The sequence below is a fragment of the Equus quagga genome, chromosome 1, assembly GCF_021613505.1.
Source record: "Equus quagga isolate Etosha38 chromosome 1, UCLA_HA_Equagga_1.0, whole genome shotgun sequence".
Taxonomy (NCBI): domain Eukaryota; kingdom Metazoa; phylum Chordata; class Mammalia; order Perissodactyla; family Equidae; genus Equus; species Equus quagga.
Window position 1 is genome coordinate 67,970,115 of NC_060267.1, and position 144,179 is coordinate 68,114,293.

The following is a 144,179-nucleotide window of genomic DNA, read 5'->3' on the forward strand; positions in this document are numbered from 1 at the left end:
GCTGTCTTTAATCTCTGGGGATAAATAGTGACAAATGAGGCTTAGTTTTCGACTTGTTTAGCTGCTGCTGAAACAGAGTGGGTGTTTTAATGAAGCTTTTAAGTGGATAATAGGCATTCAGTGAACATTCTGAGGTATGGTAATGAGCTCTATGTATGGATGCAGGACTATATTTTTCACTGTGTTTCTGCACAAGAAAGTGTTTGCAATTTATAAAAGAATCAGAAATCTATTTACATGGCCACTGGGATGTGTGCTAAATTTCCTTATGCATTTAAATATCCCTATTTTCACACCCACCACAACCATTATTTAGTTTGCAGATTCATTAAACTGTATAATGTGTTCTTATTAACTGCCAAAGAAATCATGTCAAATTAGGTGTGGATTTTTATTACTTAAAAAAAAAATAGCACACAATAATGCAACACACTGAAAATGCTTTTGTTTGAATCACAAAATGAGTATGAGGAGAAAAAACTTTGGATAAAAATCTTTCATCCAAGCCTTCAAATTAATGTTTTTAATGTTAATGTACTCCAATTACAGGAAAGCACTAGCTGTGATTTCAGGATTGGTTTGATGAAATCACATCTAGATTCTCTAATTGCTGAAATGTGACAGACCACATAAATGACTACAATCGGGATACAGGAGTCATGGAATCCGGACAAAGAAGAAGAAACACTTGCAGATCTCAATGCCGTTAGGGTAAAAGAAAGATAGAATAAGCAAAGGTAAAAGTATAAGCTATGATTGGGTGCTCTGGCAATAACATATTCAGGTTTCCTAATAAAATCAACAAGTGGTTTCCAACAAATAAGATAATGTGAAACACATATACAAGAATGAGGAATTTTATAATTCCTTATGTTTTATTTTCCATTATATGTACCCTACAGAAGGTGAGAATATGGTTATACAGAGAGAGATGGACTTTGGTGCAGACAACTCTGGATTCCCATCCTATGTATGACACTTGCTAGCCATTCAATTGTGGGCAGACTACGTATCACCTTTATTCTGAGCTTTCTTCTTATGAAAATGTGGCAGGGATTATACTCGGACTCAACTGATGAGCTGACTTCCACTGATAACCCTATGGAGTCAAGATATTTTGAAGGGCCCTCTAAATACGAAACAACTAGATATTGTATGCATGTATATGCTTTTGAAAGCATTACTGGACTCCCAAGAAATAAAATAATTCACTAGCCACCCTAAAAAAATTTTTAAATGGAACTAAAACCAAAAGGTTTGGTTACCCCAAGTGCAAATTCCAGTATCAGAGCTTCCCTCAGAAGACTGTACTGGACCAACCACAAAACATTAGCAGATAAAATCTAACAATATGTAAAATATATAAAAATATACAAAAAGGATAAGATATCGTGCAATTAAGTGACTATATTAACAGACTAAGCCAGAAAACCTATATGATTATCTCCATAGATGTAGAAAAGCATTTGCCAAATTTCAACATTCAACAGAAAACTAGGAATAGACAGGAATTTTCCTAATAAGATAAAGGACATCAAAAAATAAACCATAGCCACCATCATACTTAATGCTGAGAGACTGAATGCTTTCCTTCTAAGATTGGGAAGAATGCAAGCATGTGCTCTCTTATCACCCCCAATCAACATGAAACTGTAAGTACTGACTAGTGCATTATGGCAAGAAATAGGAAAACTATATTCACAGAAGACGTACTTATCTATTTAGAAAATTCATGCTGTTTTGGTTTCTTTGGCTTTGTAGTATAATTTGAAATCGGGGAGTGTGATACCTCCAGCTTTGTTCTTTTTTCTCAGGAATCCTTTGGCTATTCGGGGTCTTTTGTTGTTCCATATAAATTTTAGGATTCTCTGTTCTATTTCTGTAAAAAATGTTGTTGGAACTTTGATAGGGATTGCGTTGAATCTATAGATTGCTTTAGGAAGTATGGACATTTTAACAATGTTAATTTTTCCAATCCAAGAGCACGGAATATCTTTCCATTTCTTTGCATCTTCTTCAATTTCTTCCAACAATGTTTTACAGTTTTCGGTGTACAGATCTTTCACCTCTTCCGTTAAGTTTATTCCTAGGTATTTTATTCTTTTTTTGTTGCAATTGTAAATGGGATTGTATTCTTAATTTCTCTTTCTGCTACTTCGTTGTTAGTGTATAGAAACACAATGGATTTTTGTACATTGATTTTGTATCCCGCAACTTGACTGTATTCCTTTATTATTTCTAAAAGTTTTTTAGTGGACTCTTTAGGGTTTTCTAGATATAAAATCATGTCATCTGCAAAGAGTGACAGTTTCACTTCTTCTTTTCCAATGTGGATCCCTTTTATTTCTTTTTCTTGCCTGATTGCTCTGGCTAGGACTTCCAATACTATGTTAAATAAGAGTGGTGACAGTGGGCATCCTTGTCTGGTTCCTGTTCTTAGAGGGATAGCTTTCAGTTTTTCTCCATTGAGAATGATATTTTCTGTGGGTTTGTCATATATGGCCTTATTATGTTGAGATATTTTCCTTCTATACCCAATTTATTTAGAGTTTATATCATAAATGGATGCTGTATCTTGTCAAATGCTTTCTCTGCATCTATTGAGATGATCATGTGATTTTTATTCTTCATTTTGTTAATGTGATGTATCACATTGATAGATGTAACAAAATTGAGAGCCCAGAAGTAAACCCACACGTTTATGGACAGCTAATATTTGACAAGGGAGCCAAGAGCATACAATGGGGAAAGGAGAATCTCTTCAATAAATGGTGTTGCAAAAACTGGACAGCCACATGCAAAGAATGAAAGTAGACCATTCCCTTACACCATGCACAAAAATCAACTCAAAACGGATTAAAGACTTGAATGTAAGACCCGAAACCATGACACTTCTAGAACAAAACATAGGCAGTACGCTCTATGACATTGGTCTGAGCAGCATATTTTCAAGTCCCATGTCTGACCGGGCAAGGGAAACAAAAGAAAAAATGAACAAATGGGACTACATCAAACTAAAAAGTTTCTGCACAGCAAAGGAAACCATCAACAAAACGAAAAGACAACGTAACAATTAGGAGAAGATATTTGCAAACCACATATCAGATAAGGGGTTAATATCCAAAATATACAAAGAACTCATACAGCTCAACAACAAAAAAACCAACAATCCAATTAGAAAATGGGCAAAAGATCTGAACAGAGATTTCTCCAAAGAAATACAGATGGCCAACAGGCATATGAAAAGATGCTCAACATCATTAGCTATCAGGGAAATGCAAATCTAAACTACAATGAGGTATCACCTCACTCCGGTGAGAATGGCTATAATTAATAAGACAGGAATCAACAAATGTTGGAGAGGGTGTGGAGGGAAGGGAACCCTTGGTCACTGCTGGTGGCAGTGCAAACTGGTGCAGTCACTATGGAAAGCAGTTTGGAGTATCCTCAGAAAATTAAGGATAGATCTACCATATGATCCAGCTATTCCACTGCTGGGTATTTATTCAAAGAACTTGAAAACACAAAGGCATAAAGATACTTGCACCCCTATGTTCATCGCGGCATTGTACACAATAGCCAAGACTTGGAAGCAACCTAGGTGCCCATCAAGGGACGAATGGATAAAGAAGATGTGGTATTTATACACAATGGACTACTACTCAGCCATAAGAAATGACGACATCCAGCCATTTGTGACAACATGGATGGACCTTGAGGGTATTATGCTGAGTGAAATAAGTCAGAGGGAGAAAGTCAAATACCGTATGATCTCACTCATAAGTAGAAGATAAAAACGACAAAAAAAAAAAAAACACATAGCATTGGAGATTGGACTGGTGGTTACCATTTGGGAAGGGGAGAGGGGGGAGGGCAAAAGGGGTGATTAGGGTCACATGTGAGGGGATGCACTATAATTAGTGTTCGGGTGGTGAACATGATGCAATGTATCCAGAATTTGAAATACGATGTACATCCGAAAAAAATAAAAATTAAAAAAAAAGAAAATTCTAAAGAATCTACACAAATAGCTCGAATAACTGAATGAGTTTAACAAGGTCAAAAGATATAAAGTCTATATAGAGAAGTCAATCATATTTCAAAATACTAGCAATGCTGGGACAGGCCCATTCCAAAAGGCAGACATAGGAAGGAAGAAAGGAATGATGGAACTCAAGTCAGTCCAAAACCTAGCAAGGCAAACTCCATTAGACCTTAAGCCTTGCAAATAATTTCTCTTTGGTTTGAGGCTCTGCCCTCCAGATTCTCTGAGGTGGCAATATCACCCCCAGGGCTTTGGTTGGAAGGCATCTGGCCTGCTGAGGCTGTGACTCTGATGATCTCTGAATCACTGTTGGAGTCCTTCTTCTCTTTTCTTGAAAGACAGCACAAGTTCACAGCCAAATAGCTCTACGGTCCAGTCCTATAGGGTCGAAGAAGTCCAACAACCTATTTTGTCCTACTTTCTTTGCCCTCTTTAGTTCAAACTGGCAGTGTGTTTGCTGGCATAATCCCATTGTTATTCCTGGCCTCTGTTGAGATGGCTGATTAGATCCATGGTTCCTACCCACAGTTAATCTCCTTATCAGAAGGTCAGTCCGACACATCCTTGATGTTCTCATTTTCTGTAACATGGAAAGGCTGAGAGTTTTCCAAATCTCCACGTTCTGATTCCTTTTTGCTAAACAGTTCCATCTTCAATTTATCTCTCTCCTGTCATGTTTTACTGTAAGTAGTCAGGAGAAACCAAACTGCTCCTTCATCACTTTGCTTACAAATCTCCACAGCTAAAAGTCCAATTTCATTGCTTGAAAGTTCTATCTTCCAGAGTATAGATAGAACACAAACACAATTCAGCCAAGTTCTTTGCTACTTTGTAACAGGGATTGCCTTTTCTCTCTCGTCCGGTAACCTGTTCCTCAACTTCATCTGAGATCTCCTAACAATGGCCTTTACCATCCATATTTCTACCAACATTCTGTACATGATTAACATATTTTTTTAAGAAAATGGAAGCTTTCTCTACAGTTTTCCTCTTTCTGTTCTGAGCTATCACCAGAATTGCCTTTAAAAATCCCTTTATAGCAATATTGGAGTTTTCCAGCACGCACCTCAAACCTCTTGTAGTCTCTACCCATTATCTAGTTCCAAAGCCTCTTCCACATTTTTAGGTATTCGTCACAGCAGAACTCCGCTTCTCAGTGCCAATTTCTGTCTTTAGCTCTAGCTCCTATCATGGGGCTCTACTCCTACGACCTCTTTCAAACCTAATTTCTTCTTAAAGGCCCCACCTCTAAATACCATCACAGTGGGGATTAGGAATTCAAAATATGGATTTTGGTCAGACACAAACATTCAATCTACAGTACTGCCATAGTACCCCACCATAAAATTTATCAAACTTTACTCTTACTGTCTGTTCATTTTTCTGCATTTCCTGTTGGACTGTGGAACAAGATCTTTGCCATTTTTATGGTTATATTCCACGCATCTAGCACATAAGCCCCAAATAAATATTTACTGAATGATGGAAGGAGTTACTATGTAGAATAGAAAGATATATTTTTTTCTTTTTGTAATAGAATGCTTTTAATATTTATTAATACCTTGTTAAGGGGTAGTTAATGCAATTTTATGCATTTTCAGTGAATTCACAGCTCTTTTCACTAATTTATAGTTTGTCATAATTTTTCCTGAGAAACAGAGAAAAGAGAGAAATTACTATCAGTTTACAGATAAGATCGATGAAGCTCAAAGCAGGTGATATCTTTCAAAAGTTAGACTGAAATCTCCTAAAAATCAGCCTTCAGCACATAAAAATGATTCTTTTAAATGCTCAATATTGTGATAGTTCCTTCCGTGACATGGATAGAAAAAAAGAGCTTTATATTTCTTATAAAGAATGATATAACTTAATGTGGAATGTGAATGATAAAATTCGCTAAAATCCATACAGCTATCATTATTGACAAAAAGTGTTCTCATTTTTCAAAAAATAACCCACAAGACATTGAAAACACCATTTTCCAGAATTCGTTTTTTCCTTTTTCCTGTCCTGGGTGTATTGAAGTGTTGAGGAACTGGTAAGTAACTGTTTTATCATTCATTCTAAACTCTGCTGGACGCAGACTACATAAATTCAAGCCAATTTCCTTGTGGTATTTACTGGAGATTGACGCTAGTTTACTGCTTCAAGAACATTTAATTGAATCTGTTGAATAAAGGAGATGAAGCATTTCTCGAAATAGGATTTTACATACATATTGGTAAACTGTAAAGAATCAACCTGTAGGTCTGACAAGGGGAGTAATTAGTTCCATTTTATTAATTTCCAATTCTGTTTTCTATTTGTAGCACTAGAAGCATTGTACCAACAATGAAACAAAAAAATAAAATCTCTTACAATCCCACTTCAGCAACAAATCCTTCGTTTTCACTTTTTATGTTCTCTTGATCATAAGAAAAAAATTGTATGTGTTTGAAAGTGCAGCATATGTTTTAATGTTTTTTTCACTTGACATTATATTATAAACATTTTTACACATTGCTATTCTTCACAATAATATTTTTAATGGATGATTTATAGCCTACAAATTGATATACTATTACTTACTAAACGATTTCTCAGTTTTAAGACATTAAGCTGCTTTCAATTTTTCACTTTTATAAATAAGTTAACAATGAGTACATTTGTATGTAATTTTCACTTTTTCCTTAAGAAAATATAAAGTGTCAACAGTAGGAACAACAGGTCAAAAAACTTGAAAAATTTCAGTTTTTACCTTTTTGTTTTCAAAAATTACAATTTATAATCTCAGCAGTGTACATTAATGTACTAACTTCAACATAAACACACTTGCACGTGTATGCTAATTTAACAATCGTAAAGACTCACATCATGTGATTTTACGTCCTTAGTAAATAGTCACATTAAATTTTGTTCTACATGTGAACAAATTTTGTTCTCCTCATTATCCCATTCTAGATTGCTGCTCCCTGATATAGGGACTCTTGAGACACTAACAAGGTTACAAGGAAAGCTGATAATCCTCTGAGGGGAAAATGATCCTACCTTTCTTGTAGGCCCTTTCCAATGTGCTGGTTCATTCTTCCAGTGTGTCTGATAGGGATTTATGTTACACTGTATTCTTACCACAAAATCACTAATTCAGTATTTTCTGATGTTGGAGCATGATGTATATCATTCTGCATTTCATCTTATAGAGAAAGTAGGGACACCGATTAAGATGGGTAGGTGGGTAGCTACAGGCTCCATAATTGCATAACAGCCTAGGTGTTTCTATTTGACATTTAATCTAAGAAATTGTATAAGTAAAATATGAGGAATCGCTGTACTTAAGAGCACCACTGAACTCATTCATGATAGTATCTATCTTTAAGGTCACCATTAACACTTTGATTCCAAGGGGGCTTTTTTAGTGTATTAAATGTTGATTTTGTAAAAATAGCTAGTATATATCAAGTGCCTGTATGTGCAGACATTTCTACACACCTTATATTTAATTTTCCCAACAATCCTATGAAATAGATATCCATTGTTTCCATTCTACAGATTAGGAAACTAGGATTCAGACAGTTTAAGTATCTCATCCACGTCCATGTAGTAAATGGCTAAGTTGAATTTCACATCCAGTGTTCTGTCTCCCTAACATCTATGATCTTCCACTTATACTGAATCACTTAAAAGGGTAAGTATATTTTCTTCTCTAAACCTTAATTTTCTGTTATAAATTACACTTTGACATCAGTATATTTTAATTCAAAAAATGAATAAATTAAAATCCATGTAATCAAAACACTCAACGAATTACAATTTCCTCTTATAAATTAATAATGATTTATTTCCACAGAAATTTTCATCTGAATAAAAGAAACCTCAGTATAAATAAAAACCACTTTGGGGGCCTTATCTCCCAATGCTCTCTTACACCAACTGTACTTTGTGGGTAACAGGCTCATTTGCCATTCTTGGAACATGATTTTTCACCTTCTTGCTTTTAAAGTACCTTGGCTCATTTTCAAGTGCAAACCTCCTTATCTAGCTATTAAGGGCCCAATCCGAAGGATATCTTCCTTCTGATGGCTTTCTTAATCACTTCGGTCAAAGGCACTCTTTGGAATAGCTATACTACTTGGTTGTATTCAATTCTACTTTATTATTCGTATTTCATGCAGTGTATAGAAAGAGCGCAGACTTTAAAGTTGTACAGGTGTGATTCAATATTCAGCTCTAATCTAACTTACATCACTTTTCTAAAGATCAGTGTGTCAGTTAATTATTGTTGTATAGCAAATAACCCCAAAACTCAGCGCCTTAAAACAATAAGCATTTCTTAATGTTTGTTTTTTGGAAGAACTCTTAAGATTTACTCTCTTAGCAACTTTCAAATATACAATACAGTGTTATTAACCAAAGTCTTATTATTAACTTATAGTCTTATTGGTCTTAAATCTGTGAGTAGATTTAAGGCTAGATGGTTCTTCTGATCTTGGCTGTGCTTACTCATGCATCTGCAATGAGATTTGTATCAAGGAGGCAGCTTTCCTGATCTTGGCTGGGCTCTTTCGCATGTTTGGTGGTTGGCTGGCAATAAGATAATCTGGGATAGTTTCAGTTAGGACAACTGGACTCTTTCCACATAATTTCTCTTCCTCCAGTAAGCTAGCCTGCGCTTTTCCCACATGGCAGTGAGAATTCCAAGAGAAAGCAAGTGGAAGATTTCTTAGAGCCTGAGCTCAGAAACGACAGTCACTTCTACTGCATTGTTGGGTAAAAACTAATCATAAGGGAAGTTTGGATTCAAGTCGTGGGAGGTAAACTCCACTTCTTGAGGGGAGGAGCTGCCTAAATCAGCATACTGAGAATGTCTACATTTTAGAGCTATTATGAAATAAGATATTTGATTAAAAATACTTATCAAATGATTTGAACATATATTTTCAATACATATAAATTATGTGTCCCTTATACAGCTTGGCCTCCCCTATACAGCACAAGAAAGCCCACAAGAAATACCAAATGACTAGATTAAAGAAATATATAACTTCAAAGACTTTTGAAAAAGATTTTAAAAAATATTTTAATAAAAATTAAATAGACACATTATTGTCTCAAAATTATATTTAATTCAAGTTATGTAAAATATATAGCAAAACGAAAACGGATGCTAAAAGCCATGACAACTTTAACCATTTTTCTTCAAACTCCTGTTTCCTAATTTATATTTTCATGTCGTATAAAAGTAGGAATTTTAAAAGGAGATATTTGATCATTTTCAATATATAATTTGTGCAGGACCATTATTTTTGGCAATAGATTTTCTTTTATGGGAACAAAATAGAGTATATAAATTCTGCGTCACATGCTGGGAGAAAATCAGGGTGGCTACACACTTCTCACGCTTCAAGGATTTTTACTATAATCGAAATCTACAGGAACATAACACCTTCGAACTTCACTGCCTCGATGTGTCTTAGACAGACATGGTGAGAATGCATTCCTGTGAGTTTTACTTGCTGAAATAAAGCACACGTAGGTTTCAGTAGCCAAGCAGATGTGCTGACTTTACTTACAATCTTAGAAGCTACTTCATCTTTTCAAAGAATTTTGAAACAATAATCTGAAAAACCAATATGTCCATTTTAGAAATGGGTAAATTGGAGAAAATTGAATATACATGTGTTTATATATGTAGTAAAACTTGGAGCTGGGATTTGAGTCATCTAAAAATGGGTACAATTTCTCCCATCGAATAAGAAAATATAATCCCCTATGACAATGAAAACCATAACTTCTCCAATTAATCTTTCACAGTTTCATATGCTTCTACAGAACCCTGAGGTGGTCCCTAACATTTGATTGGCATTTTATCTTTTATACATGTCAAAGGCAATTTTTTATACATATTAAAAAATACCTAAGTTTGTGCTATATATAACATTTAAGCTTTTTAAATTAGTTTTTCAAAATTACTAAGTAGTTAAAAAATTCAAATATGGAGAAAATAATAAAAATCATATGCTCAGCACCTGGCTTTACCATATTCTCACATTATTCCGCATTTGCTGTGGTTATGGTTGGAGTTCTCTCTAAAATACTGTATTTCCATTACCTTCGCTCCTTCTCAGAGGTAATCTACTCTCATTAATTCAATGTTTACCATCTATAGTCAGGTTTTCTAATATTTCTACATTTGTATTTATCTCTAAGTAATATATTTAAAATTTTGCAGAATTTTTAACTCCATATAGAAGGTATTATATTACAGGTATTATTTTGCAAATTGCTTTGATTTACTTAACATTATGTTTGTGAGCTTCATCTGTATTAACCTATGTGTTGCTCTGGTTTATTTTGACTGCATTGTTTTTGTAGCACGCTATTTTATAACTCTATCAGACAATTTATTTATTCTCCTCTTGATGGACGCTTCAATTGTTTCCAATTCTTCCCTTTTTGAAACAGTGCCGCCATAAAGTTTTGAACATATCTGCTTTTGTACACATGGAAGAGTTTCTCTGCTAGACAAGGAGCTGCTGAGTTGTGGGGAGTACCTTATACACCTTCAACTTTGCTAGACATTACCAATTTACAATTCATTTGCTGTGTATGAGTCCCCTTTCTCCACATTCTTCTTCCTAAAATAAGTTGTGCGCTTTCTTGTTATCATATAATGACACCTACAATATACTATGATTCCTTTTTCCTCTTGACTCAGACCTCAGGGTAGTACTCAATTATGGTAACTGCTAGACTTTCTCCTCATCAAGATCATGGATCATAATTACACACAATGAAACAATCATATCTGTTCCTCCACCATGGTTTGCAGCGAGGGAGAAGTTTATTTCGTGGGAGGAAGAAATCAGGAATGTTGAGAATGGGCCCCTCTCTCTGCATCCATTTGGAGGGAATGTTTGATTAAAGGATGACAACAATGAGGTGTATCCTTTGCAAATAAGCATACTGATCTCACAGGGCAAGGTTCTTGGTGTTTTGTAGCCTGGGAATCACTAGCTAAACATCTGTGCCCGCCCCCCCGAAATTCTCCCAGAAAACCTCTATACTGAGAAGTTCATCTCATCTTTGGAATGAGACACCTTTTGTATGTGTTGCGTTACAGTTTGGGAGCCAGCAATTTTTGCCATCCTCCCTCCATCCCCCAGAAAGTGATAAGCCTATTTAGCCTGATGCTGCTCTGACTCTGATCCTCCATGCAGCATCAAGTTTGCCTGATATTATAGCAAGACATTAACCTCTTCAATTCCCAGTTGCCTCATTTATTACAGAGGCAACTGGGAATCAGAGAGGGAAAGCATTTTCTCAACACAGCCAGAAAGTAGCAAACCATGGAATGTAACCCAGTCCTTCTACTTCTTAGCAAAATGTTCTTTCTCCTGTACCATGCGTCCAAAATGATTCCTTTTCATTTCTCTAGTTTTTCCTCTGAGATTTTATTGGTATTTGCTAGATGAAATTGGGTTTTGTAATGTATTCCTATAAATAACATGTACACATGAACTTTAGTCTCAATATTATATAGGTCCTCTGCATGCAATATTCTATTCCCTGTCAAGTCTTATAGCTGCCGAATTTCAGAGCAGAAAGGGATCCTCAAAAAGTTGGCTCAACACTGTCGATTTCCAGATAAGGCAAAGGTGAAAAATGAAATATGAAAAAGTTATTTGCCCAGTGTCACACTGCTAGGAAGAGGCAAGGCCACTATCATGTTAACTTTTTCTAATTGTAACAGTAAAGAATAAAATGAGACTCAACTACAAAATCCTACCAAACAGAGATAACTACTATTAAAATATCATTGTCGGTTTCTCCAATCTAAGTATCTATTAAGAAGAAAATAGGTAAATAAATTATGGTATTTACTTAATACTACAATAATGACTACAATGCTCTTGGGTTTGATTTCAGTTTGGACATTTATTAGATATGTGACCTTGGGCAAATTACTTAATCTCCCTGACCCTCAGTTTCCCCATCTGTAAATACAGGGAAATAGTTTTCAGGATTAGATGTAATACATGAGAAAACTGAGAACAATATCTGCCAATAATTAGTGCTTGATAAAGCACAGCTATTGTTCTGTCTAAATAAGTGAAAGCATAGAATGTGCTTCATTATAATAGGAAAGATAGTTTTATATATGTATTCTATTCTACACTAAGCACACATATGGCTACATATGTATACACTCTAGTTTATATTTTTAAAATGAGTGTGTTTCTCTCTCCTTTTTTAAAAAGGGATCTATCAGATAAATCAGAAACTTGAGCTATGTTGACCATAATTTTATCTTAGAAATTGGTATCCTGCTGGACCACACACAGAAAGTAATAATGTCCTGGAACAATCAGTTAAGGAGAAGCATTTAGATCACACACCCAACACACCCAACTACACTTTGGTCTTGAGCAATTAGATTTATATGTGCATTACAGATCAGAAAAAAGTGACAAGGAGTATAAAATATGACCTTAGCTATCTACAAAAAATGTGTATTAATATGAACAATATGTATATAGTACACAAGCATATATTTAAATTGGGAGAAAATATGCCTGAATGGTATCATATATGTTTCTATATTTTCTGAATTCCCAATATGAATTATGATACTTTTATAATCAGAAAATTTATAAAAGAGAAATAAATAAAAGGATTCCTTCCCTCCCGTATGAATTGTTTATATCTTAACCGTAATACATTTTTAATTAATTTTAATTAGAAGGCAAAGACAAATCTTTGTGTGTCCAACTTAGACTGATTTAATACATTACAGTACGTCACGAGCTAGGCCACCCTTCTGTGCTTTTGCCTATGCTGCTCCAATTGCCTGTATCCCCTTTTCTCCTTTTGCCTCCAACACTCCATCATTACCCTAAGAAAAACCTAACCATATTTCCAGACATAACTTCTTTCTCCTCTTGAATTAAGATTTTATTAACTACTCACTAATAATTGACCTCTCCTGTCTTTGTGACCCATTGTAGCTTGAACATAAATTTGTCAGAAAACTGAAACAATTTTTTGCACCTTTCCAAGTTTATGTCTGTACCTTCAGATTACAGCCTCTGTCTAATTCATCTTTGTTTTCCCAGTGCTTAGCAGAATATGTGCACTGTGAATATTTGTTAAAGATAAGTAGAGAAGGAGAAAGAGAGAAGGAAGGAAAGATAGATGGACTCTGATAAACTAGAGCCAGATTAGTAAAGGACAATAGAGCTTCTGCAAGACAATTTTCTTTAAGACTGAAAAGAATTACTCTGAAAAGAAACTGGCTCTTTTCAGTATGAAGTTTTTATTTGTCTCCATCCTAACCCAGTTATGATTGTGTGCAGGTCTAGGGAGAATAAAAGGGGCTGTGTGTCAATTAAAAGGTCTGTTTCATTAGACTCAGTAATGATTTGAGATCCAAATAACTCTGCTGTGGAATACTTCTCTATACAACTCAACATAACATACTTCACAAGTGCAGAGGTGTTTGCATCTTGGTAGCAAATGTGCCATCATAGACCAGTGGACACAGTACTGTTAAAATAAGGGCAAAATGGTTTTGGAGGCCAGTAGCTGGGAAATCTCCATCAGACAAGTGGTCCTGGCTGTGACATCAGCAAATCTTGAGAGTGGCTGACATTCAGTAAATAGTGGTGGCAGAAATAGTCTGATTCTAAGGCCAATGAGAGCTATCTCTGCTTAAAGCAGAGACGTGTCTTCCTGGAGCAGCATCTCTGTAGAATTGTTGAGGCTGGTGGCTGTGGAATCCTGAATTAGTTAACAGAAATTAACTAATTAATTAATTTCTTCACAAATTCATTTACCATATATTTGCCTAGTACTTAGCTACTCTAAGTCGTAATCCCAAGTTTTTGTAGATGGACACATGCTAAGGAACAAAAGAAATGAATTTTCTGTCCTCATGGAGCTACAGTTCCAGGAGGAGGAGAAAAAATGAATAAGTAGATGAGTAAATAAAGAATGTAATTTCAGGTATGCACACCCAGGATATGAAAGAAGGGAATCAAGGATGACGTCTAGGGTTTAGAGAATGGTTATATCATTTACTGAAATGTAGAAGCATAGGAGTTTCAGTGGGCAACATCAAGTGTTTGATCTTGGACAAGTAAATTTTGTGACACTGACTCGTTATTGGTGGAAATGATTAAGACTTAGATATAAGAGTATGGAGCTTGATGGATGGGTTGGAGCACTGCAAGAAATCTCCATGGCGACAAGACGAGCATGGAATTAGGGATAAGAGCATTGGTAGTGTAGCCTGGAGCAATAGATAAAATCTGACAGCCAGTGTCTGCCTGGACTGATTCATAATCTATATATTCCACCTGGGTGTATTCCCACATAGGTTTAAAGATGGTTATTCTGAAAGGAAAGGAACTAGAACTGTTAGGAGAGTATGTGGGAACTTGAAGTAAACAAGAATTGAATGTTAATCTTGATGTGATCTCACTGATACCTACAAATTAATAAGGTATGGCATGTTCCGGCAATAGATACACATGCAAAATGCTATATAATGTCTAACAAAGTGTTCCTATGTGATTATTTATTTTCATTGTATAATTTAATTCAAAATTAACACTTATTAATGCCTACAGATAAGTGATATATTAGTGGAGACAGTGTGGTATACTGGGAGGGTACTGGATTTGGAGCCAAAGTGAGGTAATTCTCCTTTAATGAAGAACTTGTTGTCTCAGTTGCTGGAGGTCCTATTGGCAGACAATCTTCAGCTGTCACCACCTTCAGAGATTGTTTCAGCTGCAGGGAACCATGTTTCTCAAGTTCACATCCCTTCCTGGGGTGGCCCGCATCCAATGTGGAGAGATGTGTGGGGAGACCACAGAGAGAGCTATGCCTGAAAAACCCCAACTGTTCTCACACCGGATGTGTGAGTCTTTCTAGCCCAGGCATCAAACATGTCAGTGAAGCCTTTGAGGTGACCTCAGGCCCAGCCGTCACCTGCTGCAACTGCATGAGAGACCCCAAGCGAGGATTCACCAGCTGAGCCCAGTCAACCCTCTGGTGAGCAAAACAAATGAGGGCTAGTGTTTTAAGCCACTGTTTTAGGGTGGTTTGTTCACAGCTATAAATAACTGCAACGATAATTAAATTACTGCTTCCAGCCTCAATTTCTCTATCCATGATACAGGAATAATTTTATTAAAACTTCTCAAACCTATCTCATGAGTGTATTGTGGAAATAACCTTAACAGTATATATTAACTTGCTTTATGAGCTATAAGAGGCATTAGAGGTGCAATTTATTATAATTATCACCATAAATCATCATTAACTTGGAAGAGAGTGTACAAAATACCGAAAAAGCCTAGCCCCTGATTCAAGGAGCAATGATATCAGCTTTCAGTTCACGATTATTTATCCTAACCATATAGAGATTTGTGGCACCATCTACAGAAAAACATTTTAAAATGTAAACAGCAGGGTCTGGAATGGGAGGGGGAAAATGGAACTCAAGAAGTGGATTTAAAAGTAATAAAGTAAATTTGCTTTTGCTTATCAAGCCTTCTGTACGGCTCAGATCAAAAGTATATTTTCAGGTATGCTTATAGAAGGCACAATTTTGTCCACTCCAGCTTCGAACATGGAAAGTTGGCACTTAGCAATTTCCTTTACACTCATTGCCCCATCCTTTTTGTTCTCTCCCCTATATACTTTGAATGTCTGTATCTCCAACTAGATGTGTGTCTTTAAAGAAACAAATCCAGAGATTTTTCATAGTTGTTCCCCAAGAGTAACCATCAGAGCACTTCGTGAATAGAAGGTACTTAATACATAGGTATAAAATAGATAAACATAAAATCCAAACAGTACAAATATGATTTGAAAGACAATGGAGGATCAATGATAACTTACTACTAAGCTCTTTATTTAACTGAAAATTAAGAATTCAACTACCAGTTTAAACTGATTTTTCTTTTCTTTTTTTTCTTTTCTAGATTCCAAGATTTCCCCCTAGCCTGCATTAGTGCAGCCTGCCGAATACTGCAGTCCCCACTCCTCCTTTGCCTTTCCAGGCACATTGTGGGATTGCACTTCCTGAGCCCCTTGTGGTAAACAGTTGTGGTGAATTGTGAGTATAAGTGATGTGTTTCACTCTAGATGGAGCAATTTAAATTCTGGTTCTAGACCCTTCCAGAGCTCTTGTTCCCTCTGATAGAGATCTACAAGGTTCTAGGTGGTGGCTCCTCCATGAGACTGGCTTCCTTAGTGACTATGATAAGCAGAAATACCTCCTCCCCCTGATGACCTGTAATGGATATGTAGAATGAACAAGAAATAAATGCTGTTACTTTTTAAGGATTTGATATTTTTTGTTCATTTTTTTAAAAACTTTTTCCCCACAGCATAACTTCCTGTATGGCCTTACTAATAGAGCCCCTAACACCTAGCGACCAGAACTGATTGATGGGTTTGGCAAAGTTGGAGGACAGAAGCAGCACAGCTCAGGTACAATTTCTCTCCTTTCCAGTTCTTTGTCAGTGGAATATAAATTGCTTTAGTAATTCAGCACTTAACCTGAGATGCCAGCTTGTTACCATAGAGACCACAAGCCAGCACTTCTAATGACTGAATCATATGCACTCTTTAGGCTTTCCAAACTTGCTGTTAAAATAGCCTATAGTGTCTCAAATTATATTTGGAGTTGTCTTAGGTGAGTTCCCCCGGAGAAAAGGCTGAGACAGAGATTTTTACGCAGAAGGTTTAGTCGGGAGTGCTGTCCAAAACACCTGTGACTGAGTGCAGAAAACAGAATTGGCCAGAGGGAGAAGCTGAACTGTGACGCAGTCACAAGGCCTCAGCTGATGGTATGGGGAGCTGTTTAGATGGCCCTTTATATTTGTCCTGGTTGAAGAAAAAGGGCTTTGTGACCCTGCATCAACCACTCATCAGATAAGGCCGATCACAGAAGAGGAGGTATAACTTTCAGCTAGGCAGCTTCCCTCAGTGCAGGGCAATGCCTGGGAAGGGGCTCAGCCGTGAGCCATCAGCAGCTGACACTCTGGCAACTGAAGGAGCTTATGCCTCTGTTCTGAAGGTGGATTCTGTGTGGTGCAGCACAATATCCACTCCAAGCGTAGTATGAATTTCTAATAAAATCACTGGAAGCCTGTACCAGGTTATCTCCTATGGAAACCATCATGTCTTAGTTTTTGTCTACAATGATCTGTCCACTTGAACTGTTATTTCCCTATCTCCAACTGCCAAAACATATTTATCCTTAATGATTTAGCTCAAACAGCATCCAGGAAAACCCTCCCAGGAAATATCTCCTAATGGTGTTCCCAGTCATGATTTTTAAAATTCTTTTGCACTTTCTTGGCACTCTGCACAAATCCTGTGTTATAAGTTTCCTTTGAATGAGGAAAAGTTCCTTTAAGTGGGGCTGCTCCTCAAACCCAAGGCATAGAGAAACTAAGATGAAAGATGGTAGGGGTAGGGGGATATCATGATGGATTCCGATAGAACACTATAGTGCAATTTGTTTCTCTGGGGTGCCACACAGATGACACTAAACCTGTGAGTCCAGCATATCTTGTCCCATGTCCTGTCATATAAGCTAGAGTCTTCTCTTTTTTTACCATATTATATGGACTGTTTCTCCATTATTATTCCTAAAGCTTTGGTAGATGATTGTTTAAATGTTCCATTCCTGACTTGGCCTTGTTTCAGAGTCTTAAAGGGAGAGCAGATCATTTCAATTCCTTCTCAGGCCTTCTGTCCCTATTCCCCAGCCCCAATTCCGCCCCCAACCGAGGCTGAATCCAGCATGGTGGTTGTGGTGTTACTTATCGAGGGATGTAGCCCAGAGGGAGAGGGAAATGTCAGAGACTATGAGTCTGGGCTGTCAGGTGTAACTGTTCTTTTCCAAGTAGAAATCCTTCCTACAGAGTCAACCTCTGATTATCTGTTTTAATTTTAATTTTGCAGAGAAGCAATTTCTTTATACTTTGAATTAAAATTATTCATACAACATATTTTATTTCCTCATTAGACCTTAATTTACTTGAGATAAAGAGTATATTTAGAAAAATCACTAGAAGCCTAAATTTCCCCATTTGCAAAATGAGTGGCTCTAATTTTTCAAGGGCCCTTCCATCTGCAGAACTTGCTGATTTTATGCAAGTCAGCCCAAAATGATAGGATGTCACAACTCTAGAAAGGTTGAGAATACCTTATCTCTGATTTCCATATTAGTTTGCTGGCAGATATGCTGCCTACATCTTTCTATTACTGTCAAGTAAAATAACTGCTCTGGAACAGAGTGAGAGAATAACACAAAGAGAGTAAAACAATGAAATTCCACAACAGCCATCACCAGGAACTCAGGGGCAATTTGACTTAAAGCAGCTTGAAATTTAAAAAAAAAAAAACCAACAGAAAATGCAATCTGTTTTCTCAGTTGCTTCCTGTTTCTCCTTTAAACAAGCACACTGTACCTCCCCAAAGATTTTCCCCTAAAAAGGAAACACATTGCACAGCTTGACCTATAATTTAAATCACAATTAAGCTTCCAGTTAGAATGTATCTTTGTCATAAATCTGCAATAAATCCCCTAGTGTTCCGTTAAATTCCCTTATCCTCTTAAACAGCATGACCCCAGTTTTATTTTCCCTAGACATAAAATGCTGAATTATAGCTTGTTTATGAGTTTCATGAATAAGACTAATTTGATTGCCATTTGCAGGGAAATTCTCACCAGGTTGTTACACTCCTAGATCCCATTAACTAATAAAAAATATACAAAATAAAAAGTACTCCAAATTAGTCTTCCAAGCAGAATTGCTGGCAACATTTCCTTGTATACAAAGAAGATGCCACCAACCAGCACTATTAAGAACATTTTCTTCCTGTTGCCCCTGCTTAGCACTTCTACCTATGCTAAATCCAATCTGCTTTTTATAAATATTTACAAATCTACCTTTTAGTCTGTTATAGCATTTTTTTCTTGTGAGACATTGCTTCTTCCCTAGGAATTCACTCCCCATGAGCGGTGTCAAAGTGGTTCAGATTATATGTTTTTGACCTAAATCTGGGTTCCCACTATAAATCCAAGCTTGACTGAGAATGTCCAAGCATCTGCTGAAATAGGCCAGCTGGAGTTTCAATGACTTGAGAGCTTCAGTAGTCACATGGAAAGGACAATTACTTGAAGCATTAAGACTCATAGCTACTCCTAGGGCAGTATAAGATTGTTGTAAAAAGTTATGCTTTATAATCAATAAAATAAGAACTGATATCCACAACAATATAAGCTCCATAAGGCAGAAATTTTTGTTGTACTGTTCACTAACACTGTAGGCACTCAAGCATCTGTTGAATGGATGGATGGACTTTAGTCCTGGCTCTGCTCTATGATCAAAGTCTAGTTCCATGATCCAGCTTCTTCATCCGTAAAATGGAGATAATAATAAAAGAATTGTTGAATTACAAGACGTAACTTATGAAAAGTGTTTTGAACTTGGCATAGAACAAGTATACATTAATATTTTAAGCAATAAACTTAATCATAAATAAGATGACTCAAGCTAAGTCTGAAATAAAAGATTATTTTAAATCCTTGAAGAGCAAAGATGGAGAAAACTGTTGTTTGAAAGTTGCACATGTTGTTTCTTCCCCTAAACTGTGAAGGATTGAGTTAAGCTTTTAGACACAAAAAGCTTTTGTTTTTGTGAAATTATCAGAATGAATACTTAGGTTTATACAAATCTAGAGCGATGGTTCTCTGCTGGAACAGAAAGCGTTTAGACATGCAGCACCAAGGAAATAAACAGCTTTGCTTATTATTTTAACACGTTGATATTAATGTAGGCAGAGTTTGTTTCTGTTAAAAACTTGTTTCTTTACTGTGTATGGATCTAGATCATTCTATACCTGTATGTTATTGCTTGTCCTTATAGAAGTATATGAGCGTTTTTTTTTTTTCCAAGCAGTTACCAATAGGAGATTGGGAGACGAGACCTGGAAATGACAGAAAAGACTTGGAGACATGATTTTCATTGCCCATTGACAAAGAACATAAAGAAAACAAGATATGGATTGCTGAAGCCCCCCCTGAACTCTACTGTGAATGCCCCAGCAATGCTATATTTTGAAGGAAAAACCCCTCAAACTATTAGAAATGTATTGATGTTACACTATCCCTGATCTGAAATCTCTTGAGAACCAAAGGGCAGACCCTACCCTTATGGGTGGGAATGGAATTTTGGGAGAAGGCAGTATAGGGAGAGTGGAGACTGAAGGGAATAAACAGGGGGATGACCTATCTGCCATCCGCTCAAAATCGGGTAGAGGTGGAGTGGAAGTCAGTGTTTGAAGATGAGGCCAGAATGCGAAAGGGAGGAGAGAGAGTGATCAAGGTAATTCCTAAGTTTCTATGCATGTTAATGTTTGATGGAATATGCAGGTAATTACCTAGGAATTTAAATAAGGATAAAAATAACAACAACAAAACCACCACCAAGGTCCATTTGAAAAATCTAGAAAACAGAGAATGAGTGTTCTCTGGTTTAGAAAGAGTGAACACCTTTATAATCTTTACGTGTTCATGTAGTTGTTCGTCTGTTCAGTAAACATTTATGGAGCACAAGTCTGTGACAAGAACTGGGCTGCATGCTAGGTTTACAGACATTAATAAGGCAGGACCACTGACATCAAGGTGTTCACAATGGGGAGAGACAAACATATAAATGAGTAAATACAATAACCTGTAACAGGAGTCTGTGTGTGTAATAAAGGAGCACAAAGGAAGTGTGGTAGCAACTAAGGAAGTGGCGATACTTAAATTATGTTCTTTCAACCTGAAACTGGAGCTGTTCCATAGCATAGGAGAAGCTCTTTCTTACTTTATAAGTCAAAAAAGCAGCACAGGGGAAAATAAATGGTTCCAAGAGCCCTCTGAAGCAAAAAGCTAGAATGTATATTCCACAGCAGATTACTCAGCCTTGTGAATGTCACAGTGGTCACTGATGGTATTACACAAATAGAATCCTTTGCTAGCTGGTAAAACAAATTTTCAATGTTACGTCAATAAGAAAAAATCGCTACCATTAACTTGCTGAACCTGAAAATATTGATCGGCTTGTGAAATATATTGTATATTTCAATCCTCAGCATTTTTCAAGTCTTTTAAAAAATCTATTCTTGCCCTTTACCTTAACAGAAAGCAGCAAATGAACCCCCTAAACTTATTTATATTCAAGCAATATTTATTGTCTACCATGTGCTAGGTAAGTGAGGTACGTCACAGTAGGAACAGAGGTCAGAAGAAAAGTTTGGTTAAAGGGTTAAGGGACTACAGAAGAACTTGCAAACAATTATTCCAAAAATGGATCAGATTTTGAGTTTGAAATATAAATAGAAATTCACATGCAGGTAGACATGGAGAGGAGAAGAGCATTTCTAGTTCAGCATGTGCAAAGACACAGAGATGGGGAAGAGAAGATCAATATTTCAGGAATGACACAAAGTTGTTTAAGATGGCACATAAAATGCTCCATAATCTGGCTTCTGTGCATCTCCTACACTAAATCTTGCTATTTCTCGCCTCATACACTAAGTTTATTGTCTACGCCCTTGCCTGTGCAATCTACTCTATTTATAATGTCTTTCACTCTTCTCTCCCTCTGGTTCTGTCTTTATACATGATACCTCCACTCAACTACGGACTCCTTGGGGACAAATCCACATCTTATTCATCTAATACAATTCTTAGCATAAGATATACATTTTATAAGTACCTATTAAATTCATTCATTCATTCATCTATTCATTAACAAAGTTATCTAACTTTATTTTTGTTATTAGTTGGTGCTAGGTTCACAGTAGTGAATAAAAAAAGACCTGGTAATCTAGGAAGAAACAGTAGGAGATGAGTCTAGGAAAGCAGATTGAGAATAAATTACGAAATGCCAGGCATGCCACTTTAAAGAGGTCAGAACTAATTCTGTAGGCAATTTTCACAAGGGTTTATGCAGAGTGGAGGGATATCGTATTTCTGATATAGAAACACGTATTTTGTAGAACTTTAGACAGGACAGAGACTGGAGTAAGTATTGTTGAAGTAGGAATTTAAGTCAGAATTTAAAGAGGAAATACTTGTGACTGGAGGACTCCAGAATGATATAACAGGTAGAGGAAACGTTAATTACGGAAGAGGCAGATTTTGTGAAAAAAAAATCTGAGTGCAGACTCTATGTGGATCTAGAAAGAACTGAGTTGGTAACAAAAGGGAATAAATTGGAGGAAGATCAAGCACATGAGTATGGATCCGAAATAAAAAATAATAAGGGACCACTATGACAGAGTGAGAACAATAAAATGAGAATAACATTGAGAAAGAGGAGCCAACAATCATCCTGTAAAGGAAGGGATGTGGCAACGCAGAAGAGAGATGAGACGAGCAGCTTTGGCTATAAACCTCCATGGAAGTGATAAAAACCAAGGAGAGCTGGAGAAACTGGAGGAGCAAACATGAAATAAGTAAGAAGAGACTGGATTTTATGAGTAGTGAGTGAAAATCTTTTCTTAAGAGCTGGTACTAGACTTCTTTTTCTGTTTATTTTTTTTTTTTAGGAAAAGCTACTTTGAATGTGGAATGTGAGAATCTGAAAGCAAGGCTTGGCAGGAGCAAAACAAATATCACTGATGTTCTTCGTGAAAAGTAAATGAGAAGACCTCCTCCAACGTGGTTGACTCAACTTCCTTTCATAGACTCACAGAAGTACTGGGTAAAATGTCACTATTGTTATAGAAACCATATACCAAACTCAATAACAAAAAACAACAAACAGGAAATTCTCAGTGCCAGAAACAAATGGAAAATTTGAAGGACAGGAACTGATGCCAAGGCAGCCCTCCAACACTTTATACTTGGCTATAGGACTCAGGAGGCGGTATCTGGGTTTTAATGCACGAGCACAAGGCCTTGAGCTTCAGTGATGCAGAGGTGTTGCAACAAGGCCCTTAGGTCAAATCTGGAGCCTTAAAGAACTGCCAGTCACTAGGACAGGAAAAACTACCTACTAGTCTGGGGAAGAGGCAAATAAGTTTGTTTTTTTGCCTGGGGCTTTGGATAAGGGGAAAAACAAAAGGTACCTGTGAGAAATCAAAACCTCAGGCCTGCAACTGATATAAATTTACAACATCTGCATAATCCAGGAACCACAAACTGAGAAATAATCATTTACGAATGCTCCAGGATATTTAACAGCCAAAGAACTCTGGCAGAAGGAAATACATAACTACTCTGAAGGGATTCTTTCACAATTCAGGGCATAAGAGACGCCCATAAACAAATGAACCTCATCCCACAACAGCACCACAGGCAGAAAGAAATCACTATGGGTAAGAGCCAGCACATGTTGTAATTAGCACATGTAGAATTAGGAACTCAAAAGCTGGAAATCACAGAAGTACCTGAAAGAGAAGATAACATAAATTTATTTAACTTGATTAAAGAGACAAAATAATAGAAATCATAGTGAAAGAATAGGCAGATTTCACAAACCAAACAGAACACGTAATACTGAAAACAGCATTGTCATTGGAATGAAAATGAATGGGGCTAACCAGATCTCATAGGTGAATGAATATAATCATGACCTTTTCTATTCCTCATTTTCAATTATGCTCAGCTGTCTTTCTTTCCAAGTTTGCCAGACAGGTTACACTTGGTGTATTCAAAATGTGCTGCTACTCACTACAATTTTACAATATGAACTTCCTGTCATTATCAATTCATCCCCTGCAAATAGCCAAAATTAATCTCTCAACAAAATGAATCAACCTTTCCTTATTTCTGCAGTGAAGGTAAAGTCTTTCATTTTTTCTTCCGTTCTAGGTTCCAGGGAGAGAGGATTCACCCAGCTCCCTAGAAGAGCTCCTTTAGGACTCCAAAATTAGGGAAGTGCACCAGGGAAAGAGGTTCCCTCCCAATGGCCTGGAAGAGTTATAAGACCAAATCTTTCTGGCTTTAACGGCATCCTTGCTGGTACTGCTGCCTTTCACACATGGACTAAGACTCCACTAGCCTGCCACAGTTGAAGCTTTCAAAAGCCTTTGATCTATGGTGATAAAACAAGTACTTTATAACACATCTACCCTATACTCTAACTTTACTTCAGTCCTCATCTCTCCAAATTATGGGGGGTCTTTGTGCCTCGGTCTTCTCCACTTCCCTGTGGTGATCTCAGGAGGCAGAGCTGTAAGTCAGCCATTAGTGATTTCCTCAAGACCACCCATGCTAACAGAAATTCCTTAGTGTCTCTGGCCTGCACAAAGGTGAAAACTGATACAGATCTCTCTTTTAAAAGCAAACTTCATTTTAATAAATACTTTTAGTGGACCGGTTAGATGTGTATATTCTTATAACTTCCCTGAAGTTCTCATCTAGCAAAAGTGCATTTGCATATGTTTTCATCCATTTTTGTTAAATATATCCACTAATTATTAATCCATTAAATAAGCACAAAGGCTAATAATGTCTGTCTTAACACTTATATTTTCACCCCAAAGAACTCTTTATCTCACAAGTCGATAAAATCCACATTAGAGGTTGTTGGCAAATAAAAATTTTTTATTCAGGAATGAAATCAAAGGGACATAGCTGAAAATAAATGTATTAAGATTGAATAGAATCAATATAAGTGAAGAGCTGTGGAGTGTAGGGAATGCAGGAATTAAGGTAGACAAATTTAACTGCTTAACTAAATTGATGTTAGGCCTGTAATGATTGACATTACAGAAGGGGTGGGATATGAGAGTAAATAAATGAATTCTTTCTTAAACAAAAAAACCCCACAAAACTCATTTTACTCTCTTAAGCAGAGAAAGAATTTTAAAACATAGGCCCATTCTTGGTAGTTTAATACTGGTGTGCCGAATAACTGCAAAGCCATTCCGATGCCAGGAAAGCAACTTTAAACATAGGGTCATTTAGGACGCTGGCCGCACTATCTTTTCATATGTAACCTCTGACAGCTCCACAGTGCACTCTGACGCCAAGCTCTTCCTAACTCATTAGTACCAATGTGCTCAACTGTGAGTAAACTGGCCAGCTTTATTTTTTTTTAAGGAGAGAACAATACACTCTAATAACAGTATGTTACTAGTACTGGATTCTGTACACGAAGAGGAGTATTATAAAATATTTACCAGTACGCACTCTGCAGCTAGACCGCTTGGGAACAAATCCAACCTTCTCCACTTACTACTTAGAAGTTGCTAACTTTTCTGTGACTCAGTTTGCTCATCTGTGAAAATGAAAACGGTATCACGGATTTCATTGGGCTGCTACGAGAATTTTAAAAAAGCCCTTTGAATTGAGGCACACTGGCCTCAACAGTAGTTGTCCTAAGTTGTTTCCAAAAAAGTTCTCTGGAATGTTCGTTCTGCCACTGTTATCCTTACACAGCTTTCCAGGGTAAGGAGAGGAACACCTGTTGGTCCAGCCGTGCTCCCCTCCCCGCACACTTTCTCCCTGGGGCTCAGCACGGCCCTCGGCAGCGAAGACAGCCGTCCCCTCCGACAGCAAGAGAAAAGCCCGCCACGCTCCGAAGCCGGACGGGCGGAGCCAGAACGCGACCGGAGTCCTTCGAAGGCCGGCGCCTCCCCAGACCCAACAAAGTGCAGCTTCCACTTTTGAGGAATCTGAGCCAACCGGGGAGACTCCGGGGCTCCTGAATCAAGAGGAAGGCACCAGGAGTCGCTCCATCCTCCCGCCCGACCGCCGCCGCTCTGAGACCACAGCACTGTGTACCGGCGAATCCCGCCCGCCCGCGAGAAGGCGGGGTCTCCAGGACACCGCCCGCCGCCGGACGGGGCCCAGGGAGGGGCGGGGCCGCCGAAGGGCAAGGCCCCGAAGCTGAGGTGCGGGGCTGCCCGAAGCGTGCCGGACGCCGATCTCAACGTATGCCGCCTGCTCCTGTAGTCCTCGGGCCCGAACCGTCACATCGCCGGAGCTGTCATTGTCGCGACCCTCCTTCCTATCTCCCTATCACTTTGATTGTCCGATGGGAAAGAAAAATGGAACCCCTAAGTCAGGCATTTTCTAGGCACCAGCCAATGAAATAGGCAGTGGAAGTGGGGTCCTTTGCTCGCGCCGAAATTCAAAGATATAAATAGTTCCGGTCCCGGTGCAGAGCGCGGGGTCAGTGTTGCAGCCGCTATGGAGGAGTTTGCATCCTAGCCCTCGAAACCGGGCAAGGTTGGCCCGCTGTGCGCGCTTGTGACCAGGAAGGGGTTTGCGGGTGCCCCGAGGCTAGACAGTTCGACGCAGAGGTGAGGCGGGTGCGTGCGCGCGCCGGTTGGGCCTAGCCCGGCATTCCTGGCGGGAGATGGGGGCATGCGGGTGGGGGAACGAGTAGCAAGAAAGAACTTCAGACCGAAATTCGTTCTAAAGAGTTTCTAGCAGAATCGCTACTTCCTATCCAGCCTTGGAGTAGGGCGAGGAGGTGTTGACAGAAAGGCCTGGTGAGGCGAGGGAACAGCCTGAGTGAAAGCAAGAGGCTGGAGAGTATATGAAAGTCGTGTATTTGATAAGTATTTGCTGACCCTCTCGCCCTGTGTGCTTTTGAGTCAGGCACTGTTCGGGCATACAGCGGTGGACGTAGGGTTGGATAGACGAATAAGTACTGTTTAGTGTCAGCTTTAAGTGCAATGAGAGAAAAAAGAAGCGGAGTGAAAGGATGGATAACGGTGCTTTATCATATAGGAAGTCAGGAAGGACCTCAGTAGGGTGACATTTGAGCAGAGACGTGAGTGTAGTAAAGAGGAATAAGCCACGACAGTGTCAGGGAGAAGGACATTGTAGGCAAAGGGAATGGGATGTGAAATAATCAGTAGTCTTTGTGAGCTAGAGTGTGATAATGATGGAAGGAAATCCTGGAAAGTAAGTAGTTGGCTTCCAGGTAGAACGTTACGGTTTAGTTAACTTCCAGATAGTGACTAACTCTTGTTACGTTTTTAAGTTAGAGAAAGACATCTACATGAGAAGGAATAGCTTGGCAAGTGGCTGTTTTATTTCTATTGAGCTGTTATTCTTAAATGTTTTAGTTTTTCACATTCACTGTAATTCCAACGTTACATTCCACTTATGTGGTGTTACTTCTGTTCTGTACAGAACTACTTTGTGGACTGTTTGGTTTCTAGCAGAGGTTTTCCTGTCCAAGTCGGTAGTGAAAATGCATATTAAGTCAATCGTTCTGGAAGGATTCAAGTCCTATGCTCAGAGGACTGAAGTCAATGGTTTTGACCCCCTCTTCAATGCTATCACTGGTTTAAATGGTAGCGGGAAGTCCAACATATTGGACTCCATCTGCTTTTTGCTGGGTATCTCCAACCTGTCTCAGGTAAAGTGTAAACTTTCTGATTTATGTGAATTTAAATTTGGGGAATCTCAAGGGAATCGTCATTGAACTTGGAAACTGTTGCCAATATTCTCTTCATGTGCATTTTTTACTTTATATCAATTATTTTATATCTCACCACACTCCTTTAAAGGTAGATATTATTACCTCACTTTTTAGGTGAGAAAATAGAAACTTAGAAGGGTTGCCCAAAGTTCATCCTCTTAAGATGTTTGGAACAGCATTGAAACTTAGGCATTGTTGCTTTAAGCCAGTCCATTCCAGAGTCTGGATTCCCCCTGCTGCATTATGGTGCCTTTTCAGGATCTACTAATGGGGTTGGATGAATAGTGAAATTCTTAGACACTGTTTTCCTTTAAATCTTTCAAATGAACTTTTGTTGAGAAGTGAGTGGAAAACAATTCAATTCAGGGTTGAAAAAGTCCTGTGGAGAAAGGCGCCCATTTCAGGTTGTTGCCCGTTTTCCTTGCTTTCGTTGCCTGTGAATGTGACTGCCTCTCCTTGGCTACTTAATGGATACTGCATGGGTAGTTTTCCAATAGCAAGAAACCTACTTTTAATGCCATTTTGTGCAATATGGGGTTTTGTAATTGATAAACTTTTATTTTGTTTTAGGTTCGGGCTTCTAATTTACAAGATTTAGTTTACAAAAATGGTCAGGCTGGTATTACCAAAGCCTCAGTGTCGATCACCTTTGATAATTCGGACAAAAAGCAGAGTCCTTTAGGATTTGAGGTTCATGATGAAATTACAGTAACAAGGCAGGTGAGTGGCTGCTCAGTATTTGCATACCTGACAACTTGCATGTCTGTTGTGTGTTTTGGCGCTATAACTTTGCTGGAGAGAGAAACTTTGTAGTAAAATTGATGCATCAAATACTGACTAGATTCCTTAAGAATATCCCCTTTATGTTAAAATTTTGATTGAGCGATTCCATCATTTACCAAAAAGATTGAAAGGGATCTGAAAAGTCATCCATCTGTATAAGTACTCAACAGTGCTTAACTCTTGAACCCTACCTGAATCTTCTCTTTCTGTGCTGGAACACCTATAGTACTTTTAATTTTGCTATCTTCTGAGGTAACCCCTTCTGGTTTTGGACAAGTCTAATTAGAAAGTTATTCCTATAAATGGAGCCAAAGTGCTGTCTTCTAGTTTTCCACATTAATCCTAGTTCTCTTGAGAGCACCAAGAGCAAGTCTAATTTATACCATAATTCAATAGTTAAGTGTTCTGTAAGTCAAAATGTTTCAGTGCTAAATCTCTCTAGGTGTTTCAGTTGATACTTAGTTGTTTCTAGTTCCTTCGTTTGTCTAATCACACTGAACACGAATTTGCTTTCAGGTCTTTATATCTTTTTGTTTTAATGCATGGCACCTCAAAATACATATACCAGAATTGGTCAAATTAAGCAGAATTGTCACTTCTTTCATTTAAGTACTCTACTTGAGTTTTTCCCAATATGACATTGGAGAGTTCATAATACATTATGATATATCATATCTGATTTACTTAAAAATCACTCTAATTTTTCTCATGTGTATTACTATTTGGCTATGTTACTGCCATTTCTGTATGTAAACAGATTTTTGAAACCATTGCAGGACCTTGTATTTGTCCCTTAAAATCTTTGTTTTGAATTATAGTCAATGTTTTTAGTTTGTCAGTTTTATTTTTAAACATTCTTTTAGCTCCCATTTACTCTCCTTCTTAGCATTATGTAACTCATATTTTTCTCTCTTTTTTAATGAAAGCCTCTGGTAAAAAGAAAAGTGTTCACTAGGTTGGGACAGAATCCTATTCTTTCTTGTTAAGCATCCATCAAATAATTCCCCTTTAGGGATTTTCAGTGAGTCTGCTGATTCACCTGAAATTCCTGTCCGCGTGCAGTCCACATGCCTGTAGCTTCAGCGGAATTTTCTTTCTTTCTTTTTTTTTTAAGAGATCGGCACCTGAGCTAACAACTGTTGTCAATCTTTTTTTTTTCTTTCTTTCTTTCTGCTTTTTTCTCCCCAAATCCCCCCAGTACATAGTTGTATATTCTAGTTGAGGCACGTGGGACGCTGCCTCAATGTGGCCTGATGAGCAGTGCCATGTCCCCGCCCAGGATCCGAACCAGCGAAACCCCAAAGCACAGGGCACAAACTTAACCACTCAGCCATGGGGCTGGCCCCCAACGGAATTTTCTTATAAAGGCTTTGTCAAGTTACTTATGGGTATAATAGGTCTATTCAAATATGTTAATATATGATCCACCAGCCTAATAATCCTGTCAGGAAAAGAAATGAATTAACATTTCCTCAGTATTTATTAAGTGCTTGATGTGTACTGGGCAGTCTTGAGTGCACTGGGAAGTACAGATAGAAAAAAAAAAATGAGGAACAGATCTTGTCTTTAAGGACCTCATAATATGATAAGTGAGACAGTCATTCCTGATCAATGACAATGTAAGTGCTGTCGTAGAGGATGAGCTAGCTGACGTCTGGTCTAAGTTGTAGTTAATGAACCCTGTGCTGAAGCTCCATGAGTCCTCTTGTCTTTCATGTATTCACAAGTCATGTCTTTATCAGTTCTTGTCTAGGATTGATATGAAACTACTTGTGTTTAGTTTTAAGTATCTGACTTCTGTTCCTTTGGAAATTAAAAAGTGGAGGAAGAAGGGTTACACTCTGGGTGTGGAAAAATCAGAAAGAGGGTGATCAGGGCTAGAAGATATGTTTTACACATACTTGGAAACATAAAGCTAGAAGTGACTGTAGAGACCTCATCTAAGGCAGGGGCAGTTAGGAGGCTTGTACGTTAGCAAACTCCCTGGATTAGAAGCCAGTTGTCCTGACTCAATCTTGTATTCTTTTTGACCATGTCACACTTCCTCCACTATTTATTCAGAATTAGTTTTGTTTACTGTTAGTTACAGAAAAAACAAAGGAAAGATAATATATTTGGGAATTTATCATCTTAGCTCAAGATGTATGTTCACTTACATCTTTTAAAATACATCCCTTTTTAGGTGGTTATTGGTGGCAGAAATAAATATTTAATCAATGGAGTGAATGCAAACAATACCAGAGTGCAGGATCTCTTCTGTTCCGTTGGCCTTAATGTCAACAACCCTCACTTTCTCATCATGCAGGTATTTTGTTTGTGGTCTTTAATCTCTTTCATGATGGTTTTGACATCTTTTATTTTTTAAGTTATTCTTTTATAACTAAGTAGGAGAAATGTTTCTTTTTGGATTTCCCATTTTTTTAATCTACTATTATGTTGTTGTTTGGGCACCTGTTAAGAAATGCGGGTTAGTTATTTGTACTGATGTGTTCTAACACTGTATACCTTTGAATTTTGAAGACTATCCAGAAGTAATTTTCCTTGACTTTCATGTTGTTACTACAAGAACAGTACATGCTCACTGTAAAAAAATTTTTAAAATATTGTGTAATATATCTGTTTAATGTGTTGGAATAAAGCATTTTATTGTTTCAAATATATATTAAATTTTAAAATAGTTTCCTTCTTTAGAGACTTACTCAAATGGAAAATAAGGCTAAGGTTATCTTTCCCTTACATTATCTCGTTTGACCCATCCGTCTATCCTTTGAGAAAGTCATAGCCAGGTCAATGGCAGAATCCTGATGGGACCAAAATACAGTTATTTTCACTACATCACAGCCTCAAGTGAAAATTTGCTTCAAATGGATGTAAATTTTAAGTTAATATGATTCTCTCAGAGTTGGGTAGCAGGTGGTTTCTTTTTTTGGTTTTGTCTGTTTTTTTGGTACTAAATGAATCTGATGATTTTCTGGCATTGAAATAAAACATTTTACTATTCTGTTTGAGGCCTAGAAGTATGTAGTCTATTTCTAGAAATTATCTTGGAGGGCTATTCCTTCAAAAAAATCAAGAAATGTTCAATAAACTTATGCTAAAATTTATTTCTATACTTTTCTGTGTTAGAATTGGAGACTTCTACATCATTAGTATTAACTGTCTCAGAAATATGTATGATCTGAGTTAACTTTGTACCATTTAGTAGTTATTACTAGTTAATACCAGTGTAAATTGTATCACTGGTAAGTGAGAAAGTGAATAGCGAAGTTCTAGAATTATAAGGTACTTTTGGTCTCAAATCTAATAAAAGAAACATCTTTTCATGTAACAGCTTCAGTGCAGATAAATATACATGCCTTTAGGTTACCCTTTTTGTAATTTGTTATCATTTTAGTAAGTTTGCCATTTTATTTTCAGGGCCGAATTACAAAAGTATTGAATATGAAGCCTCCAGAGGTAAGAGTACTATTTATGGACGGTAAAAATAGTTATTATAGATTTTGTTTTAATCTTCTAGGTGATCAATTTTTTAACGTAATTTCTTCTATTATTAAAATTCTTGGAAACATGTATTTAAGAATGATTAGTAAAGAAAGTTTTCTTTTAAATATTGGCACTGTGCCCAATACATATGTTGTATATATTTTTAGTTATGTAACATGACCCTTCTGAGCCTTAGTTTCTTCATCCATAAATTGGAGTCAATAATCTTAGGTCTGTTCTGAGGATTAAATATGTATAAGAAAGGGCATGGGACGTTGCTAAGCAGTTCTTTCTAATAATTTTTTTAAATTGAGATATAATTGACTTTAGTTTCAGATGTACAACATAATGATTTAATATGTGTATATATTGCAAAATGGTCACCACAATAAATCTAGTTAACATCTATCACCACACAGTTAGAAACTTTTTTCCTTGTGATGAGAACTTTTAAGATTTACTCTTAGCAACTTTCAAATTATACCATACAATATTATTAACAATAGTCACCATGCTGTACATTACATCCCCAGAATTTTTTATTTTTATAACTGGAAGTTTGTATCTTTGGACCACCTGCACCCATTTTGCCCACCACCCATCCGCTACTTCTGGCAACCACCAATCAGTTCTCTGTATCTATGAGTTCAATTTTGTTTTGTGTGTTTTTTTAGATTTCGTATATAAGTGAGATCATATGTGAAATTATATTTGTCTTTCTCTGTATGACTTATTTCACTTAGCATGATGCTTTCGGGGTCCGTCCATGTTGTTGCAAATGGCAGGATTTCCTCCTTTATTATGCCTGAATAATATTCCATTATATACAATACCACAATTTCTTTATCCATTCATCCATCAGTGGACACTTAGGCTATTTCCATGACTTGACTGTTGTAAATAATGCTGCAGTGAACGTGGGGGTGCAGCTATCTTTTCAAGTTAGTGTCTGTTTTCTTTAGATACATGTTCAGAAGTGGAATTGCTGGATCATATGGTAGTTGTATTTTTAATTTTTTGAGGAACCTCCATACTATTTTCCATTTATGATCCCATGAAGAGTTCATGAAAGTTCCCTTTTCTCCATATCTCACCAACCCTTACTTGTCTTTTTGATAATAGCTATTCTAACAGAGGTAATATCTCATTGTGCTTCTGATTTGCATTTCCCTGATGATTAGTGATGTTGAGCACCTTTTCGTGTACCTCTTGGCCATCTGTATGTCTTCTGTGGAGAAATGTGTATTCACATCCTCTTCCCATTTTGGAAATGGACTATTTTTCTATTGAGTAATATGAGTTCTTTATGAATTTGGATATTAACCCCTTATCACATGATTTACAAATATTTTCTCTCATTCTGTAGGTTGCCTTTTCATTTTTTTTAATTGTTTCTTTGCTGTGCACAAGCTTTTTAGTTTGACATAGTCCCACTTGTTTGTCTTTGCTTTTGGTGTCAAATCCAAAAAATTGTTGCCAAGACGGTTGTCAAGGAACTTACCACTTTGGTTTTTTTTTTTTTGGAGTTTTATGTGCCCAATATTAAAAGAAATTTTGACTGTATAAAACAGCCTTTCTCAACTGGTGCTCCATGTCAGAGTTAAACCCTACAGAAAAACTCTACAGAAAAGGATTTTAGTTCATTACATACAAAGGATTACTTAGGGTGTATTAAGACTTAATTTTCTCTTGGAGCCCCCTTGAGAAGAGTTAGTATGAAGGAATGAATGTTTTGTACAAGAAGTAAACTCTTTAGTTATTCCTTTCTACTGAGAATAGCTAATAAGAAGGCTGATAATTGACAGTACCAATCTAATTTGAACATAGGTCATGCTTATTTTCTTTAAATAACATCTAAAGAGGAAATTTGTAATTGGAAACCTGCCAAATACATAGAAATCAAAGTGATTTCCGGAGAAATAATCCTCTTGAGATAGGGACTGATGGTGAGTAGAAGCTTCTGGAAAAGGAGTGCTGGCAAAATTGTTCTTATAAAATTATAATTGATTAATGTTTGCATTTTGCAGAGTGCTTTTCACATGGATTATTTTGTTTAATTCTCAGCGTCTTATCAGTACTCTAGATGAAGAAACAGGCACAGAGAAAATTAAGTTACTTGCCCAATTTCTTAAAGCATGTGCCACAGTTGGGATGCAAAATGTTATGCCATGCTTCATCCTTGTAGGCACAAAATGGCTGAAGTTTCACTTGGAACAATGTTAAGTAGAAACTTCTGAAATGGTGTTAGCCTTTACTTTTTTTAGACTTGTATTTGAAGGAAAAGAGAAGGGAGGAATTACTGGTTTTAGCTTTAAAAAGAGATGTACTCTAGAACCTCAGTGTAGCATGAAGTTTGATTTTAGAATTGAAGTGAAGGCCAGAAATGTTTTTTGAATGTTAGAGTTATGAATAATATGTGCATTTTTATGTACTGTACTTTTATGTTCCATTTGGACCATTATTTTGGTAAGATGCTTAGTGAGGTCAAGGCCTTAAATGATATACTTAATGTAAATTCCAGTGAGATTCATTGAATTGGATTCTTAAAACATTAACATAATGTCTTTGCAGATTTTGTCCATGATAGAAGAAGCAGCTGGAACCAGGATGTATGAATACAAAAAAATAGCTGCCCAGAAAACTATAGAAAAAAAGGAGGCTAAGCTCAAAGAAATTAAGACGGTAATTGAATTTATATAAAACATTTTTAGAGAAGAGAGTAATTTTGCATTTAGAGTTCCTCTGCTGTAAAGAGGGAAATCGTCCCCCCCCTCCAACCCCGGTTCAGTTTTCCTTAGTCTTCCATGCTGCTTCTTTAAGAATTTTTCTTAATGGTACTTCACATACTGAAAAATTTGATTTTCCTTTCTTTTCCAGATACTTGAAGAAGAGATTACACCAACCATTCAAAAATTAAAAGAGGTATATGCTATATATGTGAGGACAGCCAGCTACAGTTTCTCTCAAAATTGGTGATGTATTCAAGGTCATACATAGGGGTGAAATGTGTACCACTTCTCAGGGATTTTTCTCTGGGCTGAGACAAGGAGTTAGAATTGGTACTCCATACTCCGCTCTGCTTGTAGAGGACTTGTGCTTCCTGTCTCTTAAGTCATAATGACTGTGGACATTGCTCTTAATCTCAGAGGGTGATATGCCAGACTTTAATACTTCCTTGAGGAGAAATCTAGATTTTCCTAGGTAATTAGAATTGAGTGGAACACCATTTCCTAAAGATAGGGCACTCTTGATAACTGTTGTAGAGTGATTAACTTCTAGGATAATAGGGGCTGTCACTACAATTACTGCTGTCAAGACAATTAGTGAGTGAAAGGTATTAAAACAGAAGACTGATCTTTGTGGCTTCTGACATCATAATCAATATTTCACTGAAAGATTTCATTTATAGCATATTGTTTTTAAGGTTATACATTTAGGAATATATTAAATGCTCATTAAAATTTATACTTCTCAAAGCTGTCTTCTGAATCCATATAGTGTAGAAGTTATTGAAAAAAACTAAAAAATTGTTATCTTGAAGGTATCCCCTTTGTATGCATGTTTTAGTAGAAAACGCTAGCTTATGAGTTTAAACCTAGGTTTCATTCCAGATTTTGCCAAATTCTTTGTAAATCTGACAACATGGAGAGGTCGTTTAATCACTCTGAATTATTTCTTCATCTGCAGCTTAGGAACTTTAATTGTCACATTATCTGCCCCAGCAGGTCCTTACGGAAATCAACTTTAATAACGTGTAAACTTTAATGCTTGTGTAAATAGTTATATAAATGAATGTTGGTTGGGCGTCTTGGTAATACTACTACAAGATACATTTAATACATTTAATAGTATATCCTTGGTGGTTGTGTAGGTGGTATTTGTAGACTTCTTACTGTCGTGAGTCTGTGAACCTTATGTCTACATTTCTTTGTTCATACGAAGTGCCTGATTATATATTAGGCGGAATAGGATTCCCTAGAGATGGTATAATATTTAAAAAGTCAGAGTGCTAATGTTATTTTAAGTTTTCCAAAATTTATAATCTGTGATCACATAATCCAAGACAAAATCAATTATATCATGTAATGGGAAATTTTATGCATATTGTTACAGTTTGATTCTTTCCAAATTTGTTAAAAAATACGAGTTTTGAGTTATACTTTATTGGTGATTTCTCTTTCAGGAAAGATCTTCCTACTTGGAGTACCAAAAAGTAATGAGGGAAATAGAACATTTGAGTCGTTTATATATTGCTTATCAGTTTTTGCTGGCTGAAGATACCAAAGAACGCTCAGCTGAGGAGTTAAAAGAAATGCAGGATAAAATTGTAAAGCTTCAAGAGGAATTGTCTGAAAATGATAAAAAAATAAAAGCACTTAGTCATGAAATAGAAGAGTTGGAGGAAAGAAAAGATAAGGTCAGACATATATTTAAGAATAGATAATATTATCTGAAAAAAATACATAAGTAACTTTAGGATTCGCTGGGCATTTTCTTCCTTATTGATTTGTTAAAGTATGATAATAAAATAGCTTATAAAAAGTAAATCATTTGGAAATCATCTAAGAAAATGGCAACATGAACATATTTTAAGTACATTGATTGAATTGGGTGCCTTTGACTGTAGGAAATTGGAGGTATACTCCGATCTTTAGAAGATGCTCTTGCAGAAGCTCAGCGAGTTAATACTAAATCTCAAAGTGCCTTTGATCTCAAGAAGAAAAATCTGGCAAGTGAAGAGAACAAACGCAAAGAGCTGGAAAAAAATATGGTCGAGGTAAGCAAAAAAGCTTTTAATTCCACTAGTGTACATTTGTTCATTCTGTTTATATTTATTGAGTCTCTGTTATGGACCAAGTGTAGTTTTTTAGGCTGAGGGTGTAGCACTGGAGAAAATGACCAAAAGGGACAAAGTGGCTTGTTCTTCATTCCAGTGAGGAAATCGATGATAAAGAAAATAAATAAGTGAATTATATGGCATGTTATCTACTGATAACTGATGTGGAGAAAAAATAAAGCAGGGGAGAGGATTAGGAGTATAGGGGAGAGGGGTGCAGCTGGGATTTTTAAGTTGGGTAGCCATTGAAGATCTGATCTAGAGGGTGATGTTTCATTGAAGACCCGAAGGCAGTCAGAGAACAATGTAGATAACTTGGGAGGCTGTGAGGGAAGATGTTTCAGGCAGAAGAACAGCAATTGCCCAAGTGCCTAAGATATCAGAAAAGCAACGGGATCGCTGTGGCTGGTTAGCACTAAGTCATGGGAATGCAGAAAGATCATGGGATGTAGGATCACGTGTGGTTTTGTAAGACGTATGAAGGACTTTGACCTTTTTTCTGAGTGATAGGAGAAGCCACTGGAGTTGGTTGAGCAGAAGAGTGACATTTTTTATGTATTAATAAGAGTGTTCCTGCTGTTTTGAGGATAAACCATGAAGATAAAGGAAAGAAGCAGGGAATCCAGGCAGTAGGTGCTGGTCTAGGTGATAGCGCTTGGATAAATCAAGTAGAAGTGGGGGTTTTGAGAGAAGTTGTGGGGTTTTATGTATAATGAAATCCAAAGTCTTTACCATGGCCTACAAGACCGTACGTAATATGACTCCTGGCTCCTTTTATCACTTGCTCACTGTACTCCAACCACAGTTCTCTAAACCCCCAAGCACATTCCTCAGAGCTTGCTGAGTATACTGTCCCCCTGGTATTAGCGTGGTCACTCCTTTTATTTCATTTAGATTTCTGCTTAAACTGTCATCATACAAAGGCCTTCCTTCATCGTTGTTCTTAAAATATCACTTTCTGTCCCTTTACCTTACTTTGTTTACTGTGTCTTCCACCCTAGTCTATAGACTCCCTGAGGAGCCTTTGTTTTTAATGTCTAGAACTTGCCTGATACATGGTAAAAGTCTAATAAGTATTTAATGAATCATGATTTAAACAAATGGGCCAAAATTTCTAATCACTTTCATGCAAACAATATAACTAGATTTTCTTTCAATGCTGGTGTCTTGCATAGTATTAGATATCTGGTTAATATAACTTAACCGATGTTAAATATTAGTAATGCTGTTTGTACAGTTATTTAATACTCAAATTGTATGGCCCTTAATAGTTTATAAAAATATTTTCATATACTTGCTCCTGATAAAATCTCTACTTTTAAGCTTGATGTAGGATAGCTATTATTTCAATTTTATAGATTTGGAAACTGATTTTTAGCTTCTTCAAGTGGTTTGTTTAAATTTGCAGTAATGTTTTTACCTCATTATCTCCCAGATTTGACTAGAGCGTATGAAAGGAAAGTATTTCTAGTAGGATAAGAGGCACATTTATCCTAAAAACTGAGGGAAAGTGAATTTCAAAATGGGAATAAAGTATTTAAATTATGATGGTTAAAATTACTGTTATGATGGTTAAAATTACTTTCCTTATTCGCATGCCCACTTCAAATTGCTGTGAAATTTGATGACATCAGGGTACATATGTATAAGAAAATGGATGTTTTTCCTAAAATATAATACTTTTCAATCTGAAACTCTTTCTAAAGGATTCTAAAACGTTAGCAGCAAAGGAAAAAGAGGTTAAAAGTATAACAGATGGACTGAATGCCCTTCAAGAAGCCAGTAATAAAGATGCTGAAGCTTTGGCTGCTGCACAGCAGCACTTCAATGCCGTTTCTGCCGGCCTGTCCAGTAATGAAGATGGAACAGAAGCAACTCTTGCTGGTCAAATGATGGCCTGTAAAAATGACATCAGTAAAGCTCAGACAGAGGCCAAACAGGTAAATATAGACATTAAGCACTACAGGATTGCAGTTTGTTTTTGTGGGGTTTTTTTGAGAATCTGCTTCACATTATGCTTTGGCACTTGTTATAAAGTGTTGAAAATATTTATTTTGCCACTCTGTAGCACCTGGTACAACAAAATTCAAATGTGTTGATTACTAAATATTAATGATAAGATGTTGTAAAACATAAAATAGGTTTATAGGTTAATTGAAATTGTAAGGACAATAAATGCTTTATTTTGTTCACTCCTTTGTGTGGAATATTTGAAGTTAGTCGATTTATTTTCATCTTTTTGCTGTTTTTATTGACATCATAAAGTTGAAATCTTAAGTTTGAACAAGAAACCAGAAATGACTTGTCCATGTCTGTGCCCACCACACCTAGTTCTTAAAACCTGTGTGTGAAACTTTATAACATCCTCCTTAGACTTCTTTCTACTTCCCATTTATCCCCATTCCAGTCTTTGGTTTCCCTAGTGTGATTTCATAATCTTCAAGGATTTGTCAATCTGTTATAACGGTTTTCAAATTTGTTTAGATAGTTGTGCATCTTAAAGTCTTATGAACGAAGAGTTTTGATAGCAGAAAGAAAAAAAAAGACATGTACACACACATTCCTTTATTTTTTTAATGGAGGACTCATCTTTATATACTGACGTGTGTGTGTCTGCCTATTGATCCTATCAAGGTTTTCTATTATATATTTGCAATTTTTTTATTCAAAGACGATGGTCACAAAAAAATTATAAGAAATCAATAGTAGGAAAACTTAAAGTCCTCTCAGTTTTTCTGTTAACTTATTTTATATTGGGAAAGGTCTACCGTTACTCAGTTTTAGAGGGAGGATACACCCGTTTAGATCTTAGAATAGTAGTTCATGGTTTTAAAGACCAGTCCTCAATTATATAAACTAGCTTTAAATATCAGACTCCTTACATTTAAATTTCTCTGTCAGTTTGCTTCCGTTTCTTATATATTTTCCCTTGTTCAGTACAGCTTCTCCACTGTTAATTAGACAACACTCACAAATATACACAAATACAAATATGGATACCTAGGTGGAAGGGAGGGAAACTAGAGTTGTGATTTTTATAAGTATTAAAAATATCAACTTAAGGGGCTGGCCCCGTGGCCGAGTGGTTAAGTTCGCGCGCTCCGCTGCACGCGGCCCGGTGTTTCGTTGGTTCGAATCCTGGGTGTGGACATGGCACTGCTCATTAAGCCATGCTGAGGCGGCGTCCCGCATGCCACAGCTGGAAGGACCCACAGCAAAGAGTATGCAGCTATGTACTGGGGGGCTTTGGGGAGAAAAAGGAAAAAATAAAATCTTTAAAAAAAAAAAATATCAACTTAAATTGCAAATTATTTAATGATTTATGTTAAACATACATTTATACTCAGTAGTTTTTTGAGGAGAAAATATTGGAAAATGATTGATCTGTTGAGATATTAAATCACCAAACAGTTAAATTTTCAAGGCTGATGTTTCTTAAACCAATCTGACTCTGTGGCCATTTAATCACTAGCACTATCTGCCTCGTACAGTCTGTTACATTTTTCTATTACAGGCTCAGATGAAGTTGAAACATGCCCAACAGGAATTGAAAACTAAACAAGCTGAAGTTAAGAAGATGGATAGTGGCTACAGAAAGGATCAAGAAGCTTTAGAGGCTGTGAAGAAACTTAAAGAAAAACTTGAAGCCGAAATGAAAAAGCTAAATTATGAAGGTTTGCCTTTAAAGACATGATATTAAATCATTAGGAGGTAGTGATTGTTGATAGAAACTAGCTTAAAGGAATAGCAAGTCAAAAAATGTTTTCCCTATTAATGGGAATTAGTATGAGAAATGTTTGTAAATATAGTCACAAAAATACCTAAATATAAAATAGCCGTTTGTAGTTTTGAAAACTCAGTACTGAGAATTTCCTGCTTCAGTTACTCTGAAGTGCCACTTAAAAACTCAAAAATGTTATTTGTGTATTTTTACGTTAGTAGACGTTTAATTCATAAGTTGTTTCTTGTGATGAAAATTGTATTATTTTTGGAAATAATGTCTACTTAACACTTAAAATTTGAATTTTAAGCGTGCTTTTATTTAATCCTTATCAGAAGTTTGAGTTTTGCTTCTAGAAATGCTTTGGAAATAGAGGTTACTAATATTTTCCTTACCACAGTAGAACATACGAGTTTTTAGAACTTGGTTTCAGTTTACTTACAATTTACTGTTCAGAAAACAAAGAGGAAAACCTTCTGGAAAAGCGCAGGCAGCTGTCTCGTGATATCAGTAGATTGAAAGAAACCTATGAAGCTCTCCTGGCCAGATTTCCCAATCTTCGATTTGCCTACAGGTCAGAGATTTAAACCTTGAATTTTAACACAGTAATAACCAAGGTATATTTTATTTAAGCTGGAAAGCAATTTGAAAATTTCATTGACATTAAGATTTTTGTATGAAAATTATTATAAGCTGCTTTTCCTTAATTGGTATTTTTTCCTTAAACATTTATTGAATGTTTCAGATGTTGCCAGGGGACATTCTTGTGAAGTTTAATGGCTAGTAATGCCACTAATCTTAAGACCAAAATAAGGGGAATTTTATCTCAGTCCCAAGTTTCTTTATATTCTATCATTAGTGTGAAATATCTACATTAACATTTTTATAATTTGTTTACTACATAGGTTTTTCATTAAATACTTTCAATAATATATGTATTACAAAGATTAGAACATCAAAGTTGTTTTTGTTGCATTAAAAACATAATATATGCTGAAAGATCTTTTGATTGATTTAAAAAACAGTAGCTGGCTAGTCATTTGGGACATTTAAAAATTTTTGTTAAAACTGTATGATCCTTTTGCTCTCAATTTAATGTGTTATCAGAAAGAGCTCTTGACTAGTAAAGTACAACTTTTTCTATTTTCTTATCTAAGATTAGTTTTTGTCAACATTTCTATTTTAGGGATCCAGAGAAGAACTGGAATAGAAATTGTGTGAAAGGACTTGTAGCTTCTCTGATTAGTGTGAAAGATGCTTCTGCAACCACAGCTTTGGAATTGGTGGCTGGGGAACGACTCTACAATGTTGTAGTAGACACAGAGGTAAATTGATTTTAGAGAAAATCTATAATTGCTGGTTAGCTTGAAAACTCATCTGCTGCTAGAAGAATTGGGTATTTTCTTGATGTTTTAAGGTTCACTTTGCTTGTCTTTACAGGGTAAAAATATTCAGTTAATGACTTTTTTATTATATTATTGATTGTATTATATTTGAGTAACTATATTCTGAAGGAAGTGCCGTGCTTATTACTCAGGAGCCCAGAATGCATATTATCAATCTTAGACTTGTGATTGCTTGGGCTAGTAGGCATTAGACATTTATTTGATTATAGATTCCTAAACTTGCACTCTTTCCATTTGAATGTTTTCCGTCATCGTTAATAATGTTTTTTTATTTCAAATACGTGTTTTAGGTTACTGGAAAAAAGCTACTAGAAAAGGGGGAATTGAAGCGTCGGTACACCATAATTCCACTCAATAAAATTTCAGCCAGATGTATTGCTCCAGAAACTCTGAGGGTTGCTCAGAATCTTGTAAGTCTTATTTGTATGTTTTGTCTGCATCTTTTTTTTTTGATGAGGAAGATTGTATCTGAGCTAACATCTGTCCTAGTCTTCGTCTGTTTTGTGTGTGGGATGCCATGACAGCATGGCTTGATGAGTGGTGTAGGTAGCACCCGGGATCTGAACCCTCAAACCTCAGGCCACCGAGCGGAGCCTGTGAACTTAAGCACTGTGCAACCAGGCCAACCCCTTCATCTTTTCTTAAATTAGAAGACATTAATGTTGGGGGACATAATCATATGCAGAACCACAAAGGTTTATTATGTTACCATGCTTAAAAAAAATTAAGATACAAAAAATAGAGTTGGCTTTTGTGAAATGAGGTGGAAAGAAAATAGAAATGTTGGAAGACTAAAAACTCCCTCTGATGTTTCAAAGTTGAATATTAGATTGTCTTTAAATCTTAAATCACATGACTATAAGGTGATAGTAAATATTAAATTTCTGTTTCTGGATAGTTAGAATTCTATAGCTTATAGATAAATACCAGAATTCTTCAGTTTTTTTTCATGCCGGGCGCACTTAAGCTGTCCACAGCAACAACTTTTATGGAAGGCAGCCATCAATCTTGTAGAGATGCTTGTCTGTTGGAGTTCTTCTAGATTGCCTTCCAACCTGTGGACAGGTACAAAGCAAGTGATCTGGATACCCAGTCAGCTGCTGAAGTGGATCTAAAGTGGTATGGCTCCTAGTTAAAAAACAGATGAGTACAAGGAAATACATTTCACTGGCCATTTTGGTTGTGTAATACTGGGTAAAAACATGGAGCCAGTCGTAATGTTCAGCAGTGATGTCAATTTGTTATTGAGCAGGCATTCCAAGTGCATAAGTTGAAAAGACAGCTCTGTGGAACCTAGAAATGCATTTCTAATTAATATACTATATGGCTATTCACTGTACGTGCTGAAATGGAGAAGCCTTCCATGAAAATTATTTCAAAGTACAGTTGTATTGATACGTATACTATCAGAAGGAAGGTGAGTACAGAGTAATTGAAAGGTGGTATTTTTGGTTGGTACTTCCTTTACTTTGAAAAATCACCTTTGGGTCTTAGAATGCTTTGGAAGTTACTTCAGCCTTAGATCAAGTCCCAGTGTTAAAAGTAAATTGGGATTTTAAGTAACAGCAAAAGTACTTCCACTCAGATCCCTTAGCCAGACCCGTTAATGGTAGCTGCTGTTGGAGGACGATGCTGAACATATGTTACATACAGCTGCCTTCATTGTGATTGCTGCTGCTGCTACTAAACTCCATAAAGAATGCTTAGTTGTTCTGAAAAGATGGACAGAGGTAGACATTATAAACAGAGGTTGAGAAGAGACAGTTGGATCAAAATAAAGGACTGAGGGATTTTTTTTTTTTTAACTCAATTATTAGTTGTGTTTTTGTTTCTGTAACTGGCAAGTGGCTGCCTTAGCAAGTTTAATTTGAATGAAAAAGTATTCACTGTGGAACAACCAAATTACTAATAATTGAAACAAAATATTTTATGTAATTGTGTTGATCCAGTAATTGCTGTACTTTAATGAAGAAAGTGTGTCCAGATAGTCCATTTTGGATTTAGAAACTTGGTAGTGGCTCCTGCTTGATAGAAACTCTCATAGTGCCTAGTACTTTAGCCAAATACTTAGCTAAATATTTTAATATTTTACTTATCAGTAGATCTTTTAGTGTTTAAACTTGAAGTTATTTCTTTCTAAAACTGTTGTTTTCCATAGCATTTTAGAAAGTCAAAAAGAATTAGAGTGCTAAGTAAGTATTATTTAAGTTTCTATTATAGCAGTTCTTACTATTTTATAAAAGAATGTTTGAAAGGAAGGGAGTTCTGTATTATGACATATCTGTTGTTTTCCCACAGGTCGGCCCCGACAATGTTCATGTGGCTCTTTCCCTGGTTGAATACAAACCAGAACTTCAGAAAGCAATGGAATTTGTCTTTGGAACAACTTTTGTTTGTGACAATATGGATAATGCAAAAAAAGTGGCCTTTGATAAAAGGATAATGACTAGAACTGTAACTCTAGGAGGTGAAATATTTGATCCTCATGGGACATTGAGTGGAGGTAGGTTTTATATCATTTTGTCCTCACAATTCTGTATGGTAAATAGGATGGGGTTGTTTTTTTTTTAAAACAGTAAATGGTGGGGTTGGAATAACTTAATCCAGAGTTTTATTCCTAATCTAAGGATTGAATTTCCTTTTGAATACCTACTATGTGACAGTACTTAGTAATACTGAGAAATCATACAACGTCATAGCTCTCAAGGAACTCATAGTCTTAGTAATCAATCCTATAGCTTTTTTTATTCATCTCAGATAAGTCTATTCTTGTCTATTTCTTCTTGCTTTTTGCCCTATCAAGATATACTAGTCACTGGAAAATAAAGTCTTTTTATTCAGTACATTTTTAGCTTAACTACTCACTTCTCCTTCAGGAAACATGTTAACTTCTAATTTGTGTATATGCCACTGCTCCTGTCAAAAGTAAAACAAAAAATTAAATCTGCCCTTGAGATGGTGCTTTAATGCCTTAAGAAAGGAATTCCTAGATAACCGTTATAATGTTAGTCATAAATTCTCATATTTGCCACATTGAGTTTCCACATCTGTGTCAAGTGATCATGTGAGAACAGACACTGAACAGCACTTTGTGTACCAGACAATGTTGTAAGACAGTGTTGCCCGATACAGTAGCCACTCGCTGCATGTGGCTCTTTACATTTAATTAAGATAATTAAAATTAAGTAAAAATAATTTCCTCAGTTGCACTAGTCACATTCAAGGGCTCAGTAACCACAAATGGTTAGTGGGTAACTAGACAATGCAGATATAGAACATTTCTATAATTCTGTAAAGCCCTATTCTAAGGGCTTTAAATATTTAACTCATTTAATCCTTATAGCAGCTAGGAAGTAGGCATATTTCTATCATATCCAATATGTAGTTGTATAAACAAAGGTACAAAATGGTTAAAATAACTTGGTGGTAAGTGGCCAAGCCCAGAATTTGAATTCAGATAGTCTGATTTCAGAGTTTGTGCTTTCAACCAAACCAAGAAGCTGTGTAATGCCTTTTGAGATGGCAAATGACTTAATTTCTTTTAAGCCAAGCAAACTAACCAATGAAATGAACTCCATGATCAAGTACCAAGTTCCTCAGTACACAATAAGAATACGAGTATGTACAGTTGGAAGTTAAAGAGAGACCACGTATTTTTAAATATGTGAAACAAAAGAAACTGTTTGGATTTCATTGATTTGAATGTTCTTGAAGTTCTTACTTAAGGGATGGCCAAATATGTAATCCCATATCATATTAACAAAGTGTTCATAATAACATTGCTAATTGACCTTTGTATTTTCCCATCAAACCTATAAAGTTTTCTTCCAACATAACACCTCACCCTGTTACTTCCAGACAATTATAGGTGCTTGTAAAGTGAAACTAGTTTACTCTGCTGACTCTGCTATATCAGAGCTTAAGCAGGTTATGATGTGGTAACAAACAGCCCCGAAATCTCAGGGGCTTACAACAAATTTATTCTGTAATTATGCTACATGAACTATATAGGTCATTTGTCTCTGTTCCATGTTATTCTCATTCTGGGACCCAGGCTGAAGGAGAAACAGTCCCTATTTTGAACACAACTTTTCTTATGGGAAAGGGAAAATAAAATGGGAATCATGTGCTGCCTCTTAAAGCTTACTTCCCGAAGAGGCACATTTCTCATTTCATTGGCCAGAGCAAATCACCTGGCTAAGCTTAATGTTGGGAGGAAAGAGGGCCTGGGAGGGATGGGCCCATTAGGCAGGGGCAGTGATTATTTTGCATAAATTATCCACCACATCTACTTAAAAGTATTTCTTACCAAGTATGTATGTCCTAAGAGTCAAATGATAAAATCTGTAGCTTCATAATCTCACTGTAAAATATGTGCTATTGAATCAAGTATAATTCTCTTAGAAAACTTTTTATTGTTTACTAAATATGTGGTCACTTAATATCCAAGGCCTGTTTCAATTTGCCTCTATCAGGTGCTCGATCCCAGGCAGCTTCTATTTTAAACAAGTTTCAAGAACTCAAAGATGTTCAAGATGAGCTGAGAACCAAGGAGAATGAGCTACAGGCTCTAGAAGAGGAATTAGCAGGTCTTAAAAACACTGCTGAAAAGTAAGACTTCTGTGGATTAAGCTATATTTTTAAAATTTTTTTGGTTGAAGATTTGCATAGTAAAAATGAAAGAGAATCTACTTTTATTTAAAGAAATGCAACTTCTGACTTTTTTCATAATGTCTTTGGTTTTATTTGAATAAATTATGAGTTGATAACTTGTTTATCAGTTATCCATTTTTTCTGATAAAAATGTCTTTGTTATAAGAAATTAGGAAAAGCTAATTAAACAAGGAGAAGAAAAACAGCAAAATATTCCCCTTTCTTTTCCGAGATATACTCTGTTAAGATTCTGTTGGGATTGATGGGGAAACCCATAGATACTCTAGATACTCTGGAGGTTGATACCAGAGGATGCTTGAGTCCTTGATTTGAAATGGTAAGATACAGTATAGCACTGATCAGGTGTCTACACTAAATTTAGCAGCGTTATGGCTGTCCTATAGATATTGAAAATCACTGGGTTGCTTATGGAGGAGCTAAACAAGTTCATTCAGAAAGTCATTGCTAAAATTATAGTGTTTCCTTACAGAGTGGGTGTAGATATAGGTATGTTTGTGTGCCTTTCAACATTACTTCTGTTTCTTTGTGATACATCTATATACATATTTTTATTTTTTCAAATTTTGGACCATGCTATTTAATGCAAGCTCTTTTTGTCACTAAACATTGTTCACTATTGAGTGCCTCCTAGGTACCAGGTACTCTTCCAGGAGCTGGGAATACAGCAGTGAATCAAACAAATCTCTTCTTTCATCTTGTTCTCATGTGTATAGTTGGGGAAACAGATAATAAAGAAAGTTAAATTGGTAAAACATATGTCAGATAATACTAAGTTCTAAGAAGAAAAAAGTAAAACAGGAAAGGAGATACAAGTTCTCCAGGGCACAGAGGTGTTGAAATTATAGATTGAGCGCCGGGGATGTGTCACTGAGGAGATGCCTGTTGAAAGGACACCTGAAGGGTATGGGTGAACCTGCCATGTGGTTGTCCACAGAGTCCTTACTTGCTTCAAAAGCTTCAGGAGTATAAATGCCACAAACTTACAAAGTACATTATTTGAAACTTTAATTGTAATTTTTCCTAGTCCCTCTGAGGTTGGCAAATGGGAACTGAGATAAAACTAAACTATTTTATTCAGAATTCACAACACTGAATAAAGATAAAATCTAAAACTTTGAAAAATTTTTGGGGGGTAAACTTTTAGCATTCATATTTTGAAATTATCAAAGCTTAGAATAGTACCAAGACTTTTTTGGGACATGATATATATGAAAGATTGTCATAATCAGTGGAAGTGGCCATTCCAAGATATAAATTGTATCAAAATGTCCACTTTCAAACATCATATACGTGTAAATCCTGCATTTTTCCTTCATTAACATAAATTAACCATAAAGTGAATGAACTTTTTATGTGAGAAAGATGCAACAAAATTTCTGCATGATATGTGGAAGCTCTGGCAAGGCAATGAGCTTGTAGTCGCGTTTGGCTTATAACTGTTAACTTCATTCAGCAGTATTGGATCATTTATTTTGTAGAATTGTCTAGTGGACTAATTGGGGCACTGGGGTTAAGGAAAGGAAATAGATTCGATTTTGAAAAGTGTGAGAGTGGAAGGGTCAACTAAGCTATTCTTTCAAAGACCACATCAGGAAAATAGCTTATATCTTTTTTCAGATTTCTGCTCTCCACATTTTTAAATGAATTGAAAAAATGGCTTAAAAAGTTAAAATTATGGTTTTAATTGCTGTCTAGCAAGTCTCAGGCAAAAATACTCAAGGGAGTATTTATGTTTTGTAAGTTGCTTCCTTTTTCTTAAAAACCTCATGAACTTCTAATGACAAGCTGCCTTGTGAATTTATTATAACTTGAAATTTCACTGCAGCTGAATTAGCCAAATAGCTTCCAAAGAAAGAAAGCAGCCAGAACTGGGGTAGAATTAGAGTTTGCAAGAAAAGTACATTGCAAATGTTTATGTACAGTACTGTGCCTTATTACACCATCAGTCTCATTACAAAATGTAGGGAACATTATTTAATGTTTGAACGCGACAATTAATACCCAAATTTTTGGAACTTTGTATAATTGTTATATATTATTAATCTAATTTGGTCTTGAGGAGCTGTTGAATGCATGTCTCAAACATCAAAAAAATTGTGGTCATTTGTTGTAAACTTGCCTTTTTCCAAGGTATCGCCAACTAAAACAGCAGTGGGAGATGAAGACTGAGGAGGCAGATTTATTACAAACGAAGCTGCAGCAAAGCTCATATCACAAGCAACAAGAAGAATTAGATGCTCTTAAAAAAATTATTGGTAAGATAAAAACATTCTGTGCTTAATCTTTTTCTACTGATAACCTTACTTTAGATATTTAAAAGATCTCTTTATTATATATTTATTTGAATTAATTACTTTAAATATTTACTTTAATTATTACATATTAGTATTGTATTCCCAAAGTTCTGCCCACTTGTAGCAGTATACATTTCCACCAGTGGCATATGAAAGTTCTCTTTTCTCCAAATCCTTTCCTTTTCAGACTTTTAAAATTCTCCAATCTGATTATTATGAAGAGATAGTACATTAGCATTTTAATTTGCATTTCTCTGATTACTGGTGAAGTTTGGGATTTCTTTTCTATGTTCCTTAGACTTCTCGGTTTCTACTTCCGTGAATTCTCTATTTCTTTTGCCCATTTTTCTATTGGGTTGCTCATAGTTTGTTTCCATTGTTCTCATACTTGAGAGTTCTTATGTCTTGTAGGTTACCTGCATTACAAATATCTTTTGATTTATGTCCATGTCTTTTAACTTTGTCTATGTTTATAATATTTCTGTTATACTAAATTTTTAAATGTTTAATGTAACTCAATTTATGGTTATCTCTGTCTGCAATTTTAAGAACTTATCTTATGTGGCCAGCCCTGTGGCTGAGTGGTTAAGTTCGCACACTCTGCTTTGGCTGCCCAGGGTTTCACTGGTTTGGGTCCTGGGTGTGGACATGGCACCGCTCATCAGGCCATGCTGAGGCAGCATCCCACATAGCACAAGCAGAAGGACCTACAACTAGAATATACAACTATGTACTGGGGGGCTTTGGGGAGAAGGAGGACGAAAAACAAAAAGATTGGCAACAGAATGTTAGCTCAGGTGCCAGTCTTTAAAAAGAAAAATAACTTACCATACACTTTAAATCAGAATTTAATTGTATATGGTAGTTTTAATTTTTCTTGGTCCTTAGGACAATATCCACACACATCTATTTCCCTCCTAATATTTTTATTCTTTTTTTTCCTTTTATAGAATTAAAATTCACCCACTTCACTCACCTCTCACCCCCTGCCTCTGGCGACCCCCAATCTTTTCTCTGTATCTATGAGCTTGGATTTTTTGGTGGTGATTGTTGTTGAGATTCCAGGTGTAAGTGAGATCATATGGTATTTGTCTTTCTCTGTCTGACGTTTCATTTAGCATAATGCCCTCAAGCTCCATTCATGTTGTTGCAAATGGCAAGGTTTCCTTCTTTTTTGTGGCTGAATAATATTCCATTGTGTATATATATATTCACCAAATTTTTTTTATTCATTTATCCATCAATGGATACTTGGGTTGTCTCATGTCTTTGCTGTTGTAAATAATGTTGCAATGAACATGAGGGTGCATATATCTTTCAAGTTAGTGTGTTTCCTTCAGATGAATACCCAGAAGTGGAATTGCGGATCGTGTGGTAGTTCTGTTTTTAATCTTTTGAGCAGTCTCCACACTGTTTTCCACCGTGGCTGCTCCAGTTTACATTCTCACCAGTAGTGCCCAAGGGATCCCTTTCCTCCACATCCTAGCAAACACTTGTTATTTCTTGTCTTTTTGATAATAGCCATTCTAACAAGTGTGAGATAATATCTCACTGTGATTTTGATTTGTATTTCCCTGATGATTAGGGATGTTGAATATCATTTCATGTAACTGTGGGCCATCTACATGTCTTCTGTGGAAAAATGTCTATTCAGATCCTCTGCCTATTTTTTAATTGTTTGGTTTCTTTTTATTGAGTTGTGTGAGGTTTTTATACATTTTGGATATTAACCCCTTATCAGATAATGATTTGCAAATATTTTCTCCCATTCAGTAGGTTGCCTTTTCATTTTTTTGATGGTTTCACTTGTGGTGCAGAAGTAGTCCCATTTGTTTATTCTTGCTTTTGTTGTCTTTGCTTTTGGTGTCAAATCTAAAAAATTATCACCAAGACTGATGTCAGAGAGCTTACTGCCTGTGTTTTCTTCAGGAGTTTTATGGTTTCAGGTCTTACGTTTTTGTCTTTAAATCATTTTGAGTTAATTTTTGTGTATGGCTTAAGATGATGGTCCAGTGTCATTATTTTGCCTGTGGCTCCCCAGTTTTCCCAGCCCATTTGTTGAAAAGGCCGTCTTTTCCCCATTGTATGTTCTTGTCTCCTTTGTCATAAATTAATTAACCATATTTGCATGGGTTTATTTCTGGGCTCCTTATTCTGTTCCATTGATCTGTGTGTCTGTTTTTATACCAAAACCGTACTGTTTTGATTACTATAGCTTTGTAATATAGTGTGAAATCAGGGAGCGTGGTTCCTCCAGCTTTGTCCTTTCTCAAGATTGCTTTAGCTATTCAGGGTCTTGTGGTTCCATACAAATTTTAGGATTGTTTGTTCTGTTTCTTTGAAAAATACCATTGCAGTTTTGATAGGGATTGCACTGAATCTGTAGGTTGCTTTGGGTAGTGTGGACATTTTAACAGTATTGAGTCTTCAATCCATGATCACAGGATGTCTTTCCATTTATTTGTATCTTCTTCAGTTTCTTTCAAGAATGTCATAGTTTTCAGTATACAGGTCTTTCACCTGCTTGGTTCAGTTTATTCCTAGGTATTACATTGTTTTTGATGCAATTTTTTAAGTGGGTTTTTTGAAAGTTTCTCTTTCTCATAGTTTATTAGTGTATAGAAACACAATACATTTTTGTATATTGATCTTGCAGCCCGCAACTTTACTGAATTTGTTTATTCTAACAGTTTGTTGATGGAGTCTTTAGAGTTTTTTTTATGTGTAAGACCATGTCATCTGCAAATAGTGACAGTTTTACTTCCTCCTCTCTCATTTGGGTGCCTTTTGTTTCTTTTTCTTGCCTAATTGCTCTGGCTAGGACTTCCAGTACTATGTTGAATAAAAGTGGTGAGTGAGCAGCCTTGTCATGTTCCTGATCTTAGAGGAAAAGCTTTCAGCTTTCAACTGTTGAGTATAATGTTAGCTGTGGGCTTGTCATATATGACCTTTGTTATGTCCAGGTACATTCCCTCTATGCCCACTTTGTTGAGAATTTGTATCATGATAGATTTTGAATTTTGTCTAATGCTTTTTCTGCATCTGTTGAGATCATGTGATCTTTATCGTATGTTTTGTTAATGTGATGTGTCACTGATTTGTGGATGTCAAACCATCCTTGTGTCACTAAAATGAATCCCACTTGATCATGGTGTATGTTCCTTTCAATGTATTGTTGAATTTGGTTTGCTCATATTTTGTCAAGGATTTTTGCATCTATGTTCATCAGGACTGTAATTTTTTTTTCCTGAGGAAGATTCACCCTGAGCTAATATCCTCTTTTTTTGGCTTGAGGAAGATTAGCCCTGAGCTAACTTCTGTTCCAGTCTTCCTCTACTATTTGTGTGGGTTGCCACCTCAACATGGCTGACAAGTGGTGTAGGTCTGCACCTGGGATCTGAACCCATGAACCCAGGCTCCCAAAGTGGGGTACGTGGAACTTTAACCACTATGCCACAGGGCTGGCTCCTTGGCCTGTAATTTTATTTTTTTGTGGCATCCTTCTCTGGTTTTGGTATTGACAAATTCTTGCCTTGTAAAATGAGTTAGGAAGTGTTCCCTCCTCTTGTATTTCTTGGAAGAGTTTGAGAATGATTTACCAATCATTTTAACTCTTTGAATGTTTCGTAGAATTCACCGGTGAAGCCTTCTGGTCCTGGCCTTCTGCTGCTGGGAGGTTTTTGATTACTGGTTCAGCCTCCTTACTAGTTACCAGTCTGTTGAGATTTTCTCTTTCTTCTTGTTTCAGTCTTGTGGGTTGTATGTTTCTAGTAGTTTATCCATTTCTTCTGTGTTGTTCAATTTGGTGGCCTGTAATTGTTCATAGTAGTCTCCTGGGATCCTTTGTATTTCTGTGGTATCAGTTGTAACATCTTCTTCCTTTCTGATTTTATTCGTTTGAGTCCTCTCTCTTTTTTTCTTGGTGGGTCTAGCTAAAGGTTTGTCAGTTTTACCTTTCAAAGGACCAGCTCTTAGTTTCATTGATCTTTTTTATTGTCTCTTTAGTCTTTATTTCATTTATTTCCACTCTGATCTTTGTTATTTTCTTCCATCTTCTAACTTTGGGCTTTGTTTCTTCTTCTTCTAGTTCCTTGAGATGTAAAGTTAGGTTATTTGAGATTTTTTTTCTTGTTTTTTTTGGAGGCATTTATTGCTGTGAACTTCCCTCTTATGACTGCTTTTGCTACTTTCCATAAGTTTTAGTTTATTTCCATTTTTAATTTTTTTTCCAAGGTATTTTTTATTTATTTTTTGATTTCTCACAATAATAATATATAGTAATAATAATAATAATAGAAAAATAGTATAGGAAATTGTGCAGTCATGGCTTCCAGGGTTTTATTTGTACCTAGGTCTTAACACTAACAGAGCATGTCAGTTGTGACAGAAACATGTTTATTCTATCTTGTTTTTTAATTTTTTTCTTCATAAATTTACAGATATTTCTCCTATACTTCATCCTAGGCATGTTCTCAGAATATTTCTCTACTTTAATAAGAGATTCCTTAACTAAATATAAATTAGCAAAGAACACAAAGTAAGCTTGTTTTGAAAATTAATTGTAAGCTTTCTGGCAACTAAAATAAAGGAAAAATAACATACTCCTAGTTCTGATTATAAGAAGCATACAGTTGTATTAAAAAGATGGTCTGTGATCCTTTTTTATTAATGTTGTTTCAAAACCTTGTTTAAAAGTAGGTAAGTTATAGGTAAAGGTTATGTTACTCAATTTTATGTGATTATCAGGAAATAATTCCTTTACAGATGTTTAGATAATTTAAATATGGTTCTCAGGCAGGATTTGTGTTTCATCATACCATTTGTAGAATAAGTTTGGAACAGTTAAGTTTTTTTAAAACTCCAGCTTCTAACATTTCTTCTATTAAATGTTGAATTTATTAGCCATTATCTGTAACTGTTAATAGTTGAAGGACCTCATTTAGCCACATGTGCCTGCTTTATGATGCAGAGGAAAGTCAGGAGACCTTAAAAAACACTGAAGAAATTAAAAAAAAAGCAGAAGAAAAATATGAAGTATTGGAGAATAAAATGAAAAACGCAGAAGCTGAAAGAGAGAAAGAACTGAAGGATGCTCAGAAAAAACTGGATTGTGCCAAAACGAAAGCAGATGCTTCTAGCAAGAAAATGAAAGAAAAACAACAGGTAGTGACCTTTCTTGAAATGGAACCAATCTAAACGTGGTAGAGCATCATTGGTTGGCCTTGTTCATCACAAAATCTAAAAGCAAGGTGTACTTCTTTAGGAAATAAATTATGCATCTTATAAGTCAGAGTAAAATATCCTCTTCTCTGAAAACCCTATAACTGAGTGTCATGTGATTGTGAATATGACTTGCGTTGGCTTGCTAATTTTATTTTAAAGAGCAAAGTTGCCTTTTCGTAAATGCTTCATTCGAGTGTGGACCAAAGCTCATAGCACATAGTGGGGCTACATGTAATATCAGAGATTCAGTGTTGACACTTCTATTTGGTGATCGTATGTGTGAAGATTAACTCTGAAAGAATGATGTGAGATGAAGCATGTTGTATTTATAAAGTGCCATTCAATTGTAGACTGGGGGTTTTGGATTATATCTTTTGGATAGTGCTAACTAGAATTTGAATGCAGTTTTTTTCTGTCTCCAAAGACTATGCTCTGAATCACTGTTCTACTTTTCCTCATAGTTTTTCTTTTAACTGACCTTATGATTCTGTCATTAAATAGCTGCACAAAGTATTTTCTAATGAACTAAAGGCTATAATGGTAAAGAAGAAAATTGAGAAATTAATTTTTTTGACATTGAATAATTGTGTTTAAAAAAAGGCTTTACCTCTGCTCATTTATCTGTTATATAGAATTGTACATTATTTCTCCTATAGGAATAAAAGAATAAAGGGAATAGTTTATGCAAAGTTCTTTGAAACCATAAAAATTGTACATACATTTGTCATCATTTTTTTTTAAGTATAGGAAAATAAATTTCCTTTCCTCTCCCTTCTTATGGGGAAGCAGCTTACATGTGTTTTTGATAGTTGAGTAACTAAGCTCTGAGTCTTGCATGAGGATTTTATTGACTGTGTTGACATGTCCTTATTTATTTTTCAGTAGTTAATAACCTTTTGAATGCCCAGATACTGTGTTTCTTATAGGAAGTTGAAGCTATCACTCTGGAGCTGGAAGAGCTCAAGAGAGAGCATGCATCCTATAAACAACAGCTCGAAGCTGTAAATGAAGCTATCAAATCCTATGAAGGTCAGATTGAAGTAATGGCAGCTGAGGTGGCTAAAAATAAGGTAAGATTTACTTATGGTTTTGGAGAAATTAGAAATGTTAATCTACTTATGAAATGTTGACTTGAACATGTTTGACTTTAGAGGTCTCGGTCTGTTAACTTTTATTATGATAATGATTGCCAATCCACAAAGAATCTTGAAATAATATTACTAATTTTTCTAGTCCAGGTCTACTCAGAAGACAAAAACTGCACCGTAGTTTGAACAGGCAAAATTTAAATAAAAAAGTATTAACTGTAACAGGCGTTTAGAATGATGCGGGATTGATCGCCAAGGGGTAAATAGAACTCTAAAGAATATAGGAGCAATGGATACAGGGAACAGCCCTTATTACCTGTAGGGCTGAAGCAGGGCACCCATGGAAGGGACAAATCTGGAAAACAGCCCCATTCTACCTGCAGGGCTGAGAACCTGATATATATAGTTGAAGACATAACTGTGGCCTGTGGGTGGTGAAGTTTCCTGGAATGCCAGGGGAAATTGTCCATAGGGAAGTGCCACATGGGCAGCACTTGTTGAGAAATAGCTTTCTGGAATGCCAGGGGAAGCCATGCAAGCTGCTAGCCGTTGCACATGACAAGCTTACTTTTGAGAAAAACACATCAAGACCAGGAGGTTAAGTCCCTTTGTTCTGCAGTGTCCCTGCAGCATCCTTTATTGCTGAGGCTTAATATTGTTGCAGCTGGTGAGTGAGAAATGTTCTGATATCAGAAGCAGGGCTATGAAGGGTAGATTTAGGGGTGAGGGGGTCTCAAACGTTATGAAGACATTCTGTTACCTGCAAATTAATGTTGTGGTATGTCTTTGTCAGAGATTGTCCCTCATGAATATTGGATATCTCGGGTGTCCTCTTGTCCCTTTCTGTGATTTTGACCTTGAATCCTGTTTTATTTCATGTTATTTCTACTCCTTTCTTTTTTTTAAATTTTTAAAAATTTTTCTGAGGAAGATTAGCCCCGAGCTAACATCTGCCACCAATCCTCCTCTTTTTGCTGAGGAAGATTGGCCCTGAGCTAACATCTGTGCCCATCTTCCTCTACTTTATATGTGGGACGCCTGCCACAGTATGGCTTGACAAGCGATGCTAGGTCCGCAGCTACAATCCGAACTACTGAACCCTGGGCCACCGAAGCGGAACATGCAGACTTAACCACTGTGTCACTGGGCTGGCCCCCTCCTTTTTGTTTAATTGAGATATAATTGACGTAAAACGTTATGTTAGTTTCAGGTGTACAATATAATGACTTGATGTTTGTGTATATTGTGAAATGATAACCACAACAGTCTCGTTAACATCTGTCACCATGCATAGTTCAACATCGTTTTTCTTGTCATGAGAACTTTTGAGATCTACTCTTAGCAACTTTCAAATATGCAATACAGTATTAATAACTATAGTTACCATGCTGTACAAAATGTCCCTACTTTTGTTTGTGATGTAACTTTCATTTTTTCAGTTTTCTGTTATGTTACTACAGATTCTGTTTTTATAACTAAGTATCATTGATTTGTGTGTTAACTAAATGTATGTAGCTTTTAACAGGAGAGTTCTACCCATTTATCTACATTGTGGTAAAGAGTGTTTTTGCCTTGCTTTTGTCATCTACATTTTCTGTCATATTTTTCCCTTAAAATGATTGTTTTAATCCATGTGGCGTGCAGTGGTTTGGAAAATAAGTCTTTCCTCTTGATTCTGTTCATGGTGAAATTCAAGTTTTTTAACATTGTTTATCAAATACAATTTTTTAACTACTCCTTTTTGAAGATAAGGGATCAAAAAGCTTCTTAGCTTTGAGTTGCTGATTGAATTTTCTCCAGTTTCTGTTCAGTTTCTAGTTTTCCTCTAAAGTAAATTTTGGTTTTTAAAAATATTTTTCGTTTCCTTCTGATTGGTTGTCTTTTAATCTCATATTTATTTCGTCTCATTCCTCCATATTTTCTATGTCTTTCATGGACATCATAGTGTAGAATTTTTAAAAATTAGGTACTGTGTTTCTAAAGAGAAATGTGAAAATAAAATAAGCTACTCCTTCCTTAATCTAAATAAAGATAAAATCAAGACATATATATTTCTATCAAGAGGATATCCATTTTTCTTTATGGAAACTGTAAAATGGATCACTTAGTTTTTAAAGATTATTCTTTTGGGCTCTACATCCTAAATTGTTTCCCTTGGCTGATATGAGTGCCTGAGGACACTCCCAGGGAATTAAGAAAGGAAGCTGCCTACTAACTAATTAGGCTCAGATAAGCAAAACTAAAATTTCATTTCTGCTCAATCTTAAGTAACAAATTTCTCGTGGTTCTTCTTACCATTGTAAAAAACATTAAAACACCCACAATGGCAATGCAATCTTTAAATTCTAGCATGAGAGAATCTTCGTCAGATACAGTGTTAGTAATAAACCTGTGTCTGTTATTATTTCTTTTGGTTAATGTCACCAGAGTATTTAACACTTTCTTTTCTTCTTCTTGAAAAGTTTTAAAAAGGGACCGGCCCTGTGGCTGAGTGGTTAAGTTCACGCACTCTGCTTCGGTGGCCCGGGGTTCGGATCCTGGGCACAGACATGGCACCGCTCATTAGGCCATGTTGAGGCAGTGTCCCACATGCCAGATCTAGAAGGATGCACAAGTAAAATATACAACTATGTACTGGGGGGATTTGGGGAGAAAAAAGCAGAAAAAAAAAGAAGATTGGCAATAGTTGTTAGCTCAGGTGCCAATCTTTAAAAAAAAAAAGTTTTAAAAAGCCTGAAATATCTTTGAGTTTTTTAGATGAATGTCATGATTTATCATTCTTCTGCAAAAGACCTCTAAAGACACAAGTTAAACATTATAAGGAAATTAAAGAGAATTATTAAAGAGAAAGAATGTACTCTTAGAACACATTCAATAACCTAATCATAATGTCAAGTATTCTTTATTACTCACAATTATCTTGTTTTCTAATGAGCATGCCTAAAAAATTCCCAACTTTTTACTGGTGCTTTTAATCACATAATAGAGATCTATTCTTCCTCAGTCTTTTTTAGCAGGTTGTTCTCCTACTTTGTTCCCCCCCCAAATCTAAGTTGAGCTTGGTCTTTTTGTCTTTAGATGTTTGTGTGAGTTTGTGACCATATCTTTACCAGAAGAACTTTTAAGATCTAGGATGAAGCAGAGGCTGTTGGGGTAGTGGGAGGGAGATAGAAATACTAGCTGTAATTACCACTTTGGAGGTTGCGTAGCTTCTACCTTGAGAGGTAGGGAGATAGTCAAAGTCAGAGCAAGAAGTTTTTATTTGTCACAGATGTATCTCTTCAAAGACGTTTCTGTTCTTTTTTGATTCTCTATTTTGACCCCAGTGCTAGAACCAAACACTGACCTTCCATTGCCACTGGTAAAGTCCTATGGCTTAACGTTTATAAAAGGGAAAAAGCAAATCCCAGCCTACCTTACTTCTACCCCTGTTCTTTGTTCCTCCTCATATTGTCATTTGGAGGGGGTATGTCAGATTATCTTCTTGTTGACTACCCAGAAATAACACTTTGTGAGAGACATCACAGGTCAGGTTCCAGCAGTCCCTCCTCCCCTTGATTGATGCCAGCCAAACTGTAGCCAGTAGAAACTTGGTTGCTTCAAGCATGAAAACTGCATCCCATCCCTTTTTTCTAGTGGTCATACAAGTTTTCTCCCGTGTAAAAATTCACTGGTCATTTTAAAGGAGATATAAAATGTAGAGTTAGGTGATCATCTGCCTGCAATCACGTTGCCACCTTGCCCAGAAGTCTGTTAGATGATCTTTTAGTAAACTAAAAATATTTCCATATTACCTTGCTGTATATTGTCTTCTAATTTGTTTCAGGAATCAGTAAAGAAAGCTCAAGAAGAGGTGACCAAGCAAAAGGAAGTGATAACAGCCCAAGACAATGTAGTTAAAGCTAAATATGCAGAAGTGGCAAAATATAAAGAGCAAAACAATGATTCTCAGCTTAAAATTAAGGAACTAGACCACAACATCAGCAAACATAAACGAGAAGCTGAAGATGCTGCTGCAAAGGCACGTTTCCATTCATTTTTACCCTTAATCAGATTTTTGCTGCTGGGTCATTGAAATATTCCAGTAAACTGCTTGATGAAGAACTTAGTATAAATGGCAGAACTACTGTGTAACATAATTTTGAGGCTTACGGCTACGTTGACTGCTTCTCGGCAATGTTCATTTTCACCAAATGGCACAAATATCTTTTAAATTTACTTTCAGGTATTCCTATCTATAAGATGTTTTTACCAAATATTTAGTGGTCTCCCATGGAAATGACTGTTTTTTGTCCCTAAATGTTCATAGAAATAATTACTAATGTATTAGTAATAATATACATGTTCTTTACCTTATTTCAAATTGAATTTGAAGAACTCACAGAAATATATACAGGCAACTTGTAAAATAAGGACGTAATTGGCTTCTGGATGTTCTTAGAGGATTAGTACAGTCAACTGCTTGGCAAAACATTAGATTTCAAATGAGGCTGCAGCAATGATCTTTTTGAGGTTATCCTACAGTTTTTTGGTCTCTTAAAAGTTTCTTCCTTTCATGTATCACAATGCCTTAAGTACTTTCTGCTTTTGCAGAAATTCATTGCTTGGTTAAGAGACTGCATCCATGTGATCTTAATAATTCAGCCGTCATGTTTTCTTACAGGTGCATAACAGTTTGGTGCCTTTTACATCTTTTTTAGCATCATAAGAGTATAGGAGATTTAACTTTATAAAGATCAGAACATACAAAACAGTATCCTCACCCTCTGAAAAAGCCATGAGTGCTTTTTCAGGTGTTCATTACTTGGTTTAAAAAACATTTTTATGGCCACATCATACAATCCTAATATTTTATTAGTATTGATTTCCCACTAGTGTTAGTGGACTCATTGACATATTACCAATGATAATATTACTGTTAATAGTTTTTTGCCAATTGAAAATGCTGGTGTTGGTGATTGCTAAAGGATTTTATTTACAGTTAAGGAAGTAAAAAGAGGGATTTGTAAATGGAACTGCTAAAAAGTCAAAGATTCTTTGAAATACGTAGTTTATCAAATATTTATTACGTATGGACTACTGTCAGATATTATGCCAAGCACTATAGATATAAGAATGACCAACGTGTACACAGAGTGGCTTCATAGAACTTATAGGTCAGCAGGAAGGATAGACTAGGAAGGATCATTTTACGTTGGAGCCTAGAGGTGAGACAATAGCCATGGAATTAATAAACAAATTGACAAGGGTTAGATTCTACCAGTTACAACCAACCTTAAACAATTCGAGTAGAGGAAAGTCTTCCTGAAGTGATTTAAATTTTTTAATCAGTTGTATTATATGAAGAAGTATTTTACTTTGCCTTGTCAAAAGAGAGAGGCGAGGGGATGGACTCAAACTTTAGGGCAATTTTTTACTTAGATTATAATTCTGAGTAGAATTATTAGATATCAGTCAGGATTAGGCTTCCACAAATTTTACCAAATCTAAGATGTAAGTAATCCTATAAGAATTTTAATTTTCACAAGTTCTTTTTTGAAGCAGTAGATTGAATTTGGTCAAATCTGGAGCCTCAGGTGACTTATATTTCATTCTAATGGAGATGTTTTACATATACTTTGTAAAAAATTCTCTGAGTTGGCTCTTATTCTAATGCTGAAGTAATAGGAAGATCTTTTTCTATACTATCCCTTATTTCTTGAGCCTATCCTCCAGATAAAAATATTCATACTTATTCAAATTTATACTTACTCAGACTTTTTCAAATGAATCATTGTGGGGTTTTTCTCCAAAATATTTGATTTAAAATTAATAAATATTTAAGAAACTGGATTTTAAATGTAAGTTTGTAAGCAGTGATAGATCCTTCTATTATATGTGGCTAGGTGTCCAAAATGTTGAAAGATAATGACTGGATTAATGCAGAGAAACACCTCTTTGGGCAACCCAATAGTGCGTATGATTTCAAAACTAACAACCCAAAAGAAGCTGGTCAGAGACTTCAGAAGCTGCAAGAAATGAAGGAGAAACTAGGAAGAAATGTCAACATGAGAGCTATGAACGTACTGACAGAAGCTGAAGAGCGAGTGAGTCGTGTTCCTATGACTGTCCACCTTAGAATATGAGTAGCGTTGATGGCTATATGACCACTGCGGCAGTTGTTAGTCATCCTTTTGCTTGATGCCCTTGATAATTGTTTTCTTTTTCTTTCTTTTCAGCTCTTTCTTTTCTTACTTCATTCTTTTTGCATCACAGCTTGTTTATGTGTTCTGTAGTACGTTGGATAACCTTTCCACTGTCTTTGCCCTTTGCCATACCCGTGTTCCACTCTTCTTATTCTTGGTGTAAATAAAAGTAACACTTTTTAATCATGTTAACTCCTCACATTTCTATCATTTCTTTCACTTGCCTTGAAATGCTTTGAAAAATAGGGTATCCTGCTGTCTGCCTCCTCACTGGTCACTCCATGACTACTGTCTTCCTTTTGACTCTAGTGTGTACTGGAATCATTATATAAGTAATGACTAAGACTGTTCTATACATAACCTCTGTTTTACTAATCTGTAAATCCAGCAGCATCTTCTCTGTTTTAATGCTCTCAGTTACTTGATAATGTTATCTATCTCCCCTACCCTGACGGAACTTTGAGTCTGCTGTGTCACTAGAAAAATCCAAAGGGGAAAGCAGTCCCTCTTCTTCCCCATAGGAAATAGCAGTCTGAGTCATTTTATATTATGCCCTATACCTTCTTTAATTCTGCAAAATTCTATTTGAATTTGCATAATAGAGTTAATGAGAGCTCTGTAAAAGTGATAGTACTTATGAGCTCAATTACTTTTAAGAAATTTTGCTGTAATGAGTTTTTTAAACTGTTATTGATGTTAGTATCTACACAGGATCTGTATTATATTAGATACCAACCAGGCTAATAATGCACGTGTTGTGATCTCTATAAAATGTTCTCCATTAAAGCTTTGCAGTATGTGGCATATTTGTGTAAGGAAATGCATAACATCGTGAGACTTGTTCACTTTTACTTGTTTGCTTTTATTAGATAATGATAACTGGTTCTGTTATTTTTTAAAAGGAATTCACCAACTCTCATCTGCTTACCAGAGACGAAAGCTCTATTATTGATCTGCAGATGGCCTTTCGTTTTACTTTTTGTTGTATTTTGTGTGTCCCCGCATAAGAAACTACATGGAATTATGCAAAGAATAATATAAAAATGTGAAAGGAGGTTTTACGAGCTTGGCCATAAAGGAGAAGGGACAGCAAGGAAGCTGGAAGACTGGCTCGAGTTTTTAAGAGAGAATTTGAAGCCTCCTTGAAATGTCAGGCTTTGAGGAGAAATGAGTTAAGAGGATTTTTAGAAAGTCCTTCTGCCTCTCATTGTATAATTATTCCTCTTCAGCCTCCTTCAAATTTTTTTTCAGTAAATTTCTACGTTAACCGGGGAAGGTCACTCTGAAGATGTAATGTTTGAGCTGAAACTTATGAGGCACCGGTTATGTCAGATAGGGAGAAGGAGCATTTTGGGAAGAAAAAATTTGGGGGGAACTGAAAAAAGACCATGTGGCTGCAGCCTCGGGAGGAGGCTGATGCCAGAATGTAACAGATACATAAGGATAAGTATGTAGGACTTGTACATCGTGGTGAAGAATTGAAATTTTATTTGCGTCACTGCTAAGATTGACCTTAAGAAGAAAGCATGTGGGACTACTTTTGAGTTTACCTATGACACATTTTCCTTTTTGCCTTGTCTGCTAGGAGGACAAGGGAATGTTAGAGGAGGCAGAATATTTCAGGAGCTTATCTCCATTAAGTTTTCAACTACAGTAATTGAATTTTACATAGAAGTGATATATTTACTTGCCTCGTAATTTGATTTACATTATAACTCTTAATGCAGTATATCTTTTTGGTAAGTAAGAGAATATATATTATATATAAAAATAATGAAACCTTTATTCCTAATTGTAGAATATCAAGAAAATTTTATATTTTCCCAATTAAGTATGCTTTTTATCTTGTTAGTATAATGACTTGACAAAGAAGAAGAGAATTGTAGAAAATGACAAATCCAAAATCCTTGCAACTATAGAGGACCTTGACAGGAAGAAGAACCAAGCCCTCAATATTGCTTGGCAAAAGGTATTTGAGCTGAAACTATAATCATTTGGTCTGTATGAGGCAAGGAGGAGAAATATTGTCAATAGATTTGTACTCTGAAGGTGAATTTGAAATGGCTGATTTGTGTTTGACTGAGGCACATACTCACACCTTAATTAAAACCTCATAGACTTTTAAATGTGTTTTGTCCTTTTGGACTTGGCTACTTCCCATTCACAAAGCTAAGTTTGAGTCACTCCATCATATTCTTGTACTCTACATCTCTGGTTCCTAAGTTATATTAAATTCCACCTTTCTAGATTTCGCCATTTTTCATTCTTACCTTGTTTGCCAGGTCTGTGTGACCTTTAAAGAGGATACCATTTGTCCTCTTTCCTTCCCATGACATCATAGGCTCTTACTTTTGGAAGAAACCTTAGTACTGTCCGATATCTGCTATACCTCACTCACCCTCTGCTGGAAACTGGAAGCAATCTCATTTTCACACTGGAGAAGCTCTGATTGTTGGAAAACCTCTCCCAAGCACCCCTTCAGTTCTAACCTCCTTGGTTTCTCTTTCCCATCTCAGGTCAAATATTAGTTCTAAGAACATTTCCAGGTAGCAAGACTGGTGTATTCTTTACCACTTACAAATTATTCATTGCACTTCAGAATTCATAAGTATTATGCATTCTGTAGGTTTTTAGCAAAGCATTTTGTACATGTTAGCTTAATAATTATATTAATAATTATTAATTAATATTAATAATTATTAATTAATATTAATTATTATTAATTAATATTAATTAATAATTATATTAATAATTATAACGCATATTAAGCAGTTACTGTTAGTTATCTTAACATGAATTATCTTAAGACAATTCCATAATTTTGATAGTTATTATCTCTATTTCATAGATGAAGAAACCAAAGCTTAGAGAGATGAAATAGCCTAAGATCATAAAGCCAAAAGGTGGAAAAACTGGTAGTCTCTTTTCCTAAATTAGAACCAAAGTTAAAATTGCCTGTTGTTGCTAACTGTTGTCACCCTTGTTGCCCTTTAAGAATTAGGCAATAAACAAGGAAGTCTAGTGTTCTCTTTTACTGGTCTCTTATTCGGCAGAATCCCAATTACCATTTTTGTTTTGTTTTATGACAACTTTGGTAGATTTGGAGGTTCTTTACTGTTGTTTCTGTTTCGCTGGCTGCATCTATTTGTCTCCTTTAGGATAATTCCTTAGCCTCTCAGTGTAGAAATTTTCCTGTATCCATCATAGCAAAAGACTCTTATTCAAAAGATTCCAAACATAGTTACTGTGTTGTTTGATGCTTTAACAAGCTTCTGGATTTAACTGGGTACCTTGCCTCTGTAGGAACTTTATTTTCAGTAATCAGTCATCTTGTTTTTCCTGCTCTATGACTTCTTTTCAGTGCTCCATCTTCTTGTAGTATCTGTCTTTTAAAAATGCATGCCAAAGGTTGGCCCCATTTTTCTTGTACAACGTCTGGATTTACCACTGGATCTGGGAAGTTTTGTCTTTTCTCCATGGTTCCTGGATTTAGTGCAAGTACAAATTTATCCTTTAAGTGGATTTTTCCCCAATTTCAAAGATTCTCCCAAAGCAAGTAAATTTCAGTGCTTATTATATTTCAGACTGTATTTACATATTAATTTTCTTATTTAATCATCACAATAACTTAATGAGGTAGGAACTATAATTATGAGCATTATATACTTCCTTCTGGTATCAGACATACTTGGTTCACAAAGCCAGAGTATTTTAGGCACTGGTTGTGTTTTCTTTTTTTTTGTTTCCTCTTAACCTCACTGGATTTTCAAAATTCGATTGCATTTCATCTTTATATCTCTCCTTGAATATAATTCATTTCCTATTTAAGATAAGGCTGTGCTCTTCTCTGCCCATTAACTGGTTAGTTTCTCTTTTCCACTCTGGAAGAGTTTCCATGTGGGGTCCATGGGCATGTTTGGGGTCTAGTAGTACTCCACTGTGTTAGTCCTGTGCTGCCTCTACCCGCCTGGCCAAAAAACTTTTAAAAAAAGAAAGAAAGAAAAAGAACCTAGAGGGTTTATAAATATTATGATATTTTCCATCTTTCCCAAAAAAGACAGTGGTCCTCTCTGCATTGCGATGAACCTTGCCTAGCTCTGGAAATCTATTCCAGATAAAACTAGAACCTGCTTCCTCTGTGTAGGATATTACTCAGCCTGTGTGTAGTTGCTCTTAAATATGAATTCCTTAGTAAATCTATATTCAGAAGCACTGCTTCTGTCTAGGAAATTTCCGTATTACTACAAATATTGATAAAAAGTATACTTGCACTTGAGTTTTGTACTTGAATTTGGAGATTTCCCTAGAGAGCATGGCTGTCAAATTGACTTGGGTGTGTGCATGAGTGTGTTCATATATAGTCTCAAATTTGCTGCAGAACTCTTTAAAATCACTCATGTCTTTAAAGACAGATGGCTGAATTTTCAAATCATTGATCAGGTGCATATGCACAAAAATTACCCAGTCACAAGCTAGAATATAGGCCCTAAATCTCTGTGTAATCTCCTACTATGGCTTGATGGAGATAGGCCAAACAGCTTCTTTAAGCCTTATTCTCTTGGGGTCCAATCCTATTCTTGTCCCTTGACACCTTAGCTTCTTTGTCTATGGGAAGAAGCATAATAGAAAAGAACTATTCAGTGCCTTGAACAGATCTGGTTGTTTGATTTCATGCTTCCTTTTCTCCTAGGCTTCACCTTGATCTTCTTAGGCTTTTTAACATTAGCTGATGACCGCCAGTCAACAGAAAACAGGTTTTATAGGAGAACATTTTATGCCAAAAAGAGAGTTTTTGTTCTGCTTTTGCTTCTCCAACTGAAAGTTCAGTGTCCTATATTATATAATTGTATGCCTCTGATGATTCCTGCAATATGACCTGCAAAAGTATCAAAGCTTCAGGGTAGAGTTAGAGATATAGCTTCTAGTTCCCTCTGGAAGTGAGAGCAGGAATCAGTAATCTATTTCTGTAAAGGGACAGATGATAAATACTTCTGGCCTTGTGAGCCATATCGTCTCTGTTGCACCTACTAGACTCTATTGTTGTAATGCTTGCAGCCAAAGCAATACTTAAATGAATGGGCATGGCCAGCTTTGTCACATGGGCCATAATTTGCCAACACCCGAGTTAGAGTAACAGACAACAGAATATACCTGGTGGGTTGCATATACACATATCAACATTTGATTCTTCTTGGAAAACCTCCTATGATATTTTAATATCATTTTTTTATCCAGGTGAACAAGGACTTTGGATCTATTTTCTCTACTCTTTTACCTGGTGCAAATGCTATGCTTGCACCACCAGAGGGGCAAACTGTTTTGGATGGTCTGGAGTTCAAGGTTGCATTAGGAAATACTTGGAAAGAAAACCTAACTGAACTTAGTGGTGGTCAGAGGTGAGTAATCCCTTTGCAATATTATAATTCCTAATTCCTCTTACTTTATTATAATCCATCATCTCATTGCCTCCCAATTTTATTTGTTTTGCTTTGCTTAGCTATCTTTGCATGTAGTGTTTAAGGAGACTAATGTGTAAGACTACAAATTTTGGTTAGAATATTTGATTAAAAGAGTAGGCAACAAAGGAGAAATAAGGATGAGCAACTAGAAAACTAGACAAAATACATGAAAAGCAATTGTTTTCAGACATTGGAAAACGAGTAGCCCAGGAGAATACCTGAAAGAAAGGAAAGAAAAGTACTGAGCCAAGTATTTACCCAGCTTTCTTCCTGGGAGCAATTTCTGCACTGCGGATACAGGGAGGGGAACCCACACAAAGCCCAGTTGTCTCACTAGATTAAGGGAACAGAGATTAAGATTTTGGGAGGCCCCAGTGAGCTATACCTTAGCGTTAGGTCTGTACTATCCCTGAAGTGAAGGGTCCTCTAGAATGCCTTACTGCAGTTCACTGAAGGCCTTGAAGAGATCAGGGTGATCTGCATGTAACTTAATTATTTCTCAGAACAAAGCCCAATACTCTTTAAAGAAAGACAACAAAATTGAGACTGAACAACGTCATCACAATTTCCAGCATCTAGGAAAAATTACTAGACAAAACAAGAAAATGTGGCTCTTACATAACCTAGAGAAAAATCAGTAAATGGAAACAGACTCAGAAATAACAGGTGATGACACTAGCAGACAAGGAAGTTAGAGTAACTATTTCCAAGAATTAACAGGAAAAAAAGAAAGTGATGAGAGAAATGGAAGCTATTAAAAAAGAATCAGAGAGCTTCTGGAGATAAAAAAAATATACCTGAAATGAAAAGTTCATTGCATGAGATTAATAGCCAATTAGACAATGTAAAAGAAACAGAAGTGAATTTCAAGGCATAGCAATAGAATGTATTCAGGCTAAACTAACAAACACCAAGCTATAAAAACAAAACTTCAGTGACCTGTGGGACAATATCAAGCAGTCTAACATATTGGAGTTCCAAAAGGAGAGGAGGAGGCAGAAAGAAAATTGCTTGAAGAAATACTATGTCCACATTTTCCAGATTTGATGAGTTCTGTAAACCCACAGACTTGATTTCTGTGAACCCCAGGTAGGATAAACACATATACTCCTCCCCACATACAATACCACAGCAAGGCATGTCATACAAAATTGCTGAAAACCAGTAATTAGGAGAAAAATCTTAAAAGCAGCCAGAGGTAAAAAGGCATATGACATGCCAAGGAACAAAGATAAGAGTGACTTAGACTTCTCATCAAAAACTGTGCAAGACAGAGTCTGGAACAGCATCTGCAAGTGCTAACAAAAACATGTCAACCCAGCATTCTATACCTAGTAGAAACAGTCTTCAAATGAAGGCAATAGAAATAGTTTTTCTGAAAAACAAAAGCTGAAAGAATTTGATCCCATCAGAGCTTTTACAAGTTAAAGGAAATTCTCAGGTGAAAGGAAGATGATACCGACGGAAACTTGGATCTACCTAAACGAATGAGGGGTGTGGAAATAGCATGGTCTGGGCTTCAGGGAAGTTTCTTCCAGCATTACACAGTGATTCATACTGAGAGAAACTTAGAAGGTCATGTGGCCTAACTCCTTACCTGCAGAGAGCCAAATAATTAAAACCTCCTGAGGGAACACTGAATATTCACATAATTGAAGATGGTTATTTGTTTTTTATTTTCCTCTGTGGATGTACAAACCATAGTCCATGAATTGTTCTCATGTGCCCTATAAGGCCATTGTGTAACTCTTAGATACATAGAAAATACTAAGACCTCTCAATTTTCCTTATGAAATCCTTTATCAAATAATGAGCAGAATATCAGTCCACTCTATATTTTTCATTCATGATAAAATTCCTGAATATTTTAAAAGTCTAAAAGACAGCTTCTGCTGCCTGTTAAGGAACACTGAATTCCACAATTTAGATCACAGTATGTTTAACTATTTTTGCCAAAGTTCTAGAAAATGTTTTGAGGAAAATAAAAAATGTATGCTTATTTTCTTATTGGGACCTAAACATTACTTCCTTCGTTAAGATGATATAAACTTATTTTTAGATATACCACTATCCAGCATAGTAGTTTAGTACTTGGTGGGAGTTTTTTTTTCTGAATGACTAAGTGTAAAACTCAATGCTTTAAACATTTGACATAGAGAAAGGCAGTGAAAAAAATTTTAGGTTGAATGACTTCAGCTCCCCTCTATGGAGGTAAATGTCAATCTCACTATTGTTTGATTTTTATCGTACTGTTTCATTAATTTTCTTTCTGGAAATTTTAGTTTCACCTTCCTAGACTCCCTTCACTGTGCACATACTTTTTTCCCACTTACATGTTTCTTAATAAATACCTGTTGGGATGCGGTAAGCATTAGATTGACTATTTACTGTAGTGCTGCATACCAAGAGATGTTTGAAGTTACAGAAAAATGTGCTGCAAATGTAATTTTTATTCTAATGTTAAATAATTAAAAATATTTTGTGGTAAACTAAACGACTTTTTAATAAAATATGTTTAAGAAAAAATAAGAATTATTATAACTCTATATCAGATTAGAATGAAAACAGCTTTGGTTAAAAGGGTTGGTTAACTAGAAGAGAAATTAAAAAGAGCTGCAGAATCTAAAAGTAGGCATAAACTACAAATTTTAAATAAGGCTATTGGGGCTCTCCAGAGAAACAGAATCAGTAGTGTGTTTGTGTGTGTGTGTGTGTGTGTGTTTGTGTGTGTATGAAGAGATTTATTATAAGGAATTGGCTCATTTTATTGTGGAGGCTGAGAAGTCTGCAATTTGCTGCCAGCAAGCTGGAGACCCGGGAAAGCCAGTGTTGTGGTTCAGTTTGGGTCTGAAGGCCTGGGGACCAGGAGCACTGAGGGCAGAATACCCATGTCGCAGCTCAAGTAATCTAGGAAATTCTTTCTTCTGCTTTCTTTACTGTTCAAGCACGTAATGGGTTGGATGATGTCCACCCACACAGGAGAAGGCAGAACTGCTATACTGAGTCTTCCAATTCAAATGCTAATTTCATCCAGAAATACCTTCACAGACACACCCAGAAGTAATGTTTAGCTGGATATGTCAGTACCCCATGATCTAGTCTAGTTGACACACAAAATTAACCATCACATAAGGATTGTTTGAACTTCTGACAATGTGAAGTATTTAAAGTAACGGGCCATAAATCTATGCAACTTATTCTCAAATGGTGCCAATAAAAAAATAGATTGCCTGTGTATGTTTGTGTGTCTGTGCATGTGGGTACATACACAGTAAAAGTTTGAAAGAGCTATAAACCAGTTACTGTTTTACCAGTAGCTGTTGTCTTAACAAGTTTAAGTATGTAGCCCTCACTCACCTGCTACCTATGTATCTAATAAGCAGTTGGAGAAGGAAAGAAAAACTCTTAACACTGACGTGATCTTTTCTTAAGGATGGGTACTGAATATAACATCCTGATTATCTGACTGGAATAAAAATTATAAACTTATTCTATTCAAAATAAAACTCATTGAAGAGAGGAAAAATGGAAAGCTAAAATAAAAGCAACATTTTAATACAATAAAAGTGTTAAAACTTAAAATTCTTGTTTGCCATGACTATCTTTCAGCTACTAAATATACACTATTCATCAATAATAATAGTAATAACAGAGATTTGCTTCAATTTTTTGGTAAAAAGTGGTAAAATCAAGTTCTGCAGCTTTTCTTCTGCTCTCCTTTTCTTAGGTCTTTAGTGGCTTTGTCATTAATACTGTCCATGCTCCTCTTCAAACCTGCTCCAATTTATATCCTGGATGAGGTGGATGCAGCCTTGGACCTTTCTCATACCCAGAATATCGGACAGATGCTGCGTACTCATTTCACACATTCTCAGGTAAGAGCCAGAAAAAATGTCTCAGTAATAGTTTAAGTATAGTATTTTTCTAAATCTTCTTTAGTTGTGGTTAATATTAAGATATTGAGCGTTGAGGAATACTTAAGCATTGTGTGTTTCTTTAAATGTATACTTGTATTCAAATGGGTATAGAAGGAAAGAGGGTTTGGTCTCCTATTAGAGAAATAACCTAGCATTACAATTGTTGGTTGTAGCATGAGCGAGAATCTAATTTTTTCATAATTTGGAATTAATTTAGAGTTAATGCAGTTATTTTCTCTAGCTACCAGAGGATGCACAATCAAAAGACTATTTCAAGAATATACCTAGTGTCAGAAAATCATATGGTACTTGAGGGGGTATTCTTCATTTCTCCTGGCTAGAAAGTAGAGAAAAGCCTCTGAAGCTAACAGCAATTTGTATATTTATTGAACTGTTGCTGCAGGAACTGGGGCTGCCGAACATGGTTGTATAGATAATGCATTGTGCAACTCTGGGGGGCTTCTCGTTTCATAATTATCATAGAATGTATTTATTATGGCAGTTTTTTTTGCAGATAACAGTGAAGTAGGACCTTTTCTTAATTATGCAAATGTTCCATTTGAGCTAGTAGTAGTGTTGTAGGAACTTGAAGCCTTCTTTGATATTATTAAAATATCACAGAGAAAAATATTTCACTAGGGCCTTTAGAGCTAGCACAAAACAGTGATGCCAGCTGCAGAAGATAGCAACAGGCAGTCAACCAGCAGGAGGCAGTAAACCCGGGTAATGCAGCACTCAGGGTAAAATTTAAGAGACTGCTAAAACTGAATTTGGAAAGCTAGAATCCATTTAAGGGCCTAATATTATGACTGTTTGTTACTTGCATTTGAGGTTGTGCATTTGCTTAGAGCCAAGCATTTAAAGAAAGAGCAAAATCAAAATATCTCCAAACAGTTCTTAACCCCAGTATAAAAAAGGAGTGAACTTGAAGAATATTATGAAAAGTATTTTTTATGCTTTTTTTCTTTTTCCCTTCAGTTCATTGTGGTGTCCCTAAAGGAAGGTATGTTCAACAATGCAAACGTCCTTTTCAAAACCAAGTTTGTGGATGGCGTTTCTACAGTAGCCAGATTTACTCAGTGTCAAAATGGAAAGATTCCAAACGAGACCAAATCCAAGGCAAAAGGACCCAAATGATCAGATGTGGAAGTTATAAATACAAATTTGCTCCTTTACCTTGACCTGTTTTTTAAACAAACTTTGTAAGAACTCGGGGTTTATCTAACTTGTTTATATAAAAAGGTAATGTTATTTTGTTACTTAACGCATACTTTCTCTTCCTTTATATAATCACTTATAAATGAGCATAGATTCCTCTTTTCTTCGTATTAACTATGGTCCAATTACTGTGATTGTGATTTTATGCATGTCATCAGATGTTCTTACACAAGTCTTTATATATTAGGGAGACTGAGATACCTGGTTGGTGGTAAATTCTGTTTGTAAAGGAAAAAATACAAAGAAACCGATTAAATTAAATTATAGGATAAATATAGCTGATAGTTTTAAATACTAAGCTTAATTCCTAACGTAATATTAGTGTATTTTCTATTGCTAATAAAGTCATTCGGTCAGGAAGAATTATAAAGCAAGTCGCTGGACCAACAAAGGGAACACCAAGAAATCTGTTAGGCGTGCATGGAGCTATTTGTAGTTAGCTCCTTGAGGACACAGTGCCAGATCCCTGAGTAAAACTCAGATGGGAAACAGATCTTGAAAGATTTCTCTCATTTTAATGATGCTTCAATATCATGTTTCTGTATGCATAGTAATTCGTCTCTGCAATCCTAATTTTTTTAAAAGTCTTTATGAATATTTTAATAGAAGCTTGGGAAAAGGTGTGTTGCATGCTCTTCTCTGCTGCAAATTTATCTAAAATCTCCTAATATTTTCAAAGATTTTTGTCAGCCTTTTCATAATGCAATCAATAGCAATCTATTGGTGAATGAGACTGTAGGAGCCAGCAGACTAACCAAATTTTTCTTCTTCCTTCAGTCTGATTCGTATGTAAATAGAGCCATCTGTTTTACCAAAAGGACTCAAAATTTGATGATTTTTATATTTCTTAGTGTCTTCTGCTTTCCAGTTCAAAAGGAGGAAATTCCTTTAAGAACTCAAAAGATGATGCTAACAAACTCTGTTAAGAATACTCTATATATAGTTCTTAGTATCCGAAGTGCTTCACCAGAGCAGTGTCTCCAAACTGAATCTTGAAAGCTCTGACATGATCTAATCTGATCTTGGGTATGTTATTTTGGCCCCACATCCCTTGTTGCTACTTGTTTAGTCTTTGTGTTATCCTTTCCCTGACACATGTTCATACTTCCTGGCCCTGGGTTTAACATTTCTCATCCTTCACTCTCATGCATATCTGAGCATGTCAGAGAACACTCAAGTAACTGATATTTTGGGATACATTGGAAAGGATTGAATCTGGAATTAGTTTTGTCCACTGTGGAAGGAGAGAGAGACAAAGCTGTAAATGCTCGGTTACAGGAAGTCCAATATCACATATAACAGACATAAGTTTATTTCCTTCCAAGTGTATTGCAAATTATTTACCAAAACAGTTGTATCAGTTCACACTGTCATCAATATAGTATACCTGTTGATCACAACCTAGTCAGCACTGGCTGTTAATTTTAATACTTCTGATTTACTAGTTATATAGCGGTACTTCATTGCTGTTTTAACAGCCTTTTATAAATAACTTATGAGGTTGAATATTTTGCCATATGTACTAATTTTTTTCCTCTACTACAAATTTTCTATTTGTTTTCCTAATTTTTATCTTACATATAATCTTTCTATTTGATGAAAATCCTCAAACATATCAAATTTTTGTGAGTAATCATTATTTGATTAGAGGGAACACATTAAGGGGAATGGGGACATTTATTTCACACATCTGCACTAATTTGAGTAACATTTATTGAGCTCTTTCTATCCATCAGACACTGTTTTCATTTGCACATGTTTTCACATTTAGTCCTAATAATAATCCAGTGAGGTAAGGACTGCTGTTATCAGCATTATGTAATTGAGGAAATTGAATTGAGCGAGAAGTTAAGAAACTTGCCCACAGTGATAATGCAGTTAGTGAGGGGTGGAGCCAAGGTACAAATCTTGGCAGTTGGTCTCCAGACCCCATGATGACACCACCTCTCTGACAGCTTGAACATTTGCATCTATTGTATATAATAAATTTAAGAGATACATGGATGAGCAGTACGCACAACATGTGAAAATTATCTTTAGGAAGAACCTCAAATGTTTGAAGAGAGGATTCCTTGTGTTTTCCTTTGTTTTTTGTTTTAGCATTTCAGGTATGCTAACTGCAAATGCAAAAGCAAAGACTTGAAAATCCTTCTTCCAATATGGTAGAGTAATCTAGCAAGCCAGCACTCCCACAATTATGTCATCTGTAAATCAGGGCAGTTTTGTTTCTTCCTGTTTAATCTGTATGCCTTTGATTGCCTTATTGCACTGGCTTGAACTTCTAGCACTATGTTGTATAAGAGTGATGAGAGCTGGCATATTGCCTTTTTTCCCAAAATTAGGAGGAAAGCATTTAATCTTTCACCCCTAAGTATAATGTTAGCTATAGACTTTGGGTAGATGTTCTTTATCAAATTAAAGAAGTTCCCTTCTATTCCTGGTTTGATCATAACTTTATTGTGGATAGGAGTTGAATTTTGTCAAATGCTGTTTTCTGCATTGATTGATATGATCATGATCCTGTAACTTTCCTTATCCTGTTAATATAATTATGTTGCTTAATTTTTAAATATTAAACCAACCTTGTTATCGCTGGAATAAACTTCACTTGGTCATGGTGTATAACTTTTTTTACATGTTGCTAGATTCTGTTTGCTAATAGTTTGGTCACGATTTCTGTGTATATTCATGGCCTGTTAGTTTCTTTCTTTTGTTTTTTTACCATACTATCTTTGGTTTCAGGGTAATACTAGCTTTATAAAATGAATTGGGGAATGTTTCCTCTTCTATTTTCTGGAGGATTGTATAGAATTGGTGTTAGTTCTTTAAATATCTGGTAGAATTCTCCTATGAAACCCTCTGGGCCTGGAGATTTTGGGGGGTGGTAAAATGGATACAATTACTTTAATAGTTACAGGGCTGTTTAAATTATCTGTTTCATTTTGGGTGACTTGTGATAGTTTGTGCTTTTTTGAGGAATTGTTCCATTTCATCTAAATTGTCAAATTTGTGTGTAGAGGTCATGGTGTTTCCTCCTTATCCTTTTGATGTCTTCAGGTTCTGAAGTGCTATCCCTTGTTTTATTCCTGATATTAGCAATTTGTGTCTTTTTCTCTTTTTATTTTTGTCAGTCTTGCTGGAGGTTTGCCTTTTCAAAGAACCAGCTTTATGTTTCATTGACTTTCCCTCTTGTCTTTCTGGCTTCAATTCATTGATTTCTGCTCTTAGTTTATTTCCTTTTTTCTGCTTGCTTTGGGATTACTTTGCTCTTTTTTAGTTTTATGGTAGAAGTTTAGATTATTGATTTGAGACCTCTGGGTTTTTTTCTAATAAGCAACTAACTATAAATGTCCCTCTGAAGTAATCTTTTAGCTTCCTGTCACAGATTTTGATATGTTGTGTTTTCATCTTCTTTAAGTTCAAAATATGTTCTAATTTATCTTGACATTTCTTCTTTCACCAATGGATGTTTTTGGAGTGTATTTTTTAATTTCCAAATACTTGGGGATTTTCCAGGTAGCTTTATCTTACTGTGTTCTAGTTTAATTCTTTTATGGTCAGGGGTCATACTTTGTATCATTTCAGTTTTTTAAAAATTGTTAGGAAGAAAATGATAGATTTAAACACTTCTATTAGAAAACATAAACAGATAGTAATTCAATGGTGTAAGGTTCTACTTTAATCTATATTCTAGATAAATGAGAACAAAGTAAACCCAAATTAAATAGAAAGATGGAAATAATAAAGAGTGGAAATCACCAATTTATAAGACAGAAAAACAACGGAGAAAATCAATGAAACCAGCACCTGGTTCTCAAAACAGCAACAAAATCATTTTATCTCTAATTAGACCAATCAAATAAACCAGAGAAATTACAGATCAATAATATCAGGAATGAAAGTTACTACTATGGATTTTACCTAAATTAAAAGGATACAAAATTATGACTTTTTATGCCAATAAGTTAGACAACTTAGACAAAGTGGAAAAATTATTAGAAAAATAAAACTCACCAAAATGGACACAGGAATAGACAAAAACTAGATAGCCTCACATCTATTAATGCAATTAAAGTTATTATTAAATATCTGCCCACAAAGAAAACTCCAATCCCACATGGCTTCACTTGTAAATTTTACCATTCAAGGAAGAAATAACACAAGTCTTACACAAAGTCTTCCAGGAAATCGAGGGGGAGGGAACACTTCCAACTTGTTTAATGAGGCCAGTGTTGTAATACTAACTTGACAAAGATATTGCAAAACGTGAAAATTACTGGACAGTAGTCCTCATGAACATAGTAACAGAAGTCCTGAAAATCTTAGCAAATTGAATCTAGCATCTATAAAAAATAATCCATTTTCGAGTTGTTTTTTCAACAGATGGTTCTGACAGCTAGATATTTTGTGTATATTCATAATATACATAAAAAATAACTAAAATAAGTCATAGACCTAAAAGTAATAGTTATAACACTTATAGAAGAAAACAGGAGAAAAATCTTTGTGACCTTAGGTTAGGCAAAGATTTCCTTGGATGCAAAAAATACAAACCATAAATGAAAAAAAAGGATAAATGGAACATTAAAATTAAATTGAAAACATCTCTTCAAAAGACACTGTTAAGAAAGTGAAAAGACAAACCACAGATTAGGAGAAATTATTTGCAAGGGCTAACAATTGCATGCAAAATATATATAAAGAACTTGTAACTCACATGTTGATATTTGCATGAATGGTGCAAAAGCAATGAGCGGTAAAACTGCTGTCACCTTAGCATAAATCAAGGCAGTGCAACATTGTACTGAGTGCTGATTGCATTTGTCACTGCCATGCATTTGAATTTTTCTTAAATGGCAGTTTCATTTAAGAGTGTCTGATGAAGCTGTAAAAATTAGATTTTTTGTATATCAACCTCCTGAGTATGTCTTTAATAATCTTAATGTTAAAATTGGACTTATGTATGAAGCACTTTTGCTACATACCAAAACATGATGTTTATTTTGCAGAAATGCAGTTATTTCAGTTGGAGTCTGAAGTAACTGCTTTTTTCATGGAATACCATTTGTACCTAAACAGATGACTAAGACAAACTATAGTTATTAAGTTTATGGTATTTGGTAGACATTTCTCAAAAATGAACAAAGTGAGCCTGTCATGTGAACCTGACATATTTGTTGCAAATAATAAAATTGTAGCTTTCAAATGAAAACTGGACTTTTTGCAAACTTATATTTGTCATTGTGAACTTGACATCCTCTCAGTACTTAAAGACTTTTCTGATAACATTGGTAGTAATATTAACAAATGGGATTTTTTTTGATATTATGAAATATGTTAACATTTTGAAGATCTCCATAACTCAGTGGGTGGTATTTTCCAGTGACCAATGTGTGATGTTACAAGATCACACATGGGTAAAATAGCCATTCTAAGTACGGAAAAGACCATTGGATTTTAATGTTACAGAGGACAAGAACTTTGATAGGGTTTCAGATTCCACATTGCAGCTAACTTTTACAAAGCTATCACTTGTCACATTTTGTTGTTAGTATCAAGAAAGAATATCCACATTATCTAATGCTACTCCATTTTCCAACTACGTATTTATTCTCAACTCTAGGTGGGAAACTTGAATAATACGGCTAGAAAGTGGGGGTGAGGGGCAGGATTTAAACTCAGGACTGTCTAGCTAAAGAACCCATACTCTTAGCCATTGTAATGTAACCGACTGAATTAGGTATACTCCTGGATTTGTACCTGGAGCTGAGATAATACTCACTTTCTGCCTTGCATGGACAAGATTCTCTCCATGCTTGTCATGCATGGGTAGGAGCAAGGAGAGAGAGATTTAAATCCCTAGTACAGAACAAAGATTAAGGGTTAGTCCTAGAGCTCATCTCTAACAATCTAGTGAGATAGTATGGTTACTAATCCCTAAATGTATGACAGAATGGTAGGCGTAAGCTGTTCCTTTTCTTACCACCGGTTAAGGACCAGAGTTTTCTTCATTGGGTTGAGGATTTACATGTTTTCCTTTACAAGACAGCTTTTCTTATGTGGTTTATAGGATGAACTCTGTTACTTGATGGTGATTAAGCATCTTCTAAAGTTCTCTTAAAGCTCAAGGCTCATTCTTGCTCCATTCTGTGTATTGATCCTAGTGCACATGACTACCCTATTTAAACGATTTTGCATTCTAAGCCCTCTAGTTGCCAGCTTTGTGAAGTTCCAGACTGTCTTAAACTAATGCCTTTATAAATGCTACATTCCACCCAATCTGCAGCAGTTGCCTCTCCTGAACACAGCTTTCTTCTTTGTGTTTTTGCTCAGCTCTCTTGTCGATGTGGAACAGTCACTCTATTTCATTCCTACCAACAGTGTACCCATCTTTCAGGGTTCTACTCAAAAGTCTACCTCTATGGATCCTTTTCTCCTATCCCCCTTTCATAAGGCATCAAAAAATAGTTCATAATAATAGTAGCTGAATACATCTTAGTTTTTCTCGTAGGTTGTAAACTGCTGAGTGCATCTCTTTAGAGTCCAAGACGTATTAATGCCTAATCTCAAGAATTATTCACTTAATAAATAAGTATAAAGATCATAAAAGTTAAAGATGGAATAGATCATGATATTTAGCTTATGCACCACACTGCGTGGATTAGCGAACAGACTAGAATGAGGTTGTTTGACCCGTATTCACTTTAGAAAGTTACTGTTAAGATTTTGTCATAACAACCATGCTTGTAATGAAGTCTCACAGTAAGATTTTATAAGCAAAGATTTCATGCTGGACACTTTTCCTCCCAAGAATGAAAATAATCGGTAGTATCAGCCCTTTTATATATTGTAACTATTACTTCTCATTCTATTTTTGTAGGTGTGAAAAGTATATAAATTTTTTAAACTATTGTGTTCCAAAGTTGAAAGGTTTTTATTTCACATCTGTCAACTTTAATCAAAGACAAAATTTTAAATCCATTAGTAATTTAGCTGTAGATGTTTGCTTTATTGCTAATTATTTAGGATTAAAAATTTAAGGTAGATGTTAGTTTGAAGAAAAAGAAAAAACAAAATCTATAAAAGATTTTTATCCTGAAATTGCTTCTAGCTCAGCGTAAGGAAACAGGTGTTAAACACATCCTGATAATCTCTGCTTTTTGGGACCAGAAAGAGCATTAGTAATTTACTTTTATAAATAATTCCAATTCTTGAAGCTATATCTCCCACTCCCTCTCTCACATAATTTCCATCAGGGCTAAATGGACCAAAAACGCACTGTGCTGCTAATCCATGGTTTGTGCTGTTCATCTGTGGGTTGCTACTGAGAAATTTAAATGGCAAAATGTGGTCCCAGGATAAAGAGAGAAAAGAAAGGAAGAAAGCAAGCATACATTGAAGGCACATAATTTCATCTAGTACTTGATTTTAGCAACAAAATTGCTGTTATTCTCATAGATGAGAAAACACAGGTTCTGAGAAGTTAATTTACTTCCTCAGTTAAGGTCAGCAGCATCAGAATATGTCTGTTTAATTCCAAGGTTTGTGCTCTTTCAACTACACAACTGTTTCTAAAACATTGTTTAATAATGTAAAAACTATTTAAAGGAAAAAAACTTTCCATACAAGATTTATTTAAGTATGTATGAGCATAAACTTTGAAATGAACTCCTTTCGGCTTTCATTCTCATAAAACTGTAAAATAACAAAAAATAAGTACAACCACAGAAACAGAGTTTAGCCCAATAACGTATCTAATTATGCAGATAAAGGGTGAAATACAGTTGTTGTTTAGAGTGAGACCATGATAGGATCTGCCGCAGAGCAGGTTCTTCCAATTTTAGCAAGTTAATGTGAACCATGTTTTGAGTCATTTTCCCCACCACGTTCCTCACTCTACACCACTGTAAAACCTTGTGCAGCATGCTGTAATGTCATTTGGTCATGACTGACTAGGAATATACCACCCACACATTTAGAACACCTCTGTTCTTTTATTTCATAGCCCATTGCATTAAAATACCTCTACTTCATGCTGAAGAGATTTTAGACAAGTATAAATGCTGGCATTGAAATCACCATGCAGTACTTAAGATGTAAGTCATTGAGATGAGCCCCAAGTATGTATGTGTTCATTTTTCAACTTACCAGAATAAAAGCACAGAATTTAAAATACTGAGAAGAGGGGCGTAGTGGTTATGTTTGGCACGTTCCACTTCAGCGGCCTGGTTTCGGGGGTTCGCATCCTGGGTGCAGACCTACACCTCTCGTCAGCCATGCTGTGCCAGTGACCCACATATAAAGAAGAGGAAGATTGGCACAGATGTTAGCTCAGGGCTAATCTTCCTCAAGTGAAAAATGAGGAAGATTGGCAACAGATGATAACTCAGGACTACTCTTAAAAAAAAATTAAAAAATAAAATAGAAGATGCTACAGACTCTGAGAATGTATCCTAAGATTCTTCCCCAGAAATCTTCAATGAAAAAGACTGCACTATAGCTTATTGGAGATACACTTATACAGTTTGTGTAGAGGAGCATTATTTTCTGACAAGGCAAGGTTCCTTACACAGTAGCATTTTTGCTAGTGTTTCTCATCTCTGTTCCACTGTACTTTGTTTGGAGTAAAGCTTTTCCATATCCCTGAAAAGTGACAGCTTCAAAACACCCTTCCTGACTTATTTTGGGACTAAGGAAATCTATCTGGAATAGCTCTCCCATTTTGGGTCTAATTAATTTCTCAAAGTCTTGAAAATGTAAATTGTAATGTAACCTATTTATTGTGCCTCTCATAATGTGAAATCGATAATATTGATAATATCAAATTGATAAATTGCTGGAAAAATTAAATTAGAACATGGTACATGTTTTTACTTTCTTGACATATACGAGGTACTGAAAAAACATGTTCAACCCTATCCCCACTAACATAAATAAAAATTATTCTGTAATATTCCAAAGGTGCATTTCCAATTGTAGTATATGTCATGTTGTCCTACGGCTTAGTTTGTCACCCCAACGGAACTTCAAAAACTTTGGTCTTAGGGCCTAGGCTTGTTCTAGCATTTTAAGTGCCTACCACAGTGTCTAGCACTCAGTTGTTCAAACAATGAGGAATTGCTGAATCATTGAATTCTAGCTAAGGCCATTTCACATGTGATGTACATTGCCTTGCTGTTTAATACTGTAGTACCCAAAATGTTATTTAGATGTCTCCTTTCTACCCTTTTTGAATTCCCTCACTTCTACCCAACACAGTGCCTGGGACATAGTAGGAAAGATTGTATAAATCAAATTCCACCCCCACCCAACCTATGTACGTACGCATCTAAAGAGCTCACCCAATCCAGCCCCATTTTTTTCCTCATTGAGGCAATTTAGGCCTACAGAGGTTATGGGACTTCTTCAAGCTGTCTTTCTGCCCAGCCCAATACTTTCTGCATTGCATGAGCTGCCTGACTACTACCCCTACTCTATGTCCCTGTTACTTCTTTTCCTCTTGCGATTACTCAAACTTTCCATGCTACTTTATTTCTTGTTTCTTCTACTTGGAAGCCCTTTATTTCAATCTCCACCTAGACATTTTCTCTACATGGTTCAAGTCTCAGATTTAATGGCATGTCTGTCGAAGCTTTGCCCAGGTAGAGTGACTTATTGCCCCTTCTAAACTTCCTCAGTACTTTCAAGACCTCTCTTGGAGCACTTGCCATAGTGTTTCTGCGTTAACCCTCTTTAGAGCAGGAGGGCAAGGACAAGGTTTGATGCATCTCTTTATCCTTAATCTCTGGCACACCTGAGAACAGAGATCAACAGGTGTTTTGTAAATGGAAAGTATTACAGTTGTTAAAGAGTTTTTCAAGAGAAAGATTAATGAATTTATAATTGAGGAAATCTCAAGTACTAGGATGAGAGGTAGAGCATATGCTTTTGTAGGTTCGTTATGGTACGTGTAACCAAACCACAAGTGATCTGTTTGTAAGACAGAGCTATAGGCATGGAGCCTCTGATTACTTCTATATGAGTGGAGACTGAATGAACTGTTACTGGAAGCAAAAGGCAATGGCATTCCAGGGAAGAGCATGCATACGGCATGAAAACATGAAAGAACATGGCATGTTGGGGAACTGAAAATATTTCTATATAACTAGGTTATAGATCATGTAAATGGAATCAAGAAATGAAGCTGGAGGATGTGGAGAAAAGGGAACCTTTGTACACTATTGGTGGGAATGTAAATTGGTACACTCACTATGGAAAACATAGTTTAGAGGTTCCTTGGAAAATTAAAAATACTAAATGAACCAGCAACTCTACTTCTGGATATTTATCAGAAGAAAACAAAAACACTAACTCGAAAAGATAGATGCACCCCATGTTCATTGCAGCGTTATTTACAGTAGACAAGATATGGAAACAACCTAAGTGTCCATCAATGGAGGAATGGATAAAGAAGATGTGGTATATGCATGTGTGTGTGTGTGTATATATATATACACATGCACACATCCATACACATACACAGTGGAATATTATGTAGCCATAAAAAAGAAGGAAATCGTACCATTTGTGACAACATGGATGGACTTTGCAGGTATTATGCTAAATGAAATAAGTCAGACAGAGAATGACAAATACCGTATGCTCTCACTTATATGTAGAATCTAAAAGAAACAAAAGACCTCAGGCTCATAGACACAGAGAACAGATTGGTGGTTGCCAGAGGTTGGGGATAGTGGATTGGGCATAATGGGTGAAGGGTCAAAAGGTACAAACTCACAGTTTTAAAATAATTTTAAATACGTTGTAAGGATGTAACGTATAGCATAGTGACTATAGTTAGTAATACTGTATTGCGTATTTGAAAGTGGCTGAGAGAGATCTTAAAAGTTCTCATCACAAGAAAAAAATTTGTATCTATGATGGCAGATGTTAACTAGACTTATGATCATTTTGTAATATTTACATATATTGAATCTTTATGTTACATACTTGAAACTAATGTTATATGTCAGTTATACCTCAATAAAAAAAGTGAAGCTGGAAAGGCAGTCAAGGACTGGACTGAGAAAAGTCTATGAGACTTTAAACTGTCCTCTTAACAAATCTGATTTGAATGGAAAATTGATGCTAGAAAATCTAATCAGAAATTAGGAGACTAAAATTGAAACTCTCTCCTAAAATACAAAAGGAAAATGATCAAACAGGAGAAAAATGATGTGACAAAAATTATTAAAATGTGGACATGGACCAGGATCCAAACTTGAAAATTTAGCACAACTCTAACTATAGCAGTTACCAAAGACACAATTAAAATGTTCCTGAACGAGGAGAGAAATAGTTAAACGTTCCTGCATTTTTAGGCAAAAACCAGTGGAAAAGAAACCACACCTGAAACTATCTAGGCCTTCTGATTTGCTTTTTTTTTTTCTGCTGATTTGCTTACAAAGGCACCATCCTTACTAAATTGGAACTTTGATTTATTCAAAGTCAAATGCATGGTGTGAAATTTGTCTTTTCGCTAGCTTTTCAATTCCAAGCACACTCGGAAAATTTACTGCACTTTTTGGTGCCTCCTGCTTTGTGTAACTACAGACACAACAGACCTAAGTCAGTAACCCCAGATGGGAATGAAGTTGGGCCAACATTAGGTACTTGACCCTTAGAGTCTGGGTAACAGTTTCAGAATCAACAAGGCACCTTTAAGGCACCTCTCATCCTTCAGCAGCCTCAGACACTCTCCTCCTCTTTCGTCCCTCCTGCACCTACCCGATTCAAGTCTTGGTCACAAACCTGATTCTCACATTTTCACCCTGGCCTTGTTTTTGATCTTTAATAATTGGCTTGCTCTTGCTCTTTGCCAGTATTTCTGCAGAACATTTTTTCCCCTCAAACCACAATTTTTTTTCCAAATCCCTCTTCCTACTCCACTCCCAGGTCCAGCCGTGGTTTCTAGAACTATAGCCCAGGTTAAGTCTTGGATCCCCTGCTTGTCTGGGAAGGAAATTTGGACCCTTATAATATTTTTAGCTAAAAATATTCGAACAAGCAATTTGACTCAAATTTTTTTCTTTCTCTAAAGGAACATCAGAAGTTTGGAAGAGTAATGCCAGCTAGTCTGAGTAAACTTAATTATTGCAGAGTCCCTTCAATCAATGATGCTGTCCAACATATCACAGGGAACATTATCAAAGAATCCAGATAAAAAGCCCTGTTGCACATTAAGTTTCTAAATGTAGCAACTGCCACAAATGGAAGAATTTCTTAGCACTGAATCTTTAAGGATGAAAACCGGCAGATTAATGTGTTGGTTCAAGACCTGTTTGTGACAGATTCCACTGAAACTGCCGTTAGCAGTCTTGGTGTTTTTACATTTTTTCCCTGAGAACACATGCTCATAGGTTTTCAGTTCTAGTTTTTACCTTCTCACCCAAATTATCATTCTTATTCCAAACTCCTGGTTGTACTTGAAAACACCATTTCAATTGGTATAACAGCATGTATATATTATTCAATGTTAAAGGGTTTCAAAATGAGATTTTCTTATTAAAATCCACACCTTTTTGATTGGTATGATTCAGAATATAAAATAAGCAGGCAGCAATTATTTGGGGGGGGAGTGGCATCATTTTGTAGATCACTTATGTTAGAAAATATGGGGGCAAGCTGTATGTTGACTACTTCTATCTGCCATTTCCTAAGCAAGCAAAAATGCCCAAACAACATATACCTTGTCCATTCTATATGCACGAGACAAAATTAGAAAGTACTAATAGTGCTAGATCTTAAGAATTATACCAAGATATTCTTTTCCTTTTCAAACTTTAAACTGCATTATTAAAATTATTTTAACTATTCTAAGTTATAAGAAAAATGGATGTGCATGGCAAAAGATACTCAGAATTTGTATTTTATATCTATAAATTAAATGATGCTGAAAGCAAAAGAAAATAAATTATCCCTCCCCCTCTCTACCCACATTCCTATTTCCAGAGTAACTCCTTTAGAAAAACGATTTCTGTTTTAGTCTTTCTTTCCTAATTAATATTAACCATTTCGTTTCCATTGTGTCAGTATCGTACAGTTCCAAGAATTTATTTGAGCATGCTTCTTTTTGAGCTAGGAGACATGAAAGTGACCTTCCTATTTAATTGGCTTTGGCAGAAATTCCATCATGCATTCTGAATTAGATATTGTAAGCAGCCTACTCCTTGTTGTGTAGCAGACTTCTCACAAGCTAGACATGCCAAGTCGACTTTGGCCTAGAACAAGACTCAGATTTGAAGGATATAACATTGGCTCACACTCATTTTTCCCTCCTTGGTGATGTTCTTTTATGTCAATCTCTCTTATCGTGATATAGACCATTAGTTTGCCTTGGATGCCGTTCACTTATTTTTATAAAAGAATTTAAGGCAACATTTTGTGTCAAGTTTTCTGCTGCTTCTCACATGTCTAGTTATTTAAGTTTCAACAGTGAATGGCATAATTTTGGTATTGTTTGAACTCTGTTCAGACAGTGTTGAATTAATTTTGCCATGGTCCACTGACCTACCTACTCCCCTCTGGGTAGAAAGAGAGATTATCCTGAGGGAGAAACAAACTCTAGATCTCATCCATCTTATAAAGGTTTCCTTGGTCAAAATACGAGTGTGCACTTTGCTTTATTTATGATTGCTTTTAGGAAAATACTACAAATGTTTACTTTTTTTCTTATTATGTAAAGTTTTGAAAGACTACATAAAAGGTTTGGAAAATAGTATGCAACAATGTGAGATCTCTTATAGGATGGTGGTATTCTGAGTTTTTATATTCAAATAATTCATCCATATTATTGTTATACTAGCATATTTCATGTTTTTAAAATAATGGTTTTGAGGATAACATTGTTGAGAAGTCTAGGAACAACCATAGTTTGTATCTGAACTGGAGGCTGGGACACAAAGGAAGTTACATAAAGAAAACTGATTCCGCTTAGAAGAAGCCTGGCGAATAATAGGAGCTTTCCTGCTTGAACTGTCCTTGACTCTGTTTTGTTTCCAAATCAGCCTAGTCTGAGCGGGCCATATACATTTATGTCAGTTTATTAGCCATCCATCTAAGAAAAGAGACGAAGGTTCTAACAGCAATGAAAGTGGATAGTGAGGGTGTCCCAGAAATAAATCACCCTCATATGAGTAAGCACAGGGCTGTCAGATGCTTCCAGTAATTAAGTTAAATAAATTAACCCTGAAAAAATTACTTAACAGAAATTTGTGTATGACATGATCCTGCAATATAAAATGCAAAGAATAAAGTACTTAAAATATAGAGAAAATGTAAAACTTTTAAAAAACCAAATACACACAAAAAAAGGAATTAGATCCTTCCTTTTCTATTTGTGAAACAAGACAAGATTTATGAAATAAAAAAAAATGGTATGATTAAATAAAATGAGTCTGAAATAAAATAGTGCTCAGAGGCAGAAAAATTAAGAGAAACTGCATAAGATATGAAAATTTATGATGATACTAAGAAGCAAGTAGAACTAAAATTGACATTAGAAGAAGTTACGGTCAGTCTGAAAAATCAAATCAATATTATGGAAAACAAATGTAAGGTACTCTCTCAGTTACAGAAAAAGGGACAAAGAAAAAGAAAGAAAAGAATTAAAATAGTAACTTGGAGGGGCCAGCCTGGTGCCATAGTGGTTAAATTCACTTGCTGTGCTTCAGCCGACTGTGGTTCGCAGGTTCAGATCCCAGGCATGATCTATACCACTCATCAGCCATGCTGTGGCAGCATCCCACATACAAAGTAGAGGAAGATTGGCAACAGGTGTTAGCTCAGGGCCAATGTTCCTCACCAAAAATAATAATAATAATAACTTGGAGTTTAGCCAAAAGAGACCTAATACACAATAATTAGCTCCTGAAGAAGAGTCCAGAACAAATGGACAAGAAAAAATAAAGATATAAGAGAAAGATGTTTTCCTAAGGTGAAGAAAGACTTGAGTTCGAAAAGTCTCATTGAGTGTTTAATGCTTAATGAAGAGAAAAATACCTAGGTAAATCCTTTAAATATATATAAATAATATCTAAATATATATAAATTTTAAATGTTAATATATATACTTTATTTAATGTATAAATAAAGAATTTTGTGAGCATTTTGGCAAAAATACCGTACAAAGGAAAAAAACTGACTGGCCTTGATATGTCCTTAACAGTATTATATATCAGTTATAGCAGAAGATACTTGAATAGAATCTACATAGGAGAAAGTAAGAGATGAATTCTCTATTCAGCCAATTTTGTTAAGCAGGTGAGAAAGCAATAGAATGTCATCTCAGTTATGCAAAGTTAAAAAAGAAATGATCACCTACATAATCTTCCTGCAAAAAAACCCACAAAACCCAAAAAAACCTCCAGTAAATAGTCCAGCTACTCCAGGGATGAATTAAAATACAGAATCAAATAGGGAAGTTGCAGTTTCAAATGTTTAACAGTGACAATTGAAATCAGCATTGTTGAAATTATTTCTGAAGATGCAAAATAATGCAAATGTAAAAAATAATTAGTGAAAGAAAGCAATCAGTTGACCTTGAGATGTACCTGGCCAACAAATGCAGCCTTGTGGGCAGAATCAGTCTTTGAGGTGTGCCGAATGTCACCTCCTTTCATGAAAGAATCACTTTGCAGGAATGTTACGTTGGATGTTGTAGGGAAAGAGGCTCTAATCCTGCTTCCCCAGCTGTACACTAACAAAGAAGTGCTGATGTCCTATTTGTCCATAGGAAATGGGATAGAGTGGATAGCTAACAGTTTTTTAGTTCATATTTGTGTCATATTGTCTATTAAGCACTTTAAAAGTTTTTGCTTGCTTAAATCTTACATTTTTGAAAGGTAGGTATCAGCCGGTCTTTTGTGCAGATGTGGACAATAAGAATCACACTGTTTAAGTAATGTACTCAAGGACATACAGACAATAAATGATAGAGCTGAGATTTTAATACAAGTAGTGTCATGCCAAAGCCTGGGCATTCCCTGTCCACATTACGCTATTTCCCATCAGTGTCCATTTAAATAGCTTCACCAATCATTTGTGTTGAATCTTTTTAGCTTCATCTTATCCTAGACTAAGCTCTGCAGTTGGACACTGAGGGGGCTCCTTTCTTTTCAACATACAATGTGTAAGGTATAAATTATTCAAAGGGTACACCTGTTTCACCAGTTTTAAAATCCATGGTGATTCTCTCAAATCATCACAGAGAACCATATACCATATATATCACCTTGTAAAACACAAAAAACATCCATGATAAGCAGTTGTTAAGTCATATTTGTGGTATTGCACGGCAAATGAATTACAAAGCAAAGTTTCTAACTAAAATTGCATACAGTCCAAATTGTATCTCAGCAGTGCCTAACTTAAATGCTTTTACTTCTTTCGAACTTTTTAATTTATATGACAAAGTACCTGAAATGAATTTAAATGTCAGATTTACAGTGCACAATTGAGTTCCGTAAAACAAAGAAGCTATATAGCACAGTAATGTTTACTGCATTTCCATTAGAAGTCTACATTCTAATTATTAAGTAGTCACAAATCTGTATTTCATGCAAAATAAAACATCTTTATAATCGTAGTATATTATAATTATGCTACCTTAAATTTATCGGGGCTTTAAGTTTTATTAGAATCATTAAAATGGAATTAGAAACAATTTAGCTCCAAATTTACTGACATACTGTTAAAAAAAAAAAGTCAATTTCATAGGCCAAATTAGCTCTATGTGTGCATTTAAACGTTAAGTGCATGTTCAGATTGGTACCTTGTGGATCTGGACTTAGGATGAATACTTCTATGCCCGGAAGTTGGAGATACCCTCACTTAGTCTGATATAAACCACTCTGGTCCCAAGCTAAGGTAACATTCACAAATCCAGGAACAGTTTAGACAGAGCTAAGATTCAGATATTGATATTTAAGAGTTTCCCAAGTTCAAAAGATTTATAAATAACAATCGTATGTAGTCATGGATTCAAACACAAACAAACATACATTCCATCTTGCAAACATAGGTCGTAGAATAGGTTGGTGCGAATTTTTATTGGCCTTTGCAACTTCATAAAAAGATGGACAAATTTTGACTATATCCTTTTTTTCACATTTTATTATGAATTTTATCCAAAATACAGAAAAGTTGAAAGAATTATTCAGTGAATACCTGTAAGCCCATCACCTAGATTCTTCAATAAATATTTTGCTATAATTATTTATCAAATATCTAACCATCTTCTTAGTCATCCATCAGTCTATCAAATAATTTTTATTTCAGATGTACGTTGTAATATATTTTGAATTCTGTGTAGATTACATCTTGTTCACCACCCAAAAACTAATTTATAGTCCATCACCACATATGTGAGCCTAATCACGCCTTTTGCCCTCCCCGTCCCCCGTTCCCCTATGGTAACCACCAGTCCAATCTCTGTTGTTATGAATTTGTTTTTCGTTGTTTTCATCTTCTACTTATGAGTGACATCATGTGGTATTTGACTTTCTCGCTCTGACTTATTTCACTTAGCGTAATACCCTAAAGGTCCATCTTTGTTGTCACAAATGACTGCATTTCATCATTTCTTATGGCTGAGTAGTATTCCATTATGTATATATACCACATCTTCTTTATCCATTCGTCCCTTGATGGGTACCTAGGTTGCTTCCAAGTCTTGGCTATTGTATATAATGCTGCAGTGAACATAGGGGCTCATGTATCTTTATTTGTGTTTTCAAGTTCTTGGGATAAATACCCAGCAGTGGGATAGCTGGATCATATGGTAGATCTACTCTTAATTTTCTGAGGATACCCCATACTGCTTTCCATAGTGGCTGCAGCAGTTTACACTCCCACCAGCAGTGTATGAGGGTTCCCTTCTCTCCACATACTCTCCAACATTTATTGTTTCCTATCTTCTTGATTATAGCCATTCTGACCGGAGTGAGGTGATATCTCCATGTAGTTTTGATTTGCATTTCCCTGATAGCTAATGATGTTGAACATCTTTTCATGTGCCTGTTGGTCATCTGTATATCTTCTTTGGAGAAATCTCTGTTGAGATCTTTTGCCCATTTTTTAATTGGGTTGTTGGTTTTTTTGTTGTTGAGATGTATGAGTTCTTGGATATTTTGGATATTAACGCCTTATCTGATATATGATTTGCAAATATCTTCTCCCAACTGTTAGGTTGTCTTTTCATTTTGTTGATGGTTTCCTTTGCTGTGCAGAAGCTTTTTAGTTTGATGAAGCCCCATTTGTTTATTTTTTCTTTGTTTCCCTTGCCCAGTCAGACATGGTACTTGAAAATATGCTGCTAAGACTGATGTTAAAGAGCATACTGCCTATGTTTTCTTCAAGAAGTTTCATGGTTTCGGGTCTTACATTCAAGTCTTTAATCCATTTTGAGTTGATTTTTGTGCATGGTGTAAGGGAATGGTCTACTTTCATTGTTTTGCATGTGGCTGTCCAGTTTTTGCAACACCATTTATTGAAGAGACTCTCCTTTCTCCATTGTATGCTCTTGGCTCCCTTGTTGAATATTAGCTGTCCATAAATGTGTGGGTTTATTTCTGGGCTCTCAATTCTGCTCCATTGATCTGTGTGTCTGTTTTTGTGCCAGTACCACGCTGTTTTTGTTACTATGGCTTTTTAGTATATTTTGAAATCAGGGAATGTGATACCTCCAGCTTTGTTCTTTTTTCTCAGGAATCCTTTGACTATTTGGGGTCTTTTGTTGTTCAATATAAATTTTGAGATTCTTTGTTCTATTTCTGTGAAAAATGTTGTTGGAATTTTGATAGGTATTGCATTATATTTATAGATTGCTTTAGGAAGTATGGGCATTTTAACGATGTTAATTCTTCCAATCCAAGAGCATGGAATATCTTTCCATTTCTTTGTGTCTTCTTCAATTTCTTTCAACAATGTTTTATGATTCTTCATGTACAGATCTTTCACCTCTTTGGTTAGGTTTATTCCTAGGTATTTTATTCTTTTTGTTGTAATTGTAAATGGGATTATATTCTTAATTTCTCTTTCTGCTACTTCGTTGTTAGTGTATAGGAACGCAACTGATTTTTAATTTTTGCTTGTCTGGGAAGCTCTTTATCTCTCCTTCCATTCTGAATGACACCCTTGCTGAATAGAGTATTCTTGGCTGTAGGTTTTTTCCTTTTAGCACTTTAAATATGTCATGACATTCTCTTCTCACCTGTAGGGTTTCAGCTAAGAACTCTGCTGATAGCCTTATCGGCTTTCCTTTGTAAGTCACTTGTGGCCTTTCTCTTGCCGCTTTTAGGATTCTCTCTTTATCTTTAATTTTGGACATTTTAATTATAGTGTGACTTGGTGTGGGCCTCTTTGGCTTTATCTTGTTTGGAGCTTTCTGTGCTTCCTGTACTTGGATGTCTGTTTCCTTCCTTAGGTTAGGAAAATTTTCTTCTATTATTTCTTCAAATAGATTTTCTGCCCCTTTGTCTCTCTCTTCTCCTTCTGGGATACCTATAATCTGAATGTTAGTGCACTTGATATTGTCCCACAGTTTCCTTAGACCATTCTCATATTTGGGGTCTTTTGTTGTTCCATATGAATTTTGGGATTCTTTGTTCTATTATCTGTTCAGCTTGGGTGATTTCCTCTAGTCTTTTGTCTAGCTCACTGATCCATTCTCCTGCATCCTCTACTCTGCTATTGAGGCCCTCTAGTGAATTTTTCATTTCCAGTCTTGTATTCTTCATTTCTGATTGGTTCGTTTTTATATTTTCCAGTTCTTTGTTGATGAGCTCACTGTGTTTATCCAGTCTTCTCCCAATATCTGTGAGCATCCTTATAAGATTTTGTTTGAACTCTTTGTCTGTAGGTTGCCTATTTCTGTTTCATTTAGTCCTTTTTCTGGGGTTTTGTCCTGTTCCCTTTTTTGGAATGTATTCCTTTGTCTCCTCATTATCCCTCTTTCTCTGTGCTTATATCTATGTATTAGGTGAGTCAGCTATGTCTTCTGATCTTGGAGAAGTGGCCTTATGTAAGAGATGCTGTATGAGGCTCAGCAGTGCGCTTCCCTCTCATCACCAGTCCAAATGATCCAAGAGTGACCCCTTTGTGGGCTACTTGTGTCCTTCTGCTGTGGGTGGGTTGCTCTTAATGCAGGTCCCCAGTGAGTCTAGTCTTTCCTTCCCTGACCAGCTCTTTGTAAATCCAGTTTGGGGAGCCTCAGTACTGTTGGCTACAGGGTCTAACAGCACACTCCTGTTGCAGTTTTCCTGTTAATTGGGTAGGTACCCAGTGTAGCTGTTTGCTAGGCTCAGGGGCTTACAGTTTCTACAGGCCTCAGGCCTACAAGGCTGTTGTCAGTTCTCTTAGGAGTGCAGCTGAGTGGGGCTGGCCCTAGGCAAGGGAACACTCAGTTGTTTCAGGCTTTGGAAGGTAGGGCTGATCCTGTTTATGGCTACTTGTGAAGCACAGACCTTCTGCCACTGATAAGTTTCACCCTCCACAGGACCACACGCACCGTCAACACAGTCCTGGTCCATGCACACTTCCCAACACCATGGAGCATACCCCGACACCCCACTGCAGAGGCCTCTATCTCTCCACCAATGCCCGCCACAGTTCACCTGGTCCTCACACAGGGCCCTGCCCCACAGAGGCAAACACACTTGCCTGCCTGTAGAGGATCAAGGCACCGAGTCAATGCAGGCGGATGAGTAGCCTGAGGCCTTGCTATTGGGTGGGACCAATCCCTAGGGCAGTCTGCCTCCCCTGGCTGAACCAGATTAAATCTGCACTCTAGAGGGTGTGGCAGACCCCTGGGCTAACAGGCCAGGGGAAGAACTTCAGTGGCATCTGCTGGGGTCTGTGTCAGCATGCCTGGACTAGGTGACAGTAATGGCCACCACCAATGTCTCAGTCTCCAGAGAGGTCTCTCCTCTCACCAAGATGCACCCAGAGCCCACCAGGTGAGTCTCTTTTCACCAAAGACTGTCAGCCTGCCTTCTGGTGATTTTAGGTTGCTGAGATGGGTGAGTTTGTGCATGGGCAGTTTAAGACGTGGGTCTTTTCGGCTTTCGTCCGATAGCTTTTCTGGGGGTATCCCCTCCTGCAGTTAATAGCCAGCAAAGCCAGATAGTAAGACCCTCATCTCAGTTGTGCTGAGTCTGAAGGATGCTTACAGCCATCTCGGGCCCCCACTCAGGACCTCACTCTTCCAGGGAGGGCTGTGTACCTTAGAGTGGCACCCCCCTGGCCGGCTGAGAAAATCTGCTGCTCCTGAAGGTGGCTTTTTTTCTCTCCAGAAGTAATTTCTGCCTCTTCTGCCTTAGGACTGTCCCATGTTGTGGGGGTTCTTTTTATCCAGTTTTCAGTTTTCTATCCAGGGTAACTTTTCCAAAAATAGTTGTAACCTGCTTGTGTTCATGGGAGGAGATGAGTTCAGAGTCTGCCTACACTGCCATCTTGACTAGATCTTGACTATATCCTTTTTAACAAATGTTTTCTCAAGTTTTGACTATATCCTTTTTAACAAATGTTCTATCTTTACAAAAATATTTGGTTCATATTTAACTATTGAAAACACATTAAGACAATAAAAATTACCCACAGTGTCATTACCCAGTTATAGCCACTCCATATTGTCATGTATGCACATTGGGTATTTTTATTATATATGTGGAATATAAACTTTTTTAAAAGCAAACTTTTACAATATTATTTTTTAACAACACATGAACAATTTGTGTATCTTCAGATGGTCTATTATTGCATAATTTTAAATTATATTATATAAATTCATAGTTATAGAATATGTTTATATATGACATCTTGATATATACATATATGTTACACATATACATATATGCTATAACTATGATGGACTGCACTTGCATTTAAATGACATAATTATGGAAATTGTTCATGATAATTTGTAAAACAAAAGAATATACAAAAGTCATGTGCAGGGGCTGGCCCCGTGGCCGAGTGGTTAAGTTCGCAGGCTCTGCTTCAGCAGCCCAGGGTTTCTCTGGTTCACATCCTGGGCGTGGCCATAGCACTGCTCATCAGGCCATGCTGAGGCGGCATCCCACATGCCACAACTAGAAGGACTCACAATTAGAATATACAATTATGTACTGGGGAAATTTGGAGAGAAAAAGCAAAAAAAAAAAGTTTGGCAACAGTTGTTAGCTCAGGTGCCAATCTTTAAAGAAAGTCATGTGCCTTTAAAAAAAGAAAATGTATATATACATACTACATATGTATAGTGAGTGTGTGCATGTATAAAATAAAAATATATTTTTAGCCAATCTAATAATTGTGGTTCTTTTGATGATTTTCAGATTTTCTAGTTGTAATTTTTGCAGTGAACATCACTATAGTTAAATTTCTGCACACATCCTTATATATTTCTTTTTTTCAATGCTTGTTACATGATAGGTATCTAATAAGTGTTTGTTAAATGAATAATTTTCAAAGCATTTATCAATTTAATTGCAAACATATAATTCTGCCTTTAATAAGATCTTTCCAATACTGAAAATACGTTAAATGTGTTAGTAAACTTTATTACTTAGATTTTTGCTATGGCCTTGTAACACGTCTCTGGCTTTTGTCAATTTCTGCATGCATTCATTGCTCATACTACTTCCACTATCCTTCTAAAATTCAGATCTGATCATCTCATTCCTTTAAAACTATATTCATGCCCTATCACCCACAAAGGATACAGGGACAGTTATATTTAAACTGTAGTCTGTGCTTCCAGGCTCAGTCTCCACCACATTGCTTCTTCACTTCCACTAACTCTGCTCCAGCCACAGCGTGATCTACATGCTCATTCTTGCCCCTGCCCCTCATGAGCATTTCTTCCTGATGAACTCTCATTCTTTAAAGCCCAATTTAAGCATTGCTTTCTTTATGTCGGGCATTTCTTCATGCACCTAGGCTTTCAACATTCTTGTGTTACAGCCCTTGTGACCCTGAACTGTATTTCTTTGTTTATATTTCTATATCCCAAATTAGACCATCAACTACTTCAGTTCAAGAGTATTTTCATCTGTTTCCCTAGCACATTAATGACAGTGAGGGAATAATCCATTTTCTTTAGTATGAGTTCACAATAAAGAGAGTAATTACAATGCTTGACACACTTCTAACCATTTTTAGAACCTAACTTTCAGTAAGCAAAGTGATCAAATACTATTATAGTTTAAAGAGTAAAACTGGCAGTCACAAGAATTTGGCATTTATGAAGTCCATTTTTCGCAAAGAGTGACAGGACACCACACTGACTTCTGTAGTTCACCCATCTCTGGTTTCAAACAAAATGAATTGAAAATGTAGCCTCTATAATATGGTTTCACTTTTTCTTTGCTCAAGCTCTGGGTTCCTCTTTGTGTGAATAGGAGATAAGTCCACAAACAAATAAAGACAACCCCACAATATTTAGGAAGTGTGGCTCATGGTAACCTCAGAGTGGCCTAAAGGAAAAAGAATTAAACTTACCCAGGGTAGTGTAGTTTATGAAGACTAGGGTTAACCGGTGTATTGTCTTGTCGTGATATAACTTATCTATAGACAATTTGTACTCTTGTCCTCCAGATTTATCACTTAGAAGAACTTTCCTGATCCATGAAAACTACTAGGAACCTTTTTATGCTCTGAATTTTCTCACCCTAGCCAACTAGGAAGTCAGGTCAAGATGAACTTTAAACAACAGTGCCGAATATGTTTTATGGCCTGCCTCAACATTAGAGAACAGAAACACTTATATTATGTGTGAAAACATTGACATGGCTATAAAAGGCTGCTGATTTAGGCATATTGGGGTCAGTACAAGATGTGTGTTCAGGAGGGCACAGGAAGTGGGGCAGGGCCTTAGAAAAACTGGCCCTGAAGCAGGCTGATTCTTGAGAAGGCAGTAGGCTGGAACAGTCCTTATTCTGTCACCTGGGGATGCCAATTAGGCAGTAATGGATGTAGCAAGTGAAATCCAGGCATGATGGGACATCTGGGTTCACAAGGGTAATACTGAAGCTTTTCATCAGTACTGGGTAGCCATTTTATAAAAATCATTACTGGGTTTAACTAAAAGGCAGGCATCGTCATCTCTGGGGGCTTTTCTAGGTGTTTGCCTTCTTTTTACACACACACACACACACACACCTCCATGCCAAACAGAGAACAATTTATCCAACCATTCTGAGCAGCTCCTACCCCGTCACCCTCCGCCAGGTAGACTTTCTCCTCCCAGATCTCATTCCCTTTGGGATATATAAATACTTTTTCCAAATCTTTGATGTTTTGGATGCAGCCCTCTTGTTTTTTGTTTATTTATATTTTTCACGTTCATAAACATCTTGTTCAATATAACCTAGTACAGAAAAGTGCACAAATCGAGAGTATAGCCTGATGAATTAGAGGGAACACATCTACCCAAGTGGCTGGGGACTGTGTTAGCTCTGGAATACCTTCATAGGAGGAGGAGGAGCAGAAAGATTACTGGAAAGGGACAGAGTCCTGGGGACATGACCTGAAGTTGCATTTATATAACTCCATTCCCAAGAAAGCAGAACATGACTGGTAAACAAAAAAGAAACTCAATCCTTAGGAACCAGGCCAAAAAGGGAGTGAATAAGGAATGTTACGACTGAGGGTCTAAGGGACTGCCAGGGTTTATCACAGATCTACGAGCTATTCCAGCTGCCAATGAGGCCTACGGATTAAAACCAAGGGAAGACCAATCCTAGTAGTTGTTGGGGGGGGGGGGGGGCATTGGAAGAGGGAGATTCTGGGAAGTGGGGGTTGAGGGGACAAAGGAGCAAAGAGGGAAGGAGGTGCTGAAATGAATTATGAATTGCAGAAGATATCAAACAACAAGCTTTCTCTCTTCACTGGTCCTCTTCACTGGCCAGTCATACACAGAGAGAAGAAAATGATTAAAATACTTTTATTTTTCTAGGTTTATTGACATATAATTGATATGTAACATTGTGTAAGTTTAAAATATACACATGATGATTTGATATATGTATATATTGCAAAACGATTACCACAATGAGGTTAGTTAATACATCCATCATCACATAATTACCACTTGTGTGTGTATCGTGAGAACATTTAATTTCTTAGCAACTTTAAAGTACACAGTACAGTATTGTTAACTATAGTCACCACACTGTACATTAAATCCCCAGAACTGAGTCATCTTACAAGTGGAAGTTTGTGCCCTTTGAACAACAGCTCATTGCATTTGAAGAAATGGTCTCCTCTGCCAGTCTTTATAGGTCAGGTTCACTTTGGCAGGGAAAGACCTTCACCAGTTAGCTCAGCTTGGGGTACTAGATGGGTCAGCTCGTAGCATCCACAAGCAGGCAGGGCTTGCTGTAGGGACCTCTAGTTGGGCGAGGTGCTGCCAGTGTTTTGAGGTGGGGAGATGGCCAAGTTGCTGGGCTCCATGGTCGGGTGGGCCTGCTGGCTGTACTGAGTTCAGACAGCTAGGTTCCCTGGCCAGGCAGGGCTGGTGTCTGTGCTCTGCAGTCAGTGGAGGCCATTAGCTGGATTCTGCAAACACCTCTGATTGGTTGGGGTGGTGGACTGTGTTCTCTGGCATGGTGGTGTTCTTGGTTGAACACTGAAATTGGCCGGAGCTACAGTAGAGGCTCCTCCGGGTTGGATGTGCTCCCTAACCAGATGGTGCCATTGGCTGTTCTCATGCTCAGGTGTGGCTGCAGGCAGTGCTTCATGATTAGACAGGGCCTCAGGCTGTGCTCCGATCCTGAGATTAGGCAGGGCAGTTGGACGGGTGGGAGGTGTCACAGGCTGGCCTTGCTGAATGGGCAGGCAGTGGCTGTGTTCTTCTGTTGGATGATGTTTCTGGCTGGGGTCCCTGTTGGGTGGGGCCACTAGCCATACCCTGCAGTAGGGTGGGCCTGGAGGCTGTGCTCTGTGGTTAGGTGGGGTTCCCGGCTGGGCTTTCCACCCGAGTGAGGTTGTAGGTTTGCTTAGCATTGGGCAGGGCCTTAGCCTGGGCTCAGCTGCTGGGTGGAGCTGTAGGCTGGGCTCCCCCACGGTTGGTCATTTGTAATATTGTGATTTATTATTGGAAATATATATTTGGTTTTCAACCCCATTCCTGGCACAGACCTCCTAAAACCTTTGGAATTTACTAAGTGATGAGAATGACAAAGGTGTCTTTTTTTATGCTAATGAGATGACTTTTAGAAAGCCCTAAGTAACCTAACAATGGGGGCTGGTTACCAGGGGAACCAATCATGTGATTATAGTGTTGGAACTTTCAGTCCCAACCCAGGACCTCTAGGAAAGGGGCTGAAGATTGCAATCACCAATGGCTAATGATTTAATCAATCCTGTCTATGTAATGAGGCCTCCATAAAAACCCAAAAGGATGGGCTTGGGAGACCTTCCAGGTCGGTGAACACGTGGAGATGCTGGGACAGCGGTGCACTAGGAGAGGGCATGGGAGCTCTGCACCTTTCCCCTTACCTTGCCCTCAGCTATATGTATCTCTTCATATGGCTGTTCACTCGTATCCTTTAATATCCTTTGTAATAAACTGGTAATCTAGTAAGTAAACTGGCCCTGAGTTCTGTGAGCCACTCTAGCAAATTAACCAGACCCAAGAGGGTGTTGTGGGAACCTTTGAATTACAGCCAGTCGGTCAGAAGCACAGGTAACAACCTGAACCTGAAGTTGGCATCTGAAGTGGGGGCAATCTTATAGGACTGAGCCCTTAACCTGTGGAACCTGACACTATCTCCAGGTAGACAGAGTCAGAACTGAGTTAAATTTATGGGATATTGGGTCAGTGTCTGCAGCTGAAGCCAGGTACCTGAGGGATACTGTAGATATTAAAGCAATTTGCTGTTTTTCCTGTTTAACTTGAGGGGTGACTCGGGGTCTCCAGGATTTGTGAGCTTGCTTTCCAGGGATCTGTGAGCTTGTTTTGCAGAAGAAAGAGAATGCCTTTGAGGAGGTTGCCATCACAGCATGGCGGGCCCTCAGCAGCCTTGAAGCCCAGAAGTCAGATTGCCCAGGGGCTCATTGAGAGTGACCCCTTTGTTTCCCCCAAGCTCCTCCTGCCAAGCCCTTTAGCTCTATAAACCTCCCCTGCTTTCTGTTCTTGGGGAGGCAGATTTGAGCGAACCCAGGCTCCCACCTACTCATTTTGGCCAATTCAAATCTTTCCTCATCTCCAAGCTCCAATGTCTCAGTGTTTGGCTTACTGGACATCAGGCACACGAACTTGAGATTAAGAAGTTCAGTATCACAGTAGGTTGAGTTAATTGCTTGGTGGTGTTCAAAAAACTACACATTGAAGTGCTACTATAGGCTGGCCTCCAAGGCTGCCTGGAGTCACTGCTCAAGCTCCCTGGTCTAGTGGAACTGCAGTTTTTGTGCCACAGTTGGGCAGGGCTTCTGGCTTGGCTCCCTGCAGTAGCAGGGCTGTAGGATGGACTCTGTGTCTGCCTGGGGTCTCTGACCAGGCTTCCTAGTCAGGCAGGGCTGGAGGCTATGCTCAGCAGTTTAAAATACTTTTAAATATGTAATATATTTTAATCCACGTTCTTATTTCAAACTCAGTTATTTCCCACTGCCGCCTTAGACAATAGGCTTAACTTGCTCCCACTCTTTTATTTGTATGTGTTCCTATAGAGCACTCAGAGATGAGAATTCTGAGCTATATGGATTAAAAGGAGGAATTGGAGAGAGAATAGATGTGACTGGGATTTACAATATCTTACCAAAACATACTTACAGAAACCATCATCAAGCAGAGAGGCTTAAGCAAATCTTCCACAGAAGTGTGTCCCTCCCTGAGGTCTATGTGATTTGTAGGAGCAGCTAAAGCTACATCAGCTTTCAGGGCAGATAGGATCATTAATTCCTCTCTTGTTATATGGCAGGCTTCTGACTCTAACTATTTTAATGAAAATATAACAAAGAATGGAATTTGTGATTTTTGCTCAGCATAATGATACTGTGTTGTTCTGACAAGATTTTACATAAGAGAAAATGGGAGGCATGGAAGAAAAGACAGATTGTGCAGACCCCATTCAATGGGACAATCTTCACATCTGATGACAAGCTGAGGTATTTCTTTAGAAGGATGGTTTTCAAATTGTGTACCGTGGGGTTCCATAGATATACGGCCATTATATCTGAGAGGAAGAAAGTGTCTTTGAGTTACTGTCCTGACTCTATCAAAGCATTTCAGGGCCAGCCAGGTGGCGCAGGGGTTAGGTTCACACGTTCCACTTTGGTGGCCCAGGATTCGCTGGTCCAAATCCCAGGTGTGGACCTACATACCAGCTTGTCAAGCCATGCTGTGGCAGGTGTCCCACATATAAAGTAGAGGAAGATGGGCATGGATATTAGCTCAGGGCCAGTCTTCCTCAGCAAAAAAAAGGAGGATTGGTGACGCGTTAGCTCAGGGCTAATCTTCCTCAAAAAAAGAAAAAGCAGTTTCATTTTTTACTAGTGGGTTATATTTTGTAGAAAGAGTGTGACTCTAAAAATATATGAATAGATTTTAAAAAGTAAAACACTACTTTATAATATGTTTGTGTAGTGTTTAACCCTACTGTGTGTCTAGTCGTCTCTTCTCTTAGGAGGCAAAGAAGGAAATAGAAATGGGAAAGGAAAGATTCTGATTGCTATTCCTTCCCCATCAGAAAGTTGTGATGGGAATGCGTGGGGACTCTGGTCTCTCAATTTAGATCAGAAGTGTGGTCCAGGGTGTCCTAAAGATGACATTACCGAGAAATAAAAACTAACCATGAAAATTAACTCAAAAATTTAACTTACTACTTTACCATATGTCAGAAAGTCTGCTAAATGCTGAGAACACTAAGATTAATGAAACAAAGTCCTCATCCTGAAAGGACTTACAATCTAGTACAGGGATTTCTGACTTTTTCACAAATCTGTGGATAGCCACATTTTTTCTGCATTTTGATTTCCAGATCCTAGCCCAGTTCTTGGCATACAGTTAGAGCTCAGGAAATATATATTGAACGCATGATTTCCTTTACACTCCTGAAAATAATTCACTTGTCCCTTTGGCTCATTTCAGTCTTGTAATGTCATCACTACAAAGCTTATCCTTATAGCCTTTCTAAAAACAACTGGCCTCTAGAAACTGACACAGGGATGCCAGTGATATTGTGCACCCAATACATTTTAAAGGGAGAACATGTGAGATTCTACTAATAAGAGACCTTATATGATGGGACCATAGGGGCCATACTTGGTCCAGTCCTGGACACCAAGAGCAGCACAGTGTCATCTATTGACAGTGCATGATTTGAAAGAGAAGATATAGTGGTAGTATGGAGAAACAATAATGCATTGTAATCATTAATAACTACAAATTACTATGCCTGTCACTTTTACAGCTTTTACCCTCATTTAATCCTAGCAACAATCACGTAAAATGGTGGGTGCTATTACAATTTTATAGCAGAGAAGCTGCAGCACAAACAGATGAAGTAACTTGCTTAGAATGATTATTAGTAAGAAGAGGAATAGAGAAAGTTTTTTTAATTTAAATTTCATTATTGAGACTGAAATATTTATGAGAATTTGAAAAGGTAGGAATTTATAGGAGGCATGGCAATTATTAGAAGTTAAATTATTTCTTCTTATTATAAAACTATTTAATTTAGTCTGTCATCAAGGGATGGTATTATGGTCAATGCTCTTGCCTGTTATAATGCATTTAAAAATTTTTAAGTTGTGCATAGAACATGTAGATGCTGTTGTATAATTTATTATGATATATAGATGTTAAAACCATTTTTGCTATAAAGCAATTTATTCTCAAAAATTACTAAAATTGTTAACATTTAAGGAGTCATTTTGTTAGCAAGAAAAATAATAAAGAAAAATTAATATATCTTTACTCTGTCGTAGAAATGTCAAACAATTGCATTCATTCATAAATAGGTCAAACGAGCTTTTGGTCAAACAAAACACTTAAATTGCTTAATATGTCAAGGAGTAGTGAAATCATTTGATGTATGAGAAGAACTGAAACCACAGGATAACTCAAAAACCAACCAACCAAGTAAAAATGGTCTATTAAGAAAAAAAAACATTGAATGTTCCTTACTGTTATTTTTTAGGTTTCTTAAATGTCGTGACCCTAATTTATCAGAATAATGATGACTTAGTAACACTTAATATTCTTTTGTGAGGTTCACAATAATTTATTTCTAAATTTTTCAAACTTCAATTTTTGGGGTTCAAATTCCAATTAAGATGGAGTATACTCTACCCTAGTTCTCTCACTTATTAAAATTAAAAACCCTGGACAAAATAAATAAAGGCACTAACTGAGAATTCTGAAAAGTAAATAATAGCAAGCAGATTTAGGAGGGAAATAAAAACTGGAAGAGTAACCAATACAGTCTTGTGTCTCTGGTTTTTTTTTTCCCTCCCGTGACTCTCACTTTAGGTTTTAGGGCATATCAAATCTGTGGGTAGGGGTAGAAAAATCATCAAGAAATTTTCTCTCCTTTTCTGGCCAGAGGATGAGGAAAGGGGCCCCTGTACAATAGTTGTGAAAGAAATTTTTTAAAAGAAAACTCCCCCAGCCCAGCCCCATGCAAGCCCTAGTCATAAACCTGCACCTGCATAGCAAGGATATCAGTGGTGACCACTCAAGCATCTAAAATTGTGAGATAAAATCCTTTCTGATCAAAAGAACTCAGAAAAGAAGTCCCTGTGGTCCACAGCGTATGGGGAAAATTCAGGTTATTTTTCTCTCACCACTTTGCTGCTGAGGTAGACCCTACCGTATGACAGCACCGGACAGTAAAACTTCAGCTTAATGGCCAGAGGGTCAGCAAAAAGGATCTCCTGAAGATAGAGAGTGTGGGGAAAACCAGAGAAAGGAGGCTCACCCTCTGAAACTCACAAGCCACACAACTGCACAAGCATGGAACTGACCTGAGGTGTGCTGGCACACTACAGTTTAAAACTACTGATGAGTTCCCAGACTGGCATGAATAGCACTGCATGAACTTTGAAAACTAAATTGACGTCTAAACGACAGCCCACAAAAGACAGACTAAGACTTGCGGTTGGTTGCTGCTAAAACAAAATGTCAACATTCTCTGAAGAATTTAACAATCTCATAACACAATATTCAGAAAGTTCTGGATACAATTGAAAAGTACTTAAAATACAAAATACCAGTAAAAACTCAATAAAACTTACAGATGCTAGAAAACTCACAGATGCTAACCCTGAGATGCTGGAATTATCAAACAATTTAAAGCAGAGATTATAACCGTGTTCCATGAAACAAGGGCAAATATTTCTGAGATGAATGGGAAGATAGAAGTTCTCAGCAAAAGAAGCTATAAAAAAGAAAAAAAATGGAAATTTTAGAACTGAGAAATACAATAATGGAATTTTAAAAATCACTTAAATACTTGGCTTGAAAAATGGATATGACAGAAGGAAGAATCAATTAACTTGAAAATAGACCAACTGAAATTTTCCAATTTGAAAAGAGAGAAGAAAAAAATTGGGAAAATGAACAAAGCTTCAAGGACCTTGTGGGATAATATTAAAAAGTAATATTCAGGGCTGGCCCAGTGGCATAGCGGTTAAGTTTGCACACTCCGTTTCAGCGGCCTGGGGTTTGCCACTTTGGATTCCAGGCACAGACCTGGCACTGCTCATCAAGTCATGCTGAGGCAGGCATCTCTCATATAACGTAGAGAAAGATGGGTGTGGATGTTAGCTCAGGGCCAATCTTCCTCAGCAAAAAGAGGAGGATTGGTGGTAGATGTTAACTCAGGGCTAATCTTCCTCACAAAAAAAAAAAACAATGGTGTAAAATTTCCAAAGTTGGTGAAAGACATAATTGAACAGATACAAGAAATTTGGTGACATCTAACCAGGGTAAATGCAAAGAAAACTACATCCCAATGCATCATAATCAAACCACAGAAAACTACAAATGAGGAAAAGAATCTTGAAATCAGCCAGAGGAAAACAATGCATACAGGCGAATGCCAATTTGAATGATCTCAGATTTCTCCTCAGAAACCATAAGGGAAGGAAACAGTGGAAAAATATTTTTGAAGTGCTACGAGAAAACAGTGTTTATCTAGAACTCTCTTTCTAGAGAAAATAGCTGTCAGAAATGAAGGAGAAATAAGGACATTGTAAGATGGAATAAAATGAAGAGAATTTGTCTCCGGCAGACCTTCTCTGAGAGAAGAAAGTTGTGCAGGCAGAAGGATGCTATCAGAGGGAAACTTGGAACTTCAGAATGAAGGAAGAAACACAGAAACAGTAAAGAAAGATAAATAAATTAACTTTTTTCTTCTTTATTTCTTTAAAATGTGACTGTGGAGAGCAAAACTTATAAAATTGTCTGATGGGGTTGGTTTTCAATGGGTCTTTCTGATCTTAAATATACATATCTTCTCCAAAGTCCCACCCCACCCCACTTTGTCGGCCTTCAAGCCTTCCTTAGCCATGGCCAAAATACAAAAAAGGCATACTGATAAATGAAATAACGAGCACGTTTAGTGAGGATATGTTACGTTTGATAGGAGGAATGAAAATAAGAGCTTTTAATTTCATTTAAAACCTTGGACACTGCCAATGTCTTTATCTAGAGGCCAGTTACCATTTTTGTCACCAAGAAAGGCAGGATTACATCTTTTTTCTTCCAAATTGAGTTTGGTATAGTGTATTCTTGGTTATCAAAATACTCATATAGCTTTGGGACGTTGAAATGATAAATATTCATGCTGTGTGAAAAAGCATGATACATAGCTGTACAATCGTAATTACATAAAAATGGATGCTTAGTTGTGTAGATGAACACACAAGACCTAGAAGGACATGTCAAACTGTAAACTGCTTGTGATTATGAATGACTTTGTTCTTTGCTGCTTGTGTTTTTCAGTTTCCTATTATGCACATGTTAACTTTTAAAAAATAAATGTTCTTTAAAAAATAAATAAATAAATAAAACCTTGTTATGCGAAAAAAAAAAACCAAAGAAATGAATTTGTCTTTCTGTTAATAGAACTTATAAACGTTAAGAGGCTGGGTACTTTTTCACTGCTCCTTTTTTCCTAGTCTTTCTTCTTTAGTTCATTACTCTCTTATTCATGTCCTATCCTCTCTCCCCCTCTCTCCCCACCCCCTCCTCCACCTCCTTGTCATTTGTAATGCATTTGACCATTACAAAATAAAGAAGGTAGCATAAGAAACCTACATAGTCATAAGGATTCTACATTTCACTTGAAGAGGTAAAATATTAACTTAAAGTAGACTGAAAAATAAGGTATATATTTATACGTATATACATATATATGCATATAGTAATCCCTACAGCCTAAATAAAGTCATCAAATCAAAAAGCCACATATAGACTTACAACTAGGATATACAGCTATGTACTGGGGCTTTGGGGAGGGAAAAAAAAAGAGGAAGATTGGCCACAGATATTAGCTCAGGGCCAACCTAAAAAAAAAAAACCACATAGTAAAAATTACAATAGAATACTAAAACATATTCAAATAATCCACAACAAATCAGGCAAGAAGAAATATAAAAATGAAAAACAGAAAGATGAAGAGAAAACAAACAAGAAAATGGTAGGCCAAAATCCAAATATATCAATAATTACGTTAAATAAAAATGGTGTAAACACATCAATTAAAAGACAGAGATTTTCAGATTGGATTAACAAAGAGGACTCAACTATCTGGTAGGATAATTGTGCCCTAGGGAAAAGAAAGTGGCCAAACATTTTATGAAATGATGGGTAAAGAGTCTGAATTAAGTTGATACCTGGAGGCCTAAAGTGTCATCATGATCTGTTAAATGGGGCACATATGGAGGCAAGGCAATAAAAACTGGTTCACGGGGGCACACTGGGTGTATGGACTCACCTAGTGGTCATTCCTGGTGCCAAATGAAGTCAAAATAGACATTCTTGGTAATGGCACAACGCCTACACTGGGTCCTTGGCCTGTGGGGTAAAAGCTGTTCTAGGGTGAAATTCTTAGTGGAAACTTCTGATACTTCAAAACTCCCTTCTGATGCAGCAAATAAAAAATAATACTGTATCCTGTATCTACAGAATGCAGGGTTGATGGTCTCAGCCATTTCTCTACTTAATTCACCAGTCTGGCCCCTGCAAAAATCGAATTGTTCCTAGAAAATGGCATTAGACTATGGCAAACTCAACCAAGGAGTACCTCTAATTATAGCCACCATGCCAGGTGGGATATCTTTGCTTAAGCAGATTAAAACACCTCTGAGTACATGGAATATAGTTCCATCACTCTCAGAATAGGGGATCAGAAATTCAGATAACAGGCAATAGTATATGTTTAGAATTTACCTCCAAGATTATGTTAAATTTTCCTTCTGCTATCATAATATAATATGAAGAGCTCTGGATAATCTAAACATCTTGCAAAGTATCATGTTGATCCATTATATCAATGACATCATGCTAATTGGGCTAGATGAGCAAGAAATGGCTAGCATATTAGAGACCTTGTTAAGATACTTGTGCTCCAGAGGATGGGAGGTAAACCTATGGGGGGCTGGCACCAGACTCCTGAGCTGAGAAACACCTGGGTGCTCAAGGTGCCAGAGGCACCTTGTCTCAGACTCCTCCTTAAAGAGTGGCTCACGCCGCCTGACGCGATAGGCACATCGCACGAAGGGGTGTATGCTTGTGCCCAATAATATGGATTTTCACTTACCACTGCTGATTGAGCTAATATTGCTACCGAAGGGTATCTAGGAGGAAGACAATGGGTATCAGCAGCGGCTCTGAGACCAGCTACAGTGGCAGCAGTTTGTCCCACTAACTTTCCTCCTCTATAGAGGTCATTCAAGAAGAGAGGTCTACAAGAATCCTGTAGAAGTTGCTCCCGAATTGTAGATGAAGAAGTAGATTCCATTTGCACAAGGGGTGGATTTAGTGGACACTATGATATATCTCCCAGTGCTCCCTTCAGTGAAGGACTTACTGCTCCAACTGTTGGGAGTGCCTCTGACTGACAGCCTTCAGCTGTCAGGTATTTCAGGGTCTACCTCAGCTCCAGGGAGTCACCTTGCCCAAGGTTACATCCCGCCCTGGAGTAGTCCACATCCAAAGAATGATTGATTACAGTGTATAAAGGCCTGGCCGTCTTGATGCAACTCAGGACAACTCTTAAGGAGTATTCTAGCGACAGAACAACTTTTGGAGTAGGCTGACACTGTCCTTGGTCCTGCCTCAGAGCTTGACTCCTCTCTCTCCTCAATCCTGTTTACTTTTCCTCCCTTCCACAGGGATTGTTCCTAAGCAGAGACTCATTAAAAAGCATTCTGCATGCCACAACTAGAAGGACCCACAACTAAAATATAGAACTATGTACTAGAGGGATTTGGGGAGAAAAAGTCAAAAAAAAAAAATTGGCAACAGTTGTTAGCTCAGCTGCCAATCTTTAAAAACAAAAACAAAAAAACCATTCTGCAAACTAAACTCAGTCTTAGAATCAGCTTCTGGAGAAACCCAACCTGTGACAATACTTCACACTCAGTTTGAATTTTTCTGTTTTGTATTTGTTAATTTCTGTCCTTTTTCTTTTTAAATTATTTTTGGGTAATTTCATGTCTGTGTATCCTTATTCTCTAGAACAGAGAAATTTAGGACTGAAAGAACCTTACTGGCCATCTACCAAGCTTTCTTTTTGTGTACACTACTTTTTCCCCCAATAGTGTTCTCAAACTATGTTTGAATATTTTCAGGATATCCAGATTAGACAGTAATGCATAGCTCTAATGTTTACAGTCTCTTTCTTTGATGAGTAGAAATCTGCCTCCTTGTGTCTTCTATCCATTTGCATATGACAGTTTCAAATGAATGAAAGCATCTGGGATGTCCTCTGCTGGAACTTCTTGAGGATAAATAAATCCACTTTCCTCAACCACTCCTTAGATATTTCAAGATCCCTCACCATCATAGTTCTACTTATCCTGTAAACTTTGTAAATTACTCATCCATTAGCATAGAGACAACTCAATTTTTTAAACTGTTCTCTCATTCCCCTTATCAAAAGATTTTGTCCAGGGTGTCTATTAAAACAAACAACAGAGAAAATAATATAGATTGACTGGAAAGATAATACTTCAAGTTATTTAATCCTTTTCAAGTGTAATATACTTAAAGATGCATACAAACCTTTTGATTTAATCCTCCTCTTCCTCAAATATAATGATTTTCCCATAAATGTTATGGTGAGAATTCTAGTCCCTTTGTAGGACTAATATGATTTATTAATGATATCATTAGTCTGTGAAATGATTTGACAAATCAGAGGTAATTCAATTTTTCATTCTTTTAGTTAAAAGCGAGTGACTGATTCTTGTTCTGATTGGCATCACTAATGACAGTGTGGGATTCAGCATTCTGTGCTCTCCTTCAAGGACAGCAAAAGGGTGATGTAGCTGCCAATTTGACTGACATTTTATGCAAATGACATGAACCAGTGTATCTCTTGTACATGGCTCATTGAAAATTATAATCGTGTATTTAAAAATGTACAAGCTGTATTTTATACTGGCAGCATGTGTTTTGTGCAGCAGGTAACATATGACAAGAAACAAACATCTTTAAGTTGTGAAGGAAATAAGGCTGATGGCTAGGTTAACACACATACTTCTTTTTTCTTTTTGAGAATGAAAAGTGTCCACTTCAATGAGAAATTCTAATTATTAAATTCTGTGTTCAGCTCTGAGTTCCATAGACGGTGGCAATCCACATCTTTTGATAACTTAAATGGCAATTTGCTTTGGAAACGACAATGATATGAGTCTTATGTCATTAGGAAGAAAAGCTCATTGAATTAATTTCCAGTTCCTAATTTATTTGGGGATATTATTAATGTTGAAAAGATTAGTTGGGAAGAAGATTGATGAGTTTAGTTTTCTCACAGAACACTGAGGTTGTAAAAAAAAGTTAACTGATTTATCCTTTTTATATTGTGTGTGCTTCCTATCTTAATGAACAAGTTGACATTTGGTTCACTCAATTTTTATTATTTTATGGTTCACCAAGAGAATAAGCTTTCTTAGAGTTTCCATCTTCGATGAGGAGATGTACAACATATTGGAAATGAGCACAGGCTTTAGAGTCAGACAGAAGTTTAAACCCCAGCTCTGCTGTCTATTATACATGACCTCGGTCCAGTTTTATTTTCTCTTTATCGGCCAAATTTTTCTCATCTGTAAAATGAGACTGGCAGCAATAATCACTTAATAAAATTGTAAACATTAAATGAGATAGTACACTTGTACACTACAAGTGTTCTCAAATGGTAGCTATTCTCATTACATTTTGGATGAAGTAAGTTTCAGGAGCGTTAGTGCAATTAATTTTCTCTTAATATAAGAGAAAAATGACTAACACAGATATTCATTAATACTTAGAAAATAGTGAAAGAGGAAAAATTCAAGTATTCTGACTCCATAGGCCATTTTTTCCCACTTCTTAGCACAAAACACAATAGAGTATCTTGTAGAGAGAATATTTTTGATAACTCTCGAGAGAAAGATGCAGTATATTTTCGAGGAAAGGGGGAGCTTCAGGGAGAAAAGCTATAGGTAGGCTGCACTGTAAATGTTTGACATGAAGGAATCTGAAAATGAGAAAGGAAGGAAAATGAATATTGATTTCTTACTATGTGCCAAACTCCGTGATAAATATTTGTTTAAAAATCAGTATCACCATTATCATCATCCTAATGGTAATGACAGCTGCCATTTATTAAGGACCTATTACGTAGTGAGTACTTTACATATATCATTGAATTGAACCCCTCCAATGACCCTATAAGGTATACATTATTTTGTCTATTTATTGATGAGGACAGCAAGGCCTAGAAAGTTAAAGGAAATTTCCCCAAATCATATTGCTGGTGAATGTCAGCACTAGAATTGGAACCCATTACTATCCAACAAGGGCCAAAAAGCTCCAACAATTATTCTGTTTGAGTTACTTTACTTTGGTTTGCATCAACACAACACAAGATCCTCTCATACATTTTGGATTGTCTCCTAAACATGCGACCTTTGGATAGCACTGCAGAGGCCACAGTGAGGGACTGAGTGAGCCCCTGGCTAAATTCCAAGAGGTGTCAGGACCATCTCCATGATTTCACAACCTCCTTACCTTTGTTCAGTGTCTGTTGGAGGTCGCTCACCAACCCTATAGGCATGTCGTCAACGTGGGCCTGCACATAATACCTCTGCTGCTATAGCCCAAGGCACCAAGGTTATCTTAATCAGTGCTACAATCTCAGCTACTCCCAGGGAGCCACCAGTCTTGCGGAGCACTCTGGCATTCATAAAAAGCTTCATTAGCTGGCAAAGGATTTGCCTCCAAAAAACGTCTGGAGAGCACTTTCGGAAGCTGTGCCTTATGATATTCTCAGGTGCCTGTTCCTCAAGTGGTAGTTCTACAGCTGTTGTGGATTTTTTTTCTCTTAAAATACATACCATGCAAGCTTTCCCAGAAATGAGAAGTTTCAAGCTGCTACATGCCTTGCATAGGGGTTTCTCATATGGGGATTCTAGAACCCTTGGAACCAGGATCCAACCTATAACTCAAAAGTCTAATAGGTTATTTCCTCCTCACTAAGTTGCCTCTTAAGTAAATTACAGAAATTCTGCTGTGAAATAAATATTAAAAGTAAAATATTGACCTCATAATTAAAAGGTAACATGTTACAAGTTTTGAGTACCAGTTAAATTTACAAACATGGTCTCCAAAGAAATTTGGACTTTTGGCACGGACTATCAGTATGTATCCATTGTATTAAATCTATAATGCTGCTATTTAGAGCATGAATAATCAGAGGCACCAAGAGATACACAGGGATCTCAGAGGGGAAATTCTGTTAAAAAAAAAAATATATATTATGGCAATATGTTTTCAAGGTGCAGAAAAATGGCCAAAGATATCTTAACTGGTTTCTTATCTGAGGCTCCGAGATCTCAATTGTGAAAGATATTTTACTGTAGAGGATAAAAAGAAAACATCCCAGAAGTCCTCGTGATTTAAAGGGAAAGGTCGCTGACTGAGGCAATCAAGGAGAATGATGTTTGTATGATGCCCAAGGTCCAGACTGAGAACAAGAGGGACCCAAGGTTTACTGACTTCAAAGAAAACCTGACAGCTTAGCTAGTGAGCTGGAAGGTCAGGTGAGACATGTAGTAAATCAAACCCAGTTAGTTCCCAATGCATGATTATGATATTGAGGAAGAGGAAGATCTGTTTTCCAATGGCTTCATTGGAAACAATTAAGCTGAAGTTTGCTTCACAACATTCTCAGAAACCGCTCTCTGAACTTTCATAACATTTTCACTGCTGAGCTGTGACTGTAATATTTAATGCTACCTGGGAAGGGATGCTGTTTTATGGGCAAAGGGAGAACTAGAGAAGTTCAAGCTCAATTCACAATGAAAGTTTATATGGAAAAAGTTGAAAAAATGAGAGAATGCAATTTTGTAACTTGAGGATGCCTAAAGTTAAATAGCCATCCTGCCTTTTGTAGTTAAGATCATTATAACCCAGAAAGCGTTATTCCATATCACAGGTTCAAAGCCTGGATTGAAACTTAGGTCTTTTCATTCCTACTGCAATGTTCTTTTCCACTACATGACCTTACCAGTCAAGGAAATGTCAGGGGAAATAGAAGAAAGGGAATTGTAAAGGAAAATGGCCAAATGCTCACTGGACATACTGGAAAATTTCCTATGGTCAGTTACTATTTTTGCAACACATTCTTATCTTAACAAATATTTACTGTGAGCCAGGCACTTTCTTATTTAATCCTCACATATTCTTGTGAAGCAGGAATTATTCCAATTTTTAGAATAATGACACTGAGGCTCCAAGAGGTTAAATAACTTTGCTCAAGATGATAAGGTAATTATCAAGCTCGATTCCAGCCCTCATGTATTTGATAACCAAGTCCAGTGTGCTTTCCCTGAATATTTAACAATTGGGTTTTATGACCTGGCTCCAGCATACTGCTGCCCTAGCCAGTTTCATAGGGAACTCTAGAGTTGAAATATCAATTCAGAGATTTTTTTAGACATTGTTGCAAAGTTTTCAGACATTTGCACCCTGGCATCAACCAGCCATTGGGTGTCTGCTACTCTCTCTGGCCAAGGATTATTCCCAGAAGCATTAAAACATGGAAGCAATATTTCTATATTTGCACTTTACTGAGGCATTTTCAGTAAGTCAAACTAAACCAGAGAGCTAATGATTCATAACTGTACAAGAGAGCAAATATGGATTACTAAACTGAGTGGCTAACGGAGGTCTTTAGCAGAAATTGCTTTAGATAGTTCAAGTGGGAAGTGACTTTTTAAAAACCCTATTTGATGTAGCCCTGTCAGTAAATGGCCTTGTTTTTGCTTTAGATGAACACTTCTTAAATTGATGTTGGCCTTGACAACACCCTTCTGATTCTGGAGGAAAAAGTCTTATATGAAAGGTGAGATTACTCATGTCAATCATCCCAGTCTTGTCTATTGCTTGTGGACAAAGCCTATCCTCAGATCAGAAATTGGAATTCTTATGTCTGATTACATTTATATTGTGGGAAAATTTAAATACATGAGGAAACCAATCAAGAAGAAAATAAAAGGCATGATCACATTCACCTTGAAATAAAAGCTGTTAATATTCTCTTCTGGGAGCACTATAAATAATTTTATAATAAACATTCTTTTAAGCAAACTTTGCACACATTCATTATTTCCTTAGGACAAATTATTAGAAGTGGGCACCAGGCTGGTGGCATAGTGGTTAAGCTCACACACTCTGCTTCTGTGGCCCAGGGTTTGCTGGTTCAGATCCTGGGTGCAGACCTACACACAGCTCATCAAGCCATGCTGTGACAGCATCTCACATAGAAGAACTGGAAGGACTTATAACTAGGATATAGAAGTATGTACTGGCACTTTGAGGAGGAAAAAGAAAAATTGTTAGAAGTGAAATTTTGAAGTTTATGCAGAAATTTAACACTTTGGATATGTTGCAAAACTGCTGTCCAGAAGGTTGTACCAACTAAATAGCACTACCAGCTCTGTCTGCCAAAGTATTAATGATGTATTCTTTCACTTTTCCTCAGGAAAAAACCAGGTAGCTCCTTTGTGCAGAGAGACGAATTGGCTCCCAGGAGTAATGGAAATAAAAAGACCTGAACTTCGGGAGTATAAAAACATTATTTTGGATCAGAGACAATTATTTTTGAAAACCATAGTTAAGGAGAACCTGAGACTGCAGATTTGGGAGGACAAAATGAAGATTGTTTGGTGAGCCAGTCAGCCCCGCCTGGAGGGTTTTGTGTATGTGTGTATGTATACAAAAACGTCATCTACTCAAAACATTAAGGGTCTAATGGTTTGAACAGGAGAGGTATTCCTTTTTTCCCCCTAAATATCCTTCCCTAAGTTTTAGATAGAGCAAGAGATTATTGCAATATGATGTAATTTGATTGATATTATAATTGTTTATTGAACACCAAGTGAAAAGATTGCTGTTCCAGATTTTTAAAAGACTAATATGAAAAAAGAGTCTATATTCTTCATTCTTTCCACTTTGTTAAAGCATTGGATGAGAAGTTAACTGCCACGCAAAGAGGCCATGTGCTTTGAGTAGGATCATAGAATTGGAGGTGCATTTCTGGAAATTAGTGCAGCTCCAGTAATGGACAAAAATGTAGAGAAAGAAAGCATTTGAATGTCTTGGCTCTGAGGAAAGAGACAACAGAACACACTCCAGCACTGAGGATGAGATGCTGATGCACATTAGCTGAAGCAGAAGTATCTAGAAGTAAACTAGGGCTGGGCTTCTCTATGAATTTTGCCAGTGGGAATCCAGAGGTTTTTGTATTTCATAGACCTATCCAGCTTATTCATAACTAGAGTTTTTGTCCTCGAGGAAGCTTTAAGTGATAGAAGTAGTAAAGGGGTAGTAAGCGGTAAGCATGGTATGATTCCTGTCTTTAAAGAAACTTCAGATGACAGTTTTGTTTATGACCAGTTCAAGGCTGTGAATGAGGAAGGGAAGGTGGGTGGACAGTACTGAGAACGGGCTGAATCAAAATGCCAAAGTGTTTGAATTTATATATACTTAAAAATGTGTTTCTCTGATTATAAAAATAATGTAGTTTGTTATTAAATATTTTGAAAAAAGCAAGCTATCAAGAAGATAATAAAAATGATCCATAATCTCACAAACCTTTTGATTTGAACGCTTATACCATATATATTGTATATGCACAAAAATTTTACCTTTAATATCTTAATTTGGAAATGTGTAACTGGAGAGATAACAGTTCAGATAATTACTGTCTTAGTTTCACCAAAAGTTTGGAGAATAAAGTTATTAATATCTAATTGTCAGTCCTTATGCCTTATGATTCTCACAAAATTATTAGAGGTGTTATTCTCACCTCTGAGCTAACAATTCCTTAATGTAAAACCCTTTGCTGTGGATTTGTTAATAAGCAATTGAGCATTATCTACAACAATATTTCTAAAGAGAGCTTATTAAAGATGCATGCACATAGCGAGTGGTTTACCTCAACATCAACCGTCTTCATTTAGAATCACTTGCTAATTGGAAATTCGAGGTTAATGTTCTGGAAATAGAAAAGTAATTATCTAGTGTTGGACTAGGCTCAACATAGTTGTGAGGTTTGTTTTGACCCACTCTCCTAAAGACTCTTTAATCTTTCCAAAGCTAATGTTGCTGTTCTCTGTTTTCCTGATATATAGCATGCATGTTAACAATGATATAAAAACTTCATTCATTCAATATATATGAAGAATTTAAAGCATTATTATAAGTTATTTTTCATTTTATGGAGATGTTGAACTTTTCAAGAGATGATGTTTCTCCTTTTTTTCTGGACCATAAGGAGGCTCACATCAAATATGTATCACCTCTAGTACATAGAGAACATAATGGCTTTCACGTGGGGTTTAATCTTATGCTTTCTTTATTTCTCTGTCTTTACGTCCCTTTACCTCGTTTCCATGTCTATTTTATTTCATTTGGCTATATGTAAGATTAGCCAGAAATTAAAGCTGAAATCCCAGTGACATAACACAACAGTGATTTATTTCTTGCTTATGTACACTGTATGTTGGTGTAGGGCTCTGCCCCATGTGTCACTCAGCAACCCATGCTAAAGTTTCGCCATCTGTAGCTTCACCTAGAACATGCAGTCTCTTTGGTCATTGTAGCAAAAGAAGAGTCTTGGAAGATGCACATGCTGTTTTCACAGTTTCAGCCTGCAAGTGACATACTTCTGTTCACGTTTTTGTTGCTTCTTTGACCAGACCTGGCTGCAAGGCCCCACCCAGTAGCGAGGGAGTCAGGAAACGTAATGTTTCAATTGACTGCTTGATGAGCATACTATCTCCGTCTCAATGTATTTTTGACAGGATTTTGAGAAGTAGTTTTAGAATGAAGTAGAGTATAAATAATATAAGTATTGTCATTTTTGTAGGTCAAAAATGGTTAAATATCAGCAGTTTTATATAGTTCAGCTTAATAAATAAATGCATAATGTCATAAGAACTTTACTGAGTTAACACTGTCCTTGCCTTCAAAAAAATGACTACTTATTAGCAGGAGCAAGCCTGAAGACACATAACTGCAATTCCATTGGAGAAGAGAAGTTATAGAGATAATACAAAGCATGATGGTATTAGAGAAGAAAGTGTGACTAGGTAGGTAACAGTTTGTTAAGGGAGGTGTCCATTGTTCAGTGTTGATGGTCATCGCGAGGAGAAAGGAACAAACTTCTAGACAGAAGGAATGACATACAAACAGGCAGAGAAATGAAAAAAAAAAAAGGTTTGCTCAGAAAAGTCCAGCAACACAGAAGAAGTAAAAGAAAAGCTAGCTTGAAATGAGTTCATAAATATAGATGGCTAGAGATGACTTTGTACGTCACGCTAAGGAATTTTCACTTTTTGCTGATGGCTATTTCAAATTACTGCAGGCCTCGTGTGGTGGGATCGGATCTGTCTTTAAGGGACAAGGAAGGAATTATACTCTGGGAAATACTGAATGTTTGAAAGAAGAGAGTTTCCTAGTTACTTTCGTGTTCCTTTTCAATGTGGTCACATCCTTTAAGCTTTATGTAAGAAAATCTTCCAACCTTATAGTAATCAAATATCACAAAAATCTAGGCAAGGAAGGAGATGGATGGGTGTGGTATAGAGCAGGTCTCTGGCTAATACTGAGGAGGAAAATGGCTGGTGAAACTGTTTACCATGGTCCTAGCTTATCACCTGAGCCTGGTACACTGACATCTTCCAAGGTTCTTGCTACATTCAAAAAGAAATACTGTTTTTGGAATCTTAAGAACTAGATGGGACTTCATTCTAGACTTTCAAGGTCTGGACTTGTTTTCTCTTTTTCTGGAGCATCAAATTTATTACAAGACTTGGAAAACCAAGGACTTCTCCAGACCCATCTGTCTTCCCACCAACATGGAAGAAGAGATGGAGAGGACGGGGAGGCAAATTGTGCTCCGGGAAAAGCAGTCCAGGTTCTGAGGTTTCACCCCGGTGGGCCAGAGGGGCAGACCTGCAGTGAGGGTGGCCTCTCCTCGTGTCCCCCAGGCACCTCCAGGCCATCCTCTAGGTTCACCAAGTGTTTTGGACGCGATGCTTTGGAAGGCCACGGACGTGCCAGGTCCCCTTCTGAGCTGAATCCCTGCAGAGAGCACCCCCGCAGTTGGCACAGCTCTGCCGGCCTCTGGACCAAGGCCTCTGGCCCGCACGTCCATGCACGCACACATGTCCTTCTTGCGCTGCTCCCACTCACAGCAGAAGGCGTCCACCTTGGGGGGCCAGCTCAGCAGCGTAGCATCTCACTCTCCATGTAAAATGCAGGGGTGCGGCTTGACCTCCCTCCATCAGTGGTTGGAACCTGCAGGGACCTCACCTGGGCCGCACCCTGTTCGGCTTGCCGTGCCAGATCTTGCTCGGCAGGTAACAGCACGCGCCTCGGAGCACCTTGAGGAGCCTCCCAGTGGCACCCCCCAGGCCCTGGCTGCGGCCAGAGGGGGAGGCTGGAGTCGCCCCACTGGGCTGCCCAGCCTGCCGGGAGTTTCCTTGGCAGCTGCCCTCCCGGGCCCCACCGCTGGTGCTGGCGCTGTGGGTGGAGGGGACGGGCCCAGGGCCCTGTGGTGGTGGTCGTGCTGGGGGTGGCAGTGCCTGTCTCCACACGGGGTAGGGCGCCAGCAGGCTCTGCGGCCTTCAGCCCTGGCTCCTGCTTCTCAGGCCGCTGACGTCCCGCCTCGTGGAGCCAGGTGGGCAGAACAGGCTCACTGCCACCGCGTCGTCTGGGGCGCGCGGAGGCCCTCAGCTGCGCCGCGCAGGGTGGCAAAGAGCTGCAGCTGCGGGCCTCGGCGGAGAGGAGGGAGCTCCTGGTGCTGGCGTGGCCGTCCCTCTGGGGCTTCTGGGCCTTCAGGATCAGGAAGAGCCATGGTATTGTCATACATTCTTCTTCTGAGGGACTCCTGGATGTCCTTCCACTGAAATCCCATCTTCATCATTGTCTCTGTCACCCAGGAGTCTCTCGTGTTGCAAGGCAGCTCCCTATATGGCCTCAACTTCGGACGGCCCCAATTGACCCACGGGTCCCCCATAACCTCTTCTAAGGTCTTCCTCTTCCCCGGGTGGAGGGTCAGCAGGCCTCTCAGCAGCTGCGCGCATTCAGGTGAGAGGAGCAGGGGCAGCCAGTAGGCCCCCCTGAGTGCCCTCTGCCTCATGGTGCTGAAGTCCTCTCCCCAGAAAGGCTGGGACCCGGTGAGCACGACATGGAGCAGCACGCTGAGGCTCCAGACGTCGACCAGCGGTCTGTCATAGGGCTGCAGCCGCAGGACTTCCGGGGCCGTGTAGGCAGGGGTGCCGCAGTAGGTGCTCAGCGCCTGGCCAGGCTCCAGGCTACAGAGGCCAAAGTCGGCCAGCTTCGCGTTCCCCTCCGGATGCAGGAGCTCGTTCTCCAGCTTCAGGTCGCAGTGCACAATGCCCCAGCGGTGGCAGTACTGCAGAGCCGAGACCAGCTGCCGGAACCGGTCGCGCGCCTCCTCCTCTGTTAGGGGGCCGTGCTTCAACAGGTGGTCTAGCATGTCGCCTCCGCTGACGTATTCCGTCACCAGGAACAGCGTCTTCTCCGTGTCTATCACCTCTAGCAGGGCCACAATGTGGGGGTGATGCAATATCTTCAAACTGTGGGTCTCACAGAGAAGGTTCTTGGCAGTGGAGGAGCTCTGCTCCTTCTTAGAGATGATCTTTACTGCCACCTCCATCCCGGTAGGGATGTGCAGGGCCCGCTTCACCTTGCCAAAGGAGCCCTCCCCAAGGGTCCTCAGGGGCTTGTAATCATTAAGGCAGGTCTGCCTGCCAGCAGAGGTGGCTGTGAGGCCTGGAAGCATGGTGACCTGCTAACTACACTAACTGATAACACTAACTAGCGATACTGACTATGTGAACAAACAAAATGATACTATACTAACAATAGTAACAAGGCCACATACTTCCTTCGACCAGAGATGTAATTTCTTCATAAGGCGTTGAGTTACTGTCCAGTGTCCTTTTGTTTCAGCCCTAAAGGCTCCCTTTGTTGGAGGCGGGTCTAGTAACAAGGCCACCTATGCTTCCTAACCATGCTAACTAGTAACACTAACTATACCAAAGATGCTAACTGTACTAACTACACCAGCAATACTAACTATACTAACTGTACTAACAATACTAACTAAAACCTTAAAGAAAACATGAAAAGGAACAAAAAAACAAAGGAAAAATAAAAAATGGAAAAGAACAAAAAAATTAGGTCAGTAGGCTATGTCTCCTGATCTCAGAGAAGAGGCTTTATGTAAGAGATGACTTTTGAGGCCCAGCTGTCTGCTTCCCTCTTGTCACCAGTCTGAATAATCCAGGAGTGACCCCTTTGTGGGCTACTTGTGTCCTACTGCTGTGGCAGGGTTGCTCTTAATGCAGGTCCCCAGGGAGTCTAGTCTTTCCATCCCTGGCTAGCTGTTTATAAATCCAGTTTGGGAAGTCTCAGCACTGTTGGCTACAAAGTCTATCAGCACACTCCTGTTGCAGTTTTCCCATTAATAGGGTAGGTACCCAGTGGAGCTGGTTGCTAGGCTCAGAGGCTTACATTGCTATAGGCCTCAGGCCTGCAAGGCTGTTGTCAGTTCTCTTAGGAGTGCAGCTGAGTGCGGCTGGCCCTAGGCAGACAGCACTCAATTGTTTCAGGCTTTGAAAGATGGGGCTGCTCCTTTTCATGGCTATTTGTGAAGCACAGGTCTTCTGCCACTGATAAGCCTCACCCCCCACAGGACCACACACATTGTCAACACAGTCCTGGTCCATGCACACTTCTCAACCCCCTGGAGTGTACCCCGACACCACACTGCAGAGGCCTCCACCTCTCCACCAATGCCCTCCACGGTTCGCCGGGTCCTCACACAGGCCCTGCCCCACAGAGATGGACACACTCACCTGCCTGTAGAGGATCAAGGTACCCAGTCAACGCCGGCTGAAAAGTAGCCTGAGGGCTTGCTGGTAGGTGGGGCTAGTCCCTAGGCCAGGCTGCCTGCCCTGACTGAACTGGATTAAATCTGTGATCTAGTATGTATGGCAGACCCCTGGGCTAACAGGCCAAGGGAAGAACCTCAATGGTGCCCACTGGGGTCTCTGTCAGCACACCTGGACCAGGTCAGAACAACGGCCCCCATCAATGTCGCAATCTCCAGAGAGGTCCCTCCTCTTACCAATATGCCCCCAGAGCCCACCAAGTGAGTCTCTTTTCACCAAAGGACTGTCAGCCTTCTCTCTGGTGATTTTAGGTTGCTGCAATGAGTGAGTTTGTGCATGGGTCCTTTAACACTCGGGTCTTTTCGGCTTTTGGCCGATAGCCTTTCTGGGGGTATCCTTGCTGCAGTTAATAGCCAGTGAAGCCAGACAGTAAGACGCTTGTCTCAGTTGTGCTGAGTCTGAAGGATACTTATAGCAGTGTCAGCCCCCACTCCTGACCTCACTCCTCCAGGGAGGGTTGCGTACCTTAGGGTGTCTCCAACCTGACCAGCTGAGAAGCTCTGCTGCTCTCAAACGTGGCTTTTTTCCTCTCCAGCAGGAATTCCTGCCTCTTCTTCCCTGTTGTGGGGGTTCTTTTTATCCAGTTTTCAGTTTTCTCTCCAGGGTAATTTTTCCAAAATGGTTGTGACCTGGTTGTGTTTGTGGGAGGAGATGAGTTCAGAGTCTGCTTGTGCCACCATCTTGACCAGATCTCTAGACTTGTTTTTCTATGTTAAAATTTTCTTTATATTGAACAAACTTGAATGTGGCCATTGAGTCTTATGCTTGAATAGGCCCTTGAGAATCTAATTTATTCTCAAGACAAATCATTCCACTAAAGAAAAGTGAAAGTGTCTTGCTGTTTGCCATTACAAAGAACAATACTTGAAAAATGGAAAGACAAAAGAAATAAAACAGTTTGGCTAGAAACCCTATATAGAACCTTTTCAATTTTAAACTAAAATACCTATAATGATACATGGCTCACCATAATGGAAAAAAATGTTGTTTAAAACTATAATGAACAATGACCACTCCAACCTTTTAATACCTTTGTGTATTGGGGAGACAATTCATATCGGTATGAAAATCAGTATCTATCCTGACTTCTTGATGGAAAGGTTTAATAGGAAGAGTGAGGATGAAAGAACAGTGTTTCAAAGTCTTCACCAGTTTAGAATAGTGACACGAATGCATCTTTGGACATGATGTTGCTACAGACAGAATAGGAAGGGCCGATTGCCCCACATAATCGAGTGAGGGGGACTGAACTGAGTGGGAAAGTCTGAGGCAGAGCTGCCCTAATCCTTCATTAAAGTCTGCTGTGACTCTGATGAGTCAGAGCTTTTCAGTAAAGCTCCATTGGTCTTGTGAAAATGTGGGAATTCCTCTCAGTGTTTGGCCATAGTTTTTGTTATTATTCATGATGTGTCTTGGATGTCACCTAAGGTAATCTAATATTTGAGATTGAATTTAAAATGGCTCAAAATCAAATTTTCCTGCTATATGATCACTAAATTATTGTCTTCTCTCAGGAGATCCCAAGTGGCATGGGGGAGCTGTGTTTCTCCACTGCAAGAGAACCATTCATGTTAGGGTCCATGTTAAAGATGTCCACTGTAACACAAATGGGTACTCCTCTTTTCCATCATGCATTCTCAACACAGATGATATCACTCCCAAGAGGGTGAAAATTTGCTCTTATTGGTCAGGGATTGGGGGTAAGGAAGGAACAAAAAGTCTTACTCTTTTATGTATGAAGCACAGAAGTACATATAGACAGTACGTAAACAGACACACGGGATATCTGTGATACCAAAATTCATGAGAAAGAAATTGGGAAAAAATATCTAAAAAGACTTCTTAAGGCTCCTTACTGACTTACATTTACATAGACTATGATGTGTATGAAATTTCATGATGTTGTGCAACATGGTGGCCCTGGGTGGGAATGGAAGAGATTTATGACTTTCCTGAGTCATCTAAGGCTCTGAGCATCTACTTCCTGACAAATAAAAATGGCGAGTAATAGGATATATTGAGTATATGAGGAAGCCATTTTGTGTAAACCTAATTCGACCTGACCTTGTCTTTCCAAAAGGGCCTGACCGAGGCCATTGAGCATGCATTGTATATCTGCTTTAGATATTCCCTATGGCAAGAACAAAGGCCCTTGAGATAAAGGTGCATCTTTCCTTAGGCTAGGAATTGATTGCTGAGCTCACCTGTGACCACCCAGCTTAAGACAATAGGCTTGCCTCCTCCTATGCCCTCTGAGATAGCAGACCCACTACCTGCTATGTCCATCAAGCGCCATGCTGACAGAGCAATCTTGTGACTATTGTGGGAGGGACATTTCAATCATATGTGAAAAGTCCTGTATTGGGGTATATAACTACTCTGTATACCTCACTTTTTTCATGCCCTTTCTTCCTTTGGGAAGAAAGGCCCCGGGCCATGGTCCTCAGATTTCAGCTCAAAATAAACTCACCCAAATTTTCATTTATAGATTGGTTATGGATTATTTTCATCGACATTCCCTTGAATAGGATAATTTTGTAGATCATCCCTCCATGGCATGCATGCTGTCCCTCTTTCTTTCAATGTCACCCTAAATATGGAGCTTCATTCCATTTTTTATCCCTCTAAAATAGATTGAAAAAACCCTTCTTCATTCTCCTATCTGCCCCTTGGCTCATAAACATCAGGTCTATGGCACCTTGAGAACTGGATTAAAATCAAAATGTTATTTTCTTCATGAATCCCTTTCTATTCTCCTTATTAGAAGTGAGTTTTCTCGTCTCTTTACTCCCTATCAATTATTTCTAAGACTCAAAAATTCTCCTCTTTAGATTAATTACTCTATGTCTTTCTTATCCTGCCTGCTATAGCCTAAACTTCCTCGTGTGAGAAACCACATCTAATTGATCTCCATTGCCTCTTCCATGTCTTGTTTGATGCCTTAACTAAAACCACAGCAATTAACTCCATATAAATTGCGGGGGCGGGGGGGGAGAGGAGTCAGGGGAGTTGGGAACCTGAGAAGCTTTTTATTTTTAAATTTTTATTTTTTTCGGATGTACATCGTATTTCGAATTCTGTGTACATTACATCATGAAGCTTTTAACAATGGATTTTAAGAGTAGTCAAATCTGAGATGAATAATGACTCATGTGAAAAGATTCTATTAAAATGTAGTCATTCTGTTAGGGAAGGAATACTGTATGTTTGTGATGAAACTGATTCAAGTTAATTTTAGTTGTAAATTGTAAAGGGATAAAACATAAAAGTGAGGAAGGTAAAGAAACGCACATGCACAATTTTTCAAAGAGAAACAAAAAGATACGCAAGGAGACTTCAGGTGGGAGACTGAGCAGATATCCACGTGGTGCTGTGGGCCATTGCAGGCAAACAGAGGCCACCTCTGAGCTGTGCAGGAAATACGTTTTATTGGTGACTCTCTGTATCTCTTCATCTACCTCTAATATCTACTCTGTTGTAGTACTGTGTCCCTCTACATTGCTTCCCTAAAAGTCTGCAGTCTTCAGAACCCAGTTCTCATTTCTCCTCAGTTTAATTCGTTTAAACCCATTCACGGAGTGCCCTCTATGTTTCAGGCTATTTGTAAGGCATGGGGAGTACATAGAAGGCTAAGACACATCACCTGCCTTCAGGAGAACTTTATAGAGGAAATGGCTTTGAAAAATAAGTTGGGTAATCAGACTAGGAAGAGAAAGGGAGGAAAGGTATTTCAGGCCCAGGGAGCAGCACGTGGAAGAGCATGGAGTCAGGGCATGAATTGTGTGCTCAGACACTATTGACACAGTTTGCCTGAACCATGCTGAGGTACGAGAACCAGAAAAGTTGGTGGGAACTCAGCAAGGACTTAACGCTCTATTGGCTGCTGGAGAAAAGCTGCCTTTTAGAGTTCTTCATTTCTAGAGAATCTTCGTTCCCTCTGCCTTTCAGTTCTATTCCTGAATGCTCCTTCAGTTGCTTCCTAATCCTAATTAAGTGGCATTTGGTGTCTCAAGGGAGAAAAGTCATCTCTTTTTTACAGACCAATAATTACCGTGGTTAATTAGCTTACATTTATAAAGACAATGCAAACCTAATTACATCAAATATAGCCCTCATTCAATCAATTAATTATTGAAGCAGACATTTGGGGGCATATATTCTGCTTCTAGAATATTTTAGTCACTAAACCTTTGGATTCAGGAATTGAACAATTTACTTAACATCTCTAAATCTCACTTTTTTCACTGTTAAAATGAGAATAACTATATCTACCTCACAAGAGACTTTTGAAAATTAAAAGAAATTCCTATAGCACATTTGTGTTGGTTGCTTTCCACTTGCTGTCTCCCCTTCCTGCTCCATCCCATCCATTCTCTGCCCTTCTACCCTCTTCTGTGCCTCAGGGTTGATCCCTATCTACTGTGTCACCTAAACTCCCTGGCTGGCTGGTCTCTGGTTGCTTCTGGTCAACGCAAGGCACTGACTGGAGATAGGAGAAAAGCAGAATAAAATAGTTGATCTTCTTTTCTCTCTCCCTGATTAAGTTCTGCACATTATGGCAGTAAATTCCACCCTCCTCCTTCTGTCTGACAGCCCTCCTCCAGGGTGCTAGCTCTTACTGGGCCCTAGTAACACTATTCTTCCTCTTGCCCTTCAGGCTTGAGTGTCATAATTAATGGCTTTCACTCGTTTCTAGCTCCTGGGCACTCCAGCATCCTTTGTTGGTTCTCTTAACTTTGCCGGGTCCTCTGTAAATAGTCCCTTCATTAAAGGCCCTTGAGTTGAAACCATCTGAGTAGAATTTTATTTCTTGCAGGACCTTGAATGATGTGGCATATTACCAATTGAGCATACATCTGGCACATAGTTTGTGCTCACTAAATATTAGCTATTTTTATCTTCATTCATTCTTTTGTCAGGCTTGTTTGGTAAGTGTCTTTCTGGTGCTAAGTTCAATCAAACTTGCTTAAATTTATTAAATGTTGCCTCATTCTATCTCAAACACCCACATTAAGCAGTGATTTGTGGATCAGAGACAGATATCCATCAATCTGAGATTTAAACCAAGAAGGCAATGAACATTTCCATGGAGACCTTTCACCCTTAGATTTCTGAATCAATTGAGAAATAGAGTTTGGAACTAATGATGAAAACATCAGCTTTATTTTTGGTAAATAATCAGCCACTAGGCTTCCCACCGGGTGGAACCAGGAGATGAGAAAGGAATGAATATGTATAACCTGTAGGACACATGGATCCTTAGAGAAAACCAGTGCCCTTCCCCTTGGCGACCTTTTCCATTCAGTTAAGGCCTCCCTTCTGTGGGTGGCATGCGCGAGGGAGGAAGGACAGAATATTTTCTCCTAATACTTTCAAGAGGATAGTAGTTCCTATTTTATGGTCAGATGCAAGGGCCTGGGATGAGCGAGATTCTTCTCTCCACAATCAGGAATCGAGGGGAAAAATACTTTTCGTATTCATGTTGTCTCAATAAGAAAATGCCTTTTGGAAATCTCTGTTCATGGAACTATACACCAAAGAGATGGCCACCATCCAGACGGTGCTGGAAATTGCCCATTTGGCATTGATGGAGGATTAAAATTTTATATCATGGTTTTATACCACAATTCTTCTTATATACAAGTAGGATGTTCTCCCCCACTACTCCTGTTCTGTCGTGACATGACGCTGAGGCATTGTTACTGAGCTACCTCATGCCCAAGGGCACAAAGCCTTCACTCTTTCAGATATCAAGGAAAGCAGGTTCTTGGGAGACTGTTTTCCACTCTGCAGCTAGGCTGGGAGAAAAAGCACAAGTGTTGGTGACGACAATATTAAAGATGACAATGATGCAGGAAGAGACTCTAACACCTGAGGCAAAGAAGATAAAGGCAGAAATTGGAAAAAGAAGTGGCCTCAAGCTCAGTATTGCAAAAGCCCACAAGACTCTCTGATGCACATCCTCGAGAACCTGAAGCTGTCTTGCCACCTCTAGGTGAGAAAGTGCACGTTTTAGATTGGAATTCTTGAGGTTCCTTCTGACCTATATTTTATGATAATTTTTTCAGAAAACCATTCACTGCATTTCTGCAATCAACTTTTCCTTTTGATTTGCAGTTACTAAAGGACCTATGCATTCTTACCACATTGACCTAACAGCCTACAAAAATAAACAAAGCTCTTATTGTTTGTTTGCTTGTCTTCTGAAATTGAGTAAATGTGACAGAGCTGGTCAAATGTATAAATGGAATGTATTACAACTTTGCTTGATTGTAAAATCTTCTGCTATCTTATCTTTATGTTCATTAGCAATTGCAACCCTGCTAAATAAAATGTTAAGGCTCTCAAATATATCTATTCTTTACTGATATAAAAAAATCAATATTTCAAGACTGAAAACGCATGACAATAGCAAACAATTTATCTTCTTGAAGGAGTAAAAATGTCGTTTTTTCCCCTTAATGTTTCCAACATTGAAAATTTGTTCTTGTCTAACAATTTCAGTTTAGGGGCTTGAAATTACTTAATCTCTACGTATATATGACATTCTTATTTTGATTCTGGTAGCCTTTCACACTTATTTGATTATTTAATTTCCCAAATTAATTTGCAACATAGTAAGTAAAGGCATCAGCAAATGAAAAAAATATTAATTTTTAGATTACACAAAAGACCTGAATATGCTCACAGAAGTAAAAATTCAGTCTTTAACAAAAGTAAATAAAATAAAAAACTGAAGTCTCCCATCACCCAGTTGCCAAATTCTACAGGGTTATTTCCTTCTTTGGCTGTAACCAAGTAGTTTCCTCTGCAGGTGCTCAGAACTACACACACACACACACACAAATGTACACGTATTTATTTATACCCCTATATGTGTTTATATTATACTCACATGTCCCTATAGACTTTTTATAAAAATATTACTGTAATTAGTGCATTGTTAGGCAACCTGCTTTTTTCATTTAACAACAATACACAAAAATCTCTCTCATTCTTTTAAACAAATGAATGGTATGTTACAGAAAAACTATTCCTCTAATAATGGACATTTTGGCTGTATTTAATTTTTGTTTTCGTTCATTCAATCAATCATTCAACAAATTTTTATTGATTTCTTATGTGCCAAATTTCTGCTAGGTGCTCAGGGTAATAATGAACAAAACAAATAAAGTCCAAGCCCTTCAAGTGCTTAGATTCAAGTGAGGGGAAGAGAAAAAGACATGAATCAATAATTAAATGACATAATCACAAATTATGTTAAATGTCATGAAGTTGGAACAGAGATAGAGAATAATGGAAAGACCCACATTAGATAAGATGTTCAGAAGAGACTTCAGTGAAGAACTGATACTTGAGATCCATAGGACAAAGAAGAATCCATTGAAAAGTAGAGGAATGAGCCTTTTAAGAAGGAAGGCAGCATGTGCAAATGCCTTGTGGCAGGATTTTCACATGTTCAAAAAACGGAAAGGATGCCAGTGGTCCAGGAGGTGCTGGGAGAGGCAAAGAGTGCTACAAGCTGTTGCAAAGATAGTGAGGACATGATGGGGTAACACCTTATATGCCATGGTAAGATGTTTAGATCTTATCCTACATGAAATGGGGAGCCATTAAGCAGTGACTTGACATGACATAATGTATTGTTTCCAGCTTTATTGAGATATAATTGACATATAACATTGTGTAAGTGTAAGGTGTATAACACGATAATTTGATACACATATATATTGTGAAATGGTTACCACAATAAGGTTAGATAATACCTCCATCACCTCACATAATTACTTGTTTTGTGTGGGTGTGGTGAGAACATTTAAGATCTACTCTTTTAGCAACTTTCAAGTATATAATATAATATTGTCAACTATAGTCATCATGCCATACATTAGATTCCCAGAACTTATTACTGGAATTTTTTTCTCCATTTGACCAATGTCTCCCCATTTCCTTTTCCCCCTAGTCCCTGGCAACCACCATTCTACTCTCTGTTTCTATGAGTTCACCTCTTTTACTTATTTTTTTGAGGAAGATTAGCCCTGAGCTAACATCCGTGCCCATCTTCCTCTACTTTACATGTGCAACACCTACCACAGCATGGCTTGCCAAGCAGTGCCATGCCTGCACCCGGGATATGAACCGGTGAACCCCGGGCTGCCAAAGCAGAATGTGTGCACTTAACTGCTGCGCCACAGGGCCGGCCGAGAGTTCAGCTTTTTTAGATTCCACATATAAGAGAGATTATATAGTATTTGTCTTCCTCTGTCTGACTTATTCCACTTAGCACAAAGCTGTAATGTATTTTTAAAGAAGGGACATTTTGGCTGTATGGCTTTGGCTTCTATGTAGAGAATGAACTAGAAGGAGTCAAGAGGGAAAGAACAGACAGGGTGGTTGCAGTTAAAAATTGTGGTACAGCTGACCAAGTACAGTAGTTGACTTTCCATTTCAGCAAGCCTCCAGATTATGGGATTCTGAGGCCAAGTGCAGGCCTCAGGCAGACAGCATCTCATCTGCTGTACTTCACTCCACCTCTGTGTGCAGACGGGCTCCCTGTAGCCTGAGTTTGCAAGAGGGTTATCCTGTGTCTCAGAAGCACATTTTGAGAACAGTGACAAGGTAAATAATTGAAGCTTTGGGTTTCTTTTGTAGTAAGCCCACATATGCTTCCTGGGTCTCCAAATTCCAAAATGAATATAAAGGGTATGTTAAAAATCTCTTTAAAATTTTCTTTAAGTTGTACTAAAATATACGTAATATAAAATTCTCACCTTAACCACTTGTAAGTGTACAGTTCAGTGGCACTAAGTACATTCACATTGTTGTGAAACGTTTACCACTATCCATTTCCAGAACTCTTTTCATCTTGCAAAGCTGAAAATCTGTACTCGTTAAATAACGTCTCTATTCTCCTCTACCCTCAGTCCCTGGGAAGCATCACTCTACTTTCTGTCTCTATGAATTTGGCTACTCTATGTTCCTTATATAAGTGGACTCAGACAATATTTTTCCCTTTGTGACTGGTTTATTTCACTTAACATGATGTCCTCAAGTTTCATCCATGATGTAGCGTGTGTCAGAATTTCCTGTCTTTTTAAGGTTGAATAATATTCCATTGTGTATTTATACCACATTTTGTTTATCCACTCCTCCATCAATGGACACTTGGGTTGCTTCTATCTGTTGTTCTATGGTGAATAGTGTTGCTATGAACATGGGTATACAAATATCTCTTTAAGTTCCTGCTTTCAATTCTTTTGGATAAAAACGCTGTATGTTTTGATATCGATTTTTTTAAATGACAGCTCCAAATTTTTATACTGCCTAATTTATGGTATCAAATTGGAGATCATGAAAATGAGAGATCTAAGGTGTAACTGGTGAGAGAGCCAGTGTGCCGTCACAGAAAACTGTACAGAATGGAAAGTTAGCATAGCATAGGTAAAAATCTAGACCCAATTCTTCGTAGCTTTCTGATGCTGGGCAAGTTAACTTTTCTGAGTCTCAGTTTTCTCACCTGTAAAATGGGATAAAAATGGTTGCCCAAGGTACCACAAAACTGTTGTGAGGATCAAATGGGAAAATTTAATTAAAGTACTTATAAATTAAAAAAGCAAAATGCAAATATGTAATATTAGGTGATAGTTCAGCAACGATGTGTATTTGAAAGCTCTCCGGTGTCCTTTATTAATACTTCTTTTTGTCTTGTCTTTAACAGACATCAATAATTTGCCAAAATAATTGACATACAATAACTGTACACATTTAACATGTACAATTTATTAAGTTTGGCATACGTGTACTCCTATGAAACCATGATTACAATCAAGATGGTGAACATATCCATCACCTCCAAGTGCTTCCCCCCTCTTCATAATCCCTCGCCCTGCTCCTCCCAGCTCACTACCATCACCAGCAAATGATGGTCTGATTCTGTCTCTATAGATTTGTTTGCACTTTCTAGAACTTTGTAGAAGTGGAATTATTCAGTTTGTACTTATTTTTCTCACAGGATGGAGATGCAATACCCTAGTACCCTTCTTGCTCATTAGCCAATGTTTTATGACCCCATCTGACCCTGCTGACTTTCTCATAAAAGATATCCAAGGGGAGAAATTTGGGCCCAGAACACCCTGAGAGAGACCATTAACATCACATGTATTTACAGCCATATCATTTAAATTGCAAGAATACCTAAATCATTTTTAAGCAAATACTCCTTTGAGATTGAGCAGAAAAAGAGATAAACTGACAAGAATGCAAATGTGAAGGTCCAAGAATGTTCATTGCAACTTGAAACAGCAAAAAATAACTAAAAAGAATTTAAGTGCTCATTAATAAGTGATTTATTAAATAAGAACTTACAACCTAGTATGGATATATGCAGTATTCATTACTATTAAAAGATATCATGACAAAATTTTTTTTTTAAAAAAACAAGTTGCAGGGCCAGCCCCTTGGCATAGCGCAGTGGTGGAGTTCAGTACACTCCTCTTTGGTGGCCCAGGTTCCCAGATTCGGATCCCAGGCCCTGACCTGCACCACTTCGTTGGCCATGCTGTGGTGGCATCCCATGTGTAAATTGGAGAAAGACTGGCATGGAGGTTAGCTCAGGGCTAATCTTCCCCAAGAAAAAAAAAGCAAGCTGCAAAATAATATGCATGATATGATTTAATTTATATAAAATTATCCACAACAAACTCTCTAGTCACGTCAACTTTCTACAAATGTACGGTGCAGTCTGGAAGGATAACCACCCAAATGTTGATAGCGGCTCCTTTTAAATATTTGCTTGATGAGATTTCTGGTAGTAATGATGAGGGTAGTTCTTATCCACTGTAGCACTTGAATTTTCTACAAAAACTAATATTGTCTTTGAAAACAGAAAAATAAATTTAACAAAAAATAGTCCCCGAAAAGCATGAAGAAGAGCTGTTGTAGTAGCCAGATCTACTCTCAGGCATTAAATTTAAAAATATAAGCATAAAAAAAGTTTGCAAGGAATTATATTTAAAAATATTAACAGTAATTACTTCTGCGTAGTGGGATCACAGGTTTCTTTTACTTTGAAAAATTCTGCATTATTAACATTTTTAAAACCCTAACCCTGTATCAGTGATAACAACAAACAAACACCTTCCATTCTGAAGGTAAAATAGCGTGAAAAGGCATTTAACCTGTACCTCAAGTCAATAATGTAAAAGAACAGTTCTGTGTCTTTGGATTGTGGGAAAGGAAAAAAATTTTTTTAACTACTTCTGGTATAATAATGGATGTATTTATGCCTCAAACTTCTATTTCTATTCAGTGTTTAAAGGATTCTCTAAATGTAATGGCTATGTTTGTCACAGAAATGCCAGCAATTGTCACAGCATGGAAAATCAATATCAAACTCTCTAATTACTGCACTAAGAAACTCACTCATTGTGGTGAATTCTCTACTGTTCTTGAAGAACTAGTGAATTTAATAAGAGTATCTATTCATAGTCAGTTATTGACCCCAAAGTGCCAAGTCATTTAGGACAGGAATACAGGGGAGTAAAGATAACTTGTTAAAGAAGTTACAAGTATGAATAGCCATCTACTGCTTCCTTTAAGCTTATAAAAGGATTTTTTAATACATTGAACATGGAAAGATATTATAAAATGAATGAAAACACTCTGCTGAGGTGACAAATTTGAAAAGGTGTATGACTAAGTCAAGCCTTAGCTTCTTTCCTTACTGAGTAAAGCATGAGGGAGGTGTAAATTTTTAAATCATCTTTTGGCAGATACAAAATTGAAAAACTACATTAGAAAAATTTCCAGAACTGAATGATATATTCATTCCTGAGAGTTCTGAGATATCTAAAAAAAAATAACATATTCAAGGATAGGGACCATCTCTTAATTATCTTGGAATCTTAGCTTCTACATAGGAGAACTGTTAAATGATTGAATAAATGAATTGTGAATTTGTTGACTAAATATGTAATCTGCTGAATAGGAAGTATATGGAGTAGTAATATTGCTAATATTATTAAGGTGTTCTCTCTTCAATCTACTTTAGTGAGCTTCCATGTTTTCTATTCCACTGAAAGTACTTTTGCTGCAATCACCAATGGTCTCCAGCTTGCCAGATTCAGTGGTCTCTATTTCATTCTACTGTTTAACAGGTTTTGGTAGACTAGACTGCTCTTTCTTTCCCCAAATGTTTTTCTTTGCTTCTATGACACAACATTATCTTGGTTTTGCTTGCAGTCTCCTTCGCTGGCTTCTCCTCTTCCAATTAATCTGTACATATTAGTGGGCTTGGCAACCAATCTTGGCCCTTTTTCCTCTTTTTCTTTCATTTTTTTCTCTTCTCACACCCCCTTGATTTCAACTATATGCTGATTACTACCTTATGTGTCCTTACAGCCCTGATCTCTTCCCTGTACTCTAAATTCAGCTGTCCAACTGTCTACTTGACATCTCCAGCTAGATTTATAATAAGCATTTCAGACTTAACATGATCCAAAGAGAACTTTTGATTTCTGACACTTCCTCCAAACAAAACCTCCCTTACTCTTAATAAATGATACCACCTTCCACCCACTTTCTTGGGACAAAAATGTAGGATTCATCTTTGATTCCTTTCTTTCCCTCATTGTCTCACAACCAACCCACCCTTGATTCACGTTAGAATTAAAAATATATACTAAGTCCTCTCTTATCTCTCTGCCCTCAAACTATCACTTCAGTTCAAGCTACCACATTTCTCTACACTAGTGATAATAGTCTACTAACTGATCCCTTTGTTTCCACTCTTTCCATCCACCTTCATCCCCAATCTGTTTTCCACAAAGGAAGAAAAGCATTTTTAAGATGTGAATTAGATATTGTTGCTCTGCTTAAAATTTCCCATGATCTTCCACTTCACCTGTAATAAACTAAACTAAAAGATTCCTACCAAAGCTCCCAAGATCCTAGATGGTCTTGTTTCTGCCAACCTTTCCAGCCTCATCTTCTACAATTATCTCCGTACCATAGACCCACTGGACATCTCCCTGTTCATCGTATTTGCCAAACTTGATTCTGCTGTAGAACATTTGCATTTGCTACATCTCTGTATATAACACACTCCATTCCCCCACTCCCCTTTTCAGGATAGGCCTCTATCTAATAATTAAAGAGTCAGCTTAGATGTTACATTCTCAAAGAGGCTCCATGACTTGAATGAAAGCTCTGTGAGAGGCAGAATTCTAACAAGTTCATTTTCCATTTCCATTAAATTGGTGAACTTTATCATATTTACCTGCAAGAAAGCTCCATACAAAGGAGAAAAGAAAAAAATCTTTGAGCATTCATTCAGTTATTCATCATTTATTTGTTGCCAGGTACTGTGCTAGGCACTGAGGATATGGTGGTAAACAAACAAGATTTGGTGATCACAACTCTCAAGATGCTTAGATACAGACATAGACATCGAAGGACATATATGTAAAACTAATACACACACAAATATAATCACCAAGTGTGATTATTATTACAGAGGAAAATAACAGGGTCTATAAGAGAGCAAATAACTCTGGATGAATTGGGAATGAGATAATTTAAATTGAGTCAGAAAAGTCTTCTATGATGAAATGACTTTTCAGTTTAGATCTGAGAAATAACTAGAAGTCAAAGGTATAAGTAGACATGTAGATTTAGCTTCTAATAAAGCAACATTGGGACTTTCCAAAATCTTATGACAAAATTTCGTATTAAAAGCTATCTAAAAGGGGAAACATGATTCATACAGTTTAGTGGTGGTAATTCATTCTAAATAATTAACTTTCTCAATCTTAGTTGTTAAGTGGCCTTGCTCCAAAGGTACCTTCACTGTGATTCTTCCACTGGAATTTGCCATGAACTCCACACAGTATCTTTGTGGTCTGTTAGACCACCTAATGTGGTCTGCCATTGTCAGCCAGATTTTCTCGCTTTCATGGCAGTGTTACCAGCCGTGGACTCTGACCTATTTCTCTCGTCTTGCTGAAAAGAGTACAGATGTTCCATTCTGTAAGGTCCTTTGGTTTCAGCTATGTTCCAGGAAGAAGACCTAAACACCAGCCACCCTGAGTCAGTCCAGACTGCAACCGCAGGAGTGATGCCTGCACAGACGGGTGAAGTGTACAAAAGTAAACTTTGCCTCATTAGAGTGCTAAGATCACCACCTCAGGAGGTGCTTAAGTGTTATTAACATAACGTGATGTATGTGAAAGCATGAATTCAGGCTACATGTGCACAAGCTTGTACCCACCTCTATATGTGTTGACAAAACTTCCCTTTTGAATATTCATTCCCTACCCCAAATAAAAGGCACCCACTTCCCTTGCTCAGGGAGCCACAGCTTTGTGAGATTATTCCCTGTGGTCTCCTTTTGTTTGCTGCATGCGGCAAATAAAATTTTTCTTTGTGTGACAACTACCTCTGGTGAAGGTTTTGATTTTAACTTATTAAGGAACAGACTCACTTTGGTCCAGTAATAGCAGGACTTCTTGAACCATAACTTGGTCGTGTTGCAGACTTTCCTATTCTGTGCCCCACTCAAACCGAAATGTTTTGGTTTTGCTTTTTTACATTTACAGTATATGGGTCTGAGTGGTATTCCTAGGTGTAAAATATGTGACCTGCAGAACCCAAAGTGGCTTGCCAGGCCATGGGCTTCCCCCTTTGTGGCAGATGATGCACTGTACAATAATTTGTTTTTACTTTTGGAGGGGATGTCCCACTCTACCTGTGACAATTGCCCTAAACACTTTACAGATGTGGCAAGCTATTGAATATTTGTAGCACTTATTTCCTATTTTATGGAGAACTATAAAATAAGAAAACATAAAGGTGTTAAGAAGAAGAAAAAAATAATTTTTAAAAGTATTTAGTTATATGGAAAAATTGCTATGTTAACACAGTAATTGAATTGTCTGTATAAAATGGCATTTATACTGATCACAACTCTAGAATATGATGTATGAAGACTAACACTACATTTAAAATGTGACAAGTCAATTATTTAGAGACAGTAATTGTGGCTCATATTCCCCTAATATTTCTTTAATTTCTTCTAAAACCAAAGAAGAAAATATGTTCCTGCATTTCTTTGGTAAAAACACAGCAAGGACCTCACACCCTAAGTTTTGTGAACTGTATTCTTGCTAAGCTCGTCCATATTTCTTTTTTATCTCTTTCTTTACTGATTCGCAATACTTGCACTTCCTCTATTAATCTGCAGGGTTATAATAGCACTTTACTTGTCCTATGACTTTTCTGCTTGGCTGTTGGCTTGTTTTGTGACAACAGTTACATGTCCTTTTTGGGGGTTGGTTAAGATTTGGAGGGGGAGGGAAAACAAAAACTCCTTCACTTTCCATCTCTACATTTTTTGGACCTACTCTAAATCTCCATAAAATGTCTGCCTCCAAGTGTTGAAGTCACTTCATCATCTCTGATTTCCTAGAGTTTTCTTTTTGTACCTGACACCAATAGTCTAGTGAATCAGCTATACTTTATAACTCCAGGGGCTAAAGATAGTGGTTTTGTGGACTGACCCTGTTAGCATTTGCCCTGGGAGGATCCTCCCAGAGAGCCTGGGACCATATGGCCAGGGTAGGGCAAAATTGAAGCAGTCAACTCTTGCAGATAACCCTTAAATGACTCCAATGGCATCCATCCATGAAATGAGCCCTTTAGGCAGATTGTTAGAAACTCAGGTTACCACATGTGATGATGTGATGATGATGTTACAAGAATTATATAATTGCATAGTAAGTGCTGAATAATGACCTGGAACCTCCTGGCTGTGAGACATATGGAATTTATCGTAATGCTTACAGTCTCAAAATTTGACACAATGAATTTCATAAATGGTAAGAAATTTTAAATTCCCAGATTATTCCAGAATCATGTCCTCTCCTTAACTGAAGTCAGAAAGAGCTGCAGACCTTAGGAAAATGGAAAGGGGAGGCTGGAGGAGATTGGCCTAACATTTGCAACTCTGAGTTCGGACTGCTTATTATTGATTCTGCCCTGACCTCAGGACCTTTGTTTCCAAGATCTCATCTTATTTCCTTATAAATGAAGAGAAAAGGAAAAGCTAAAAAAATGTTGAGCATCTATCATGTTACAATGACTGCTAAGCACATATTTTATATGATGTTATTGCATTTTCCTCACATTTCTGTCTGTTTGGCTTCATAACATTTGTATTAGTGGTGAAAATGTAAGACTTACAGAGGTTAACGAGTTTTCTCAGTAAGTGCAGATCTGGAATTTGAACTTGGAGTTCTCTGACTCTAAAATTGCACATTTGACACGTGGCATCCTCTTCTGTAGCAAGTATCCAGTAATGTCTCCTCTGCCTTTTCTTCCTGTGCCCCAGTAACTTAGTACCTGCCATGTTCCCCAATTCCTATTAGAGGCTAGATTTCTTACCTTGTACTGACTTCTTGGATGTTCTTCTCTTAAACCTGGATCTCCCCATTACTATTCAGAGTTGGCGGTTGGCCTGTACCTTGGATCATGACTAATCATTTGCTCCATTTGTTCTTAGATAGATACTGAGATCTGTGGTTTAGAGTGTGTGATGGTTAATTTTATGTGTCAACTTGGCTAGGCTGTACTATCCAGTTATTTAACCAAACACAAATCTAGGAGCTACTGTAAAAGTATTTTGTAGATGTGGTTGACATCTGCAATTGGTTGACTTTAAGTACAGGAGATTGCCCTCGGTAATGTGGGTGGGCCTCATCCAATCAGTTGAAGGTCTTAAGATTAAAAACAGATTTTATGGGGAATTCCTACCTCAAGACCTCAGTGTCAACTTTGGCCAAGTTTCCAGCCTGCTGGCCTGCCCTACAGATTTCAAACTCAGGACTGTAATATCAACAACTTCCTGTGTTTCTGCCTGCCCTGCATGTTTCATTCTTGCCAGCCTCCACAATCTCATGAGCCAATTCCTTAAAATCAATCTCTTTATTTGTCTGTCTATAATTGGTTCTGTTTCTCTGGAGAACCCTGGCTGATATAGTATGGGAATTTTTATTATTATAATATAATTTCCCAGTGGCTGACTTATGAGATTGATTTTGCTCTCATATTCAGACTCCCTGTCCTGACCCAATTAAGACAGTCTGTTTGGACCCTAGCCCACTTTGTTCTGATTAATCCTTTGAAAACAAATAATGAAGCAATCTGCTCAGAACTAATGCTATATAGTCCTAGGTGACCCTGGGCCTTTGTTTATACCATGCTAATTATTGGATTTGATGCCTGTCAAAACAGGCACACTAAAAAATTCAGAAAGAAGGAGGTAGAACAGACAAAAGCCAATATACTGATTAGTTAATAGTTAATCTGTTGATAAATAAATATTTAAAGCATTTTGGAAAAGTAAAAGGGTGATAAATCTCTAAAATTTATGGACCATATCTATGTGGCAGTGATTTGTTTATACACAAAGAAAACACTAACTAGTTTAAGAAATTTAATTGAAGCAATTACTCCTCTTTAATATTTACCATATTTTATCAACATTAAAAAATAATTCATAATTCATCATTCAGTTAAAAAGGTTAATTAATCTGGGTTAACAGAAAAATATTGTCATGATGCTGAGTTGCTTACTGTGAATTATTCATTATATTTTTAGCCTACATAACCACCAGACCCTGCTACATTTTAACCAAACACTCCTTTTTTGTAGATTGATATGCCAGTATGTCTTGTGGTTTAATTGACTCCTTCAACTATTCATTTACTCATCAAATATTTATTGGGAACTTTTGCTATAAGCATTGTGCTATGCTCTAGGACTCCAACAATGAGCACAGGTAACTGGTTCTTCCTCCTCTCCACTATGGACTGGCTAAATGAGATACATCCTAGCAATTGGAAGGTGAGGTAAGTGTGGGAGTGGATAGATTGCTTTGGTGACACTTTGGAAGGCAGCTAACCAGTACCTTGGGGATCACAAAAGGCCAAGGGGAAGCAAGAAGAAACTAGGAACTAATAGATGAGTAAGAGCCTGGTGAAGGGAGGGATGTTTGCTCTAGGAAGAGAGACATTGGCGGGGTGAAGGCCAAGGGATGAGAGAGTTCCTAGTGTGCTCGAGAAATGGAGGATATATCTGGGGCATGTGAAGTAAGGGGAAAAGTGAGGGGGGAAGGGTGGGTAGTGACATCGGCTCAGTATAAGGTTGACATAAGGGAAGGCAAATTGTAGAAAAGAAACCATTTTGAAACTTTGAATGACCTCTGATTAACTAACCCAGGCATGCTCTCTAGATTTTATGGCCCCTACCAGCTGCTGTAAGTTAACCTTGTTCTTTTGAGTTCCTTAGGAATGTGATGACCCCTGGGCAGAAGAAAGTCTATGCCTATAGCCATCATCAATGATGACTGAAAGATCAGGGTATAGGGCATTGCTCTGGTCTCTGAAGCAGACCCAGTAAAATGGAAAAGTATCAGGAACTGAGACCAGATGTCTGCCCCACCTGAAGATCAGCTGCCCCCTCCACCTGGAGACCAGCCCCCTATATCGCTGGCCTGTAGTCTTTGTTCTGTAAGAGGGTTCTTTCAGACATTAGTCGGCTGTCTTCCCCCTTGCTAGTAGGCTGTAATAAAAAGTCTTTTCTCTCCTACCACCTTATCTCTTAATTATTGGCATGTCTAGCAGTGGGCAGATGACCCCACGTGTGCGGTAACAGTAGCAGGAAATGAAGCTGAATACATAATCAGGGACAAGGCTTTGTAAGTTGCATAAAGGAATTCGGACTTGAGCCTCACAGCAATCTAGGCTCTAGACCCTTGCATCTCAGACTGGACCAGCAACATGACCGTGGAAGCTTGTTCATGCTCAGCCCCAGCCCAACCTATATCATCAGAATTGGCATTGTAATAAGATCATCAGGTAATTCATACATACATTAAACTTTTGAGGAGCACTGATCTAGAGTCATTGAATGATTTTAATCAGGACATGTTGAAACAGATCCTTGACCTAGTTCAGCTTTTGAGGTGGGTTCTGGTCTGACCTGGAACTTTGTTTCCCGTGAGCTTCCCAGGTAGTTCTTGGCCACTTCTCAGACCTCATCTGCTCTCACTTTCCTTTACCCTCATTCTGTCATTGACACACCTGCCTTAGTAAGGGGCCTTCTCAAGGAGCTGTTTCTGAATACAGGAAACATGTTTCAGTTCCAGGGACTTAGCCCTGGCTCAAAATTCTGCCTTGAAAGCTGTGTTCCAGATATCCTCACGACTTGTTCCCTCACTTCATTCTAGTCTGTGCTCAAATATCACCTCATTAGAAAGACCCCAGGGACTTCCCCATCCAAGACATCTGCCCAGTCTCTCATTTGCCTTTACTTTGCCTAATTTTTATAACATATATCACTACATGACATATGTTCTGTCATATGTCATGTCGTTTTATTTTTTATAAATAGTTGCTTATTTATTTGCTTATTACTGGACTCGCCCACTACAATCTAAGTCTCACAAAGGCAGAAAGTTTCCTCTCATGTTTATTGCTGTATTGCCAGCCCTTATACGCTCAATGGATGTTTGTAGAATGAATGAATGATCAAAGAAATGAATTAGAGGGTTAGTTGAAACAAGAAGAATCAAACACCAAATGCATAAAAGCCTTATCACTGACTCCCCGAAACAAATATTTATTCTGCATTACAAACAAACTAAAACTTTCTAAGTTCAAAGGCACAGTGAGACTGAGAGCTGACAGAGGGAATTTTCTGACATTAAAAAAGTATTGTAGAAATCCTGGTATGATGGCAAATTTCCATATTCATTGGGAGATTTAGGGATCCTAGGGTCAGCAATAACTGATGAATCTTAGAGATTAACAATAGAAAGTCTTGCATGCTGGTATGGAGCTCTAAGGAGCTGGATGAGCTGTGGGAAGTGTTTTACAGTTCAATAAGAGATGGCTTACAGTTTTAAGATTTTTTCCCCAAATGCCAATAACTCTATTACTCAAGATATTTTGCTTTTTATATTTCAAGTGCTCAATCAGCACACCTGGGTGATGACTACTGTATTGGACAGCTCAGAATTATAGACTATTTTCATTATTGCAGAAATTTCTATGGGGTAACACTGTTTTAGACTATTTCCCATCCAATACTGTAGATATCCTGGCAAGGGGTGCGTTTAAAGAACTTGATGGCTTGTGTGACTATAACAGTGGAGGAAAGCATCAATGTGTCTGCTGAAGTTGCCAGAAGCTTCAACAGTTTTTCAGTACTGGTCTGGAAGTACCTAGCATGTCAGGATTTCTCCTTGAAAAAAAGAGTCAGAGAGAGACTATGTGCGAGAAGAAGAGAATGTCCTGTCAGCCTCCAACACTACATGGTGGAGATGAAGTTGGTTTGCATCATAAAAGAAGATGCCTCCAATGTCTCTAGATGTGAATTTCTAAACCATTGGCTGGGAGGACACAAATGTTTCAGATGTTCTAGATAAGGTTCTGACAGTGGGGAGAGGACACTGGATGGGATGAGACTAGTACTGATTGTTGAGTCAATGGTCAAGTCCCTTCTGAGCTTTAGTTTTTTAAAACATGAAAATGGTTTAAATAGATAATCTCTAAGGTTCTTTCCTGCCCTGGTATCCTAATACTGGTGGTTCCGTAAGAACTACCCTGCCTGCAGCCCTCAGGCATCTTCATGTCTATGCCCATCAGTGAACTTCTGACTTAAGATAAATGCAAAGTAGATATACTGAAGATATTTGGAGAACCCAGATCTAAATTTCTATATCAGCATCTTGGAAAAATAATCTCCAAAAGGTAATATCATAGCCGAAAGCAGAAAAATAATTTAACTTAAAAAGTTGCACATTAGGTTTATACATATGCCATATCTATTTTATTTATTTTTTGCAGCCATATACTACTTTTAAAAGCATACTTTTAAACTAGTTTGGAGAAAACAGTTAACATATCACAGTGAATATAATAACAAAATCTTATAGGGTAGGATGAGTAAAATTTTTTTATTCTTAATTATTTATTGAGCATAAACACTGTACCAAGCATTGGAGAGGTATTAAATATACAACAGTGAGTGTAAACTTAATCTGACATATAAGCCCATTCACAAGTGACTCTGGTGTATCTCTACACACTTATAGTAACAAGAGCAATGACTATTATTTATTATCTACCATGTTTTCAGGGGTTCACATATGAGTAAAATTTTTTAAAAATGAAAATTTTAGGTATAATAATTGTGATGAAAGATTAGCAGCTCCACTTAAGAGTTACCTGAGCCTGGCACCGTGTCTAATTTCTGGCTAAATACTCACCCCATGAATAAGACAGAATGTGCTTCAACAGACTTGAGCTTTGTTTCTCCTCATGGGTTCTATGGGTTTAGGAAGCCATTCGCCCTCATCACCTTTGGCACCTAGCACTATACGCTGACTGTGCGCCTTTGAACACAGGTCTCTGGTCAGTCTATGCTCAGATAGTTGTTACACGAATTTAAGTTCACATGTCTACATTGGGATAATTTTGCTGCCAGATACTAAATTCCTCATCCACCTTCCCTTGGAGTGACAGGATGAGTAACCAAGGCAGTGAGGATTTCATAGGGCCTTGGCACATAGAGAGCATGTCTCTTATTCAGGTTTCTGGTGCTCTTAGTGTCAAAAGAGTATGTTGAGTTGGCAAAGGGCCAGCAATGGTGGGGATCCAGTGGATGAACAGTCAGTCGAGAAGGGCACTAAAATATGGGAAAGAGCCAGTGTCAAATATTGAGAATTGGAGGACAGAGCCAGGAAATCACAGAAATATGGCATGAAGAGCACAGAGGGCCAAGTTCATTGGGTAAAGGAAGTTATCCTAAAGTAAATACCTGGCACAGATATCTTTCCTTCTGACTTGCTTTTACATCGTCTCTGCAACATGAGGCATTAAAGGTCTTTCTACATTTTTTAAAATGTTTATTTGTGATTAAAAATCATATAACAAAATTTAACATCGTAACCATTTTTAAGTACAGAGTTCAGTAGTGTTAAGAATATTTACATTGTTTTGCAACAGATCTCTAGAACTTTTTCATCTCGCAAATCAGAAACTCTACACCCATTGAACAATAACTCCCAACTTCCCCCTTCCCCCAGCCCCTGGCAACCACCAGTCTACTTTCTGCTTCTATGAGTTTGACTACTTTAGATACCTCATATAAGTGAAATGTTATAGTATTTATCTTTTTGTGATTGGCTTATTTCACTTAGCATAACGTTCTCAACTTTCATCCATGTTGTAGCATGTGACAGAATTTCTTTTTTTTTAAGGTTGAATAATATTTCATTGTACATGTATACCACTTTTCTTTATCTGTTTATCCATTGATGGACATTTGGGTTGCTTCTCCCTCTTGGCTACTGTGAATAATGCTACAATGAACTTGGGTGTGCAAAAGCCTGCTACATATTAAAGACAAGAATGAAGTGAGTATCTAATTTCAGAAATACCAAATAGCAGGACTTATGTCCACTGCTACTAATACAGGAAAAGCACAGAAGTTATCTTCAAGAATCTGAAGAAAAAGAAGCCATTATCCCTGAGAAACTAGGCAGATAGACTAACACATTGATCAGTCAATAAATATTCTCTATATAAATATTTATTGATTGACTACTATGCACTAGATTCTGTCCTAGGCCCTGGAGACATAAATGTACACTGAATTCATATAGTCCCTGATTTCACATTTCTTATAGTCTGGGGTGGACTCAGGGGGACTCCTCCAGGTAGGACTAAAATAGCTCTCTTTTTAATTCTTCTCATTTCCTCCTTTCTTTAACAGGTACATACATACTTCATAGCGTATGCCAAATTATTATCATTATTATAGCTGAAAATATGGCTCATTTTATAAAATTTTATTGAGGTAAACTTGACACAAAATGAAATTCACTGATTTTAATTGTAGAATTTGATGGATAATGATAAATGTGTACACCCATATAAGCACCACCTCAATCAAGATACAGAGCATTTTCATCGCATATTTATTATTTTGATGTCTTCATAATGAACTGACTCTACTATCCTTATTAAATGCGCTCGTTGTCTCAGCTAATACTCCTTGTCTCAAAGCTTGGTTTGACAAGCTCAGTTAAAGTTATAATTTATGTAGGATGGCTAAGGCAGTCTCTCTCTTGGTATTCATCTCACATCTAAGTATTTAACTCAGATCAACTGACCTGAGCACAGCAGACCTGATATGGGAGGAGAATGCTTTGGAAAACTCTTACCCTTACCAAAGGTATTGTTATAGATGTTCATGTGCCTTCTTCAATCCCTCCCTCCATTCTTCAGTTTACTTCCTGCCCTGTGCATCTATGGCTCAAGGCTTCTTATTTCCCTTCTTGTATTCAGCCTCATACTTAATCTTGGATTTTGTAGCTATGATGGTATCTCTGACTTTGTTTTGGTCATTAAACATGATAATTTGTACCCTTTAGGCTCAGTTGGCTTCTGGTTTCTCTAGGTAATTACTCTGTCAGATTCAACCTTGACTTGCGATCAAGCTAGTATTGACTTAAATGGACCATAGAGCTTTGTCAGGACCCCTGGGAGGAAGGACTGCTGCTGGAGACATTCAGTCCTCAGTTTTGGTGATGAAGCATGAGGGCAATCATTTCCCCCAGGCTTTATTTAGTTACAAGCAAAAGCTAAGCACACACCCTGGTTTTCATGATTGGCTTTGAGTGTTTCCCAACCTTCCCTTCTACATGTCTGTAAACCAATTCCTATGCTTGGTCACTTCTGTTCCTGCCTATTCTTATCCAATTTGGTGTTCATTCTTAGTAAACTCTTGCAAAGGGTGATTTTATGTCTAAGTTCTGAGGGAATTTACTTTATTTCACAACAAACAGATATTTGGGGACTTCTACTCTGTCAGCCACTCCGCTAAACAAAAAATTCAACAGTTAAAAAATACACATGCAAACAAGTCATTATAATGCACTTTGAAAAGTCCTTTATGATATAAACACAAAATGTACTTATCCTGACAACCATCAAAGCTTTTCACCGATGCAGCTTTCAGCTTCCCAAGCAGCCTAATGCAGCACGTAACATAAAAGGCCAGCACTCAGGGTTCCCAGAGAATGTACAAAGGTGATCCAAGGAGTATATAATTCAAAAATTTCCACCAGACCCTTCAGCATTCTATAAAGGTGAAATATATCACTAATGGACGGAAATAAACATGTCTAAACTTGTTTATGTTATTTTTCTTTGGGCAGCCAAAGCTCTGTCCATTTAAGGAATGGCTTTGTGCTCTCGAAGTTGCTCATTTGAAATTGCTTAGAGCTCCTTTACCCCAGAAGAATATGCTGATGCAAATGATTCAAATTCTGCCATTCTTCTGAGTGTGTTTGTGAAATCATAAAATACACAAGGATGCTTCATGTGTGTTAGAATAATTGTTCTTAAGCAAAGAGAATTACTTTGAGCAGATCAAATGCGAAGCCCAATTCTTTTCAGAAATATCAGCAAATAAATCTAAAGAAATACAACATCTACCTATTCTCCCACAGTCTCTAACTACATTTTCTTATAGATGTGCATTTCCTGTTATACAAGGTTATGATTTTTGTTTTACTCTGAGATAACTGTTATATTTTATGC

The 144,179-nt window shown here is 37.3% G+C and overlaps 1 protein-coding gene across 1 annotated transcript; it reads left to right on the forward strand.

The window, feature by feature from the left end:
- Positions 1 to 26,214: 26,214 nt before the first annotated feature.
- On the forward strand, positions 26,215 to 74,384 carry SMC2 (structural maintenance of chromosomes 2). The gene is made up of 25 exons (XM_046682053.1): positions 26,215 to 26,356; positions 27,198 to 27,426; positions 28,060 to 28,209; positions 30,455 to 30,577; positions 31,690 to 31,728; positions 34,327 to 34,437; positions 34,633 to 34,677; positions 35,939 to 36,172; positions 36,383 to 36,532; positions 38,299 to 38,532; positions 40,107 to 40,266; positions 40,770 to 40,887; positions 41,500 to 41,638; positions 42,010 to 42,129; positions 44,018 to 44,222; positions 46,195 to 46,330; positions 48,524 to 48,648; positions 53,657 to 53,850; positions 54,837 to 54,980; positions 58,825 to 59,019; positions 60,884 to 61,084; positions 63,036 to 63,152; positions 66,419 to 66,579; positions 70,370 to 70,517; positions 71,538 to 74,384. The coding sequence occupies exons 2-25, from the start codon at positions 27,259 to 27,261 to the stop codon at positions 71,694 to 71,696; spliced, it is 3,576 nt and encodes a 1,191-aa protein (XP_046538009.1). The 5' UTR covers positions 26,215 to 26,356; positions 27,198 to 27,258; the 3' UTR covers positions 71,697 to 74,384.
- Positions 74,385 to 144,179: the final 69,795 nt, after the last annotated feature.

Excerpts from the sequence above, each read along its gene's own strand:
- SMC2 (XM_046682053.1), top strand. The coding sequence starts at position 27,259 with ATGCATATTAAGTCAATCGTTCTGGAAGGATTCAAGTCCTATGCTCAG. Across the intron at positions 36,173-36,382 it reads TGGAGGAAAGAAAAGATAAG|GAAATTGGAGGTATACTCCG; the intron begins GTCAGACATATA and ends CTTTGACTGTAG. Across the intron at positions 40,888-41,499 it reads AATCTTCGATTTGCCTACAG|GGATCCAGAGAAGAACTGGA; the intron begins GTCAGAGATTTA and ends TTTCTATTTTAG.